Raw genomic sequence first — 144179 nt, forward strand, 5'->3', positions numbered from 1 at the left:
CCGGTCGTGCCTCTTGCGTTGACCTCTCGGCGGCTTCGGTTGCCAGGGCTTCCTCCAGAGCAATCTGGAACGTGAGGTCTTTTTTGGCGTAGAGGCGTCGTTGCAACATCTCGTCCCTCAGGCCACCGACGAGGCGGTCACGAAGCATGTTCTCCAATTCTGAGAAGTTGCATAGCCGGGCGGCTTGGCGGAGGGAGGTCACAAACCCAGTTATGGTTTCCCCCGGGGCTTGCCGCTTTGCGTAGAAGGCATTTCGGCAAGCCACCACTGAGGGCTGTGGCGAGAAGTGCTCCTTCAGCCGATCCATTATTGTTTTGTAGGAGACGGTAGCGACATCTCTAGGTGCAAGGAGAGCCCGGGCGATTTCAAACGTCTCCTCTCCACAGACGCTGAAGAATGTCGCCCTCTTCATGGCATCGTTGGTGACTTCTTTCGCTTGCAGGAGGAAGTTGAAACGGGCGGCGTACCCTTCCCAGTCTCCTGATGCTGGTTTGAATGGCGAGAAGCTGCTGTCGGTTGCCATTCTGGGTTCCTTGGGTCCTGGAGCTGAAGCCTGGATGCACGGTGCGATGCAGCGGTGCAGCAGGTGGCGGTGCTGCGGTGCAGTGCGTGGTGGCGGTCAGCTCAGCAGGATCCCATCCTCGTCGCCAGTGAAATATACTCGGAGTCGAGAGTGAATTTCATGCTCTTTATTCAGCTCATAGTCATCAAGGAGGAGAAGAGAAGACGAATGACTCTTTTCCCAAAACCATCTGCTTATATACATTATTTACACAATGGGCCTTGCGTGATTGGCTACTTCAGGGCTACACCTGTGGGCCAATTATATTGTGGATTGACTTCTGCCTGCAGCCTGATTGGCTGCTCCTACAGGCCAATCAGGTAGCAGATTCACTTCTGCCAGCCGCCTGATTGGCTGCTCCAGCAGGCCAATCAGGTTGCGGATTCACTTCCACCTGGAGTTGGATTGGGTAGCTCCCGCTGATTCTGAATCCTATTGTTCTAGGATTCAGCTCAGTACATAACAATATCCATCAGAAGGAACTACAAACAGCTATTAAAGATGAAAAAAAAAACTAAATGCAGATTGAATTGCATGGCAAAGCCTAGTTAAGGCCTCTCATGAGAAAGACCCATCATGCTTTTGACGCACAATTTCCTGCTTAATGAATCAGGAGTGTAATGGTCCCATCTGCACTGTAGAACCTCAGGTGTGGGCCCGATATTTCCAATCACTATTCCATGACGAGGAAGCCAAGACTAACATGGTAAGTGTTCAACTAGAGGCTCTACCGCAATGGCCACCAGTATCTAAAGAGGAGATTGAGAACCTGATCGCTCAGCTAAGGAATAACAAGGTCCCTGGCATTGACTATATCCCAGCAGAATTCTTGAAGACCAATGCCGGGTGGTGGGCTCCACTGCTGGCGAAACTCTTCTTGCTCATTGACTCTACAGGTCTTTTCCCCAAAGGATGGGCAGAGGCGATAATCATCCCAATATACAAAAACGGTCCCACATCGAACCCAGCAAGTTATAGACCAATCAGCCTTCTCTCTATCCCCAGCAAACTATACACAAAACATCTTTACTTCAAACTAAGCAGCTGGATGGAAGAGGAGGCTATTTTGGCCGAGGAGCAAGCGGGCTTCAGGCAGGGCAGAACTACTATAGACCACTGCTTCGTCCTGGCCCACCTCATTGATAAATGCACACAAAAAACAACAACCCGGGGTCTTATATGCAGCCTTTATAGATCTCAAGGCTGCTTTCGACTCTATTTCCCGAGTCAGACTCTGGGCCAAATTGAACACTTCCACTATAGATAAAAGACTACTTTTCTTGATCAATGGCCTATATAAAGAAACCACGTTGTATGTTAGATCTTCCACAAATGGCCATCTCACAGGGCCTATATCCACCTCTAGAGGAGTTAAGCAAGGATGTATTCTGGCCCCAGCCTTATTCAATCTATACATCAACGATATGGTCAAAATCTTAACAGCGCCGGAATTCCATGCCCCCAGGTTGGCCACCAAACCAATTTCAGTTCTTCTATATGCTGACGATGCAGTCCTCCTGTCCAGAACAAAAACAGGCCTCAAAAGGCTGCTAGGAGAATTCTCAGGATATTGCAAGAGAAAGCAGTTGGTGATAAACCATCAGAAAACCAAAGTTTTGGTCTTCGCAAGGAAACACCGATTACATAGATGGAGCACGGACAATCACCTAATTGAGCAAGTTAAAGCCTTTAAATATCTGGGCATAGTCTTTCAGGCATCAGGACTCTGAGATGTACACCAAAAAGGGGTCAAAGAAAAAGCAGCCTAAAGCGTAAAGATGTTATCCCACTTTGTTCACATGAAGGGCCACAATACATTCCAGCAGCCCTCAAAGTCTTTCAAGCCAAACCACTGGCCCAGATACTCTATGTGGCCCAAATTTGGATGGGCAATCACTGCAGAATTCTCGAAACTGTTCAATCAAAATTCTTAAGACAGATTTTTGCAGTTCCACCATGTGTTCCAAATGCTGCCTTACGCCTGGAAGCAAGCCTGCCCTCTGTAGAAACCCAATCCTGGCAAAGAACACTGAATTACTGGCTCCGCTTAAATTTAAATCCGCCCAGCCTACTGCCTCTAGTGCTACAGGACTCTCATAAAAGTGCGTGGTCCAAACTAGTGCACCAAAAACTCCTTTCCTGCGGACTCCATCCACAGCAGCTCCTTATGATGGGCAATACCAATGCAAAAAGGCTAAATGGACAGCGCCTAAAAGACCTGGAGCAACAGAACAGCCTGGCCATCATAAAGAAATCCTGCCCTTGGTTTGCCTTCTTTCCCCCCTCCCAGCTGGAGCCCCTGTCACGCTATCTGTATAAATAAACCATCTCAAAATTCAGACATGCTTTTACACTAGCCAGATTGGATATGCTGCCCTCCGCCGTACTCGAGGGCAGATTTCAAAAGATTCCAGCGGAAAAACGACTCTGCCCCTGTGAATCGGCAACGCAGAAACAGTGGCTCACATCCTTCTGTCATGTCCCCTCTACAAAGACTTGTGGCTTGATCTCATTACACCCCTACTTCTAACTATCCCAGGCCACCCAACTGAGGCCACGTTGTTCTTTCTTTTATCAGATCAAAATGACCTGAGAACAACAAAAGTTGCCAGATTCATCGAGGGTGCAATGAGACTAAGGGCTACGATAATCATAGTCATATATTCTTTTATTCATGTTGTTTTTAATTCTATTTTGTGTGTATTCTGTTGCTATGGCTATTGGCTATGCAAATAAAGTTTATTGATTGCTTCTGGGCATGTCCAGAAGCCGAAAATTGTGTCTGGGCATGTGCAGAAGCGATTTCCAGCACCACTCAGCAAGTCCCTGCACTGTGCTGCGCCGGTTTAGCACAGCGCGCGAGGGACTTACTGAGCGGGCGGCTCGGTGACCGAGCGGCTTGTTGGTCAGATAAATGGCCTCTGTGGGCCGCATCCAGCCCATAGGCCGGACGTTGCCGACCTATGGACTAGGAAGTAGTCACATCCCCAGCATGTAAACAAATCTGTTCCCAGTTTGGACCAAAATTCTACTCTTGCTTTCTAAATACCCATTGATACTTTATGTCATCCAGCGTGATATATTTGACTCATAGGGTAGCCTGTAACCTTTTTATCTATATCCACATTCACTTGAGGCCAGTGTAAAATTTATCTGACTTTTTTCTTGCATTTCTCTATGTCAGTATGCTCTGAACTTTATAAGTATCTGTGCCTACTGTGTTTTGGGTACTGCAAAGAGTGTCTCCTTTAACACAATTCCATTAATTACCATGAACTCTACTGTATAATGATTGTATGAACTTGACATTCTGTGTGCTAACATGTGTCAAGAGGTTGCCTGAAGGGTGTCATCTTTACCCTCTCTCAGTTCAGTCCATACACTGGTAAGTTTTTAAATAGTCATTTGACTTGACATATGCCATCTCACAGACAATCTCTCAACTGTCTGTCAGCACGCCTCCTCCTACATGGCCTTCAATTCCATGACCCCTGCCTGTATAGCTAGGTGTGGGCATCAACTATTTCTTTCTCTCTGATTTGTATTGGTTTTTGCACGTGTTTTCGAAATATAACTTCCCATTTTATACAATACAACAAGCCTTCGGCTATCACAGCCTAGGAATTCCGTCAGCCTCGACAAATGGTTTTCTAACTTTCTTTCTGATTGTGCATTTTATTTTAATAGTTATTGCTATGAAATCCAAATCCTAAACAAACTCTTTCTTAGTCCTTTTTTTAATAATTAATGTAATTCTCCTTACAAAACTTCTTGCAACCCTACAAGTGATGTCAATTGATTACAATTGTCTTTCAAATATATCATAAATTTGTTCCAATCTTTCAGGAATGTCTGGTCTTGCTGCTTCATAATTGTCCCAGTTAATTTTGCCAACTTGGCAACCCCTGAGCAGAATAATGACTCGAGACAACTTGCTATGGGATTAAAATTGGCCACAACTTTATTCAGATTCAGATGTAGGAAGACCTTGGCTCAGGCATTGGGCATTTATCCTTCCCAGTCCCCAGCCCCCAGCTGGGGATCTGGGAGACTTCAGGGTTATCCAGAATGTGTAGGGATTAGGCTGGCTCTGGAGAACATATGTTCAAGCAGAGAGCCCGCTCCCCATTCGCTGCCGCTGGAAGGGAGAGCAATGACAACCTCTCGGTGTATGGCCTGCCTCCCCTCAAGACCCCTTTAATGGGGAATCCTGTTATCACTGCCGCAAAGGGGGGGGGTCACCACTTCACGCCCCCCCCCCCCATTTAGGAAGATAGACTAAGCATTCTGCCCAAGGCCTGAAACCGCCAAAGTTGTGACGTTTTGCTACAGGAAAGGTGAAACCTGCCAATTAAGGAAAATTCCTTTCTGCCCCTTCAACAGCGGCCTTGACATAGCAGCGCCTGTGTACCTGTGGAGAAGAGGTTAACCTGCAAAAGAAGACTTAATTGAGGGAGTGGAGAGTGGGAGAAGCTCTGGAGCTGACTGACGCTTCCCAGGTAAGCTACACCTTCTGTTGTGTGGTCAGGGCAGTCCCTCCACTTACCTGGCCAGTCCCCTGGCAACGTCTCCCCAGGCAGGATTGGGCGATTGACTGAGGTAGGCGGAGACCCCAGGTATCCTGCCTGGGGAGGATGAAGGCAGTCCTGAACTACCAGGAGCCACAGTTGGATCCAGGGGGCTTTGCACGACCACTCAAAAGTCGCCCCCCCATTTGATGTGGGGAGCAGTTTTTTTTTTTTCAACATGACCAATTAACTTTATTAAGATTCGAATTAAAACATACATCAAATTTAAATCATACTAAATAAATATAACACAATACTATTAGTATATACAACTTTCCACTATAAATTCCAAATCACATATCACGTTTAGCGTATCAATCTCTTCAATTTGTGACTTCCCCTTGTCTGTACCTCGGTTAACTCAGTTTCTTTCTAGATACTGCTTCCCTTTACATGCTATGTCCACCTTTCTTTTTACTTCCTATCCATCTTGTTTCGGTGCCGATCATTAGAAATGGATCCAGGATTTTATTGCGGGGCATTGTGATTTCATGTAATTTCCAAATTTTTCCCAATTTTGCTCTAATTTTTGCTTATTACCTCCTCTTATTACATTTGTCAATCTTGCTAGATCCATAAATCCAAATAATTTTTCCTGCCATTCATTTATTTCTGGTACATTTTGTTTTTTCCAATATGATGCAATTAATAATCTTGCTGCTGCTGTGGCGTACCATATTATTCTTTGATCTTGTTTATTGACTCCTTTGTCCTCCATCCCCAATAGTAAATTTTCTGGATTTTTCTTAATGTTAAATTTTATTATTTTTTTAATTTCCTCTATGACTGAACTCCAAAAAGGTTTTATTTTATCACAATGCCACCACATATGTAAAAATGTTCCTATTTCCGTTTGGCACCTCCAACATAGATTACTTTTAGTTTTGTACATTCTCTTGATCTTAACTGGCGTCATGTACCATCTGTGAAACATTTTGATCATGTTTTCTTTGATATTTTCTGCTGCCGTGAACTTCCAGGCATTTTCCCACAACTCCTCCCATTGTTCAACTTGCATTGTCTTCCCTAAGTCCGTAGCCCATTTTATCATAGTTTTCCTGGTTAGTTCGTCCTTTACTTCCCACTCCAATAAAACATTGTACATTTTTGAAATAAGTTTGTTGTTATCTTTAAGTAAATTTCCTTCTAATAATGAGGGTTCTTCCAGAAAGCCTTTCTGCCTTTTATCTATGTTAAACTTGCTGTTTATTTGGTGGAATTGTATCCACCCTTTTAATAGGTGTTTCACTTCCTCATACTCTTTCATCTTTAAGTCCCCTTCTCTTACTTCTATCAGATCTTTGTATTTTACCCATTTTCCTTCTGAATTTCTTTTTTTGACTGTTAAAGTTTCAGCTGGTGACAGCCATCTGGGGGTCTTTGGCTCCAATAGGTCTTTATACTTTCCCCAAATTTTAATTAACGATCTCTTTATAACATGGTTGTTAAATTCCTTGTTCACTTTCACTTTATCCTCCCCCAGGTAGGCATGCCATCCAAACCTATTCAGATAGCCTTCAAGATCCAATAGTTTATGATCTTCTAATATAATCCATTCCTTTAACCACAGGAATCCCACCGCATCATGATATAAACTCAACTCAGGCAGCGCCAATCCCCCCCCTTTTTTAATGTCAATCATTATCTTGTATTTAATTCTTGCGGGTTTATTATTCCAAATGAACTTTAGGATATCCTTTTTCCATTGTTTAAATATCTCTCTTTTGGTTCCCAAGATTGGTATCATTTGAAACATAAATAATAATTTCGGCAGAACATTCATTTTAACACAAGCTATTCTTCCCAGGATTGATAGTTGTAATCTACTCCAATTTTCCATTTCTTTCTTTATTTCATTCCAAATTTTGACATAGTTATCTTTCACTAAATTATTGTTATTATTCGTTATCCAAATTCCTAAATATTTTGCTTTATTAATTACTTTTAGACCCACCTCCTCTTGTAACTCCGCAATTTCTTGTTTCGTCAAATTCTTTCCAATTAAATTGGTTTTGTTCATATTTAATTTAAATCCTGATATTTCCCCATAATCTCCTATCACTTTAATAGCTTGTTTTATACTCTCTTGGGGTTCTTCCAATGTAATTATTATATCATCGGCGAATGTTTTTAGTTTATGACTATCTTTCCCAATTTTAATACCTCTAATTTGATCCTCATTTCTTATTCTTTCCAATAGAAATTCTAAGCTCAATATGAACAATAAGGGGGATAATGGGCACCCCTGTCTGGTGCCTCTTTGGATTTCTATTTCGCCTGTCAATTCATTGTTTATTACCAATTTTGCTTTTTGTCTGCCATAAATTCCTTCTATCACATTATATAATTTGTCGCCAGATTCCATTTCTTTTATTATCTTCTTCAGGAACTGCCATGACACCCTGTCAAATGTTTTTTCCGCATCTACTAGCATGAATATTACTTTTTTGTCTATTTTTACACTTAAATATTCCAAGGTATTGATCACATTTCTCATATTGCTGTGCATATATCTATTGGGGAGAAAGCCAGCTTGGTCTTTGTTTATCAGATCTTTCAATACCATTTTCATTCTGCTTGTGATGATTCCTGCGAACAATTTATAGTCGGTATTTAGGAGTGATATTGGTCTGAAGTTTTTGATTTGTGTTGTGTCTGAGTTCGGCTTAGGTATGACTGAGATATAAGCATCCCCCCATGTTTTTGGTGCCTTACCTTTTTCTAACACTCCTTTCATTACTAACCCTAGTGGTTCTTTTAACAACCTTTCAAATTTTTTGTAGAACAGTGCTGTCAATCCATCAGTTCCGGGGGATTTGCCAATTTTGGCGTCTCTTATTGCAATATGTATTTCATGGAGGGAGACTTCTTTATTTAAGAGACTAGCTTCTTCTGCCTTAATTCTTGGGATCTTGCTTTCCTTTATATATCTTTCCGTCTGTTCTGGGTCTACCTCTTCTGCTTCATATAATTTCGAGTAGTATTTTACAAAGGCTTCAGAGATCTTTTTGGGTTCTGTTATTATTTCCCCCTCTTCTATAATTTTATCCACTATTATTTGTTTCTGTTTTTGTTTAATTTGCCATGCGAGAAACCTTCCCTCCTTATTTGAGAATTCAAAGCTTTTCTGTTTTAAGTATCTTATTTTCTTCTCTATCTCATTTTCTAAAAGCATTGATACTTGACTTTGTAAATACCTTAAATTCTGTTTTATTATGATGTGGGGAGCAGTTATTACTTTCTTACATTCCCACCACATATGGTAAAAAGTACCTTCTTTTTCCTTACATTTCCAGCATTTGTTATTTGTTTTGTACATTTTAGCTAATTTCACTGGTGTTATATACCATCTGTACATCATTTTCATTATATTTTCCTTTAAAGCACTGCAGGCTTATACAATGCCCATATAATGCAGACTCAAATTCACTTTTTGTTTGTTAATGTCCAGTGCAATGGCCATCACACCTTGGGTCCAGGATACCTTAACAGCTTGATTCCTGATATCCCTGTTTCATCAGTGAGGCTTTTGAGTGAGTCACTGGTAGTGGTTCCACATGGCTCAGACACATGGCTCATACTTCCCAGGAGGCATGTATACAGTAATCTGGGGCCAATGCTTTACAACTACTTCCTACTTGAGATCACAGAGGTTTCAACTGTTTTAATCTTTGTTATATATATTTTTTAACCTTAATGTACACTGTCTTATGAATGTACAAATGTATAGGCTGCTGGAGAGAAGCTTACAGCTGCTTTGCTGCTCCCCAGATCTTTTTGCTGCCACACTAAGATAAGACAAGACAAGTGCTAAAGCTCTCTCCTCACTCACTAGGAGCTGTAGTGAAGGTTTGTTCTTGGTTGCAGCTCATGGTTGGTTAGGAGAGGGGCTAACCACTAGTCCTGGTTTGGATTATGTGCTAAGTCAAAACCTGGTTTAGCTTCTGATGGCTGTACAAAGGAGCATGGAGTGGCAAAGCAATTGTAATCCTCTCTCCAGAATGTTGCACATTTATGCAGTCCCACTGGGCTAAAATTTGGCTTAGCTTGTTATGGAAACCAGGTCAGTGGTTTTTCTATGTGCAGTCTATATTAGGTTTCAGGAGAAACCTAAAACAAGCATAATTTCCTATTCTACACAATAGACTAAAGTAGTATTGTCTGCATTGCTCTCCAAAAGCTATCTCCAAAAGCTATTACTAATGTTATAAAAATATAAATATCTTACTCTTTTCCTTAATCAAAAATAGATTTCCAGATGCAATTTCTTCATCACTTTAAGATGTTCTGTATTCTTAAACCACTCATGGAATTATTTATTTTTTTAAAAAACTCTTTGTATACGCCTGCAGAATGATGATTTTACTATGGGGTGAAAAATTATTACTATTATTCTAGTTATGTTCTTGGGGTTTTGGTCCCAAGAGCCCCAAACAAATTAGCAATTTTGTTCATGGATGCTTGAACTCAGGAGTCCCCTGCACAAAACAATAATAGTCTTTTTTTAAATACTTTGTCACAGGAGTCTAACACAAATAATAATAATGAAAAATATCCTTCCAGTAGCACCTTAGAGACCAACTTTGTCGTTGGTATGAGCTTTCATGTGCATGCACACTTCTTCAGATACACTGAAACAGAAGTTACAAGACCCTTAGGGCCAAATAAATTCTTGGTGTAAAATACTGTGCCTCACCAGGCATCCTTCAGCAAACATGAATTAATTCAAATGGTACCAACATGGGGAAGCATAAATTTCCCTGGAGCAAAGATTCTCAAGAGATTTTGCAACGGCATCTTTGTTTGCATATCTGAGAACAATGAAATTCCTGAAATGGGGAATGTAACATGCTGATATGATATTGGTGTGCGTGTTTTGGATTTCTGTTGTCCATAAAACATTGCCGCTTCTTTTCATTTACACATTGTGTACATTTCAGTGGCAGAAATGAATGAATGAGACAACCTTTGCATACCAGGATTGGGTGGAAATATTCTGATGCGATATCACTCTTCTCCTGGTCATCTTCCCTTTCACAGATATTGAGGAGCAATTGGGGCAGAACTGGGCTGGCTAGGTTGAATCTATCTCCTCCTCAGCTCCCTTTATGTCCAACACTTCCTGGATTGATCCAGCAGGCTCTAGTAGGGAAATGGACAACATTTGTTTTGCACAGCATCATGGGACTGGTATGTTCTCCCAAGAGAGACCCTGAAATAGCAGAGGATGACATCACCTCCTTCACCTCCTCCTGGCAACCCATGTACCTTCAAATAAATATCACCATCAAGCACTTTGGCAGTCTAATCATCTGAGAGAAACAGCGGTGAGTATAATCCTTATTGATCATCTTAAAGAGGATGCTCAATATTTCAATTTTGAAAAGATTGCGAAATGACTCATCCAGTACTTGGTTTAATGCTGAGATTAGCATAATATCAGAAAGTGGACTTTTTGTTTTTTTCTTTAATAAAAAAAATCATTTCTTTTATCTATAGGAGAAGGCAACACTAATCTTGGAAAACACAGAGAAATATTTCAACTGGAATATGGACAACTCACATTTGCTTCCCAAAAAAATGTGATAGTGGATTGAGTTAAGTGCTCCCATGATTCTCTCTTGTTCACAGCAACCATGATGGTAGGCAGATACTCTGGGATTCTCTGGCTTTTTTGACAATAGGAAGTTTTTAATGATTCAGTGTGCAGTCTTCATCTTCTCAGCTCATTAGATTTGCATATGACACAAATTAATTGGGAGATGCTTTCACCTGGGTTATCTTTTCCATTTTTTTAAAAAAATGAAATGATTTATAATATATGGTATTACAGTCACTAGAATAGAAATTACTTATCCAAATGGAATTAAAGGAAGTCCACCCCTTCTCTTCTTATCTTTTTTTAATAGGGTAGAACTTAATATGATTCTGCCTGCACATTGAGAAGTATAGCCATATTTTGGTGTTTCCATGGGCCATGTTTCTAGAAATAAATAAAATAATGTTTTGGGGTGTTTTTTTCAAACATTGTAGGTTGTTGAAATCTTTGCTGTTTCAGTATTCTGGCAATCAGTCTTCATTCCTGGAACTTAAATCATTCAGGCTGATTCTTCATTGTTAGGTAATATGCGAATTGCTACGCTGTTGTTCAATTTAAAAAAAAAATGGAGAGCACCTTTCAAAACACATACACTTGCATGATAGCTTTTTGTTATTTATTTCTGATGGAAAACCTCCAAATATTTGAGATCTGGCACTTTTTTATTCCAATATACTATAGTATATTTATTCCAATATACTATATACTATAGAAAGCTTCTATTTCCATGTTTTACATTACTAAAGTATATAGCAAGAAATAGAAAAGCCTCACTGAGAATACACATAATGCAATCTTTCCAAATTTCAACACTTTTGGTTTCTTTGTTTTATATGAAATTTCAGAGCAACTTTCTAGAATGGTGCTTCCTTTACCCCACCTAGTTAAATCAGTGTGATCTCTCTCTCTCTCTCCCTCTCTCTCCCCCTCTCTCTCCCTCTCTCCCCCTCTCTCCCCCTCTCCCTCTCTCTCTCTCTCTCCCTCTCTCCCTCTCTCTCTCTCTTCCAAATGTTACATGTTTCATAAAATGATTTATGTACATGTGATAGCACACTGGGAGATTGCTGTAAAAACTGCACCATTTGCCTCATGTGACATATGGCTTAGAAAGTATGTTTAGGCACCCAGTCTCTGTTGCCTTTCCCTCAGTCTTTGAGGGTGGAGAAATCATATTAGCTGAAAACATGTGAATGCACATACTATCCCCATTAGGCTTAATGTCGTATCAGGATGAAAAAACACATTGCGTGTTGAGGTCACAAGACATCCCCCCTCCCCAATAACTCACACAACACACAGCAATTTAAGTTTAAGGTTTTTGACCACAACTTTATTTAAATCCAACCAAAAGTGAGTGGTTGCTTAGGCATTGGTTAATCCATCTGTCCCCCGCCCTAGGGACAGATTCACACAGACTTCCGCTAGCCATCTAGGTAAGTCAGTAGGTAAACACCCCAAGCGAGATTATGTAGCTGGGAGTCAGGCACTCTCCCCTCCCCGAAATGCTCCCTGAGGCTCTTGCTCTTGTAAGGCCCTAGCCCCTTGCGGGGTACAGACGAGAGCCCGTTGAGCCACAGGATTCCTTTAACGGAATACCTCTATAAGCAGCAGCAATTTTTTGAGGGGTAGGCCCAGCCTTTCCATACCCCTCCACCAACCAATTTTTAAACCAATGCCTAACCGCCAACCTTACAATTTGTGACGATTTGCTACACAGTAGGTAAAAACCAAATGGCCACAGCCAATCAGCCAAATGGACAAAATTCCTACCGGGCCCCTACCCCAAAGCAGATGACCCCATGACAGGCATAGCAATGTGAATAGCAAAAGACCCTTAAAAAAGAGGTGGGTGGGCGGGAGATCCATTGCACTTGGCAAAAGTGAAACCGTAAGCTGCACACAGGGGTTTTATTGGCTAAGGCTATCAATCAAAACTTGCAACATACTTTTTACCCCAGCAACAAAAATGCCCCAATCACCAGACCTTCTAGATTAATCTGCCCAACAACCACAGGGGATGTCTTGTTAACCCTTCCGCAACTCGTGCTCTCCATGATTGGAGAACCCATTTTAGCAATTGATATTGTGCTTACATGGTTCTTTCATCACAATAAAAGCTAATATTACAGTTGTCTTATTTCATTTCACCAAATATTACCCTTCCTCCCCCTCCCCCTCTGCTTCCCCTTTCCCCTTGACTTCTCAACCTAATCTGAACTTTTCCTTTTGTTGTTCTATGGTGGTTATATTCTACATACCTTACTCTAACATATATCATTATTTCATATTATTTGTAACATACATTGTGTTTTCTGCTGTCATCTATTCCTTCCAATCCTTTCACTCCGCACTTAATACTTCACCATATATAAAACTGAACCTTAATTATTGGAGATAAGGTTGGAGTTCACTACTTTAGTTTTTATATAATCTGTAAATACTTTCCAATTGTTTTCTATTTCTTCCTTCTTAATACCTTTAATTTCCTCATGTTTTTTTGGCCAAATTGTAATAATTAAATAATTTATCTTGCCATTCTTCTTTTGTCGGGACGTGAATAGCCTTCCAATTTTTTGCTATTAATGTTCTTGCGGCAGTTACCGCGTAGCTTAGACAGCATCTATCTCTAGGATTGACCTCTTCCAGCATCATTCCTAAAAGAAGTAGTTTGGGACATTTCTTAATTGGATATCTCAACATTTTCTTTATTTCATTATAAATTGTTTCCCAGAACCTTTTAATTTGTTTACAGTGCCACCACATATGTATGTGGGTTCCTACTTCCTGATTGCATCTCCAACAGATGTTACTTAGTCCTGGGTAGATCTTAGCCATTTTCCTTGGTGTTAGATACCACCTATTTTGCATCTTCATTAAGTTTTCCTTTATATCATAACATGGTGTGAATTTTAGGTCTCTCTTCCATAGCCTTTCCCATTCTTTCATTGTTATGGGTTTCCCCAAGTCTTGAGACCATTTAATCATATAGTCTTTTGTTAACTCCTCCTCCGTTTTCCACTTCAATATAATTTGATATAATTTTTTTTATAAATTTGTCTTTGTTTATCAATAAGATCTCTTCTAATTTGGATGTTTCTTTATCAAAGCCAATTTGTTTATCAATTTGTAATCTTTGGTTCACTTGAAAATATTGTAGCCAGGTGGTAAAATGTCCTTTTACTTCTGCGTAATCCTTTAGCTGCCAATTTCCCTCTTTATTTTCTATTAATTGTCTATATGTGGGCCAATTTTGTTTCCATGTTTTTCCTCCTTACCGCCACTATCTCGAGGGGAGAGAGCCACCAGGGTATTTTTGGCTCAAAGTATCTTTTGTATTTTTGCCATATGAGATATAATGATTTCCTAATAACGTTAAGCTGGAAACTACTCCTTTTTCCAATTTTCTCCCTCAGCAAATATTGATGCCACCCAGAGGCCAATCCTAGTCCTTCTAGATCTAATAGATGACTGTTGAGTCAGTCAACAAAACCTTGTCTTCTGTTTTCTTCCTTGTCTTCCTTTTCTTTCTTTTTTTCTTTCCTTTTTATTTTTCTTCTCTTCTCCTACTTTTTTTTCTTTTTAATCTGTTCTATAACCTATTTTCTTTCTTTATTCTTTCCTCTCTAAACTTTTATTTTCCCATCTCGAAGATTAGATATGTTTCTATGGATTTTGAACTAAGAAGGAAAAAACTGAATACATTATAAAATATAAGCTTTTTAGATACGTGGGATGTGGGTATGGTATGTATGTGCATGTATTGTATGTGGGTAAGGTATGTTCGTGTGTGTATAAATCTTTGTCCATTCTATGAGTGATATATGGTTTAATAGGTTTGTATGTAAATGTACCATTTTTGTATTTTATTTTTTTGTACAATAAAGATTTATTTAAAAAAAAGATCAGTGTCTTTTGATGCTATCCAGTCTTTGAGCCACCATAATACCGCCGCATCATGGTATGCTTCGAGGTCACGCATTCCATATCCTCCTCTGTGTATACTGTCTATCATAATATTGTATTTGACTCTTGGTCTTTTTCCATTCCAAATGAATTTGGTTAAGTCTCTCTTCCACTCTTTAAATATGTTTTTTTTACCCAGTATTGGCAAATTTTGGAATAGGTGGATCATCCTTGGGACTACACACATCTTCACTAATGATATCCTTCCCAATAAGGATAGTTTCAATTTGTCCCAAACTACAAGGTTTGCCTTATTTTTTTTCCAAATTGCCTTGTAATTCTCTTGAATTAAGTCAACCCCCTTAATGGTGGTTTGAATGCCCAAATACTTTATTTTTTTCACTATTTTCAATCCCGTTTTTTCCTGCAATATTGTTTTTCTGCTTCATCCAGGTTCTTTACCAGCATATGCGATTTCTCATAATTAATTTTCAGACCAGCTAAGTTTCCATATTCTTTTATCTTTTCCAGTGCTTTGGGATTGCCCTCGATAGGGTCTTCCGTGGTGATAATATTATCTGCAAAAGCTTTTGTTTTGAATTTTTTCTTACCAATAATTATTCCTTTAATTTTTTCTTCTTCTCTGATATTTTTAAATAGGATTTCCAAGATAATTATAAAAAGGATTGGGGACAAGGGGCACCCTTGTCTGGTGCCTATCGTGATGTTTATTTTGTTTGATAATTTCCCATTTATTAAAAATTTTGCTCAAATTTGTTCAAAAATTTGTAAGCTCCACTAACTCAAAACTATTTAACTTCTATTTCCAGAATGACAGAAATGAGAGAAATGGCTAACCAATCTACGCCAACAGAGTTCCTTCTCATGGGTTTTGCTGAAACCCGTGATTTGCAGATTTTGCATTCTGCAATGTTTCTCTTTATTTACTTAACAGCTTTAGTGGGAAATTCTCTCATCATCACAGCTGTGGCCCTAGATCACCACCTTCACAGCCCAATGTACTTCTTTTTAATCAACCTGTCATTGTTTGATGTCTGTTCCATCTCCACTACTGTACCCAAATCCATCGCCATTTCATTGACAAACAACAACATGATTTCTTTTGCTGGATGTGTGACACAGGTCTTCTTAGTGATCACATTTGTTGGTGGTGAGCTTGCCTTGCTCACTGTTATGGCTTATGACCGTTTTGTAGCCATCTGTCGTCCACTACAATATACCTTAATCATGAATTGGGATGCTTGTATCCAATTGGCAGCTACTTGCTGGATAGGCACCCTGATCCATGCGGTACTGGAAACCAGTTTTACTTTCATACTAAATTTCTGTGGGACCAATATCATTGGGCAATATTTTTGTGACATTCCTCAATTGCAAAAGATTTCTTGCAGTGATACAAAAGTGAATCAAATTCTAATTCTTGTACTTGGTTTTTTTCTGGACTCTTTCTTTTTTACCTTCATCTTTACTTCCTATGGCTACATATTTTCTGCTGTGCTGAGGATCCCATCTGTCCAAGGCAGATATAAAGCTTTCTCTACCTGCACTCCTCACCTGACTGTCTTTTCTTTATTCATCATCACAGCTGTGTTTTCATACATGAGACCAAAAACACTTTCTTCCCCCACTGTGGACTTGGTTTCTGCTGTATTATATACAGTTTTACCACCGGTTCTTAATCCCATTATTTATAGTCTCAGGAACAAGGACATCCAACTGGCAGTGTGGAAAATACCCAGAAAACTGAAACATCTCTTTGCATGATTCATCATTTCCAGATTTTTGGAAAATTCATGGAGAAACTAAATGTTCATATTAGGTACATAATGATTAGGTACATAACATAGAAACACTAAATGTATACCTGAGGTTAAACATACGAAATTAGCTGTATTTCTTTTTTGCACCTTTGAAATAGAAGATTTCATAATAATAACTATTCATCATATTACAAGGCTCCTTGCCATTTTCACAGATTTAGTGGCTGAGCATATGTTGATCTTGTTGTTTCTTCAGTTACGGGCTTAGATTGCTGCTGCTACAGTGTTGCAGAAAATATCTTAATTGTATCTTAGATAACATGTAGACATTTTTGAAAGATGTTTTTGTGCTGCTACTTATGAATCTGACTCTCTTAAAATTGAAGGCATTTCTACTTTCTTGTTAAATGTAGTGGATGTATAATGGAGGGTGCTGTATTTTAACAATGCAGATAATGAATAGTTGTTAGGTGTAACCTGTTCCCCTTACAAAGCTACAATACTCAGATTTCCTGAGGAGAAGGTTGAATGTTAAAGCACATTGGGAATGCAGAGGTGGGAGTGGAAGGAACAGAAGAATCTCTGATTCTCCATCTGCTATATATGTGTATGTGTGTGGAATGAATCCTTGAACACGGTTTAGGATGAATAAAAATAAAAATCCCTCAGCATGGTGGTAGAATGAATTTAAAAAAGATGTGACAAAAAAGAATTTGCATAAAAAATTCTTATAAAAAAGCAACACCCCCACATACCAGACAATGGAATACAATTTTGCATCCCTTATCAGTTCTTTCACATTCAGCTGCTTTCTTTGCAACAAAGTACAAGCAAAATAAATACAAAAGGACCAAATAAATACGCCGCATTTCATTGTATCTCACTGGGCATCCGCTACCTAAAATAAATTAAATTCAAATGGCTACATTTTGTTTGTAATTTTATATCCAAATTCGACTTTTCACTTGAAACATTGTGTAAATTTTGGTTGTAGAAATGAATAAGTGAAAGGACCTTGACTTATTAAGAGTCCAGAAAAAATAGTATCAGTTGTATTTTCACCACCCACAAGCTCATAGCTGGCCTCATCCCCCACTCCCCCATGAGGATTAAATATAAAATTTATTATGAGAAATCATGCTTTTCTGTCATAGCAATTGGGACAGAACTGGGCAGGCTATGTTGAGGCTCACTTTGTGAGCATTAAACGCCCGTTCACAGATAGAGAACTCAGTCCTTTACAGCAGAATGCAGCAGAAGCAACTGTGGTTGCAATAGTAACGTCCAAGGCTTTATTTATAAAGCAAATAACATCAAAGGCTTTATTTATAAAGCAAATAACAAACAACAAGACGACTCTCACATCCATCTTCCTCAGCAGAGAAGCAGAGAAGAGGGAGGGAGGAGACATTTAAATAATTGCGTGGCAATGCCCCCCCCCCGGTGGAAATAAAGGACACATGAGACATCAATTAAGGTTAATGGGCAGAAAAGGCCACAACTTTCTTGGTTACGGATGTTGAGCGGCGTTGGCCTGGGCATTGGGCCCTAATTGGCTATATCCAACCCCACATCGTGTGTTGGTAGTCGGGAAGGGTTAACCAACAGCCAAGGAGCCCAGGGATGCACATCGACATGGAACTCCCTCTGGGGTCACTGATAGGGGTGTGCCTTAGGCCCTAGCCTCCCTAGGCTTCAAGCAGGGCCACGCCCCCGGAATCCTTTAACAGAATACCCCTCCATTTTCAGGGCAGGTAATGGCTCTACCTCCCCTCCTCCTGACTTCAACATTAATATTCCAATGCCTAACCGCCACTCGAGCCTAAAGGGCTCGCCACCAATACCCTCACACCTGCAACCAATCCCTAATACCCTTTATTATATCTAACAGCCAAATATCATTTCCTGCTGGGTCGTGCCATGCCCACAACCCCACCTCCTCTTCAGGGAGGAAGTGGCTTTCTCATACTCATACTTTAATTAAGTAATTAAAGGCAACCCGCAACATTATGCAATGTGAGAATGAGACTTTACAATACTAACACACTTATCATCCTTTTCTTCCTGGACTTTCCTAATGATGGCACATCACTGAATCAATCTAGAGCATGATTGCCACGTTTTGTAGCATTGCTCTAGTAATAGGATAACTATCCCTCAGTATCAAACAGTGCTGCTAACATTCCACAGTGTAAATATACAAAAGTATGACATATTTTAGGCAGTAGTGAAGAAGCTATGGATGCCCCCCCCCGACGGAAAATTAATTAAACGGAGTGTCTGGATTCTAATGGTAACTGTGTCCTGGATATGCAATCCAGTTTTAGTTTCATGCTAATTTTTTGCGGGATCAAAGTCATAGGACAATATTTTTGTGACCTTCCCCAGTTACAAAATATTTTTTGCAGTGATACATAAGTTAATCAAGTTCAACATTCTAACCACCACAATATATATAATATTTTATTATTATAAAGACAATTGCACTCCTTGTTGTGTAAATCAGGGCCTGCAAATCATTATGGTGAAATTCTCCAAGGAGTGACTCTCTGAAACACCACAGACAGCAGGGAGGCTCAATTGATTCCTCCTTGTCATAAAATCTGTATCTTCTACTAAAGACCGCACTCCAGAATTTTGGCTCTTCTTCTTCCAGACAAAAATAGAGGTGAGTGGAATCCCATTTGTTCATCCTCGGTGCAGACTAGAGCTTGAAATATGCTCATATTTCAGTTCTGCCAAGACCTCAAAATGTTTAATACAGCAGTAACATTAATGCAGACATGAATATTCTATGATGAAAATAGATAATAATGTGGTGTTTCAAAATTCTGGAGATTGGGTTTAAACCCTGAGCTCTCATCAAAGCAACATGATCTTTCATTGGTTGCTCTTATAAGCTACAGTTAGGAGTTGATTCTACTTTCTCATTCTTGATTCAACATGAAACCAAGATGGGTCTTTGCTGAGATGCTCCACATGCTTTCTGCCAACTCTAAAATTCTATGACTACTGGGGAGAATCAATGGTGTCAGCTGAATGTCTGGCATCACCCATTACATCATATTGAGATAGGGGGCAAACCCAACATACAATTGCCTGCATATTACCCTCAACCAACAGACTTTCATTAACTCCTTTCTAATTTTAGGTGCCACAACTGCTCTGCTGCCGTTGCTAAAACACAATAAGAGAGCTACTCTTCTAGAACTTTTTTTAAAGAAATATTTCAAAGAATTAAGATGACCAACCAGTCTACTGTGACAGAATTTATTCTGATGGGGTTTTCCAGTGACCCAGAAGAACAATTTTTGTACTTTGTGATATTTCTCTCCATTTATTTCATAGCCTTAGTGGGGAATTTCCTCATCACCGTTGCTGTTGCCCTGAACCACAAACTGCACACTCCTATGTACTTCTTTCTGGTCAACCTATCATTATCAGACATCTGCTACATCTCAACCACAATCCCCAAATCCATAGCTGCTTCTTTGTCAGATGACAAAAGGATTTCTTTTGCTGGCTGTGTCGCACAGGTTTTCTTAGTTTTCACTTTTGGAGGTTCTGAGCTTGCCTTGCTCACAATCATGGCTTATGATCGCTATGTTGCAATCTGCCATCCTCTGCAGTATGAGCTAATCATGACCTGGGATGCCTGCATCCAAATGGCAGCTGCTTCCTGGATAAGCAACCTAATTCATTCGTCATTACATACCATTATCACTTTCAGGCTTCATTTCTGTGGGTCCAATATTATTGGGCAGTATTTCTGTGATATCCCTCAGCTGCTAAAGATTTCTTGTACTGACACAAAGGTTAATCAAATTTTGATTTTTGCCATAGGGATTACAGTAGCTTCATTTTGTGGAGGGTTCATCTTTGTTTCCTATGGCTACATCTTCTCTGCTGTGCTGAGAATCCCTTCTGTTCAAGGCAGATATAAAGCTTTCTCTACCTGCATCCCCCACCTGACTGTCTTTTCTTTATTTATTAGCACAGATTTGTTTTCATATATGAGTCCTAAAGCATTTTCTTCTACAACAATGGATTTGCTCTCTGCTGTATTGTATACTGTTTTCCCACCATTACTGAATCCCGTTATTTATAGCTTTAGGAACAGAGATATCCAAGAGGCTGTGTTGAAAATACCAAAAAGAATTAGAAGTCTCCTAGCATGACTGCTTACATTGTGTCTCATCACAATTACTGTGCATTGCATAACAATGCAAATGCCAGTGAAAATTGCAAAAAAAATGCATTATATTGCATAACAGTGCATTGCAAAAAGATAGGTATTCAACAAATTTGCATATTAGGAAAGTTTCACACAAAACAACTGATGGTTTTTCATTAGGACTTTAAAAAGATAAAAAGTATGCCAATATGTAAATGTGAGAAACTCGATCTAATGCTCAGAAAGTGAAAGAAAATGAAATTGACACAACCTTGCTGCTTCCAACCTGCTAAATTGGGTTTCTTTTTGAGTGGAGGTGTTAGGTTGGAGGAAGGGTAGAATAAGTCTTTGCACAAGTAATGAGGTCTCTGAACCACATTAGCATCTGATTCTCTGTTCTCAGTTTCTCGCATAACTGTGGCCCCTCCCCCCTCACTGTTTTACAGGCGTGTTATTCTAGCACCATACTGACTAGCTCATGCATGTAGGGGTGCATGTTGCATTTTTTTGGTATTCCTTTTTTAAAAGAGATATTTCAGTTCAGTTCAATGAGACTCAGAATACTCAATGTGTTGATTATTAGTAGTATTAATTGTTGTTTTTGGTCTGTATAACAACCAAACACACACACACACACACACACACACACACACACACACGTTCTCTTTTGTTGTTTAATGTTGGCTTGAGTTTTAGGTGCAAATTGTGATGGGTTCACCTAAAATTCTTGGTGCAGGATTCCTGTTTAGGTTCATTTGTGGAGTGTTCACCTTTGCTTCCTGTGACTACATCTTATCTGCTGTCCTGGGAAACAATTCTTTTCAAGGCAGATATAAAGCTTTATCTACCTGCACCCCCCACCTGACTGTCTTTTCTTTCTTTATGAGCAGAGCTATGTTTTCATACATGCGACCTAAAGCACATTCTTCTACAACAATGGATTTGCTCTCTGCTGTATTGCATAATGTTTTGCCACCATTACTGAATCCCATTATCTATAGCTTCAGAAACAAGGACACCCAAGAGGCAGTGTTGTAAATATTGAAAAAGGTTTAAGGTCTCCAGTCTTGTTTGCTTGCCCACTTTTGTGTGATGTCCCTTAATCCTGACCTATGTCCTATTTCAAAGCTTACATTTTGTTAAAATGTGCATAAAATGTATATAATAAATGCTTCCCACCCCCCAAATGTTTAGGGGTCCTCTCACTTTCCTACTCATATTGAAATACTGCTCCTCGATGAGGCCAAACTTAGATTCACAAAATGTATAGGGGTATGCATACCACTGCATACCCCCAGAAAAAAAAGAGCACTGCATATATTAGTTAAACTAGGATGCAGAAATCAATTACATTGGGGAATTGGGATTTAGCAGAATACTGTATGTATATTACACAAAATCCCATGCAACATATGTATTAGAAATTTGCACTGGGAATCTGACTTCACAAATGTGTGTGTGTGTGTGTGTGTGTGTGTGCGTGCGCGCGCGCGCAAACCAACATGGAAATATGGAGAACTGAATTTACAATTGCAAAAATGTGAAACTGAGAGAAAATGAAATTGACAGTTTCACCCATTCCAACTCCCAAACTACTCAGTTGGGTTTCTTTTGGGTGGGTAGTGTTAGAGGGCAATACTGGTAAAGTAAATATTTCCACAAGTGCACTTCTTTCTGAACAACAATTAGATTCAGTCCGCTTTCCTCAATTTCTCACATAAAATGTGCCCCTTCCTCCATCATTGTTTTGCAAACATGCTATTTTACCATCACATTAAATGAATTATGTATATAACTGTGAGTGGTGCAATCTTAGTTCTTTAAAAATAAAATAAAATGCTGTGTCCATCCTAAAAAGACTTCTATTTAAAGTTTCTTTATGTATTTTTTTGTATCTATGCAAGTTGTATTTATTTATATGTACATACACAAAAATGGATATGTTGCCTTCTTTATGATGGTCTCATAAATTGAAAGAAATAAAATTTATCTGAACACTGTTTTCTGCAATTAAAACCTGTTGGCTCTAAAGTAAACTACTGAATTAATATAATAATAATAATAATAATAATAATAATAATAATAATAATAATAATAATAATTTATTTATACCTCACCCATCTGGCTGAGTCTCCCCAGCCACTCTGGGCGGCTTCCAACTGAATATTAAAACAATACAGCATTAAATATTAAAAGCTTCCCTAAACAGGGCTGCCTTCAGATGTCTTTTAAAATTAGGATAACTGCTTTTTTCCTTGACATCTGATGGAAGGGCATTCCACAGAGTGGGTGCTGCTACCGAGAAGGCCCTCTGTCTGGTTCCCTGCAACCTCACTTCTCGCAATGAGGGAACTGCCAGAAGGCCCTTGGCACTGGATCTGAGTCTGGGCTGAACGGTTTTCGTTTATTGCTAGATAATTGGGATGAAATTGAAGCCTGAAGATTGGTTCATTTTGAGTTCCTAGCAGAACTGACTGTTACTGGATTAACCTTGGAGACAGGAATGGGGGTGTTTGAAGGTGTAGTATATAAGTTGTACAGTGGTACCTTGGTTTAAAAACTTAATCCGCTCCGGAAGTCCGTTCTTGAACCAAAGTGTTCTTAAACCAAGGCGTGCTTTCCAATAGTTGCGGAGGACTCAATTTACAAATGGAACACACTCAAAAGGAAGCAGAACATGTTCTGCTTCCAAGGCAAAGTTCACAAACCCAAACACCTACTTCCGGGTTTGCAGCGTTCTTAATCCAAGTTGTTCATAAACTAAACTGTTCTTAAACCAAGGTACCACTGTATTTATTTATATGTACATACACAGTTGGGCACCTGGGCAACAAAGTGCTTTAATCCAGTGTTTCTCAACCTTTTTTGGGCCACGGCACACTTGTTCCGTGAAAAAAATCACGAGGCACACCACCATTAAAAAAGTTAAAGTTAAAAAATTTAACTCTGTGCCGCCCTATATTATAATTATGACTGTAAGAAACACTTGCCAAATATTGCTTTCCGGCGGGTTAGTGCTGTGTATTGGCGGCCGCCAGGCTCGTTTGCACTGAGCTTTGGGAAAGAGGAGGAGAAATATTGCTTTCCGGCGGGCCAGCGCTGAGTATTGGCGGCTGCCAGGCACGTGACAATGCAAATCGTCCTTCTCGTCGCCGCGGAACAGCGGTTGAGAAACGCTGCTTTAATCTACTTGAATTGTATCCATTTGAGTGTGGTTCAGGTTTGGTCATGGTACTGAAACAGTCTTGGTCACCCTAGTTGATGGTATTTATCGGGAGAAAATGGGGGAATGTAATTTGGGTTGTTTCCTCATTCAGCACTGTCACTGGGCTTAGGGGGACTCAATGGCTAATAATAGCTTTGTTCAGCTCTGGTAAAGCACATACATTGCATGGAAAATGTCCCAAGTTCAGTCTCTGTAATGTACAAGTAAGTTGAACAAATACTTCTGTCTAAATCCGTGGAGATCCACTGCGGGCAAGTATGGACAACATTGAGCTGCTGTATGTTTTGTGATATGTATTGTAAATGATGTAAAGAGCTTTAAATGTTAGCCAATGTCAGTGATTTCCTAAGATGTCAGAACACACAAATTTATCAATAGTCACTTACAGTCATACCTCGGGTTACAGACGCTTCAGGTTCCACGGCCGTCTTTGTAAGTCGAGGTTTTTGGATGTCGAAGCGCTGCTTCGGTGCATGCACAAAGCATGATTTCATGCTTCTGCGCATGCGCCGACCACGTGCGCTGGGCGCGCGCGAAGAATAGACTTCCAGAGGTTGTCGACTTCAGAAGTTGAAACCTTCGGAAGTCGAAGCGTTTGGTTGTCGAGGTATGACTGTAAATGTTTTTGAATATTTTTGGAGAAACACACACACACACACACACACGTAAACCCTAATGCACATGATGGAAGAGCACACTTCATATGAAGGGGGACCTAAGCTTCTTCAGCTGAACACTTATGGAAGCTCAAAATAGAAGTTCGTGATCAGAAAGTAGAAGTAGAAGTTCATTATCAGAAAGAATTTGCCTGTGATGCAAACAAATAGGGTGGGAGTGCAATTGAAATAGTTGTGATGTTATACCGAATTTAGGTATGCACTATAATCTCTGGATAATAGAAGTCATTTTTTGAGCCTTTTTTCATCTTTCTTTTATCTCCTGCTGTTTTCTTTGCTATAGTTCAGAATCCATAGAAAAACAAAAGGGCTAAATAAATTATTGGTGTAAAATATTGTGCCTCACCGGGCATCCTTCAGCAGACATGAATTAATTCAAATTGCACCAACATGGGAAAAGCACAAACTTCTCTAGAGCAAGGATTCTCAAGAGATTTTGCAACGAGATCTTTGTTTGCATATCTGAAGACAATTAAATCCCTGAATTGGGGAATGTAACATGCTGATATTATATCACTGTGCATGTTTTGGATTTCTGTTGTCCATGAAACATTGCCGCTTCTTTTCCTTTACACATTGTGTACATTTCACTGGTAGAAATGGATGAATGAGACAATCTTAGCATACAAGAAATGGGTGGAAATACTCTGATGCAATTTCTCCTGGTCGCCTTGCTTTTCACATATATTGAGGAGCAACTGGGGCAGAACTGGGCTGGCTAGGTTGAATCTATCTGCTCCTCAGCTCCCTTTGTGTCCTTCACTTTCTGGATTGACCCAGCAGGCTCTGGTAGGGAAATGGACAGCATTTGTTTTGCACAGCATCATGGGACTGGTATGTTCTCCCAAGAGAAACCCTGAGATAGCAGAGGAAAGGAGGATGACATCACCTCCTCCACCTCCTCCTGGCAACCCATGTACCTTCAAATAAATATCACCGTCAAGCACATTGGAACTCTAATCTTCTGAGAGAAACAGTGGTGAGTATAATCATTCTTGATTATCTTAAAGAAAGAGAAGGGATTCAAGGATGCTCAAGATTTCAATTCTGAAAAGATTGCGAAATGACTCATCCAGAAGTTGGTCTAATGCTGAAATTAGCATAATATCATAAAGTGGGCTTCTTGTTTTTTAAAAAATATATCTTTTTTTAGGTATAGGAGAAGGCAATAGAAACCTAGGGAAAACTGCACAAAGAAATATTTCACGCTGAAATATGGACAGCTCATATTTCCTTCCTAAGAAATGTGATAGTGGAATGAGGTCAAGTGTTCCCATGACTCTCTCTTGTTCTTAGCAACAATGATGGTAGGCAGATACTCTGGAATTCTTCATTAACTTGCATTTCCGACAATGGGAAGCATTTATAGATTCAGTGTGCAGTCTTTATCTTGTCAGCTCATTAGATTCGCTGGTTAACCAAATTACCTATTGCATTTTACACAAATTAATTGGGAGCTGTATTCATCAGGGTTATCTTTTCCTTTTTTAAAAAAAAATGAGAAAAATTATAAAATTTAGTAATACAATCCCTAGAATAGAACTTACTTATCTAAATTAAATTAAAGTAAGTCCATCCCTTCTCTTGTCATTTTTTTAAAAAATAGGGTAGAACTTAATATGATTCCTGTACATTAAGAAGCATAGCCATTTTTTTCGTGTTTCCATGGGCCATGTTTCTAGAAATAAAGTGGTACCTCTGGTTACAAACGGGATGCGCTCTGGAGGCCCATCCATATCCCAAAGATTTCGCAACCAGAAGACTGCTTCTGCACACACACACACGTCGCCGCAGAGCGCTTCTGCACATGCGTGAGTGGCAAACCTACTCCCAGGTTTGCTGCATTCACAACCCGAAGATTATGTTTCCTGAAGGTAACATTACCCGAGGGTCCACTGTAAATAAAGTAATGTTTTGGATTTTTTTTTTTCAATTCTCCTTGTAGGTTGTTGAAATCTATGCTGTTCCAGTATTCTGGCCATCAGTCTTCATTCCTGGAACTTAATTCATTCAGGCTGATTCTTCATTGCTCTAAGGTAATATGTGAATTGCTATGCTGTTGTTCAATTGAAAAAAATGGAGCGCACCTTTCAAAACACATACACTAGCATGATAGCTTTTTGTTATCTCTTTCTGATGGGAAACCTTCAAATATTTGAGATCTGTCAAATTTGTATGCCCATATACCGGTACTTGAAGAAAGGTTCCATTTCCATGTTTTACATTACTAAAGTATTTAGTAGGAAATAGAAAAGCCTCACTGAGATTACACATAATAAAATCTTTTCCAAATTTTAACAATGATTTCATTTTTTTTTTACAGGTAGGTAGCCATGTTGGTCTGACGCAGTCAAAATAAAAATAAAAAAATCCTTCCAGTAGCACCTTAGAGACCAACTAAGTTTGTCATAGGTATGAGCTTTCGTGTGCATGCACACTTCTTCAGATACACTGAAACAGAAGTCCCCAGACCCTTATGTATAGTCAGAGGGTGGGGTGGGGGGTGATGGGAATGGGTGATGGGCTGATAGGAGTGGTAAACCTGTTGATGACTGTTAACGACTGTTAACGACTGCAATTCGTCTTGCAGGAAAAAGCAAGGGCTGAGGTGCTAAAGAAAGCTTGATCATGTCTTTAGAAAGCTTGATCATGTCTTTAGCACCTCAGCCCTTGCTTTTTCCCGCAAGACCAATTGCAGTCATTAACAGTCGTTAACAGTCATCAACAGGTTTACCACTCCTATCAGCCCATCACCCATTCCCATCACACCCCCCACCCTCTGACTATACATAAGGGTCTGGGGGCTTCTGTTTCAGTGTATCTGAAGAAGTGTGCATGCACACGAAAGTTCATACCCCACCTAGTTAATTCAGTGTGATATCTCTCTCTCTCTCTCTCGCTCTCTCTCTCTTCCAAATGTTACATGTTTCATAAAATGATTTATGTATGATTTATGAGCTTGGAGTGCAGAGACTGAGGAAGGAGCAGAAGGGCTGCTGCCTCTTGGATTTGGGTGACTGTCCAGGCTTGTGTGGGTGTTTGTTTCTGGCTGTGACCTTGTTTGTTTCTGGCTGTGACCTTTCACCTAGAAGTGTGAGTCAGGAGGGACAGGTGATTAGCTGTGGGCGGAGCTAGTCAGAGCTTGGAGTGCAGCGGCGCGCGCCTAGCGGCGCGCGCATTTTGTCCCATCTTTTTGACCTAGGGCAGCAAGTCTCACACGTTTGTTAGGGGGAACCTAGGCCTCTTCCTCTTTCCCCCTTGACTTCAAGGTTTTCAAGGTTTTCAAGATGGAGGTGGAGGGAACAACCGTTGTCACCTGCAATTCCTGTGCAATGTTTGTTTTCTTGCCAAAGGATGTGGGTAGCTACACGTGCAACAATTGCAAGTTGGTTGCCCTACTAGAAAACAAGGTTGCCCTTCTGGAAGAGAAGGTGCAGCAGCTTCAGGGGCGTGTATCTACGCTCCAGAGAATTAAAGAGCTGGAGCTTTTCTTGGATGCAGCAGAGCACACTGTCTGCACCAAGGAGGAGACAGGGGATCTCCCTGAGGAGGAGGTCAGTTCCCCAACACAGCAGCCAGATGTATGGAGGAACGTGACTCATAGAAGTAGGAGGCCCAGGGATCGCTCTGAGTGCTTAGAATTACACAACCGTTTTGAAGTGCTCATGGAAGACGAGGAACAGACTCCACCTGAGGATCTCTCCCTCATCACAGTTGATGAGGAATATGAAGACAAGCAGCAAAGTCAGCCCTCCGGGAATATGCAGGTAACCTTGGAAGGGACAGCACATGGAAGAATCCCAACCAAGCCTATGAAGAGGCGTGTAGTGGTGATAGGGGATTCCCTACTGAGGGGTACAGAAGCAGTGATCTGTGGGCCTGACAAGATGTCTCGAGAGGTGTGCTGTCTACCTGGGGCCAAGATCAAAGATGTAACAGAACGGCTGCAAGGAATCATAAAACCCACCGACAAATACCCCTTCCTTTTGGTGCATGTGGGAACCAATGACACTGCAAGCCATAGCTTACAGAAGATCAAAAATGATTATGAGGCTCTGGGCAGGAAGTTGAAGCAATTAGATGCACAAATTGTCATCTCTTCTGTCCTTCCAGTTGAACGACATGGCCCAGGGAGAGAGGGAAAAATAGGGGAAGTGAACAACTGGCTTCGCAAATGGTGCAAACAGGAACGGTTTGGATTCCTAGATCACGGTCTGCAGTTTCTTGAAGATGGACTTCTGGCAAGTGATGGACTGCACCTCACAAAAGTTGGGAGGAATGTTTTTGCCACAAAACTCAAAAACCTCATCAGGAGGGCTTTAAACTGACTTATGGGGGGGAGGGAGACAGTGGTCCTGAAGGTAGGAGTCTATCAAATGCTGAAGATGATCATCCAAATGTCAAGGACCAAATGGAGCAAGCAGCATGCAGACCTAGTGGTGGGACGAAAATATCCTTAAATAAGAGACATGGGGGAATGATCAACGGTCTTCAATGTCTGTATACTAATGCACAGAGCATGGGAAATAAACAAGATGAACTTGAGCTCTTGGTACAGCAAACTAAATATGACATAATAGGCATCACTGAAACCTGGTGGGATGAGTCTCATGACTGGAATGTAGTAATAGAGGGATACAATCTATTTAAGAGAAATAGACCAAACAGGAAAGGAGGAGGAGTAGCTTTATATGTTAGGGATATGTATACCTGTGAAGAGATCCAGGATTTAAAACTTCAAAGCCAAATTGAGAGTATCTGGGTCAAAATTAAGGGAGAGAAAAACAACAGTGATCTCATTGTGGGAGTTTACTATAGATCCCCAAGCCAAACTGAGGACACAGATGATGCCTTCCTGGAACAGATGGCCAAGCATTCCAAAGGAAGTGAGATAGTAGTAATGGGGGATTTCAACTATCCTGATATTTGTTGGATGTCAAACTCAGCCAAGAGCATAAGGTCGAACAGATTCCTCACTGGCCTTGCAGACAACTTCATTGTCCAGAAAGTGGGAGAAGCAACAAGAGGATCAGCCATTTTAGATCTGGTCCTAACCAATAGTGATGACTTGGTTAGTGGGGTAGAAGTGGCAGGATCATTAGGTGGGAGTGACCATGCTCTTCTGGAGTTTATTATCCAGCGGAAAGGAGCAACCAAGCATTCTAAGGTCCAAATTCTAGACTTTAAGAAAGCCGACTTCAGAAAACTTAGGGAAACGCTGGGTGAAATCCCATGGACAGTAATACTAAAAGGGAAGGGAGTTCATGATGGTTGGGAGTTTGTTAAAAGGGAGATATTAAAAGCACAACTTCAGGCAATACCAATGAGACGGAAACATGGAAGGTGCCTAAAGAAGCCAGGCTGGCTATCTAAAGAACTTTTGACTGAGTTAAGATTTAAAAGGGATATGTACAAAAAATGGAAAAGGGGGGAAATCTCCAGAGAGGAATTCAAACATATAGCCAGCACGTGTAGAGACAAAGTCAGAAAAGCTAAAGCACAGAATGAACTCAGGCTCGCCAGAGAGGTTAAAAGCAACAAAAAGGGCTTTTATGGGTATGTCCGTAGCAAAAGGAAAAACAAGGAAACAGTGGGGTCACTCAGAGGAGAAGATGGTGAAATGCAAACAGGGGACAGAGAAAGGGCAGAACTCCTCAATGCCTTCTTTGCCTCAGTCTTCTCCAAGAAAGAAAACAACGCCCGACCTGAAGAATATGGAGCAGATGATTCAGCAGGGGAAACACAGCCCAGAATAAGTAAGGAGGTAGTACAAGAATACTTGGCTAGTTTAGATGTATTCAAGTCTCCAGGGCCAGATGAACTACATCCAAGAGTATTAAAAGAACTGGCAGAGGTGATTTCAGAACCACTGGCAATAATCTTTGAAAATTCCTGGAGAACAGGCGAAGTTCCAGCAGACTGGAGGAGGGCAAATGTTGTCCCTATTTTCAAAAAGGGGAAAAGAGAGGACCCAAACAATTATCGCCCAGTCAGCCTGACATCAATACCAGGAAAGATTCTAGAGCAGATCATTAAGCAAACAGTCTGTGAGCACCTAGAAAGAAACTCTGTGATCACTAAAAGTCAGCATGGGTTCCTGAAAAATAAGTCATGTCAGACTAATCTGATCTCATTTTTTGACAGAATTACAAGCCTGGTAGATGAAGGGAACGCTGTGGATGTAGCCTATCTTGATTTCAGCAAGGCCTTTGACAAGGTGCCCCATGATATTCTTGTAAAGAAGCTGGTAAAATGTGGGCTAGACAATGCTACCATTCAGTGGATTTGTAACTGGCTTACTGACCGAACCCAAAGGGTGCTCATCAATGGCTCCTCCTCATCCTGGAGAGTAGTGACTAGTGGGGTGCCACAGGGTTCTGTCTTGGGCCCAGTCTTGTTCAACATCTTTATCAATGACTTGGATGATGGGCTTGAGGGCATCCTGAGCAAGTTTGCAGATGACACCAAATTGGGAGGGGTGGCTAACACCCCAGAGGACAGGATCACACTTCAGAATGACCTTAACAGATTAGACAACTGGGCCAAAGCAAACAAGATGAATTTTAACAAGGAGAAATGTAAAGTACTACACTTGGGCAAAAAAAATGAAAGGCACAAATACAGGATGGGAGACACCTGGCTTGAGAGCAGTACATGTGAAAAGGATCTAGGAGTCTTGGTAGACCACAAACTTGACATGAGTCAGCAGTGTGATGCAGCAGCTAAAAAAGCCAATGCAATTCTGGGCTGCATCAATAGGAGTATAGCATCTAGATCAAGGGAAGTAATAGTACCACTGTATTCTGCTCTGGTCAGACCTCACCTGGAGTACTGTGTCCAGTTCTGGGCACCACAGTTCAAGAAGGATACTGATAAGCTGGAACGTGTCCAGAAGAGGGCAACCAAAATGGTCAAAGGCCTGGAAACGATGCCTTATGAGGAACGGCTTAGAGAGCTGGGTATGTTTAGCCTGGAGAAGAGAAGGTTAAGGGGTGATATGATAACCATGTTCAAATATATAAAAGGATGTCATATAGAGGAGGGAGAAAGGTTGTTTTCTGCTGCTCCAGAGAAGCGGACACGGAGCAACGGATTCAAACTACAAGAAAGAAAATTCCACCTAAACATTAGGAAGAACTTCCTGACAGTAAGAGCTGTTCGGCAGTGGAATTTGCTGCCAAGGAGTGTGGTGGAGTCTCCTTCTTTGGAGGTCTTTAAGCAGAGGCTTGACAGCCATCTGTCAGGAATGCTTTGATGGTGTTTCCTGCTTGGCAGGGGGTTGGACTGGATGGCCCTTGTGGTCTCTTCCAACTCTATGATTCTATGATTCTATGATTCTATGATTCTATGTACATGTGATAGCACACTGGGAGATTGTAAAAACTGCACTGTTTGCCTCATGTGACATATGGCTTAGAAAGTATGTTTAGGCACCCAGTCTTTGTTGCCTTTCCCTCAGTTTTTGAGGGTGGATAAATCATATTAGCTCAAAATATGTGAGTGCACATACTCTCCCCATTAGGTTTCATGTCATATCAAGATGAAAGAACACATTAGCAACTGATACTGTGCATACATGGTTCTTTATGTGGATAGATGTGTAGTTGTGAACTAGAACCAATATCTAAGATGATATTTTTTTAAAAAAAAACATAGAATGTTTTTTACATAGAATTGTAAGCTCCTCTAACTGACAACTCTTTAACTTCTATCTGCAGAATGACAGAAATGAGAGAAATGGCTAACCAATCTACGCCAACAGAGTTCCTTCTCATGGGTTTTGCTGAAACCCGTGATATGCAGATTTTGCATTCTGTAATATTTCTCTTCATTTACTTAACAGCCTTAGTAGGAAATTCTCTCATCATCACAGCTGTGGCCCTAGACCACCACCTTCACAGCCCAATGTACTTCTTTTTGAGCAACCTGTCATTGTTTGATGTCTGCTCCATCTCCACTACTGTACCCAAATCCATTGTCATTTCATTGACAAACAACAACATGATTTCTTTTGCCGGATGTGTCACACAGGTCTTCTTAGTCGTCACATTTGTTGGTGGTGAGCTTGCCTTGCTCACTGTTATGGCTTATGACCGTTATGTAGCAATCTGTCGTCCATTACAATATACCTTAGTCATGAATCGGCATGCTTGTATCCAATTGGCAGCTACTTGCTGGATAGGCAGCCTGATCCATGCAGTACTGGAAACAAGTTTCACTTTCATACTAAATTTCTGTGGAACAAATATGATTGGGCAATATTTTTGTGACATTCCTCAATTGCAAAAGATTTCTTGCAGTGATACAAAAGTGAATCAAATTCTGATTCTTGTCTTTGGGTTTATTCCAGACGCTTTCTTTTTTACCTTCATCTTTACTTCCTATGGCTACATATTTTCTGCTGTGCTGAGGATCCCATCTGTCCAAGGCAGATATAAAGCTTTTTCTACCTGCACTCCTCACCTGACTGTCTTTTCTTTATTCATCACCACAGGTGTGTTTTCATACATGAGGCCAAAAGCACTTTCTTCCCCCACTGTGGACTTGGTTGCAGCTGTATTATATACAGTTTTACCACCGGTTCTTAATCCCATTATTTATAGTCTCAGGAACAAGGACATCCAACTGGCAGTGTGGAAAATACCCAGAAAACTGAAACATCTCTTTGCATGATTCATCATTTCCAGATTTTTGGAAAATTAATGGAGAAACTAAATGTTCATATTAGGTATATTCCCTTTTGCTTAATATAGGACCCGTCTCATTTTTATTTATTTATCATACTCCTAGGCTCTTTGTCATATTAATGGATTAAGTGATAATGAATACATGAATGTTGTAATTTATTTCGTTGTGGTTCAGAATCCCTTTTCTGAAAGGTTTCTGGAGAAATGTTTTGGATGTATTTTGGATGAAATGGAAACATCTTGTTATTCCATGCATCTGTGGTTAAAAACATTTCTGAAAATCTTAAGGATGCTCTAATGTGGCTTCTCCTTCTGGACATTTGTGATTTATATTACCAAACAATCATATGGATGTCACATTCCCACTAAATATGAGTTTATTTAACAACATTAATGATTATTTCATATGTTTCGTAGAAATATGAATCTTTTATCCCCTGGCATTTGTACTATGGGATTCCACAGGGAACTAGTCTTTCCTCAGTGCTATTTAACTCAAGCTGTTCAGTGCGGTTGTTAGGAATTTTGAAGAAAGCTGCCACCCATTCACTGATTATACACAGCTCTACTTCTCTATAACATCTGACTCAGAAGTATTGGATCGGTGTCTGGATGCTGTACTAAACTAGATGAGTTCCAATAAACTATTCCAATAAACTGTTCTTCAATCCGTTTGCTTAATGATCTGCTATAGAATCTTTCCTGGTATTGATGTCAAGCTGACTGGGCGGTAATTGTTTGGGTCTTCTCTTTTCCCCTTTTTGAAAATAGGGACAACATTTGCCCCCCTCCAGTCTGCTGGGACTTCACCTGTTCTCCAGGAATCCTCAAAGATTACTGCCACTGGTTCTGAAATCACCTCTGCCAGTTCTTTTAATACTCTTGGATGTAGTTCATATGGCCCTGGAGACTTGAATACATCTAAGCTAGCCAAGTATTCTTGTACTACCTCCTTACTTGTTCTGGGCTGTGTTGTTGCTTCTCCCACTTTCTGGACAATGCAATTGTCTGCAAGGCTAGTGAGGAATCTTTTCGACCTTATGCTCTTGGCTGAGTTTGACATCCAACAAATATCAGGATAGTTGAAATCCCCTATTACTACTATCTCACTTCCTTTTGAATGCTTAGTCATCTGTTCCAGGAAGGCATCATCTGTGTCCTCAGTTTTGCTTGGGGATCTATAGTAAACTCCCACAATGAGATCACTGTTATTTTTCTCTCCCTTAATTTTGACCCAGATACTCTCATTTTGGCTTTGATGTTTTAAACCCTGGATCTCTTCACAGGTATACACATCCCTGACATATAACGCCACTCCCCCTCCTTTCCTGTTTGGTCTATTTATCTGAAATAGATTGTATCCCTCTATTACTACATTCCAATCATGAGACTCATCCCACCAGGTTTCAGTGATGCCTGTTACTGGTATGTCGTATTTAGTTTGCTGTACCAAGAGCTCAAGTTCATCTTGTTTATTTCCCATGCTCCGTGCATTAGTATGCAGACATTGAAGACCATTGATCATCCCCCCATGTCTCTTATTTGAGGATGTTTTCCTCCCACCACTAGGTCTGTGTGCTGTTTGCTCCATTTGGTCCTTGACATTTGGATGATCATCTACAGCACTTGATAGACTCCTAGCTTCAGGACCACTGTCTGCCTCCCCCACATAAGTCAGTTTAAAGCCCTCCTGATGAGGTTTTTGAGATTAATGGCAAAAACATTCCTCCCAACCCTTGTGAGGTGCAGCCCATCACTTGCCAGAAGTCCGTCTTCAAGAAACTGCAGACCGTGATCAGGGAATCCAAACCATTCCTGCTTGCACCATTTGTGAAGCCAGTTGTTCACTTCCCCTATTCCCCCCTCTCTCCCTGGACGACATCATTCAACTGGGAGGACAGATGAGATGACAATTTGTGCATTCAATTGCTTCAAAAATTAATTTTTTGCATTTAATTGATTCCCTACTGGGTGGGGACAGCGGCAGTGTTGTGTGGATGTGCCAGGTATGCTGTCATCTAGGTACAAAGGTTCATGATGTGATTGAGAAGTTGCCAGTGACCACTGCCCCTTCTTTCTTAATCATGTGGGTACAAATTATAATTCCAGACACAGCCTTAAATATATAGCAAGGGATTATGAGACTCTGGGTAGGAAATTGAAGGGCTGGGGGTACAGGTGGTTTTTTCACCACTCCTTCTTGATGAAGGTCATGGCCCAGAAAGAGAGAGGAAAATACTGGAAGTAAACAACTGGCTGTGCAGGTGGTGTTATCAGGAAAAGGTTGGATTCTCCTTCCTTAAGGAAAGGCATCTGGCAAGAGGTGGGTTGCACTTCACAGCAGTTGGCAAGAATGTGTTTGCTAAGAGTTGTATGGACCTGAATACGAGATCTTTAAAATAAATCTGAACAGTAGGGGGACAGCATTACAGATGACAGGGGAACAACTGGTACCAGGGATAATAGTTTCAATGATGAACAGGGAACTGAGGCAGTGCTACAGAAACCTGCTAAAAGGCAGTAGACTGCAAAAAGAAAGCAGCTGGGGAAATGACTCATGGTTTCACTTGTCTCTACGCTAATACACAGAGTATGGAAAACAAGCAAGACAAATTTGAGTTATAAATAAGTTAAAAGGCCCCCTGACCATTAGGTCCAGTCGCAGACAACTCTGTGTCACTGTAAAGTGTTACAGGCCAAGGGAGCCAGCGTACAGCTTTCAGGTCATGTGGCCAGCATGACTAAGCTGCTTCTGGTGAACCAGAGTAGTGCACGGAAATGCTATTTACCTTCCCGCCAGAGCGGTACCTATTTATCTACTTGCACTGTGTGCTTTCAAACTGCTAGATTGGCAGGAGCTGGGACCAAACAATGGGAGCTCATCCCATCACGGGGATTCGAACCACCAACCTTCTGATGGGCAAGCCCTAGGCTCTGTGGTTTAAGCATTACTGAAATCTGGTAGGATGAGACTCATGACTGGAATGTACGAATTGAGGGATATAACCTATTCAAAAAGAAATATACCAAACAGAGAGGGAGGAAGAATAACATTATATGTAAAGGATGTGTACACTCGTGAAGAGATCCATGATTTGGAGCAGGGAAGGCAGCTTGAGATTATATCAGAACAAATTGTAGGAGAGAGAAACAGCAGTGACCTTATTGTGGGTGTCTTCTATAGACCTCCAAGAGAGACAGAGGACTTGGATGGTGATTTCTACAGCAAATTATCAAACATTCAAAAAGCAGAGATACTGGGGGCCTGGGGAGGAAGTGATCATGTCTCCTTGGGTTTCACAAGAGGACTTCAAAAAGACTGATTGAACTGAGAACAGCCATCCACCTTCATAAAACACATCAAGGTGGATATATACACATCCCCAGAACTTCATGTTTGGCAGGAGGACCCTTCAAAGTATGATGTCCTAGGTTTGCGTGTCACCCACGAATGGAGTGGTGTCACTGAATGGGTACATCCCTTGCCTGTATACTACTCCATGGTGTCTTTCTGGTAAGTAAGGAGTGGAGCATACAACCCCACCATGCAGAGGAACCTTGGTCTGAGTGGAAAGGACCCCCTCCTCTTAGGCAGTATTTTTTTTTTTTTATGCACAGCTACTTAGATAGAGTAGAGAGAGCCTCCCATGGCAACCCTCTTACTTAGATTGTACTGTTCCAATCACACCAATTGCTACTGTTCTGCTCTTTTGTTCAAATTAGGTGGTCAGCCTCAAACGTTAGTTGAAAGTTCCCTACCCTTCTGGCTGGCTACCACTAATTTGTACAAAACGTGATTTGACACAGCTTCCTGGTTGAATTATGTCTTACCTGTATGCTCTACTCTCCACTTACCAGAAAGTCACTGTAAAGTCATTGTAAGGCATTTCCCCCATTTTCTCACTAGCTAGATATTTCCTGCAAATTAGAGTAACCTAAATATATCTTACAAAGCAAAGTGTAAGGGTCAAAGCTTCCAAACAAGTAAGAAATAAGTTGGTTTTTAAAAAAGGAAATATGGGCTCTTTTGCCACTTTTGATGAATCAGAAAAAAGTTTGAAAGTTAATGAACTGTAAATCTCCAAGGTACAATTCCACATTGCAACTTATGGATCACATTAGTGATTCACAACTTCATGAACACTATGGGGAGCAGAGATTAATCACTCTCCTTTTCACAGTACAGTACCTGCTTCTGTACATAAATTGTAATATCAAAGCGCTGGAGTTTCTCGGCGCGAGAAATCTCCCTGTCCAGCTGACATGGTGATCAACCGGAAGTCCAGGCATACAACCACCTTCATATTCTAAGAGGAATAACTTCAAGTTGAGGTGAGTATTTTCATGAATTATATTCAGTACAAAATATGGATCTAATCAAAATGCTGAGAGTAGCGCCCTTTAAAAGAATGGGACTTAAGTTATTCACCATAACTAATGGGTGTCCCATCAATTACAAGCATGACTAAGTCTGGATACAAAAACATGAGCTCAAGATTCTACTTCTAACAATGGTGTGACTTGCCAGACAGGATAGTATCCAACACTATTATGATAATGCATTTTTAAGTTTTTGCCACTTTGCTTTTTTCAATAAAAAGTAATAATGTACAAATTGTTTGCATCTGCCTTTTTTAAAAAATGGCAGGAGCTCTTAATTGTATCTGTACCATTAATCAAAGTAACATTACAAAGAGAATGTATGATATACAAGATGTATGTTACTTGTAAGAGTAAATGGGTACTGGATGGTCACAAACTAGAGCAGACCAAATACTTCCAGTACCTAGGGCTTCTATTCCATCATTCTGAGTCCTGGAAACACCATTGGCAGACTGCCTATCAAAAGGTGGAGGTAAGCAAACTGGCTATACTTTGATTCTTCTATACAAGGGGAGACCATTATGTTCCCCCCCAAAAAAATCGCAAAATCTGTCTCTCAACTCCTCTATGCCTCAAACGTCTGGTTCAATGGCTCATTCCCCATGTTTGATGGGTTCCAGGCAAAGTTCCTCCGATCCCTTTTACAGGTTCCAAATTGTGTTCCAAATGCAATTTTATTTTTAGAAACAGGTGAATGCCCTCTCTCAACAAAAGCATGGTTGGCTGCCCTGAGATACTTTGGCCTAGGGAAGGGGTTACTGTACTTAAACAATGAGGAGTTTACGAGCTCATGAATGAAAACTATGGTCAGAAAAGCCACTTCAATTGGACTGCCACCTTCTCTCTTGTACCATCTGGGATATGATACCACCCTTGAATCTCTGAGGCAAAGGCTCTGGGACATATCACATAGTGATCTCCGATCTCAATCTCATGTTTTCTGTGGCCCGAAAGCTGTAGGAATTCATTACGGTACTATTTTCAGATACTTGCATATCTTAGAAATCTGTCTGTACCAACTTATTGGTGTCTTTTTACCAAAGCCAAATTAAATGTATTTCTATCAGAAGTGCTAATGAAAGACTGAGAGGGATCACTTATCAGAATAGGCTCTGTCTACGCTCTCAGGACGTTGGTTGTATGAGGCATATCCTACTGCATTGCGGACAATATGAGCAAGCTAGGGATCTATTGATTAAACCCCTACTGGCAAATTGGCTGGGTGAATCCGAAGCCTGCTATACTAAATATCTTCTGGACGACAAGTCTAATGATATCACAGTGGCTGTGGCAAAGTTTCTTTCGGTAGTCATACTTATTACTTACTAAAGATAATCATACTCAAGACTAAAGAAATATCGTCTCGGTCTTCCTCTCCAGGGGGGGTTGTCTGTATGAATCTGTATTTTATTCTGAATCTATGTTACGGATATTTGGACTGTAATAAAGATTTATTATGTTCCTTGTAAAAGAATAAACATCCAAGAAATTTGCTGAATCATGCATCCGCGTTAGGCATAAATAGAGATTTCCACTGTGACATTTACGGTAAAACAGTAAAACGATGGCAGTTGCAGTTCAGAAATTTCTAGAGGGGCACAGGTCTCCACCCCCCTTTTTAAGATTTTTTATTTATTTAGAATTTTCATAATACAACAGAAAAAAGAAATAAAGAAATAAAAGTAAATATACTACCAAAACAACATTTGATGATAAATATACAAATAATAATACAACAAAATACAAAGAAAAAAACTACCAAACAAATCAAGATAAATAGTTCCCTCTCACCCTTCACCCTACACCCCCCCCCCGTGTGACTTCCAGCCTATTCTCTATTTCAACATTGGTTTCCCAAAAGAATTTTTGTATACATTTTTGGATATTTTATATCGTGATTATTTATATTACTTGAACTGTTCACCTGTCTGTTAAGAGGCTGGTGTTTTCCACAAATTTCTTCTTATAATCATTGAATTTCCCCCAATCTTTATCGACTTTCTGTTTAGATATCCTTTTGATTTCTCCTATTTTCCTTGCCATATTTTGATATCTTATTAATTTGATTTGCCAATCCTCTATCGTTGGAATTTGTGTACACTTTTCCATCTCTTTGCTATGAGAAGTCTAGCAGATGTGGTTGCATACATGATTAAACACTTATAAGTGGGATAAGGTTTCCACCCATGATGTAGAGCACAATCCTTTGCAGGTTGACTCCTTCATAAGCCTGTGTCTTCAATTCTGCTTACTACCAGATAAATCTACAACCCTATAAATGCTTACTTGGGAGGGACTTGTTTATATGTAAACATTTTGATATTTGAACTGTTAGTAAATTTTGAATGAACTCACTATGGATGAAATAAGAAGGAAAATTAATTTATTCATAAGATAAAATTGGTTAGAATGGTATTTAGTGGTATAGTGCTGGATTCATTAAAAATGATGCAAAGTGTCTCAAACCAAAGATGTTGACTGCCTATTAAATAGAAGTATCCTTGTTGCTTTCTAAGTGAAGTTGGATTTACTTGATTTTGCTGCAAAGTACTGAGGGACGCATGTGGTGCTGTGGTCTAAACCACAGAGCCTAGGGCTTGCCGATCAGAAGGTCGGTGGTTTGAATCCCCACGATGCGGTGAGCTCCCGTTGTTCAGTCCCAGCTCCTGCCAACCTAGCAGTTCGAAAGTATGCCAAAAAGTGCAAGTAGATAAACAGGTACTGCTCCGGCAGGAAGGTAAACGGTGTTTTCGTGCACTGCTTTGGTTTCACCAGAAGCGGCTTAGTCATGCTGGCCACATGACCTGGAAAAACTGCCTGCGGACAAACACCGGCTCCCTGTAAAGCGAGATGAGCGCCGCAACCTCAGAGTCATCTGCGACTGGACCTAATGGTCAGGGGTACCTTTACATTTACCTATCTAATAATGTCACGAAGGGTCACGAAGAGTTGGACACGACTAAACGACTAAACAACAACAACATATCTAATAATGTAACATGAAAGGACATGATTTTGGAAAGGATGGAATAAGGTATGATGTACCAAAGGCTCGGCTGAGGAAGCTCTGACTCTCTGTGGTTGTGAGAGAAGTGCCTTAACTCCGTTCTCAGCATCCCTCAATACAGTTCAATTAGGACTGTACAGAAGGGGAATTCGTCTCTTCTTTAGCTACTACAGTGGTACCTCTGGTTAAGAACTTAATTCATTCCGGAGGTCCGTTCTTAACCTGAAACTGTTCTTAACCAGAAACACCACTTTAGCTAATGGGGCCTCCTGCTGCTGCCGCGCCGCAGGAGCACGATTTCTGTTCTCATCCTGAAGCAAAGTTCTTAACCTGAGGTACTATTTCTGGGTTAGCGGAGTTTGTAACCTGAAGCGTTTGTAACCTGAAGCATTTGTAACCCGAGGTACCACTGTATTGAAAGCTGTACACTGCCAGAGAAGGAATGTGCCTTCCCTCTGCAAAAAATACCATGTTTCCAATTTCTTGGTGTAGCAGGGGCTTCCCTATTTGCACAGCCAGCATAGTATGTGGACCACAGCCTTAGGGAGCAATCCTACACACAAGAAGGTGGCATGATGAAAGTCTCACGTAAATTAGGCTTGCATAAAATATACCAGATCCATACTCCATTCAGGTGTAGGGCTAGGGCTGTCAGAGATGTCCTGTCTGGCAGAGTGAAAACAAGCTTTCAAAACAGTACTGTATTTAAAATAGTGTTTGAAATAGATGTTTTTCCTGATTTAACTCACACTGGGTTGGCAAGCCATGTAAAGAAGTGAACAGGTTTATGATCCATACTGAGCCGCCTTCTCAGATTTATTCTCTAGGAGCTGAGGGTGAGGCATTTTGGCTGTATCATGTGCATTTTGGCTGTATCATGAATCGCATGGCTCAGCCACCGAACCAGACTCATCCCAGTGGATCTTGCTATAGGATTACTCCCTTTGAGAAAAGGGAAAATTCTGTCTCTCCTTGTCCAGCAGGCTTAATTGCTTTTCATTTTCGTGAATACATATACAATGGTTCCTTGGTTTAAGAACAGCCCTGTTTACGAACTATTTGGTTTAAGAACTCCGCAAAACCAGAGGTAGTGTCCCGGTTTGCGAACTTTACCTTGGTCTAAGAACGGAAGTCGAACAGTGGAAGGGCACTGGCAGCGGGAAGCCTCATTAGGGAAAGCGCGCCTCGGTTTAAGAATGGCTTTGGTTTAAGAACGGACTTCCGGAACGGATAAAGTTCATAAACCGAGGTACCACTGTAGTTGGAATAAAACTATTCCAGATGAAATTACTATTTAGTTACTTAATTATTTGTAGGGGCATTTATATTTTACTGCAGGGAGGGAAGCCTGTGAACCTCTACATGACGCTGTACACCAAATCCCATAATCTCTGACCATTGCCCATGAATGCTGGGGTTGCTGAGAACTGACATTATAAAGCAGATAGAGGGTATGAGGTTCCCTGCAGCTGTTATGATATATTATTGAATGATAGCATTCATGAATGGCTTCTCTTCAAGTAGCTATTTCCCCCCTGATGATAACTTGCTTTTGGAGTTTTCAATGTCAGCTATTTCCCCTAAAATTCTTAAATTGTAATAGATATTTCTAAGAGCAAGACATATCACTTAATGGAATTCAACATACATAATCATGAAAAAATGCTTCCCCTTTGCAGAATCACCACCTTAAACAAGCTTACTGTTCACTCCACAGAATATTGGAAAGAAATTAAATGACCAACCAAACTACTGCAACAGAGTTCCTTCTGATGGCATTTTCGGATGATCGTGATGCACAGATTTTGCATTCCGTGATGTTTCTCTTCATTTACTTAACAACCTTAGTGGGGAATATTCTCATCATGACTACTGTGGCCCTAGACCACCACCTACACAGGCCCATGTATTTCTTTTTGACTAACTTGTCATTTTTAGATGTTTGCTACATCTCCACTACTGTGCCCAAATCCATAGCCATTTCACTGACAAACAACAAACTGATTTCTTTTGCTGGATGTGTCACACAGGTCTTCTTAGTGATCACATTTGTTGGTGCTGAGATTACCTTGCTCACTGTCATGACTTATGACCGTTATGTAGCAATCTGCTACCCACTCCAGTATAGGCTAATCATGAACTGGGAGGCCTGTATTCAAATGGCAGCTGCTTCCTGGATAAGCAGCATGGTTCATGCATTTCTGGAAACAACTGTCACCTTCAAATTAAGCTTCTGCCGCTCCAATATTATTGGGCAGTTTTTCTGTGACATGCCTCAGTTACAAAAGATTTCTTGCAGCGATACTAAAGTTTGTGAAGTTTTGTCCTTTGTCCTTGGGCTCAGTGTGTCCTCCTTTTGTATTGTGTTCATCTTTGCTTCTTATGGCTTCATCTTCTCAGTTGTACTGAGGACTCCATCTGCCCAAAGCAGATGTAAAGCTTTATCTACCTGCACTCCACACCTGGCTGTTTTTTCTTTATTTCTCATCACAGCTGTGTTTTCCTACCTGAGACCTAAATCACTTTCCTCTCCCACTGTGGACCTGGTTTCTGCTATATTGTATACGGTGTTGCCACCGGTTCTGAATCCCATCATTTACATCCTCAGGAACAAGGACATACAGAAAGCAGTGTGGCTAATACCTTCAAAATTAAAAAGCTTCATTGCATAATTTAATACACCAACATTCTTGAAACAAAATAATAATAAAAATCCCTTCTAGTAGCACCTTAGAGACCAACTAAGTTTGTCATTGGTATGAGCTTTCATGTGCATGCACACGAAAGCTCATACCAATGACAAACTTAGTTGGTCTCTAAGGTACTACTGGAAGGATACAGCTACCTACCTGTAACCAGCATTCTTGTAAACATTATGTCTAGAAGGACTGACTAAGTGACTGAGTTTGATATTTTGGGGGGAAACCTTATACTGAGCAAGCCCAGTGTAAGCTATTCTGGTGTAAACCATATTAGATGCTCCATTCAGAATCTGTGCTACTGTTGCATTAATGGCTTAAGACAGGGGTTCCCAACAAAATTTTCTCGAGGACCCCTCATCGAGCCGCTATTGTGACAAGGACCCCCATTAATTCCTAATCCTAAAATTAAAAAGTGAGAGCCAAATTTATAGTCTTTTTATACGTTTTTTACAGTTACAACAGAGTACTCCATCAGTATACAGTTAGTTTTAATTTTCAGTTCTTAATGAGATGAGTTAAATCTGTCCTTTGAGTTCATTATTTCTGAAATATTAGGTTCCAAACTTGAAACTTTCACTCTGAAATCTGACTGCAAATCTCTACCTGCCTACTAGTCAGCAGAAAATAACTTTTGGCTCCATTAGCACCTTTTTATTAAACAATTTTGGCTGAGTGAAACATATCCAGCGCCGTGGTGTGAAGATCCCTCCGGCGAGCTCCCCCCCCAAAAAAAATTCCCAAGAATTGACAACCTTTTTTAGGCAGGGGACCCCCAAAGTTGTTGACCATTTTTAGGAAAGGTTCCCCAGAAAAGAAGCTGACAAGAAGCAGCGGGTGGAAATTAGCAAATGCTAAGGAAAGAAGGGGTGAAAGAGGGAGGGAGGGAGGGAGGGAGGGAGGGAGGGAGGGAGGAAGGAAGGAAGGAAGGAAGGAGTCAGAGAAAGAAAGAGAGGGAGGGAGGGAGAGCCGTGCACAGCGCCCAAGCGGCTCTTGCTTTTCTTGCTGGTACAGCGAGCTGGGAGAAGGGACGGACTGACAGGAGCTCCCGTCCACCACCACCCCTCCCAGCTCGCAGCAAAGCAAGCGGAGCAGGCTTGGTAACTGGCAGCGGGGGGGGGGGGGGGATGGGGCATCCCAAAAGTGCTCCTCCTGCCTTCCGTGCCTGCGTTCCAACGGAAGGCAGGCAGGGAAGGCAGGCGGCTCAGCCCGGGAGAGGCTGTTGCTTTTGCAAGCAGAGCTACAGCCTCTTCGGGGCTAGAGCGCCTGCGCTCCGTGGGCTCCTCTAAAGCAATTACTTCGCTTGCTTTAAGGAGAGCCAACAGAAGGCAGGCAGGCGGCTCAGCCCGGGAGAGGCTGTTGCTTTTGCAAGCAAGGTGACAGCCTCTTCGGGGCTAGAGCGCCTGCATTCCATGGGCTTCTCCCACCCAGTCACCCCTCTGTGCAAAGGGGGCTGATTTGTAAGGCGCCCGCACTGCTCCCTCACTGACAGAGGGGGTAAGACCACCACCCCAAAAAACAGTGGCCCCCTCTCTCTCTGGGGGTGGGGGAGGGCGGTGGTATGGGGTGGGGGAGGGGAAGGCGCAGCTGCCGAGGTGAAGAGGTGACCTCGCACCCGCTTCAAAGCCTCCCACCGGGTCCTGAATTGAGGGAGCAGGGGCACCCAGCAGCGAGTCCGCCGCCCTCCGCCGACTCGGGAGTCTCATTGGGTCTCCTCGGAGGAGGCGGAGCCACGCCAAAAACTCCACAGAACAGTGTCTGGAGCTGCTGGCCACAGGCAGGGAGAGGGCGGGAAGGAGGCAAGCGAGCTCTGGGGCTTTCGGCGTGGCGCCTCCTCCTCTGAGGAGACCCAAGGAGACTCCCGAGTCGGCGGAGCGGATTGCTAGGGGCGCCACGCCGCGGCAGCAGTGCGTGGTGTTCCCGCTGCGCGCGCGCCGCTCAGTACGCGCATCTTGGGGAGGTGATCTTGCGGACCCCTCTGGCATAGCTCGCGGACCCCTGGGGGTCCGCGGACCACTTGTTGGGAACCACTGGCTTAAGACAAGCAGAGCAAAAAATGTTTTTGCCTCACATGATCTTTTTTTGCTACTTATCATATGTCAAATTTCCAGGTAACATGATCCAGCTGGCCATGGTTAGGATCCATCCTAAGTCCTACATCTCCGGTCCAGCTATGGTCCGAAACACCCCCTTTTTAGGATTTATGTTGGTTTATGATTCACCATGCTCAGCTCAGATGACCTGATCCCAGCTCAGCCAGAATGGTAGGGATACGCCAATATTCTTCTGGCACAGCAGGAGATGGGGAGCCATGCTGGCATGGTTTAGCTGCATAAGGAACCTCTTGTCTCAACTGCAGGTTCTAACCCTAGTCATCCCAGTGGATCTTGCTGTAAGATTGCTAATTAAACTGGCTACAATCTGGAATTTCTGGTGGGGAGATCAGTCACACAGTACTTAGGTAGCCTGTAGAATTCACTGGACGTGGTGATGGCCACCAATTTAGAAAGCCTTAAAATGGAAATTATAAGAATTAATCCTGGAGAATGAGATTATCAATGACTGTCATGCTCAGTACTCATCAATGGTTATCATTATGCTACATTCATGTTTAAAGACACTATTCTGCTGAATAGAATTTGTTGCTTGGAGAAGCAACAGTAGTAGGAGAAGCAACAGTTGGCATTTCTATAATTATAGGCCAAGTAGCAGAAGTCTCTTTGGGATGTATTTATGGGCTTTTCCTCCTTGTTATTTTAGCAGACTTCAGGTATACAGTGCAATGAGTATATGAACTGGCCCTTAAGTTCTTGCACTTTCCTAACACAGCAAGAACAAACAGGAGCCATATAGGATCATTGGATCCCACAACTAAATACTGGTGATTCTGCAAATTAGTGCATTTTTAAGATGTAGACCATTCAGCTTGGTAGTAGCAAGAGTGATATTTTTTAGAGAACTGAATTCATCCATAAGGAACTGCTTAACAAGAACATATGCTGCTGAGAAAGGAAAAATGCTTCTGACATCCCAGGTGTTCACAGAACTGAACTAAAGTACGCTGAGAAGATTTCCTGTACAGTGCTGATTTTTCCTTCCTCATTCACTGTTTAAAATATGTACTTCTCCAGTTTCTCATTCACTGTTTAAAATATGTACTCCAGTTTCTTGTTTTTTGTACCTTAAATAAAAAAGGTGCAACTTTATTCTAATGATTCTTTATTCTTATGAATTGTTTGTGTTAAATGTTTCAAATGTATTCATTGGCAATAGAGCCATCAGGTTTCATCAATAAAGAGGTTGAATTATGGCAAATTTATTATTAATAGTATGTTTACCTTGATTCTTGTGTCTTATGTTGCTTTAACAGTCAGGAATATTATTTTTGTATTGAAATCAAGGAAACCCAATGAAATATTATATTTTATTAAATGCAATAAAATATGTAAATATAAACACAAGCAAACAAGTCAGTTGACAGAGAGCTCCAGGCAATCGTGCTTCTCTGAAAACCCTACCATCCAGAATGCACAATACTATACAATATAAGCTATGATGCACACTATTTTAGAAAGCTTCAAAAGTGATCTTGACACATTGATAAATAGAGGCCAATTCATGGGATCACAATCAGGAGAGATATAGAGGGGCAATATCCTTTTTCATTGTTGGGGAGCCTAAATAGGATAGGGCTATGTATTGATGACTTGCTTTTGAATTCACCAGATGTATTTAGTAGGACTGTGCAACTGTTAAATTCTAATACAAGACCACTGACAAAATAGTGGAGAATGCCAGAGTATATTATAATACTAAGAATAGTTGGTTGATAGTAGATAGCAGAATACTGCTGGAAGAATACTGAAGCTAATTGAACAAAACAAAAACAAAACAAAACCCAACAACAGTTCATTTATTGTAAAGAAAAGACGACAACTTATGCCACTCTTGATGAATTAGAGAAAGGATTCTAAGTTAAGACATTGTAAATCTCCAAGGTACAACTCCATGATGCAAGTTATGCATCACCTTGGTGATTCACAACTTTATGACTATTATTAGGAGCAGAGATGAAACACTCTCCTCTTCACAGTACACACTTCTGCAAATCAAATTTAGTCTCAGGTACAGATGCATTGCCATCTTCAAAGAGGATCAACTTCAGATTGAGGTGAGCATTTTAATAAATTATGTCCAGAATGAAATAAAGGTCTGATCAAAATTTAATGATGCTAAGAGAAGAGCCATTTAAAAAGAAATGCTTTTTGTTAGCCATGACTAATGGCTGTCACATTGATTGCAATTGATCTGCACTAAGCATGTCTAAGTCTGGTTCAATATTTCACTTCTAACAATGGTATAACGTGTCTGAAACTTTAGTATTAATCTGATAATATTTCATCACGATAATGCATTTCAAAATGTTATCAAAATGTAAAATTTGTTTGCACACTCCTATTGAGGAATGACAACAGCACTGAATGGTATTTGTAACTTTCAGGAAAGGAAAATCATAAATATATATACAAGCTTTACATTTAACATACACAAGTCTGATTTAGGATTTATTTTTTGCAGAAGAAGCATTAAAGAAATTTCCGTATAAGCATGTATTGACATTAGGCATAAATTGAGATTTCCATTGTAACGTTAAAAAGATATATGCTATGAGTGAGAACCTCTGGCCCTCTCATCACCCCAGCCAGGATGGCTGATGATCAGGGGTGATGGCACACTTGCAGTTCAAAAAATGATGGAGGGTCATAGTTTACTTACTCCTGATACAGAGCACAATCCGTTGCTGGTTAACTCCTCACAAGCCTCTCTGTCTTTAATTCTGCTTACTGCCAGGTAAATCTGCATAAGATTACACCTTGGGCTACAAACGTATGCATGTTTACTTGGGAATAACTCCCACTGAAGTCAAAAGGATTGGGTTATATCTAAGCACATTGATGTTTACATTGTCAGTAAATTTAGAATGAGCTCTATTTGGATGAAATGAGAAGGAAAGAGAATAACTGAATGTACTGAGAATAGAAACAGGGATTGATATTTATTTATGTGGTGTTTGGGCAGTATAGAGTTGCATCCTTTAAAAAAGGAATCAAAAGACTGCAAATAATTACCTTCCATAAATACAGGGAAAGACTGAACAGAGGTAGACAATGTTGCGTCTTCCGGACATTTTGGACTACAACTACCATTAGCCCGAGTCAACATGGCCTGTGGTCAGGAATGATGGGAGTTGCATAACAAAAAATGTCTGGGGTGGAATGATGATGGCTTCCCTGACATAGGATGTGGGAGCTAAACTGTCAAAGCCCAGCTATGCCAGGAACATTCTGATGTGGCCAGAAATCTTTTTAATCTGAACCCCTTTCATTTTAATGGATGCTGCTTACTGGTAAATGGATGTTCTCTTAAATGAAATGCAAACCTTTTCTTCTTCTTGGCCAGCAGTATCAATTGTCCTAGTTGCTGCCCATTGGCGGCCAGGAAGAGAATAGTCCAGCTATCACTCAGCATGCTCAGTACATGATCAAGTCCCTTAAGGCAACTCACTGAGCATAAAGCGCTGCCTTGAAGGATTTGATATTGAACCAGGTTTCCTGAGGGGTCTGATTATTTCAAAGTGAAACAGCAATACAATATTGGACGACTCCCAAATTCTTATCCTTTGCTAAAGATGGAAAGACCCTGACCACCCTCAGAATCAACCCTATGTTTATTTATGAATCCTCCCAGCTTTCAACTATCAATGTCTTTTACAACAAGCCTGGTATAATAAATTGTATTTACTTGCCTCATGTAAGTCAGCTATGAATAAGCCATGGAAAATGAGTTTTACAAAAGTTTGTGGCTTGCACCCTAAACAATCATACCTCTTTCCCTAACAAAAGAAGCCTAGAATATAACATTTACAGTTAAAATGTAGCTACAGTTAGCAGTTAAGATGTTTACTGCAATCAATACGGTAGACAACTAAAATTCCCAAGCTTTCTGAAATTACTCCATTTTATTTCTGAAGCTTTTAATTCCTCTTGGTTTCATGTTTTCAACGTTATTTATGATACATATTATGTTTCCTAGTCTATTTTTACATCACTCTGACTTTTTTAAAAATTGTACAGCAGGTTATGCATTATAAAGTAAAATAAAATAAATAAATCTGGTATATCCATAAGCACCAGATTATTTATTTATTAATTTGTCCATTATGGGACAAAATAAGAATTCCCCATAAACAATGAAAACATGTTTCACTTCGAGAGGAAGAGAATTCCAGTTGTTTGTTCATGGCAGTAAGCCTCTTAATTTTTAACTTCAAAGTTGTTGCAGTTAAAACACCTTCCCACAAAAAAGGGCTCATCCACACTTACCTTTGCTCCACCTTTGTAGGCACAAGCCTGGGCTTTCCAGCTCCAACACTTTCCCCACGAAAACCCACTCTTGGAAGCTGAATCAGAGCAAATGAAAATCCATGGAAAACCCAAATTACTGTTTGTTCAGATACAGTATGAGAGAGCAAGTTTTCCTGGGGAAAGCAGTGGGGCAAAAGGGGGGGGGGCTTGGACACAGACTCGGACACATAGAACTGTGCCAAGAAAGTGTGTGGCGAAAGGAAAGTGTGGATGAACCAAAATATAGCTTTAAACGACAATAACTTTGAAGTTTTCAATATGTGTGCCTTGATTTCTTTATGAAAAGAACTGGGCCCATTCAACAGCAATGGGATGAGATTGCTATTTAGTGATGGAGCGCAAAATGGTATTTTCAGCAAAGCATGAGAAAGATTCTTGTCTAAATCCCTGGAGCATTGGTGCTAATCATTGCAGGACCATGTTCTGAACTGTTATAAGGTTTTTATTTTTTAACCCAATGCTTTCATGGGTTAAAATGTTTTCATTTGTATCAATTTTAATTCAATTGTAACATTCAAAGCTACTGAGTCTTCCCCTTCCTTCTTCTCAGCCACAACATGCGAGTACTGATAAACTATTACAGACTTGTTAACACTTAGTGGCTTCATTGTTAGCATAGTAGCTGATATTTTACTGCAGAGTGCAAAATTTGTGGCCTTCCACATACCAGTAATCTCATATAATGGGGATGAGCACAGGAGTGGATGAGAGCTGCTGTCAACAATATCCAGAGTGTCTAATTTATCTCCACATAGGGGTAAACAATGTAGTAAATAGCAGTGGCACTCGACCGCTCTGTCATGTAAATCCAAATATTACAACAAATGTATTACAACAAATGTTCAAAAAGGACCCAATATATGTGATCTCATGAAGTGTGAAGTCCATAAGTAGATGCAAGCAGAACAAGGTTTTCCGGAATAAAAACAACCTGTTTCGCCTTTTGGCTTCTACAGCCGCTTGAGGCCTAAGTGATGTAAAAAGATGCGGATGAAAATCTCTTCTTATACATTCATATAACAAAATGATCTATTCAATATTGTATTATAAATACATACCAACATAAGATTATAACCAGGAATACCACAAGTATTTCTTTTTTTAAAAAATATTTTTTTATTAAACATTTTATAACAAACAAACAAAAAATACATAAAATACCAAAAATACAAAGAACATCATTACAACAAAAAAAAACATCAATACAAACAAAAACATAAACATATCATCTTTAATCAACTTTTTAAATCATTGTCTTTTTGGCTTCCCCAACTCCCCACTATCTGATTTTTATTTTGAATATCACTGTAGCAGTTTCTATTTCATCTCTTTTACTTCCTTCATACTATAATCTCCTTAGTTCCTCTTAATCTCGTCTTTATATTTGCATATCAATTTTTCAACCTTATAAACTCCTCTTATCTCCCTATTGCCTTAACTTCTGTATTTCCCTAGATGTTCAGATTTTCAACTTTCAAAAGTAATTCCCTATATATATTTTAAACTTTCTCCAGTCTCCCTCCACTCTTTCCCCTGCTTGATCTCGGAGTCTTCCTGTCAGCTCTGCCAGTTCCATAAAGTCCAGCATTTTCATTTGCCATTCCTGTAAAGAGGGCAATTCCTCTTTTTTCCAATATTTTGCAATTAAAATCCTCGCAGCTGTGGTGGCATACATAAACAGATTGACATCTTTTTTGGGGATTTCTTCCCCTACTATTCCAAGTAAAAAGGCCTCTGGTTTTTTCAAAAACGTATTTTTATATATCTTTTTCATTTCATTATAAATCATTTCCCAGAAGCCTTTTATCTTGGGGCATGTCCACCACATATGATAGAATGAACCAACTTCTTCTTTACATTTCCAGCATTTATTATCACCTTTGTGATACATTTTCGCTAATTTTACCGGAGTCAAATACCATCTATACATCATTTTCATTAAATTCTCTTTCAGCGCCGTGCATGCCGTAAATTTCATACCCTTCTTCCACAATTTTTCCCAATCCGACATCATTACATTATGACCCAAATCCTTGGCCCAATCAATCATAACCGATTTTGTTTGCTCATCTTTCAGATGCCATTCTAACAATAAATTATACATTCTGGACAAATTCTTGCTGTCTGTCTCTATTAACTCTGTTTCTAGTTTCGATTTTTCTGATTGAAATCCTATTTTTTAATCTATCTTGAATGCTTATTTCTAAGGTTGTAAACCCCTTCACAATCTGGTGAGGTACATCCTTTCTTCAACGTAATGAAATCTACAAAATGTACATAAATGCAATGATATCGTACAACTTATGCTCCCTCTTAAAGTTTGTTGGATTTTTTTTCTTTTTTCTTTTCTTTTTCTTTTTTCTTTTTGGTAGCTCAAATAATAATTTACATTCCATAATATTATGTCACCTATTTTACTCAAAATTCTTAAATTATGCTTGATATTTCTAAGGGCAATAAAAATGACTTACTTGAACTTCAATATGCATGCTATAATTCTATAATCATGAAAAAATGCTTCCCCTTTGCAGAATCACCACCTTAAACAAGCTTACTGTTCACTCCACAGAATATTGGAAAGAAATTAAATGACCAACCAAACTACTGCAACAGAGTTCCTTCTGATGGCATTTTCGGATGATCGTGATGCGCAGGTTTTGCATTCCGTGGTGTTTGTCTTCATTTACTTAACAGCCTTGGTGGGGAATTTTCTCATCTTGACTACTGTGGCCCTAGACCACCACCTACACAGCCCCATGTATTTCTTTTTGACAAGCTTGTCATTTTTAGATGTTTGCTATATCTCTACTACTGTACCCAAATCCATAGCCATTTCACTGACAAACAACAAATTGATTTCTTTTGCTGGGTGTGTCACACAGGTCTTCCTAGTGATCACATTTGCTGGAACTGAGATTGCCTTGCTCACTATCATGGCTTATGACCGTTATGTAGCAATCAGCTACCCACTTCAATATAGCCAAATCATGAACTGGGAGGCCTGCATTCAAATGGCAGCTGCTTCCTGGATAAGCAACGCGGTTCATGCAATATTGGAAACCACAGTCACGTTTAGATTAAGCTTCTGCCGCTCCAATATTATTGGGCAGGTTTTCTGTGATTTGCCTCAGTTACAAAAGATTTCCTGCAGCGATACTAAAGTTAGTGAAGTTTTGCCCTTTGTCTTTGGGCTCAGTGTGTCCTCCTTTTGTATTGTGTTCATCTTTGTTTCTTATGGCTTCATCTTCTCAGTTGTACTGAGGATTCCATCAGCTCAAGGCAGGTATAAAGCTTTCTCTACCTGCACTCCCCACCTGACAGTCTTTTCTTTATTTATGATCACAGCTGTGTTTTCCTACCTGAGACCTAAATCACTTTCCTCCCCTGCTGTGGACTTGGTTTCTGCTGTATTGTATACCGTGTTGCCACCGGTTCTGAATCCCATCATTTACAGCTTCAGAAACAAGGACATACAGAACGCAGTGTGGCTAATACCTAAAAGAATTAAAAGTCTCATTGCGTAACTGAACACAGGAAGGCTTTTTTTGTAAACATTACATCTGGAAAGGCCAAATGAAAAACTGACTTTGTACTTTAAAGGAAACATCCTAAGCATAAGAATCTGAAATAAAACAACCCAACATACCCTAAGTCAGCATAAAGTACATAATAATAATAATAATAATAATAATAATAATAATAGGCCAAGTACATTTTCCAACATACTTGGAATTTGTTTCGGCTACATTGCAATGTAAACATACACACACTGTTCCACTCACAATACAAAAAAGCAAAGAAACCCACCCATAATTGACCTCCCCTTCAGCTACACATCTACAAATTTAACAATTTAATGACACAAGGGAAAAAACTGTTCCTGTGCCTGGCCAGTTTTGTATATAAAGACCTGTAGCGACGTCCAGATGGGAGTAAATCTAGCAGATGATGGCAGGGGTGTAAAGGATCTGCTGCAATTCTCTCTGCTCTCTTCTTAACTCTGGTAGCATAGATTGTCTCTATTGTAGGCAAGCTAGCACAAATTACCCTTTCTACAATTCTTACAACTCGGAGCCTTTTCTTGTCTGTCTTGGAGGCTGTACCATACCAAGCAGTAATAGAATTACAGAGAACATCAGATCCAAATGCTGTTCAGGGCACAGCTAATGCTGGTTTAGATGACTTAAGCCTGGCAGAGGGAAAATAGGCCATTAAAATGGTTTTTGAGTCAAAGCATCCTTTTAGCTTATGTTGGGCTACCAGGTCACATGACTGAGCTGACCGTACTTACGGTACATTCCAACCAAAGTCCTTCATCTCTAGTCTCCAACCCCCATCCCTAGAATAATATATAATAAAGTTTATTGTGAGGACCAAGCCTTTACACAATTATCTACAGATATCTACACAACAATATTAAAACAATATTAAAATTCATTGCATACCCCAGCAATGACCTCATCCCACAAAACAAAAAGAAGAGTGAATTATGACAACATTAAAGGGGTCTTTTCCTTGTCAGCCAAAAAACTTTCCCTAGTTTTCATGGCCTTCATCACATAGACCACCAGCACTTGGGAAATCTGTGGATTGACATCTACTAATAAGAATTTTATGCAATCTTCAGGGTTATTTATCGAATTGGGTATGGTTTGCAGAATCCCACCTCTAAAGCTCAAGTAAAGAGGACAGTGAAGAATGTAATGTATAAGGTCCTCTTTAGTTCTCATGGGGCAAGGGCACAGATGGTGCTCTACTGGAATTCTGGCAGCCAATAATAATAATAATAATAATAATAATAATAATATATTTATACACCGCCCATCTGACTAGCTTTCCCCAGCCACTCTTTTTGGGTACTTACACCAGCTTAAAGTACACAGGGCTTGGCTCAGGCCATTAGGTTTAGCCGGGATTAGCCAGGATGGAGGACACAGCCAGCATATCTGTGGATCAGCAGAGGATAGGGAATTATGATTCAATAACATACATGCACAAGGAGCCTCCTGGCTCATCTGGAGATCTGTGGGATCCTAACCTGACTCACGCAGGTGGATGTTGCTATAAGATTGCTCCCTAAAAGGATACATACCAGAACTCCTTCTGGACCACACAGTATATAATTAACCTATGGAATGAATGTGCACTAAATATGGTGAAGGAAACAACTTACATTTCTTTTAAAAGTCTTAAAGGCAGTATGCCACTGAATTGGAGGAGGCAGTAGGTATTTCTATAATCCTAGTTCAAGTAGCAGAAATTCATTTTGGATACATTTGTGGGCTTTCCCCCTCTGTTCCCCCGCCCCCCAAGTCTGCAGGGATACTATGATATGCATCCTTGGTATATGTTGACCTTTCTTCAACTCAAACAACATGACAGAAGGAAACAGGAGCCGTTTATAAGCATTGGTCCCATATTTGAATATAGGTGATTTTCCAAATTATCGCAAATGATATTAATCGTTCAATGAAGCATAATGCAGCTGACATTGCAGGTGTTCATAGAAATCCCCTGAATAACATTGAGAATATTTCCTGCACTGTGTTGACTTCACCCTTCTTATTCATACCACTGTGTCAAATTTGTACTTTTCTGGTTCCTTGATTTTTTTTACCCTTGTTTTTTTCCTTTCTCTTATGACAAGGCACAGCATTTTTTCTTATGAATTGTTTGTATTAAATATTGCAAATATTAAATATTCATTGACAATGTAACCACCAGGTTTCATCAATAAATAGGCTGAATGATAACATATTTATTATTTGTAGTTTATTTATCAAGTCCCTTCTATTTTGTTTATTTTTTTGTTTGAATAGCCAGGGTCTTTTCCCCCTTGTTTTGATTTGCTTTAGAAACCTGGGTTTGTCACTCAGTGAACACTTGACAGGGAGCTTGAGGCAATCTCAGCTCTCTGAAAAGTCTACCATCTATTACACAGAAGTATGATCCAACATAAGGTATCATGGTGACCACTATCTTAGATGGCTTCAAAATAGAGTTAAACACATTAATGGGTGATCCTAATCTATCAAGTAATCCTAATCATGATGGCTATATCAAACTTTTAACTTTAGATAAGTAGCAAACTGTTGCGCGGCACATCCCAACCTTTGGGCAATGTGAGATTCCAAGGGTTCCTGGTGCTCAATGCAGGGTTTGTGTTTCCTTTTGGAAAGAGGCAAAGTAGATACTGTAGTGTCTTTACGATATATGGCTTGTTCACACACATATACAGCCTGAGCCTGCAATGGAGGGGTTCCCAGCATTAACACCCAAAAGGTTCTTGTTTCTCCCTAGTCACAACCTGAGATTTAAAAAGAAATTAAGCATTGCTCTCAAACATTGCTCTGACTCTTTCTCCAGCTTGCTGCTTTACTCTAGGTCACATCACTTCATTCTCAACTCTGAACTCTGCTTTGTCTAACTAACCATGAATTGGGGCCCTACCCAAATTATCTTAATTTGCCATCACCCAGGCAATCACTCCAACAAAGAAAGCTAACCTGACTTACTGGAATTGTTTTTTGTAAATATTGTCTGCGGGAGGCAGTGGAAGACAGGAGTGCCTGGCGTGCTATGGTCCATGGGGTCACGAAGAGTCGGACACGACTAAACGACTAAACAACAAATATTGTCCTGTGCCTAGGAAGCATGAGTTCAAGTGGTCTTCCACTTGTCATATGCTTTCTAAGCATGGATCTGTGCAGTTTTCTGTTTGCCTTGCCACTTTCCATGTGAAAACCTGCTCCTTGACACTAAATCAGATAAAATGTCAATCCATGGAAAACCCAAATGATGTTTGCTCTGATTCAGCAGTAAAGCTTGGGTTTTCCCAGGGAAAAGCAGCAGGACAAGTGAAAGTCTGGGGGGAGTAGAGACATACATTAATAATTCTCATATACAGTGGTACCTCGGATTAAGAACTTAATTCGTTCTGGAGGTCCGTTCTTAAGCTGAAACTGTTCTTAACCTGAGGTACCACTTTAGCTAATGGGAACTCCCGCTGCCGCCACGCCGCCACCACACAATTTCTGTTCTCATCCTGAAGCAAAGTTCTTAACCTGAGGTACTATTTCTGGGTTAGTGGAGTCTGTAACCTGAAGCATCTGTAACCTGAAGCGTCTGTAACCCGAGGTACCACTGTAATTGAAAGGGTAGCAGCGGGAAGCGGTGGGAGAGTTTGCTAGCAGTGGCATCACTCAGACCCCATCCTTTGCAGAGTTTGTGTCAGGAATGAGCCAGCTTCTAGTGAAACTCCACAGCCTGCTGCAGAACAGAGAGAGTTAGATCTGCAGCAGGCTGAACAGTAGCCAGTTTCCAGTGCAACTCCCACAGGCATTGGAATGCCAGTTGCCAAGAAAATGACAGAGAGTGAGCCAGAACACAGCCAGAGCTCTCTGGAAGATCAATTAGGCGCAAACAGGCAAGGGGATAGTTTGTCGGAACAGGAAGAGCTAAGACAATTAGTCCAAAAAGCTGGTGAATGGGAGGGTTGTTAGACAGGAAGCAAAACAAGAGATGTGAGAGTTGTAAGTTCAATATTGTCTGTAGATCCCAGAAGGACACTTTAGAAGGGTCAGCTTGAGTAATTATGCCGGAGGCTTTGTTAGAGCCATCCGGAGCTATCTGTTGTTTTTTGCAATAAATCCTCCTTTTTAATTAGCTATGCTGACTGTGTTATCAAGCTGGGAACCTGGACTCCTGATGGTCTGTTATTTCCCCTATAATTAGCAGTCACTAATCACTATCATTTATTCTCATCTCCTGTGGCTTTCCAGAAGAAAAATTGATAAGTAAGGCTATAAAAACTCCTATATCATTGAGATCTAGGAGTTGTGCTCTGGGCTCTCTCTGGGTTTTTTTGTTTGAGAACAAAGTGTCTGTCTTTTTTATGTTATAGTTGAGACATGACAATTCAAGTACTAGTATTCTGTTACCAATGTGGGGGAGAAATTATCTTCAGGAAGCTTGTTGACAGAATAAACTATCACAAACTGTATCCTGTTCCATGTAACAAGCTGCTGCTATAGAAGGACACAGGAGTTTGTGTCTAGAGACAAGCCTTGCTGTCAAAATGGTGAGAACAGTGATGTTGCTGCTTCTGCTATCTCACATGATATCCAATGTTGATACCATGCAGTGCCATATGAACGATCCTATCCATATTCCACATGAGTGGTATCTACAAGGTAGCCTTCTCATTGGTGGAATTGCTTCTCAGATAATATACATTTCTTCAGATGTTTCCTTCAGCAAACACCCTTCCCAGGATGAGTTTGATGTTCAATTGTGAGTAATGCAAGAAACAGACTTCTAAAACAATGCATGTATGGGGTGCGTTGTGGCAAATGAGTTTAGAGGGACAGGGAATGCACACAACCTCCTTTCATGACCACCATGTATATTGTGAAAAGGTCCAATGTGGGCCCTTGTAGCATGTTTGTCTGATATATTTGAAAGCCTCTTTGGGATCAAGATCCCTCACTTTTACTTTTCAGGAAAACACACTTGCAAGCCCCCTTCAGATCATCATGCTAAATACATAAATGTCAGTACTGAAGTGGTTGCACACCCAGACTCCTTTGGAGAAGGGATACCTCATTCACACACCAGCATAATGTTGTGCTTATGTGTCTAGCCTGAACGCCCAAAGAGGGCTCCTATCTTTCTCAATCACTGACTTTTTAATTCTTTTGTTGCCCTCACTTCTTCACAGTATATCCACATTTCCTCCTTCCATAATGAAAAATTCTGCCTATCTTGGAATCAGAGGGTCATGTTTTCTTTACATACACCACATTTGCATATAGTCAGGTATAATATTTATAAGGTACAATAACTCTAAAAAGAATCTCAGAAATTAAAGCCTAAATAAATAAATAAGCAAAAAGCCTCATGTTTGAAAATGTTGCCTGCAAGGATATGCGGACATGAGGAAAATCAGACATGAAGATAGCAAAGATGATGGAGTAACTTATATAGAAAGTAGTGAACTTGGATTTCAAAAGGAAAGAAACTAAGCGCTTGTCCACACCAGTACAAAATTGTGGATATTTCTTCCCATTAAATGCCCATGTCTGTGTGTTTATCATAGCTGCCAAGTTTTCCCTTTTCTCGCGAGGAAGCCTATTCAGCATAAGGGAATTTCCCTTAAAAAAAAGGGAGAACTTGGCAGCTATGGTGTTTATCTCGAACTTTTTGCAGTTTGCAAGAATTTTAAAGGCCCACAGTAAAAGAGGGAAAGGTCTGGGACAGCACTCAGAAGTGGAGGTCATCAAGTGGATTCCCTTAGGTAGACAGGCTGGTGCAAATCCAGATTTTTCTCCACTTTGGACAAGCCTGAAAAAGATGTTTGAAAACACTGATGAGTGTCGGATCAGGAGACTAGCTTAAGTAGGAAAAGATGGAAAGATTTTGTTTGTTTTTCCTTCTCCCTTAAATGGCCCTCACTAGGAATGACAGTATGGTATCATTTACTTCAGAAAAGCTTTGCAGAGTAGTATATATTAATGCATTTCCTTTTAAACAGAGCACAAACTAATAGAGGGCACAGTATTCATTGTAGTCGTTAAAAGCAGCAAGTCAATAGAAAGCCAAATAATCACCATATATATCTGGCTGAGTAGAGGAGAGCTCTCTCAGGGCATTTCCATGGTGGGTAGATTGGAAATAGCTCACTGATTATGCACATTGTTTACATATAAAAGGTCTCTGGTACAATCCTCAGAAATATTTGCTCACAGAAATCATTGTCTAACACCTTGGAGGATCACCTCTAGTTAGAGAAGGCAAACTAAAGCTCTGATTCCATATATTAGTTGCATTCATTGCAACTAATGCAGCTTTTAAGTTGTACTTCACCAATTCTCTCAGTGTTGCACTGCTCTATCATCCATCTTGTCTTCATTTATCTTTCTTCCTCTGATCACCATTTTAGTTTTTCTCTGAAGTTTACTCCCCTCCCATTTAATTCTAACAAATTTATGACATTTGTGTGAATAGACTTGTTTTAATTAAATGTAGAGTGGGCCATCACAGTGCTAAAATGATTTATATGAATTGTAGAATCCTCTTGTGAAAGAGAATGTATCTCCATTTGCAGAGTGGTGGCAAAGTTATACCAGCACATCCTGGCCTTGGCGTTTGCTGTGAATGAGATCAATGAGAATCCAAAGATCTTGCATAATATCACGCTTGGTTTCCACATCTATGACAGCTACTACAGTCTGATGATGACCTATTGTACCACTCTAGATCTGCTTTGCAATTTGCGTAGATTTTTCCCCAACTACAGGTGTGACTTGCCAAAAAACCTGATGGCTGTCATTGGTGGTCTTGGCTCAGACACCTCCTTTCACATATCAGACATACTGGGCCCCTACAAGATTCCACAGGTAGGATTTGTGCATGGAGATTGTGGGACTTTAAAAGACCATACAGAAAGAGAGGCATGGTTCACAGAAAAACAAAATATTGTGTGATGATTAAAGAACATATCCTGATGAGGAATGTCTTCAGACAGACTAGGGAAACAGGTGGCATGGAATATAATCTGGCAACTTGGAAGGCTTCCTTCTTATCCCCCGCCCCCCATAAATTGTACCCCACAGTCTCCTTTTATGCTATTGGAATAGCTGCTGTTATTTCAAGTTGCTTTATTTTACAATGATAGTGCTTTTTTCCCCATGGAAATTCTTTTATATTCATAGCAGTCCCATGCAGATCTCTACTAATGCATCGCTAGTAATTGGGGAGAAAATTTGTTGATTTGTATTTAACAGCAAACCTCCCTTATCTGCACTTTCTGAAACCATATGCAAACTGAAACACAGCCATCTTTTGAAATTTGCACGTCTGAAAGTTTTGCAATGCAGTTCTTCAGCAAAGTAATGTGTTTAAATATGCCTAAACTAAAGCAAAGTGCACATACAAATGCATATAGTACTGAAAGTTGCTTACAAAATGATTTAGATAAAGGGAATTTGCTTTTGAAAAATTGGATATATTAGGCATCCTTGCATACAAAAATGTGTATTAGATATTAGAAGTGGAAAAATTAGAAACTGAAACTGACAGATTTTCCATCACAAAGGCACCACTGAAATAACATTTTTTAAAAAATAGCTGACATACGGCTCCTTCGCCCCAGGGAAAAGTGATACAACTTCCTTTTACCGCATGGTTCCAAATGAATCTCATCAGTACCTGGGGATTGTCCGATTACTTCAGCATTTTGGATGGATGTGGGTTGGGCTCTTTGCTGTGGATGATGATAGTGGAGAACAGTTCTTGCAGATGTTGGAACCAATGCTTTCTCAGAATGGCATCTGTTCAGCCTTTGCAGAAAGAATTCCAAAGCAAGCATCTTGGCATACAGGAAACCAAATGAACACTATGGCCTTCAATATTAATCAACATTTGACAAATAGCACAGCTAATACATTGATTGTCTATGGAGAAACTATGATCATTTCATGGTTAATTCTTATAACAGATCTTGTATATAAAGAAAATATGATGTCTTGGAAAAAGCTGTGGATCATGACAGCCCAGATCGATGTTGCATTAACAAGCATTCAAGCCAAATCAAATTTGCAAGTGTTCCAAGGTGCTATTTTGTTCACAGCGCACTCACATGAGCTTCTAAGCTTTAAGGAATATCTTCAAAATATAAAACTTTGCAGGACACAAGAAAACAGCTTTTTCAAGGACTTCTGTGAGCAAATATTTGGCTGCTCATTTCCAAATTCCCAGGATCTGATGGAGGATGGTAGTGAATGTACTGGGGAGGAGAGGCTAGAAAGTCTTCCTGGATCTCTGTTTGAAATAGCTGTGACTGGCCACAGCTACAGCATCTATAATGCTGTTTATGCTGTGGTGCATTCTTTCCATGCAATGTATTCATCTAGATCCAATAACAGAATAAAAGGAAATAAGAGAAGTCTTCAAGATTTTGGGGCTTGGGAGGTAGCATTTCTACAATGAATTTACTGGTGGTTGCATTCAGTGATAATCCTATGCAGAGTAGACCCATTAAAATTTATAGACATGGCTAGTTTTAAGGTAAAGGTAAAGGGACCCCTGACAGTTAAGTCCAGTCACAGACGACTCTGGGGTTGTGGCGTTCATCTCGCTTTACAGGCCGAGGGAGCTGGCATTTGTCCACAGACAGTTTTTCCAGGTCATGTGGCCAGCATGACTAAGCTGCTTCTCAGAACGGAACACTGAAACCAGAGCAGTGCACAGAAATGCCATTTACCTTCCCACCAGAGTGGTACCTATTAATCTACTTGCACTGCATGCTTTCGAACTGTGAGCTTGGCAGGAGCTGGGACCAAACAACAGGAGCTCATCCTGTCATGGGGATTTGAACCGCCGACCTTCTGATTGGCAAGCCGAAGAGGCTCAGTGGTTTAGACCACAGTGCTACCCGTGTCCCTATGACTATGCTTATGACTAGTTTAGGTACATTCATTTCAATGGATCTACTCTGTGTAAAGCTTAGTTGGGGACAGTCTTTTGTTGTCATGAAAAGCTCAATACAAAGTGAGATAATATCAAACATCCAAGATCCTGTTGATCTGTGAACAACTGGTGAAATGGTGGTGTGCACATTATTTATTGATAAACTGTTATAGTTTCCAATTTTCTCTTCCTGTAATTCCATTATAAAGTATATACTCCAATACTATGCTTATATAGTATAAACATAGGAAAGTACCTGTAGTGGTCAGTGGAGATGGAGAGGTGTTGCTCACCTGGCTTCCATACAGCAAGTTCCACTGTTACTTACTAAGATGAGGAGGCTCAAAGCATGGTGAGCTTAATGTTTTGTGTGCACCCAACACTCCTGTCACCATGCTTGCATCATGTTGAGCTCCTCACACCTTGCTTCTCCCCTTTTCCACCTGGGTAAGCAGCAGCAGCACTTGCAAACCATGCCACCCAACCTCCACCACCCCACTGACCTTTACTAGAAACTTGGCACCACTTGGGGAGAAAGAGCAATATATAAGTTCAAGTAATAAGTGCATACATTTCCCATCTTCCACTATTGCAGAACAGCTGTTACTGTTGTTTAGGCTGCACTTACATAAAACTTCAAACAACTGTAATGAATGAAAACATTGTAAAACCCAGCATCGAGGTTCCAAAAATATTCCAAATGGCCTTTTCCATTGTTGTTCTGTAGCTGAAGATTGCTCATTCGGGAAGCTTCACCTGCCATCCACTTTATTTTTCTTCTTGTACTACAATACCTTTTAATTTGCTCATATATTTTGATAGGTGCCAAGTTCCAGATTGAAAAATCTGGGATCAGCAGCGCCATGGCACCAGAAGTCGCTTCTACGCACTTCCGGACATGCGTAGAAGCGACTTCCGGTGCCGCGGACATTTTGGAAGTGGGCACAGTGGCACCAGATGTTGCTTCTATGCATGTCCGGAAGTGCATAGAAGCAACTTCTGGTGCCGGTGCGGCACCAGAAGAACATGGCTGCCAGCAGGAGCTCCGTAATCTGGGGGAATATGGAGTATTTTGCCATTCGGGACACCTGCGGGAAATGGGGTACTTGGCAGCTATGTATATTTTAGAGCCACTTTGTAGAACAAGGATGGGAAACCTGTGCCCCTCTGAGTGCTGTTGAACTCTAACACCCAACTGAAGCATGGCAGTAAAAGTTGAGTGTTGTCCACCACTGTTTTAGACTAGTTGAGATACATGTGTCTTTTTATTTTGGTCTTGTGTTGCTGCTGCTTTTAATAAAGTTTAGGGTAATAGTTGGGAATAGGATTCGAATTTCTTGTTGTTTAGAATATTCTTGCTTTCAGCCTCTTAGAGGCTCTGTATAAAGTTTCTTTAATATAAACACACCAAACATATAGGTTATTACCCCTTTGTTTCATTTTTGCCCATTTCAACTAGCTTCACCCATTTCTTCAAAGCATTGCGTTTAATAATTCTGCAGAAGAAATTGTGTCCTTTAATGATAAAAGGGAAATGGAAGCTGACCTTGACATAGTGAACCTAGTGATTTCCCCAAATAACTCATTCCTTAGAGTGAAAATTGGAAAGTTTGAACACAAAGCTCCAATGGAATATAAGTTTGTCATCAATGAAGATATAATTGTGTGGCATGGAAGCTTTAACCAGGTATGAGTTTGGGGGTGCTTTTGAGAGCTACTTTCCATTCTCCATATGGGTGTGCCAATGTTCAAGACTATCCTTTGTTCAATAACAAGATCCATGTAATGGATGATAACTTGTCTTGCATTCATAAACTAAAGAGAGGTGTAAATAGAGAAAGCTGAATATATCAATCTCTGCATGGAAATAGTTGTTCCCTCCAGTCAGAAAATGGTGCATCTGGAAGCATTTCTGCTGTGACCAGCCCAAATACAGAGATGAGACAGATGAGGGAGATGCACACACAGTGGCATCTGGGAGTATGGTCATGGGTCTATACAGGGCCGGAGTGTCCATGTAGGCAAACTAGGCCGTCGCCTAGGGCACCGAAATGGAGGGGGCGCTGGCTGGCTCTGGCTGGCTTCAGGAGCTGCTCGCTGCCGTGGCACCTGCCATTTTCCCTTGCCGGAGGTCCTTATATGATGTGTTGCGCAAAAGACACATCATATGGGGACTTCCAGCAGGGAAAAATGATGGGCGCCACGGCAGCGAACAGCAAGCAGCTCCTGAAGCCAGCCAGAGCCAACTGCACTACCAGGCTGGCTCTGGGCTGCTGAGGCTGCCGCTGCCACATTTCCCGGGGACAGATTTGCAAGTATGGGGACATTCTGGGGATGGAATTTGTCCGGGGGACAGATTTGCAAATCCGGGGACTGTCCCTGGGAATGAGGGACATCTGGTAACCCTAGTTTAGCAGTAGATGCAGATAAATATGTTGATTTGTTTGGAAGGTGCTGGAGAAGTTAATGAGAGAAAAGGGAACAGATGGACACCATTTGGCACCTTTGAAGGTGAAGAATGTTTCCAGAAGACACCTACTCTGGGTTGTGGGCCCATATGCTGGATATGTAACATTCTTAAGATGCACGTGCCCAGAGTCATGGGGCCCCTGGAACAAGAAGGCCTCTCTCGTCACCAGAAGAGAGTGACCAAACTCCAGTTCTATACCATACCCTTTGCCATTGTCAAGATATTTGACCAAAGGTTGAGGTTTTAGGTTATGCACTTCTCATAATAGTACAGTGGTACCTTGGTTTAAGTACACAATTGGTTCTGGAAGTCTGTACTTAACCTGAAGCGAACTTTCCCATTGAAAGTAATGGAAAGTGAATTAATCCGTTCTAGACGGTCTGTGGAGTACTTAAACTGAAAGTACACAAACCGAAGCGTACTTAAACCGAGGTATGGCTGTAATAAAATGTAGCCCCATTTTAACCCGTTTCATTTGTCTCAATTCTTTATCCCTGAGTCTAGTCACAATAACTGCCTTGTCTTTGGCAGGACCGTGGATATGTATAATAAAACCTATTTAAGGGCCAAATCTTGTCTTTCTAGCATCTATAGTCATGCCTGTCCTATACAATAATGCACTAAGACAAGTAATTTATTGTCCTTGGGAACATAACTATTGGGCTCAGTAGTGTACTATGTAATAATGTTCAATATATTTTGATTTTTCTGAGTCAACAGCTTATTCATTTTGTTGTAAAAAACAAGAAGTTGATTGTTTTCTTTTCATTGATTCCATCATATTCCTTGCTTTGTTTGCTAATAGGTGCTGCCTATTTCTTTGTGTTGTGACTCCTGCCACCCTGGTTATCAGAAGAAGAAAAGAGAAGGGGTTAAGTTTTGTTGCTATGATTGTGTTCCATGCCCAGATGGAGAGATTTCAAACCAAAAGGGTTAGTGGTACCAACATTTTCTGCACATACCACCAATTTATCTAACAGACCATTGAATGGTTGTAAGTACTTGGTGAGAGTGTTCAGTTTGTCCCATCTTTCCATGGTGTTACAATACGTTTACTCCACCTCAAAACTGGTTCAGCAATCTGAGTACTTACCTTGCTTCAAATGCAGTCTTTGTCAATGAAAGCATTTCACACATTTATATGTAGGTCATCAAATGATAAGAGAATTCATGTGGTACATTGATGTGTGAATCAGACTTTATCTGACAATACTACTGGGAAATCTAGAATTCCATTATTAACTGTAATTGACCGACACAGACAATTAGTCATGAATCATGTATTGCCTTCACAGACTATACTGTCAATGTGTGTAGAAAGAGAAATCAATCCAACATAATGAAAACAAGGCAAATTGTCATGAGTATCTCCAGCTTAGAATCCATAAATGGCAAACATTGCACCTGCTTCTATCTGCATTCTAGAAATACCTTAGAAACCCTGCTTAGAATGTCATGCAACAATCAATACATGCAGAATTATGTGTGTTTTGTCACCCTATGTATTGATTGATTGATTGCAGAATATTTTTAGCCTGCTCTAAATCCATCTCAGAATGGATTACAGCAATTAAAATAACAGTAATAAAATAACCCAAATTAATTAAATAAGAGTGTGTAAAGAAAATTTTAAAAATATAGCAAAAAAACCTAGCAGCAGGCTGGCTTATTTATTTATTTATTTATTTTAGAGTTGCTGTTCCTGCTCAAGGCAACATTCAATAAATGAAACAGACAAAAACATACTTGAGGATTTGCTAAAACACAAAGTAAAGGGTTAAATGTGCATTAATCAGTATAAAGAACTAGCATAAAAATCATATTATTCAATTACTTCTAACAATGATAATAATAATCACTACATACTGTTATTCATAAGCTTTCTGGAATATAGGTTGGTAGCGCATAAGACTCTTAGGTAGAATGTACACACAATTAAAAATGCTGTGAAAATGTTTTTTTTTTAAAATCGTTTTGAAAAATAAATTTAGCATTGCTCACTGTCACCACTTAGTGTCCCATGTGTATATTGTACTTTACAACATATTTAAAACGTTTTATCTGCAACTGTATAGATGAGTCCCCAATCTTCAAAATGTGGGTTTGCGCCCCACATTGGGCAAAATATTCTTGCATTACAGGGGGTTGAATTAGATGACCCTTGGGGTACCTTTCAACTCTAAATTTCTATGATTCTATGTTTAATATTAAAATTTCTTCTCACACAACCAATTCTGCACATGGAATGAAAAGCTAGAACTCTCTGTGAGCAGCAAATCCACTTCATAAGTAATTGTGGTATTTTCCTCCAAGGTCTTACATGAGTTTGCACTAAAATATTTTTCTACCCCCCAGACATGGAAAATTGTTTCAGATGCCCAGAAAATCAGTACCCAAGCAAAGGCCAAGATCGATGCATTCCCAGAGCTGTGAGCTTTCTGTCATATGAAGAACCATTAGGGATTAGTTTAGCTTCACTCTCAGCTATGCTTTCTCTGATCACAGTTTTGGTGCTAGGAATTTTTATTAAGCACAAAGAGACCCCCATAGTCAAAGCCAACAACCGGGATGTCACCTATACCCTTCTGATCTCTCTCCTGCTTTGCTTTCTCGGTTCTTTCTTATTTCTCGGAAAACCGAAGATGGTGACCTGTCTTCTACAACAATCAGCTTTTGGCATCATCTTCACAGTGGCTATTTCTTCTGTGTTGGCCAAAACCATCATTGTGGTTTTGGCTTTCAAGGCCACCAAGCCAGGATCCAGCATGAGGAAATGGGTGGGGAAAACAATGACAGGCTCAATTGTTCTTTTCTGCTCCCTTGTTCAAGGAGTCATTTGTGCAGTGTGGCTAGGAATCTCTCCCCCCTTTCCAGATGTTGACATGCAGTCACTAACAGGAAAGTGTTAGCATAAATCCTCTGCATGGCACAGATGCTGCATGTGGATGAATGTTTACTTTATATGATTGCTGTAACTTTCCCACACAGGAGCTCAAGCTGTAACCTGATCTCCTGTCATGTGATGTTCTTTGTTCTCTTACCACTTTCACTTTCTTCTGAACTGGAGAGTGATGGCTGAACACACACTCTCTGAATAAACGTAGATTAGCACCTACGATTGTTTGCTGTCTTCTTTACCGAAGCCAGTGGCAATAGTAAGAATATTGGTGATTTACACCCCAATATTCTAACAGTGGTAGCAGAGCAGGGGTTTCGATCCGCGGACCTCTGAAAAGCGTGAAAACAGGCACGTAAACAGGCCTCAATCTGCAGCAGCTGATCCTGAGGAATTTCGCCTGCTTGGGAGTCACCGGTTCCTGCGTTCCAGGGGAGGAAAAGCACGGATAGTCTGCGTTCCTTATCAACGGGAGCAGTGAGTAACCGGGACTGACCGGGACTGATTTATAGCGGCAATAAAACCTCTAAAGTTGCAGCTTAATTGCAGATGCCTGCCGAAAGCCTAATTTGCAGCTTCTTTGTACTTTGAAGTCAGAAGCTAGCAGCACGCTTACAGTAGCAAGATGGCTAAAGCCGGGGATTCAGATCAAACACCCAAGAGTTTGTGTCCTTTGTTAAATGACTCAAATTACGCAACGTGGAGTGTTAAAATGGAATGTGTTCTTATCCGGCAAGGACTTATTGAGTTGATTCAGAATGCACCGCCCGTTTTGCCAGGCCAAAGGTGGTTGAATCGCAACGCACAGGCAAGGGCAACAATAGTTCTGCATTTGGACCCATCACAGCTGGTTCATATTCGGAACTTAGACTATGCTTATGATGTTTGGGCTCATCTTCGGGACGAGCACCTGAGGTTGCGCGCCGGATCAACAATGTTATACTTTCAGAGATTAATTAATTTGCGTCTGAAGGAGGGAGGAGACCTGAGAGCCCATTTGCATCAGATGCGTCAACTACGCCAGGAGCTAGTTGACAGAAACGTCAATTTGGATGACGACATTTATTGCTTTACAGTGCTAAATAGCCTTCCCAAGTCCTATAATGCTATTGCAGCCCAGCTGGGGGCTCAAGACCCTCAGCAAATGACTGCAGCAGGAATTTATGCTTCATTACTTAATGAGGAGGACAGGACCCGCGCACAGGCGGAGGCCAACGGGGAGCGCTACTCACCCTCACCTGGTGCATCTGCAGAGACTGCACAAGCCCTTAAAACTGTGGTCAGATGCCAGTTATGCAATATTCCTGGGCACACAGCCAAGACATGCAGACGACCCCAGAAGGACTCAGGAAGTCAACAACAGGCTTCTGGGCCTAAGGGGCGAGGCAGCAGCGGTAGCGGCAGCAGCAGCAGCAGTGGCAGCAGCAAGGGCCCTACAGCACGCAAGATGCTTGTAATGCTCACTCAGCTTGATGACCAAGACGACGACGGGTCTTATCTGATCATAGATTCTGGATCTTCGCACCATCTGGTGAACGACAAGAGACTGTTCCAGACTTTCGAGAAGCTGGACTCCATCGTGTCACAGGCAGATGGCAATTCTTTGAAATCCATTGGAAAAGGAACTATTTTTCTGAAATCTCTAAATTTGAGTATCAGTAATGTGTATCTTGTTCCAGAGCTGAAGCAAAACCTTTTCAGTGTTTCTCAAATTGATGAGAAGGGGTTTGAGCTGTGTTTTCACAGGGGCACCTGTGTGATTTCTAAAGATGGAGAAGTTCTTTTGACGGGACACAGAGACAAAGATAACCTTTTCAGATTATCTTATGATAAAAGTGATGCATGTTTTAATGTTGTTGATGATTGTTTGACAGGTCCAGAGGAGCCTAAGGTGGCAAAGAAGCAACCAAGCAAGAAAGGTCTAACACGTTGTTTCCAGATCGTTTCTGCTCATGTTTTTGGTCCTATGCCGAAGTCCCTTGGCAAGGCCAAATATTATCTTCTGATAACTGACCACTTCTCTAAGTATACGTGGTTTTATCCTCTGCAAAAGCCTCAGCAGGCTATTGTGAAATTTTCTGAATTTCATGCTAAGGTTGAACTGAAACATGGTTGTAAAATTGAATGTTTATTGACCAATGACATTCCTCTTTTTACTTCACAGGAGTTTCAAGCCTTTTTTGATGACAAAGGCATTCACCACAAGTTTGCCAAGACCCAGGCAGCTTGGGACAAAAACTTATGTGTTAAGGTTAACACTGAGTTAGAAGCAGGCATGCAAGCGCAACTGCTGAGTTCAGGATTGTCTGAACAACTGTGGGCTGAAAGCATCTCATTTTTCCTTTACCAGTGGCTCAGACAGGTTCCTAAAGGACAGAAGCGTTCTCCTTATGAGATTCTGTTCCAACAAAAGCCTGATGTGAGCAACACTAAGGTTTTTGGAACCAAAATGTGGGTGGCTTCGCTTGAGGGCAAGCCAGTCCAAGGCATTCTATTGGGTTTTGAGGAAGGTCAATATAGAGTTATGTTGCATTCTTCCAATGAGGTGATTCTTACTCAAGAGGTAGAACACACTCCTACGCCACAAGAAACAAATGTTCTTGATGAATTTCCCATAGGTGCCAATGATTTTGATGCTTCCTACACTGACACAAGTGGTAGTGAAGATGAATCCTTTGCTGAAGGCTCTACCCCGAGTAGCTCTGACACAGGGGAGACAGTCATACACAAAGGAACTCATGCTGTTTTTAACAGACCTTCATCGGATGATGAAAAAGTGCTAGAAGCACTTGACCCACTGTTTACCATTGGTATGAGTTCTCCCAAAAGTCCTGAGGGGGAGAATCTCAGTAAACAGGATTTGCACCTCTCACGCAGGTCTGAGAGGATTAGAAGAGGACCCAAGAGGTATTCTCAGGAGTTTGCCAACACAGCAATTGCAAATTTAGCTGTGCTTAGAACTCCAAAACAGGCAGCAGTCACACAGGCTAAGCCACAACAACAGGTTGTCAAACGCAACACTGTTTCTGTCAACAGAGCAAATGCTCTGGTCCCCTGGAAGCCAAAGCTGGTCAATCCAGTCTCAGAGAGTTCCACAGCAGGAAAGTCCTACTTTGTTTATGACAACTGTCTGTTCACTTCTCTTAATGATGCTCTCACATTTGCATCTTTTTCCATTTCAGGATTCAGGGGAGATGTTAGCATAAATCCTCTGCATGGCACAGATGCTGCATGTGGATGAATGTTTACTTTATATGATTGCTGTAACTTTCCCACACAGGAGCTCAAGCTGTAACCTGATCTCCTGTCATGTGATGTTCTTTGTTCTCTTACCACTTTCACTTTCTTCTGAACTGGAGAGTGATGGCTGAACACACACTCTCTGAATAAACGTAGATTAGCACCTACGATTGTTTGCTGTCTTCTTTACCGAAGCCAGTGGCAATAGTAAGAATATTGGTGATTTACACCCCAATATTCTAACAGGATCCAGCATGAGGAAATGGGTGGGGAAAACAATGACAGGCTCAATTGTTCTTTTCTGCTCCCTTGTTCAAGGAGTCATTTGTGCAGTGTGGCTAGGAATCTCTCCCCCCTTTCCAGATGTTGACATGCAGTCACTAACAGGAAAGATCATCATAAAATGTAATGAAGGATATGTCAACATGTTTTACATTGTCCTGGGCTATATGGGACTTCTGTCTGTTATAAGCTTCACTGTGGCCTTCCTAGCCAGGAAGTTGCCAGATAGTTTTAATGAAGCCAAGTTCATCACTTTTAGTATGCTAGTGTTCTGCAGTGTTTGGGTGTCATTTGTACCAGCATACCTGAGCACCAAAGGCAAATATATGGTAGCTGTGGAGATCTTCTCTATTTTAGCTTCCAGTGCTGGGTTACTAGGCTGCATCTTTTCTCCCAAATGCTATATTATTTTGCTGAAGCCTGAGCTGAATCACAGGGAGCAGCTAAGAAAGCGAAATAATGGAATAAACCAAGAACCTTAGGGGGTAAAAAAATGTACCTGCTATGGTATGTATTGAGTTGGGACAGTGGTCCTACACTAAGGTTTGAAATGGGGAAAGTGGGTTTACTGCAGTGCTACCATATACAGTGGTACCTCTGCTTAAGAACTTAATTTGTTCTGGAGGTCTGTTCTTAACCTGAAACTGTTCTTAACCTGAAGCACCACTTTAGCTAATGGGGCCTCTTGCTGCCGCCGCACCACCAGAGCACGATTTCTGTTCTCATCCTGAAACAAAGTTCTTAACCTGAGGTACTATTTCTGGGTTAGCGGAGTTTGTAACCTGAAGCATTTGTAACCTGAAGCATTTGTAACCCGAGGTACCACTGTATTTCAATCCAGTCCATTTTATTTTTACGAAAGTGTTCCACACAGCTAATACAAATAATACATGATAAAACCAGGGGGATGAAGATAGAAACTTGTCATTATTTTATCAGTAACTGTTCTTAATTAATATATATTCTTGGTTCCTGTTTTATTTGTAACATAGGCAACCATTCAGCTCTGTAGTCCTATTGTTTCTCAATCTGCTGTTTATATAATGAAATTTTTCTTTGAATCTTGCTTTTTGTATGATATATATTGACACTGACTCATAAATGATTGCAGTGAGGATGCATTTTTTGTTGTTTTGCTGGAGTGGTGATTCTTGGAATGCATTATGTCACAATCCAATATGCATCTACTCTGAAGTCAGTCCCATTCAGTTCAATGGTTATTAGTCCATAAGAGTGCAGTCTTAAGGTAAGAAATGAGCCTGTCACAAAGTATGTTTACATTGTTTACCAAGATGTTATAAAGATGCATTACTTTTTCCAGAAACAAATCAGCAAAATATTCTAAAATTATTTAATTACTTGAAGTGTGACTTCCTTCCAGGTTGCACAAATTTCTGAAATTTTATGTTGTCCCCTAAAATGTCTGGAATTGTCAATGAAGGTTAACATTCACCAGACTGCAGATGTCCATCACATTTGTCAACACATTTAACCGACAGCAAAACTTTCCCCTTAAACTGATTGGAAGTGGTTGGTCATATAATTTTTCTACAGACATGCTCTAATGTCTCTACAGAGATAATGTGTGCACTCTAGCTGGAGAATTGAACACATTTTTATTATATTATTGTTTATACCACCCTTTATCAAAAGATCCCACAGCCACATATAGCATTAAGAACACATTTTATGGAGTATCAATAACAAAAACATAATAAAAAGCATAATGACAGGCAGCATAATACTAAAATAATCATAATAACACATGGCTGAATAAAGTTAATGATTTCAAATTTCTATCTAAGCACTGAACCAAGCAGCTGTTAATTGTGGAAGGGAATGGTTTTCATTAGGCCTGCAACACACAGGGAAGAGAGAGTTAACTTCAGTAGCGTAGGAAGATAGGGGCGGTGGGGGGGGGCGCCGCCCCAGGCATCATGATCCCAGGGGTGCCATTGTGGCTGCCCACCCCTACCCACGCTGGGTGCCCCGCCCCAAAATGCATGCCCCGCCCCCAGAACGCATGTCCTGCCCCCAAAACGCACACTAGTTTGGCCCTAAGAGTCATGTTCTGTTCTTCAAAATATGTGTCAGTGGTGATGCTCCAACTTTTGCCCCATGGCTAATGTTTTTAGTGGGAGAAATGGAGTTTGAGAACTGCATGAAAAAAATCAAATAAGTGCACATTTTGAACAACAGCTGTATTTGATTCCAGATGTTGGTTTGAAAAGTGTGGCCTGGGTTTCTCAGTAAAAAAAATTTTTAAAAAAAATCTCCATCTGTAATTATGATGAAGTGAAGAGTGTTGACATGCATTATGATTATTATTATTTAGAGAAATTTGATTGGATTAATTATGTTAGTTTTACTTTGGTCCCATTGATACCAATGTGGAAAATCAGGGTGCCACTTAAATCCATGTATAGAGAAGAAAATTAAATAATATATTATTGGAAGTGGCCCTTAGTCTTAACAAATTAGACAAAGCAGCCTTGATCTCCTTGTTTCTCATGCTGTAAATCAGCGGGTTTAGCAAAGGTGGGACCATGGAATATATCACTGTAAAAATTAAATCTAAATGTGTTGCTGTATTAGTCATGGGACTCAAATAGGAAAACAAGCCTGTGACCATAAATGTGGAGAATACCATGAGATGTGGAAGGCAGGTAGAGAAGGCCTTTTGTCTTCCCTGTGCAGATGGCATCCTTAACACCGCACTAAAAATATGTACATATGTCACAATAACAAATATAAAGCAGCCTAACCCAATGAGAGAAAACAAGAGCAGAACTCCAGTTTCAATTTGATTTCCCTTAGAACAGGAAAGCTTTACTAACTGTGGTATTTCACAGAAAAACTGATTGACAACATTGGAGCAGAAAGGAGTTGCAAAAGTGCTGACAGTGTGCAAACCTGCATAAAGAAACCCAGTGATCCAAACAGTAAGAATCATTTCAGTGCAGGCTCTCCTGTTCATGGCCGTCTGGTATTGCAGTGGATTACAGATAGCAACATACCGATCATAGGCCATGACTATGAGGAGGAAAAAATCAGTAGATAAGAAGAAGGTGAAAAATAGGGCTTGAGCAACACATCCGGAATAAGAAATGTGTCTAGTATTCATGAGGGAATTGGCCATGGATTGGGGGATAATGACCGAAACCTGGCCCAGGTCCTGCATGGCCAAGTTCATCAGGAAGATATACATAGGGGTGTGCAGGTGATGGTCAAAGGCTACTGCAGAGATGATGAGAAGATTCCCTGTTACAGTTGCCAAATACAATACCAGGAATATAATGGAATGTAGAATTTGTAATTTCCGAACTTTTGAGAATTCCAGAAGCAGAAACTCTGAAACAGTAGTTTGGTTAGCTATGGCTTGATCCTTGCTAACATCCATGCTATCTGTAAAAAGAATCAGAAGTGCTATCTCTTAATTTCAACAGAATATTGTAATAATGTAATGCTGTCTAAGAAGTGCTATAAGAGACAAATAAAACAGAGCTAGAAATAGGTGTGCCTAATCACTGAGGCTAAGTGAACCTCCAGTGACAATGGAGCACACCCAAGCTATAGACCTCCTCCTTCCATAATTTCCCCAATCTCCTAGATTTGAGAACTCAGAGCGCATATCACATCTGTCTTTTCAATATTCAGCTTCAATTTATTGGCCCACATCCAGCCCATCACCATCTCCAAGCACCAGTATAGCACCTGAACCAAATCTCCTGTTTTAGATGGAACAAAGTGATAAACCCAAGTGTCATCCACATACGAATGGCACCAAATTTCCTAATTATGGCTCCCAGCAGTGTCATTTGTGTCCAATAAGGTCACAATGAGATTTTCTTCACTTACATTTGATCTACCTTGCAACTACCTACCTATACATCTGCTCAAATGTAAACCAAGGAGCCACAAGAATTCTGCCCATTGTTATTTCTCAGTTGCATAGATCAACTATGGCTTTGGAAGGAGAAAATATCGTTCCCATAAGCCTTCAGAAATTCACCAGAAACCACTACTCTTATTTTGGGGGTTTGCACATTTTAATTGCCTCCCCCGCTTTCCAAGGGAAAGAGCTACTGAAAAGACCAGATCATGTTTCAGATCATTGCCCTCCTGCATGGCTGTCAGGACCAAATGCAGAATATGTCCTGATGCATGTGATGTAGTAATGACATATTGGAACAGCCCCACAGCTGCCATAGTAGCCATGAAGTCCTGAACCAGCACAAAAAGCTAGTCTTTTGATGGGTATTGAATTACCCCAGTGCAATCATCCTGGAGGTCTCCAACTCCAAATCTGAGACCACTTCCATTAGCTCAGGTAGAGAAATTGCTGGTTGACTGCCACTGGTTCTCTCCACCTAGCCAGACGGGCAGGATATAATTATCATTGCCAACAACAACATCATCATCATCTCCATAACATGCCTAAAACAAGAGCTGAACACAGTCAAAGTCAACTTGTCTCCCCCAAAAGACCCAAAGAGGCAAAACCTTTAAGACCCCTTAGATTTATGCTGTTACCCCAACACAGCCTAAATTTGCCCACCAAAGGATGATTTGTACCCCCCCCCCAGTTGAAAATCAGCAGTTCCCATCTCCCACAGCAAGTCATTTCTGAGGGGGTGGGGAAATAGCTGGGAAAAACAAAACTACACTGGCAAAAATACTTTATATTCATAGTCAAAGAATGGAGACAGATAAACAATCGAAGGAAAGTGAGAAAACAAGGCTTAAAAGTTCTGAACATGATGAAACTGTTTCTTGCAACTGACTGACATACAGTGATAAGCTACGTATGCTCATTTTGTATGTAAGGGGTAATCCACATTTAACTTTCCTCTAGTCTTTCCAGGCACAGTCTGCACTTTAAAGCACTGAGCACTCTTTTTTTTTTTTTTTGCTCAAGAGTATTCCCCTTGGAAGCTTGCCCTTTAAAGCTGAGTAGGAGCAAACAGCAATCCATGGAAAAGCAAAATTGCCATTTGTTGCACTTCAGCTTTAAAGAGGAGATTTTCATGGGCAAAGCCCAGGGGCAAAGGAGAGAGTGCTCGGACATGGAGCTTTAAAGTATTGGCTTGTGCCTGGAAAGAGTGGGGCAAAAGGTAAGTGTGGATAAGTTCTAAGTTCCAGCTAATTGTGCATGAGACTACAACAGAACCAAAATGGGAAAGGTCTGTTCCATGGAAACCAGATACGTTGAAAATTAATGATTTTTCAGGCTTTAATATGATAAGCATCCTAGCATCAAAGCACTAGAGAAGCAATTAATGTACACAGTCATACTGTATTTACAAAAATTGCACTAACTGTGTAAAACATTTTGATTTTCCATTACATTCCTTATAAATTTTGCCTGAGGAGAATTCTTGCATTTATTTTGAATTCTATGCTTGCAAAATCCACAAACAAGCAAGTGGTCTATGGAATGCTACTAAGAAATTTTAGAAATCTTAAGGAAACTAATTTCATCTTCCCCACTGTTCCCCAAGTTTCTCAGAATTTTCTCTCTCTCTAGAGGAATCCCCAAATTCACTGAGAATATAAATCTAGTTTGGAATTTCAAAGGCAGCTTTTGTTTTACTCACTGTGGTCCTGCATTGTACAATACATTGGGTTTTTTTAGTCAAAGATGTCATATTTTTTGTGAAGAATAAAATACCAAAAATATTCCAATGTCCAGAAAGAAGGGTGTGTGTGGACAGATTCCATGCAATATTTTTTTTCTAAATAGAAACTTTAGAGAATATACATGTGAGATCACTTAAGTAACTCCTATGGTGTTAAGTAATATTTTAACTATATATAAAAAAAATTCCTCTTACCTTCAAAAGCACTTTCTCCTATATTGACTTCAGCTAACTGTATTTGGATAGTCATTCATGAACATATATGAGAATCAATTAGGGTGTGTTGCCAGTAATCACCTCTTCAAGATGGGGAGGAGATTGTACTAATATCTGTTTTGTGTTCCTAGAGATTTGATCCCTGGAGTTCACCAGAGACTAGCAATATGCAGGAAATGCATTCAACTTGTTACTTGGTTCAACATTTTTCTGAAAAAATGGAGGCCAAAATAAACATACCTATTAGCTAATTTTAGTTTGCTAATATTTCTGCCTGGGTTTGTATGCATTTGCAGGCATTCCTAAGCAGACCTCTAATTTCCCCATCCTACCATGCTGCCCCATTGACTGCTGCTGAGCAATCTTTCAACAAAGGGTGGGATCAGAAATGCCTGCTCACCCAGTCCCAGCAGCATATGTTCGTAAAGAGGTGACCCAGCACAGTGCAGGTTGTGGCAGGAACTGTCAAAATTATTATTATTTATTTATTACAGTCATTGACCAGCACAGCATATCAAAAACATAAAATCAATCAAGAATACAGTTTAAAATATATTCTAAAAATTTAAACTAGACAAGATTTGCCATCATTATTCCATTAGGTACAGTATGGTTAGGGAACGCAGGGGTGCTGTGGTTAAACCACTGAGCCTAGGGCTTGCTGATCAGATGGTCGGCGGTTCGAATCCCTGTGACGGGGTGAGCTCCCGTTGCTTGGTCCCAGCTCCTGCCAACCTAGCAGTTCGAAAGCACGTCAAAATGCAAGTAGATAAATAGGAACCGCTACAGCGGGAAGGTAAACAGCGTTTCCATGTGCTGCTCTGGTTTGCCAGAAGTGGCTTTGTCATGCTGGCCACATGACCTGGAAGCTGTACGCTGGCTCCCTTGGCCAATAATGCGAGATGAGCGCGCAACCCCAGAGTCGGTCACGACTGGACCTAATGGTCAGGGGTCCCTTTACCTTTTATGGTTGGTTAATTATTGCACTACATAAATTAAGGCATCGGCAAATCGGGTTCATTTCTGGCTCAGATCAAAAATTGATTTGAGTGCCACCAATTTCTGCCGACCGAATCTTAATAGCGTTGGAACAAAATTTTGCTACCACAGCTGTGACAATTGGATTGGAATCTGAGAGAAGCCATTTTATATAGAATTCTTCAGAGCGTCCTGGAAAATCGACCAGTATCATAAAAATAAGTTCATTTCATAAGTCCTCATAAAGCTGTCAAAATATATTGGGCCTCCCCACAGCGCCCCCCCCCCAAAAAAAAACCATCTGCCCCATGACTTCAATATGGGAGACATCAGAATGACCTGCTCCGTGTCAGCCTGGGAACCATTGCCCTGTGCTGCCTCGGATCTGGTCCAGAATAAATTCAGGGTGTGGCTATTGTTTAATTAAGGGTTTAAAACCCTAGTCAACTATATATCCAAGAGAAGGGTGAACGGAACAGAACTTGTGTCTCCTTCCCTCCTCTTACCCAAGACACGTTGTAGGGGAAACGCAGAAGACCATTGTAATTTCGAGGAGTTAGATGACATGTTACTTTCCCTTTAAATCCCCGGTTTAAAGTTTGCCGATTCATGCTGGTATAACTTGTTTTCCACACACGTGTGTCAACAGTTTCCTGGTTCTCCTGTGTTCTAACTGCTGATTGGCTAGTGGGGAGGATATCCAGTTGCAGTGAACTGGGTTGGAGACTCTCAGCTGCTCCACATTCCTGTTGAGTCACACCCGGTGTCCCGGGCTGATCATGAGTGATGCCTGCTAACCAGGTGCAGTCAATCAATTCAATCAAAGTTGGCTATAAAAGCTGTAGGTTGAAGGGGCTCAGAGAGCTTCTTCACAAGTTGAGGTACCAGCTGTGAGACTGTTGGCCGGGGTCTCTTGCTACTCTACCTGGAGCTCTGGGCAGCTGAAGGGGAGATTGTGTGTGACTTCTGTCTGGTATGCTATAATTTGTATTCTGTATGCCCGCTGCTATCTGTTAACCTTACGCAAATAAAGCATTACTTATTCTTCATCCACTGGCATGCTTATTGGCTCCAGATCCAAAATAATCCTGCCCTTGGCAAAACACATCTATTGGATTGTGAGCCTGCAAACAGGAACTGTCTTATCTTTTAATATATGCACAGTGCTATAGAATCTTTAAGCACTCCATAGTGTGATGATGATGATTCTAAGGTTAAGGAACTATTTGATCTTGTTTAGTCACCCTCCATATGTTTCAGACATCCACAATTTGTGTCCCACTAACATGGAAAAGTTGGACCAGGTGTGTCTTGTGTTAACACTCTTTTCATTACAGATCTCAAAAGAGGGCCTTTCAGAGGGCATGACAGGCCCCATCCTGTAGTGCAAAAAAACAACCAAAAAAACAGACACAGGAGCCTTGCCAGCAAAGCCAAGAGAGAGAGAGAGAGAGTGAGAGACAGAGACAGAGACAGAGACAGAGACAGAGACAGAGACAGAGACAGAGAGAAGCATAGAATAGAATGAAATGAATCTCTCACTCTCCCCCAGGGTATTTTATTCACTTTTACAGAGATTTCCCACCACAATTCAAATCAGCCAATCACATAGGACACTTTGTAGCAATAAACAACTCATTTATCTACTTCTCTACAGGTAGGAAAACCAGATTTCCCAGTCCTGGCATCCTCTATCTACATTTCAAAGCATCTTCTAAACAGGAAAACAGGAAGAGAGGGAAATGGCAGGGGTATGCAGATATGTAATCCCTGGGATCTGCAGAGAACAAAAGGTGAGAGATAAAACTCTTAACACTCCTGTGTTAAGGCTGGAATTCTACATCAAAGGCACTGCCAGGAGTCTGGCAGTGGGGTTGACAAAAAAGGAAACCAAATAGTTTCTGCATCACTTTACATGACCCTTCACTCTCACAGAATGGAGAAACATCTCCTCTACAGACAAAGGTATCCCAAGATCATTGAGTCTGACCCAGCCAACTCTCTAAGCTACAACTCCCACCAAGTGCACCTTGGTCAAGCTTCACCGATCAGCGACACAACTGATCAGACTGAATCATAGGAATACATTGTCCAGGATATAATACTACACCACCCAGCTTCCTCCTATTATGTGATGCCACATGGACATGCTAGGCCCCCACAATGTTGGGTGGAACCTGGCACACCTGCCCTGCCCTCATTAGGAGTTGAAACTATAGGCAATCCCATCATAAAATGCCTTACAACCCTAAGCCTTCCGGGTCCAGTGTTTGCTTCTTCATGAGCATGTGTGTTGCTCCATGCCACAGCTGAGATATTTATTCTTATCCTCCCCTTGCTCTCTGAAGTTCATCAGGTAGGGACAACCTGCATGAGATGACGTCTCATCAGTTTGTACACCTGAGTTAAAGAACACACAAGATTTCTATCAACATGCATGTGGGGTCCCACCCATTGGACATATTAGTGCACATGCTGGCTTTCCCCCCTTGTATTCATGTGTTAACATAAGCAAGGATAAAGCTGCAGGTGTGAAGATGTCCTCCCTACAACTTTCACACTGTTAAAATGCCAGAAGGAGGGGCTATGCAGCAAATGTGATGCCAGTGCTGGGGCTACTAAGCGCAACTCCACGCCCCAACTGTGTGTTGAAAGAGACCATTTGCACTGTTTCTGTATGGAGCGCTAGACCAGGCACCCCCAAACTGCAGCCCTCCAGATGTTTTGGACTACAATTCCCATCTTCCCCGACCACTGGTCCTGTTAGCTAGGGATCATGGGAGTTGTAGGCCAAAATATCTGGAGGGCTGCAGTTTGGGGATGCCTGCTCTAGACTGTCAATGCCTTCGCAAGGAAGACTCGCATGACTATCTCATTGCCTGCCTTTTCATAAGCAGCTTTTTAAGGTTTACATTATTTTTATGAATACCATTATGAATAATATCCACAATCATTGCATTTAATTAAATATATATGATTAAATGCACAATTAAAGGGAAGTAGAGGCCACCCAAGAGTCATTCTCTGAGTCATTGCTCTCTGAAGTTCATCAGGTAGGGACAACCTGCATGAGATGAGGTCTCTTCATTTTGGACACCTGAGTTAAAGAACACACAAGCATTCAATCAAAATAGGTGTGGGGTGCCACCCAATGCACATATTAGTGCACGTAGTGACTGGTTTCTCCCCCTTTGTATCCATGTGTTAACATAAGCAAGGATAAAGCTGCAGATGTGAAGATGTCCTCCCCACAATTTCCACACTGTACATATGAATGCCAGAGGGAGGGGCTATGTAACAAACATGATGCCAATGCTGGGGCTACTAAGTACCACTCTCCTTCCAAACTATGTGTCGATAGAGACCATTTGTACTTTTTCTGCATGTGGTTCTAGACCAGGCATCCCAAACTGTGGCCCTCCAGATGTTTTTTTAAGCTTTTTAAGGTTTACATTATTTTTTATGAATACCATTATGAATAATATCCACAATCATATATATGATTAAATATATTAAATAGATATTTATATTATATTAAATATATATGATTAAATGCACAATTAAAGGGACGTAGAGGCCACCCAAGAGCCATTCTGCATCCAAGTTGCCATATATGCAAGCTGTGGCAACCCCCCCCCCCAAGAAAATTAAAAACATTGTAACATCCCTATAATGCCATACACAATGTTTAGTTAAAAACTAGTAAATTACTGAAAATTCATACCACCTACAAAAATGGGTACATAGGTAAGTTCACTTGAGTGAAACTATATTTTATCTATTGACTTACATTTCCACAGCAAAAGTTATAATTAATACAATTATTAAGGAATACAAACTTTTAAAGAAAACAATGTTAGGAATTTTAATGTTATAGGCAAGACTATCATCTACATCAGGCATGTCAAACCTGTGGCCCTCCAGATGTTTTGGACTACAATTCCCATCTTCCCCAACCACTGGTCCTGCTAGCTAAGGATCATGGGAGTTGTAGGCCAAAACATCTGGAGGGCCGCAGGTTTGACATGCCTGATCTACATAAAATTAGCGTTAGGTCCTCCTGGTTTCATTGTAAATGATTAAAATTGCAGTCCCATACACAATAAACAGAAACTCTCACTGTATTCAATGAGATGTATTTTGGAGTAGATATGCTTATATTACTGAGCAGTGAGCTAGCTAAATTGGTCCAGTTTGGAAGTATATTCACTCTAAAGCAGGGTTGACTAATACATGGTCCTCTAATGGCTTTCAGCCCCAGCTAGCATAGGAAGTGGATAGGGAGGATCAAAGTTTTAGTACAACATCAGCAGGAGAACACAGATTCCCCACACCCTATATAGATGAAGTACACATGTACTATATGGCTACAGTCTTTACCTGGGAGTAATTCCCATTGAGTTCAGTGCTGCATACATCTGAGTAAACAAACACGGGACTGGAAAGGGACAAACACAATGGAAACTGTATTCTAAAATGCACTAGAATATGGTTTTTGCCAAAGGATTGGGGGGGAAATGTTGCCAATAAGTTTCCAGAATGCCATTTTGAGCTCCTTGTTTCTTATGCTATAGATTACTGGGTTCATTACTGGTGGCACCATGCAGTAGAACATAGAAACCAAGAGGTCAAATGCTGATGGGGACCTGGAAGTTGGTCTTAAGTAGACAATTGAGCCACTTACCACAAACAGGGAGATAACAATAAAATGAGGCAAGCAAGTTGAGAAGAATTTTTGTTTTCCTTGGCTGGATGGGATTCTAAGAACAGCTCTGAAGATCTGAACATAAGAAAATGCAATTAGGATGAAGTAAATGTAAAGTAAAGAACCTCCAAAAGTTAAAACCCATATTTCAGTGAAATATGAATCAGAGCAGGAAATCCTAAGAAGCTGTGGAATCTCACAGAAGAACTGATAGATGACATTAGAACAGAACTCAACTCTGAATGTAGTCCCAGTGTACATTGTGGAATAAAAAAGTCCAACAATCCAAGCACTGGCTGCCATCCAAAGGCAGGCGTTCTTGTTCATTACAGTCTCATAATGCAGCGGATTGCAGATGGCAACATAACGATCATATGCCATGACACCCAGAATGATGAAGTGGGAAGCTGCAAAGAAAATGAGGAAGGAGACTTGACAGACACATTCAGAGTAAGAGATGGTTTGGGTCTTCATCAAGGAATTTGCAATTGACTTGGGGACTGTAACAGAAATGGAGCCAAAGTCTTGGAATGACAGGTTGGCCAGAAAGAAGTACATGGGTGTATGAAGCTGGTGGCTATAGATGATGACTGTGATGATGAGAAGGTTTTCTAAAAAGGCCACCAAATACATTATGACAAAAATGATGATGTGGAATATCTGCATCTCCTGACTTTCAGAGAATCCGAGCAGAAGGAATTCATTCACTCTTGACTGGTTAAACATTGTGCTTCTCTGGTGCTTGTTTGCTGCATGTGAACAGAAATATATCACATTGCTTCTTTTCTTATTCAGCTGTAGCCAACTGAGAGATGGAGTGATGCTCTCATGACATGTCTCTATCTGTTCTAGTGGTGGCAAGCTACAGCAGTGTGTTTATTCATGTCTCATTTCTAATCATACCCGGAAGGTTTAATTCTCATGAGTTTTGTACAGCTCAGAAACACTGAATTGGATGTATATTTTTAGAGCAGTGCGGGTGATTAACTTAGATGTTCCAAATGTGCTGCTAGAATTTATAATAGGGGATTGGTCCATAATCATTATCTGGGTCACCATTCAGCTTACAGACTTGAAAATAGCATTTAAGATTATGAGAACCCACTCGAACCTTTGCTCCTGGAAGTGGTATAATAGTGTGGTGGAATTCTTTAATAAATACACCAGGGAAAGTTTAAGGCAGCTGAGTTCCAGCTGAAGAAAAGGGACATTTAATCAAAAGGGACATTTAAGATGCTTCCTGACATTGGGATGTGGGGGAGCATCAGGGCCTCTTCCTCCAATGCATGACTGCTGCTAATGAGGGATCCCTGTGGGTTCAATCCCATACATTTCTCTGGAATTTACAGTGCAGCAGCAGCAGGTGAAGTTGTGAACCCTGCAGGTTCTGGCATGCCTTTGTAAAGAGATGGCTCACCATGGTGCAGTTTGTGACAGGAAATGTCAAAATGTATTTGGGGTTCTCTCCAGACCCCAACCCCAAAAACCATCTGCCCAATGGCTTCAATATGGGAGCCATCAAGATGACCTACTCTGTGTCAGCCTGGGAACCACTGCCCTGTGCTGCCTTGGAGCCAGTCCAGAATAAGCTCAGGGTGGGGCCAATGTTTAATTAGGGGTTTAAAACCCTAGTTAAATATATATCCAGGATATCTCACCCAAGATGATTTTGCTAACCCCAATCAGGATTAACCCCTCTACTAGTCACAATTTTGGTGACAATGTTGATTTTCACACAGTACATATGGATGCCAGAAGGAGGGGCTATGCAGCAAATGTGATGCCAGTCCTGGAGTGCAACTCCACTCCCCAACAAGGTGTTGAAAGGATGAGGATGTCTAGGGGATTGGGAACCTTCTTCAGCCAAGGACCACATTACATCCTGGACCTGGACCAGGTACCACTGCTGGACAGGGCCAGAGATAAAACTAGATGCAGCGATAAATGTGGATTTTACATTTGCATAGTAGGCTAGATTCTATACACTCACACTACCCTCTGTATCCTCCATCCTGACAAGTGTGAGTCATTAACAGAGCTCAAGGACACATTTCAGTCTGGCAAAACAATTCAGGAAGGTGTGAAGCAGGCATGGGGAGATTGTGTGACTGGTGAAGATTTGTAGCCAGTGGAGTGTCCCAAGAGCCACAAAGAGGGGTCTAAGGGGCTTCATTGGACTCCCACAACTGAGGATCTAAAGCAGGGCAGCCCAGACTTTCAAACAAAGTGGGACACAAGAGTTGATACCGAAACCACCGACCACACACTAAAGAAAATTGTCATATCATTAATTAAAGTGTTCACATTAGAGTTAATACTACAGTGGTGCCTCGCTTAACGAATGCCCTGCTTAACGAAATTTCCGCTTAACGAAATGATTTTTTGCGCGGAGCTTGCCTCGCTAGATGAATGCGTTTTACGAAAAATTCGTCTAGCGAATCGCGGTTTCCCATAGGAATGCATTGAAATTCAATTAATGCATTCCTATGGGCAAAAAAAATCAAAAAAATTCTATGCATTCCTATGGGATTCGCTAGACGAATTTTTCGCTAAAAGAAAAGACCCGTGGAACGAATTAATTTTGTCTAGCGAGGCACCACTGTATTTCATATATGCCACACACAATTTAATGGTTCAATGTATTTATTCATTTATTAAATAATTAATCTGAAAACTCAGGGTGACTCCTTTACCATAAGATAGATGTAAAACACAAAAATGTGGGAGAATCCAGGATTGGTGTGTATGTGAGAGAGATTTCAACCCCTGAAACCCTGTCCTGGGAAAATCTGAGCCCATGGAACAGGACTCAAAGCAACCCCAAAATAATTGCCACCACATTTCATCCCTCCCATGCAGTTGCAGTCTGATTATCCCTCTCTCTGTCCATCCTGGTGGGGGTGGAGGAAAGAGGTAGAAAGCCACACATCCAAGGTCCACTTTCCTAATTGATACATTCATTTGAAATAAATTACATTTTATCTATTGGCTTACATTTTGACAGCAATAATTTGTGATTAATACAAATTTTAACAAATATGCACCTTTAAGGAGAACAATGTAACAACTTTTAACATGTTAGCATTTATCTGTCAGCCCTGTCATCTACATTAACTAATTCATGAAAATCTTAAATAAAAATTACTATTTAAAAATAAAAATAAAATGGGAAAGATTTGGTTGGACAGTGTTCTCGAAGCTACTAACATGAGTTTCACCAGACTGCGGGAGGTAGCGGAAGACAGGAGTACCTGGCGTGCTCTGGTCCATGGTGTCACGAAGAGTTGGACACGACTAAACAACTAAACAACAACATACAAAACTGCCCAAACCTCTCGTTGTATTCAATGAGATTTATTTCTGAGTAGATATGGTAATATTACTGAGCAGTGAGCTAGCTAAATTGGTCCAGTTCGGGAGTATATTCAGTGTAAAGCAGGGTTGGCTTATATATGGTCCTCCAATTCCTGTCAGCACCAGCTAGCATGGGCAGTGGGTAGGGAGGATCAATGCTTTAATACAACATCAGCAGGAGATCACAGATCAGCCTCCCGGTTATAAAGCCCTATATAGATGAAGTACACACGAAAAGTACAGTGTAGCCTTCAGAGTAAACAAACACAGTAATGGAAATGTTCATGCATCTAGAAACTGTTTTCTAAATGGCACTGGAGAATGGTATTTGTCTAAGGTTTGGTGGGGGAAATGTTGGTAATCAGTTTCCAGAATGCTACTTTCAGCTCCTTGTTTCTCATACTATATATGAGTGGGTTCATTACTGGTGGCACAATGCAGTAGAACATAGAAACCAAGAGGTCAAATGCTGATGGGGAGCTGGAAGTTGGTCTTAAGTAGACAAATGAGCCACTTACCACAAACAGGGAGATAACAATAAAATGAGGCAAGCAAGTTGAGAAGAATTTTTGTTTTCCTTGGCTGGATGGGATTCTAAGAACAGCTCTGAAGATTTGAACATAAGAAAATGCAATTAGGATGAAGTAAATGTAAAGTAAAGAACCTCCAAATGTCATAACCCATACAGTAATTTCAGTGAAATATGAATCAGAGCAGGAAATCCTAAGAAGCTGTGGAATCTCACAGAAGAACTGATAGATGACATTAGAACAGAACTCAACTCTGAATGTAGTCCCAGTGTACATTGTTGAATAGAAAAGTCCAACAATCCAAGCACTGGCTGCCATCAAAAGGCAGGCGTTCTTGTTCATTACAGTCTCATAATGCAGCGGATTGCAGATGGCAACATAACGATCATATGCCATGACACCCAGAATGATGAAATGGGATACTGTAAAGAAAAAGAGGAAGGAGACTTGACAGACACATTCAGAGTAAGAGATGGTTTGGGTCTTCATCAAGGAATTTGCAATGGACTTGGGAACTGTAACAGATATGGAGCCAAAGTCTTGGAATGACAGGTTGGCCAGAAAGAAGTACATGGGTGTATGAAGCTGGTGGCTATAGATGATGACTGTGATGATGAGAAGGTTTTCTAAAAAGGCCACCAAATACATTATGACAAAAATGATGATGTGGAATATCTGCATCTCCTGACTTTCAGAGAATCCGAGCAGAAGGAATTCATTCACTCTTGACTGGTTAAACATTGTGCTTCTCTGATGTTTGTTTGGTACCTGTGAACAGAAATATATCACATTACTTCTTTCTTATTCAGCTGTAGCCAACTGAGAGATGGAGTGATGCTCTCATGTCATCTCTCTATCTGTTTTAACAGTGGAAAGCTACAGCAATGAGTTCATTCATGTCTCATTTCTTTTTTCTTTTTTAAGATTAAAATAGTCCTTTATTTAAATTCATAAAATAAAATACATATACACAAATCAAAAACACAATGAACAAAACTCAATAAACATAAAAAATATAAACAAATCATAGAATGCACTTGCAAACTGCAAAAATAAAGACAACATAACATTGACTTCCAGTCGTTTATATATCACTTCCCTCAATAATTACACAAAGCTTGCTATATCTCATACCAATTTAAAAAATAAAAAATAAAAATACTAGATAATTTACTCTTTAATATATATAATCCCGTGTGTTATCTCAATCTAAGCATATCACCACATTTGTTTTTATACCTTCTTCTTTCAAATAATCTTCAACATATTTCCACTCAGCTTTAATTCTTTGTTATGGAATATTTTCAATTTCTGCCATCATTTTTGCCAAATTCATAAACTCTACTAACTTGATCTGCCATTCTTGAATTGTTGGTGTTTTCTCCCCTTTCCAGTTTTGAGCTATAAGTAACTTGGCTGCTGTGCAAGCATACAAAAAATATATATTTCCTATCCTCAGGAATATATTCGTGTCTCATTTCTAATTACACCCTGAAGGTTTAATTCTCATGAGTTTTGTACAGCTCAGCAACGCTGAATTGGATGTATATTTTGAGAGCTGTGTAGGTGATGGACTTGGATGATCCAAAAGTGCTGCTAGAATTTAAATAAGGGGGTTGGACCATAATCGTTATTTGGGTCACCATTCACCTTACAGACTTGAAAATGAAATCATAAAGATTATGAGAACCCCCTTGAACCTTTGCTCCTGGGAGTGGTATAATAGTGTGGTGGAATTCTTTAATAAATACACCAGGGAAAGTTTAAGGCAGCTGAGTTCCAGCTGAAGAAAAGCTCTGGCTTTAATCAAAAGGGACATTTAAGATGCTTCCTGACATTGGGATGTGGGGAGCATCAGGGCCTCTTCCTCCAATGCATGACTGCTGCTAATGAGGGATCCCTGTGGGTTCAATCCCATACATTTCTCTGGAATTTACAGTGCAGCAGCAGCAGGTGAAGTTGTGACCCCTGCAGGTTCTGGCATGCCTTTGTAAAGAGATGGTTCACCACAGTGCAGGTTGTGACAGGAAATGTCAAAATGTATTTGGGGTTCTCTCCAGACCCCAACCCCAAAAACCGTCTGCCCAATGGCTTCAATATGGGAGCCATCAAGATGACCTACTCTGTGTCAGCCTGGGAACCACTGCCCTGTGCTGCCTTGGAGCCAGTCCAGAATAAGCTCAGGGTGGGGCCAATGTTTAATTAGGGGTTTAAAACCCTAGTTAAATATATATCCAGGAGATGGGTGAAGGAAAGTGAACTTGAATCTCCTTCCCTCCTCTCACCCAAGATGATGTTGCTAATCCCAATCAGGATTAACCCCTCTACTAGTCACAATTTTGGTGACGATGTTGATTTTCACACATTACATATGGATGCCAGAAGGAGGGGCTATGCAGCAAATGTGATGCCAGTCCTGGAGTGCAACTCCACTCCCCAACAAGGTGTTGAAAGGATGAGGATGTCTAAGCATAGCTGCCAAGTTTTCCCTTTTCTCGCGAGGAAGCCTATTCAGCATAAGGGAAAATCCCTTTAAAAAAGGGATAACTTGGCAGCTATGTGTCTAGGGGATTGGGCCTTCTCCAGCCAAGGACCACATTACATCCTGGACCCGGACCAAGTACCACTGCTGGACAGGGCCAGAGATAAAACTAGATGCAGCGATAAATGTGGATTTTACATTTGCATAGTAGGCTATATTCTATACACTCACACTACCCTCTGTATCCTCCATCCTGAAAAGTGTGAGTCATTAGCAGAGCTCAAGGACACATTTCAGCCTGGTAAAACACTTCAGGAAGGTGTGAAAGCAGGCATGGGGAGATTGTGTGACTGGTGAAGATTTGTAGCCAGTGGAGTGTCCCAAGAGCCACAAAGAGGGGTCTAAGGGGCTTCATTGGACTCTCACAACTGAGGATCTAAAGCAGGCTAGTCCAGCCTTTCAAACGAAGTGGGACACAAGAGTCGATACCGAAACCACAGACTACACACTGAATTAAATTTTCATATCATTAATGAAAGTGTTCGCAATAGAGTTGATACTGTTTAATATATGCCACACACAATTTAATGGTTTAATGTATTTATTGATTCATTTATTAAATAAATTTAATCTACAAACTCAGGGTGACTCCCTTACCATAAGATAGATGCAAAACACAAAAATGTGGGAGAATCCAGGATTGGTGTGTATGTGAGAGAGAATTCAACCCCTGAAACCCTGTCCTGGGAAAATCTGAGCCCATGGAACAGGACTCAAAGCAACCCTAAAACAATTGCCACCACATTCTATCCCTCCCATGCAGTTGCAGTCTGGCTATCCCTCTCCCTGTTCATCCTGGTGGATGTGGATGAAAGAGGTAGAAAGTCACAGATCCAAGGTACACTTTCCTAACTGATACATTTGTTTGTGCACACTTCGGATGTGAGGGACATTAGAGATGGTTATCTAACACACACACACACACACACACACACACACACACACCCCAATCCAAAAACAGAAGCCCAAGTTTGCTCTTCCCCACCAGGCAGGCTTTTCTGCACAGCCAAGATCTACCTACCAAAGTCACCCCAAACCTCAGCCATTCCTCCCCACCCCACTAATCCCCCCCTTTTCTAGTCCCCAGCATGGTCACTGACCTATGTGAACCAGAGACAATGAGGAGCACCCTCAATTCGCCACTAGCAGCAGTAGCACCACAGAGTCTCTGGCACTCCAGGAACTTTGGGGCAGCTCTTGCCTAGCTCTTCATTACATCCTCCTTCCTGGCCCTGGTGGGCAGGGGGAGCACCAGATTTAAAGCAGTGCCACTGGTTCCCCCACACTGTGCATTGCGCAAAGGGGGCACCACCTCAAGGCCTGCCTTCAGGAAGGAGGTGGGAGGAGACTAGGATGATGTTAGAGCCCTCACTCCTCCTTCCCAATAGCTCCGCCATTCCAGAAGCTACATTCTGTTCCCTGTCCTGCCTCTTGCTGCCAAGAATGCAGGGCACCCTGATGTAATTGGTCCCAGTATAATTTTTTCCTTTCATAATTTGGATTTTTAATGAAGGCTGCAGTGTTCTGTCTCTTGAAATACTTTGACTGTGGCAAACTTATTATTTGTTGGGATGTGAGATCATAACGAAAGGGGAGTTGTAGCCACCCAAGAGTCATTCTGCATCGTGCTTGCCATATATGCAAGTCGTGACATAAAAGCAAAGCAAACACATTTAAACTTACCTATAATAGAATACACAACAATGAGTTAAAAAGAACAGAAATAGTGAAAATTCACACTACCACAAGAACGGGCACATAGGAAAGCTCATTTGAAATAAATTACATTTTATCTATTGGCTTACATTTTGACAGCAAGAATTTGTAATTCATACAAATTTTAACAAATATGCACCTCTAAGGAGAACAATGTAACAAATTTTAACATGTTAGCATTTATCAGTCAGCACTGTCATCTACATTAACTGCTTTATGAAAACCTTAAATAAAAATTATTATTTAAAAAAAAAATAGAATGGGAAAGATTTGGTTGGACAGTGTTCTCGAAGCTACTAACATGAGTTTGACCAGACCGCGGGAGGTAGCGGAAGACAGGAGCGCCTGGCCTGCTCTGGTCTATGGCGTCACGAAGAGTTGGACACGACTAAACGACTAAACAACAACATACAAAACTGCCCAAACCTCTCGTTGTATTCAATGAGATTTATTTCTGAGTAGATATGCTAAAATTACTGAGCAGTGAGCTAGCTAAATTGGTCCAGTTCGGGAGTATATTCAGTGTAAAGCAGGGTTGGCTTATATATGGTCCTCCAATTTCTATCAGCACCAGCTAGCATGGGCAGTGGGTAGGGAGGATCAATGCTTTAATACAACATCAGCTGGAGGTCACAAATTAGCCTCCTGGGTATAAAGCCCTATATAGATGAAGTACTGTACATACAAAGTATATGGCTACAATCTTTAACTGGGATTAATTCTAATTGAGTTCAATGTTGCCTACTTCAGAGTAAACAAACACAGTAATGGAAATGTTCATGCGTCTAGAAACTGTTTTCTAAAATGCACTGCACTGGAGAATGGTATTTGTCTAAGGTTTGGTGGGAAAATATTGGTAATCAATTTCCTGAATGCCACTTTCAGCTCCTTGTTTCTCATACTATATATGATTGGGTTCATTACTGGTGGCACCATGCAGTAGAACATAGAAACCAAGAGGTTAAATGCTGATGGGGAACTGGAACTTGGTCCGAAATAGACAAGGGTGCCACTTACCGCAAACAGGGAAATAACAATAAAATGAGGCAAGCAAGTTGAAAAGAATTTTTGCTTCCCTTGGCTGGATGGGATTCTAAGAACAGCTCTGAAGATCTGAACATAAGAAAAAACAATGAGAAAAAAGTAACTGAAGCCAAAACAAGACCCCAGAATCAGAACCCAAAATTCGCTGAGATATGAGGCAAAGCAAGAGATTTTCAGTAGTTGTGGAATCTCACAGAAGAACTGATTGATTACATTAGAACAGAACTCAACTCTGAATGTAGTTCCGGTGTACGTTGTTGAATAGCAAAGTCCCCCAATCCAAGCACTTGCTGCTATCTGAATGCAGGCTTTTTTGTTCATAACAGTCTCATAATGCAGTGGATTGCAGATGGCAACATAACGATCATATGCCATGACACCAAGGAGGAGGTAATGAGACATCAAAAAGAAAACATGGAAGAAAACTTGACAGACACATCCAGAGTAGGAGATGGTTTCCGTCTTCATCAAGGAGTTTGCAATGGACTTGGGAACTATAACAGATATGGATCCAAAGTCTTGGAATGACAGGTTAGCCAGAAAGAAGTACATGGGTGTATGAAGCTGGTGGCTATACATGATGACTGTGATGATGAGAAGGTTTTCTATGAAGGCCACCAAATACATCATGACAAAAATGATAATGTGGAATATCTGCAGCTGCTGAGTTTCAGAGAATCCATGAAGAAGGAATCCATTCACTCTTGACTGGTTAGACATTGTGCTTCTCTGGTGTTTGTTTGGTACCTGTGAACAGAAATATTACATCACATTGCAAATAAAACAAAATCTTCAACATGTCACCCCCATCCCCATCCCCTTCTTCCTACATATTTATCACTTACATCCTCAATCAAACTTTACTTCTTTCTTATTCAGTTGTAGCTATCTTAGAGTTGGAGTGATGTTCTCTGGACATCTCTCTCTCTGTTCTAACAGTGGTAAGCTCCAGCAATGAGTTTATTCATGTCTCATTTCTAATCACACCCTGTAGGTTTAATTCTCATGAGTTTTATAGAGCTCAGCAGCACTGAATCAGATGTATATTTTTAGAGTTGTGCAGGTGATGAACTTAGTTTGACTGTGATCCAAAAGTGCTTCTAGAGCTTTTGTAACTGGTTCACTTTTCACCTTACTAACTTCAAAATGAAATCTATCCTTTAAGATTATGGTAACCCATCTTCAACTTTTGGTCCTGGGAGAACTAAAATAGTGTGGTGGAATTCTTCAATGAGCACACCAAGTTTAAGGCAGCTGAGTGCCACTGAGTTCCATCTGAAAAAAGCTCTGGTTTTAATCAAAAGAGCCATCTTAGTTGCTTCCTTACATTTGGGTGGGCAGAGCATCAGGGTCTCTCGCTCCAGGGCTTGACTCCTGTGAACCAGGGGTTCCAATGGGTTCAATTCCCATACCCCCCCCCCCTGGAATTTACAAAGCAGCACCAGCAGTTGCAGTTGTCATCCCTGCAAGTTCCGGATTGCCTTTGTAAAGAGGTGGCCCACAACAGAGCCGGTTGTGCTAGGAACTGTCAAAATGTATTTGGGGTCTCCACAGTCCCCCCCAACACCATCTGAACCAAAGCTTCAATATTGGAGCCATCAGGATGACCTATTCTGTGTCAGCCTGGGATCCATCACCCTGTGCTTCCTCAGATTTGGTCCAGAATAAGATCCGGGTGGGGCCAATGTTTAATTAGGAGTTTAAAACCATGGTTAAATATATACCCAGGAGAATTGTGAAGGAAAGCAAACTTGTATCTCCTTCCCTCCTTTCGCCCAAGAAGTTGTGGTGCCCCCTGCCAAGGTTTGACCTTTCCACTCATCACAATTTTGGTGAAGAGGTTGATCACAGAGGAGGAGGAGGCCACAGGCTGGAAGGATGTTGGGCTTACCTTTTCCTGAAAGATGCAGCCAGCAATCATAGGTAGGTATTTCCAGTGAGCTTTCCTAAGCTCCGTTTCTCTCCTTCTTGCCTGAAGAAACATCCTCAGACAGTCAATATCAAAGAGTGAGATGAGTTTTGTATCATCACATTGAGTGCCAGGACTGTGGAACTAAATTGAAGGCAGGAATGTCCTGCCTATTAGGCAGATTAAGGCAACTACCTATAGTGCCACTTTTGGTGCTTCGCCTGTGCCTGCTGGAGAAATGGCAGTAGCTTCCAGAAAGATCTCATGAAATGTTGCAGAACTCTTGAGATCTTACCAGAAGCCATTGCCACACAACCCCATCAGGGAAGGGACCAACCCCTTCCCATTTCTCCTTAGGCAGCAAAATGGGACATGCCACCCCTGATGGAAGCATCTCCTTCCACTATGGAATTTTCCTTTCCTGTTCCTTCCACAATCCTTTTTGTATCATGTCTATTGGATTGTGAGCCTGCAAACAGGAACTGTCTTATCTTTTAATATTTGCACAATGTTTTAGAATCTTTAGGCACTCCATAAGGTGGTGGTGGTGGTGATTCTAAGGTTAGGGAACTATTTTTTTCTTGTTTAGTCACGGTCCATATGTTTCAGACATCCACAATTTGTGTCCCACTAACATGGAAAAGGTGGACTAGGTGTGTCTTGTGTTAGCACTCTTTTCATTACAGATCTCAAAAGAGGGCCTTTCAGAGGGGATGACAGGCCCCATCCGGCTTCCTACCACGATGTGATGTCACATGGACATGCTAGGCCCCCACAATGTTGGGTGGAACCTGGCACGCCTGCCCTGCCCACATTAGGAGTTGAAACTATAAGCAATCCCATCATAAAATGCCTTACAACCCTAAGCCTTCCGGGTCCAGTGTTTGCTTCTTCATGAGCATGTGTGTTGCTCCAATCCACACCTGAGATATTTATTTTTATCCTCCCCTTGCTCTCTGAAGTTCATCAGGTAGGGACAACCTGCATGAGATGAGGTCTCTTCATTTTGGACACCTGAGATAAAGAACACACAAGCATTCAATCAAAATAGGTGTGGGGTGCCACCCAATGCACATATTAGTGCACGTAGTGACTGGCTTCTCCCCCTTTGTATCCATGGGTTAACATAAGGATAAAGCTGCAGATATGGAGATGTCCTCCCTACAATTTCCACACTGTACATATGAATGCCAGAGGGAGGGGCTATGTAACAAACATGATGCCAATGCTGGGGCTACTAAGTACCACTCTCCTTCCCAACTATGTGTCGATAGAGACCATTTGTACTTTTTCTGCATGTGGTTCTAGACCAGGCATCCAAAACTGTGGCCCTCCAGATGTTTTGGCCTACAACTCCCATGATCCCTAGCTTAGAGCAGTGGTCCTCAACCTTGGGCCTCCAGATGTTTTTGGCCTACAACTCCCATGATCCCTAGCTAGCAGGACCAGTGGTCAGGGATGATGGGAATTGTAGTCTCAAAACATCTGGAGGCCCAAGGTTGAGGACCACTGGCTTAGAGGACCAGTGGTCAGGGATGATGGGAATTGTAGTCCAAAACATCTGCAGGGCTGAAGTTTGGGGATGCCTGTTCTAGACTGTAAATGCCTTCTCAAGGAAGACTTGCATGGCTACCTCACTGCCTGCCTTGGGATATGCAGCTAAAATGAAGCTTTTTAAAGTTTACACTATTTTTTTATGAATTGCTCACATCCATTTTCTCACTGATTTACTTTTTCTGTTTCCCCTCCTGTTTTGAAGGCAGTGATGTCTGATGCAAAAGTGGATGTACATAGTTTAATAAGGAATGAAGTGATGAAATATTGGATTAATAACAAGCTAAACAAGCACAAGATGCAGACACTCTGCTACGTCAAAACAATGGTGCATTTTTAAAGGTAAAGGTAAAGGGACCACTGAAAGTTAAGTCTAGTCGCAGACGACTTGGGGGTTGCGGCGCTCATCTCGCTTTACAGGCCGAGGGAGCTGGCATTTGTCCGCAGACAGTTTTCCCGGGTCATGTGGCCTGGCGCAACAGGACACCGAAACCAGAGCAGTGCACAGAAACGCTGTTTACCTTCCAGTCGGAGCAATACCTATTTATCTACTTACACTTTTTTGGGCGTTCTTTCGAACTGCTAGGTTGGCAGAAGCTGGGACCGAGCAACGGGAGCTCACCCCGTTGTGGGGATCCGAACCACCAACCTTCTGATCGGCAAGCCCAAGAGGCTCAGTGGTTTAGACCACAATGCCACCCGTGCTTTTTTAGGGGGCAATAAATGGAAACCCTGCACTCTACTTGAGGATGTCCAGGAGACTGGAAACCTTATTCAGCCAAGGACCACCATTACATCCTAGGCAACTTATCTGGACTAGGTACCACTGCTGGACAGGGCCAGAGATAAAACTGGATACAGCAATAAATGTGGATTTTACATTTGTATAGTAGGTTACATTCTATACACTCACACTATCCTCTGTATCCTCCATGCTGACAAGTATGAGGCATTAATTAAGAACACATTACAGTCAGGCAAAACACTTCAGGAAGGTGTGAAGCAGGCTTGGGGAGGGTGTGTGGCTGGTGAAGATTTGTGGCCTGTGGAGTGTCCCAAGAGCCACGTAGAGGGATCTGAGGGGCTGTATTTGGCCCCCACAACTGAGTATTTAATGCAGTCCAGCTTCTCAGACCAAGTAGGCTGCAGAAGTACTTTGATACAGAACCCGCAGACCACACACCGAGTTAAATTTCCCTATCATTAATTAAAGTGTTCACAATTCAGTTCTTACTATTTACTATACTCAATTAGTATATTTAATTAAAAATACTTTTGGGCTTAGTGAGTGTGTGTTCATTCATTTCCAGAAACAACAGAAGTTCATGAAGATTCCAGAAGCAGCTGGAAGGTGTCTCAGTGCTGGATGTTTTTGAGTGAAGTCAAGGACACGTCTGTGGGAACTGCTCTTTAACCATTTACAGTTCTAACAGTGACTGTGAACTCAGGGGCGTAGGAAGGGGGTGGGCGGTGGGCTGCCCCGGGTTCCACTCTGGGAGGGGTGACAAGATGTCCCCTGCCTCCCCCCCCAGCTGTAGAGCGGCTGAGGGCGTGCACAGTGCATATGGGAGCTGCTCGCACGGCGTCTGTACAGGCTGCTGCTCTTGCGCGCCGTCCACACGGGCTGCCTCTTGCATGGCGACTGTACGGGCTGCCGCACATGCACAGTCTGTATGGATGCCGCGTGAGAGTGGCAGCTCGTACGGATTGCACATGTGTGGCATCCCGTACGGTCGGCACACATGCTCAGTCTGTACGGGCTGCCACACGAGCCACTGTGTGAACTGTGTTTAATTTGTGTTTACCTCCTGAGCTGACAATATGTGGGAGATGGGGAGAGGAGGCTTTTGCAGCTTGCAAGAGAGCAAGACCTGGGAAATATAAGAACAACTTCACCGGTGCACTTTACATACGTGTAACCGTTACGATTTTAAAGCCTGAGAGTAAAACTGTTTTCCTGTCTGAACCTAATTGATTCTGTGATTCATTACTCCATTGTCTGGGTCAGAGCTCCTGAAGCTGCACTCGCCATTCTGTGACTGCTGGAACATGCTCGCAACGTGGGTGTGCCAGAACTAGTATGTTTATGGTTCGGAGACCATAAATCCTAGCATATATATGACTAAATACACAATTAATAGATTTAATATATTTCTTTATTTATTCAACAAATTTAATATGCAAACTCAGGGTGACTCCCTGATAGATAGATGATAGATAGATAGATAGATAGATAGATAGATAGATAGATAGATAGATGCAAAGCACAGAAATGTGGGAGAACCCGGGATCAGTGTGTGTGAGAGAGAATCCAATCCCTGAAACCCTCCCCTGGGAAGATCTGAGCGCATGGAACAGGGCTCAAAGCCAGTGGCGTAGCGAGGGGGGCGTTGGGGGCGGGTCGCCCTGGGTGCCACTCTGGAGGGGGGGGTGACACTCGGTGCTCCTCCACTGGGGAACTTTTTTTAATTTTCTGTTGCATGAGATTTTTCAACTGTTCTTAAATGTTCTTTCAATGCTGATTTCATTGAAAGTCGGTTTTGTTCTGTGAGCTCTAGTTGTTTTTTGTTTTGCTTTTTGCAATTCATGTTTTTCACTTTTCGCCAGAGCCGCGTGGGGGGGGGGGGTTACAAAAAAATTCTGCACCGGGTACCACCTGGCCTTGCTACGCATCTGCCCAAAGCAACCACAAAACAATTGCCACCACAATCCCTCCCTCTCATGCAGTTGCAGTTCTGACTATCTCTCTCCCTGTCCATTCTGTTGGGGGTGAAAGGAAAAAGCAGAAAGTCACAAATCCAAGGCCTCCTTACCTTATTGATACATGTGTGTGTGCTTTGGGTGTGGGAGACATTAGAGATGGGTATCTAAAAAAAATCCCCCTTGCCAAACTATAATAATAATAATAATAATAATAATAATAATAATAATAATAATAATTTATTTATTTATACCCCGCCCATCTGGCTGGGTTTCCCCAGCCACTCTGGGCGGCTTACAACAGAAAAATGAAATAAAATAATCTATTAAACATTAAAAGCCTCCCTAAACAAGGCTGCCTTCAGATGTCTTCTAAAAATCTGGTAGCTGTTTTTCTCTTTGACATCTGATGGGAGGCTGTTCCACAGGGCAGGCGCCACCACCAAGAAGTCCCTCTGCCTGGTTCCCTGCAACTTGGCTTCTCACAATGAGGGAACCTACCAGGCAGTTATTTTCTGCACAGCCAAGATCTACATAGCCTGATTGCCCCAAACTGTCATTCCTCACCAGCCCACTGAGAGTAATTCCCATTGAATCCAGTATTGCATACTTCTGAGTAAGCAAACATATGAATGGAAATGTTTGTGCAAGGTATATAGACAACAGAAACTTTTTTCTAATATGCACTGGATAACGGTTTTTGCCTAAGGATTGGGGGGGAAATGTTGCCAACAAGTTTCCAGAATGCCATTTTGAGCTCCTTGTTTCTTATGCTATAGATGACCGGGTTCATTACTGGTGGCACCATGCAGTAGAACATAGAAACCAAGAGGTCAAATGCTGATGGGGAGCTGGAAGTTGGTCTTAAGTAGACAATTGAGCCACTTACCACAAACAGAGATATAACAATAAAATGAGGCAAGCAAGTTGAGAAGAATTTTTGTTTTCCTTGGCTGGATGGGATTCTAAGAACAGCTCTGAAGATCTGAACATAAGAAAATACAATTAGAATGAAGTAAATGTAAAGTAAAGAACCTCCAAAAGTTAAAACCCATATTTCAGTGAAATATGAATCAGAGCAGGAAATCCTAAGAAGCTGTGGAATCTCACAGAAGAACTGATTGATGACATTAGAACAGAACTCAACTCTGAATGTAGTCCCAGTGTACATTGTTGAATAGAAAAATCCACCAATCCAAGCACTGGCTGCCATCTGAATGCAGGTGTTCTTGTTCATTACAGTCTCATAATGCAGCGGATTGCAGATGGCAACATAACGATCATATGCCATGACACCAAGAATTATGAAATGGGATACTGTAAAGAAAAAGAGGAAGGAGACTTGACAGACACATCCAGAGTAAGAGATGGTTTGGGTCTTCATCAAGGAATTTGCAATGGACTTGGGAACTGTAACAGAAATGGAGCCAAAGTCTTGGAATGACAGGTTGGCCAGAAAGAAGTACATGGGTGTATGAAGCTGGTGGCTATAGATGATGACTGTGATGATGAGAAGGTTTTCTAAAAAGGCCACCAAATACATTATGACAAAAATGATGATGTGGAATATCTGCATCTCCTGATTTTCAGAGAATCCAAGCAGAAGGAATTCATTCACTCTTGACTGGTTAAACATTGTGCTTCTCTGATGTTTATTTGGTACCTGTGAACAGAAATATTACATCCCATTGCAAATAAAACAAAATCTTCAACATGTCACCCCCATCCCCTTCCCCCTACATATTTATCACTTACATCCTCAATCAAACTTTACTTCTTTCTTATTCAGCTGTAGCTATGTTAGAGTTGGAGTGACCTCTCGACATCTCTCTATCTGTTCTAACAGTGGTAAGCTACAGCATTGAGTTTATTCATGTCTTATTTCTAATCACACCCTGTAGGTTTAATTCTCATGAGTTTTGTAGAGCTCAGCAGCACTGAATCAGATGTATATTTTTAGAGTTGTGCAGGTGATGAACTTAGATTGTCCCTGATCCAAACATAACAGTTAACTGGGTCAGCATTCACCTTATGGGCTTGAAAATGAAATGAAAATGGGCTTGAAAATGAAGATTATGGCAACCCCTCTTGAACCTCTGGTCCTGGGTACAATATTATAGTGTGTTGGAATTATTTTATGAACACTGGAAGGAAAGCTTAATGCAGTTTTATTTTGACCTAAACAACAGTCATTGCGGAGTTCACCAGGGTCAATTGCATAGATGTATAAATTCCACAGGCTTATATAGAGCCATTTCCTTAGCTTTATACATATGTATGTAGAAATTAAGTGACATTCAGAGAGGAAAAGCAGGCATTATCGGGGCTGGATACCTGGTTCAGCAAGAACAGGATGAAACTTGTTAGAAGGCTAGCTCAAGGCTGAGTTAATCCTGACAAATATTCTTGACACATTCTTAGTACAGTCTGAGTAAGCTGATTCTAACAAGATTTTTAATGCAATCTGGGTAATGGGAATCAATGGATTTCTCTTACAACGGTCTTAAAAATACTTGTGCTTTAGTAGACATACAACAGACTCAACATGGTGTGACTCCTGGAGACAGATAACATTAGGCTGGTGCTTGTGGACAGCATCAGTTACCCTCTTGCATTTGCTTGGGTCTCCCAACCCTCATATGTTCCATCAAAGTATCGTCACATTACCTTTAGGATTCACCTACAGGATGAATTCTGTAACCTGGGCCATAGATTTGTCTGCCCTATCTTAGTTCCTTTGTTTTTGTATTCAATTTTTATTCAATTTTCTTTTTTATCATTACATACATCTCATATCCGTCACATTTATAGCGTATTACATTCCCTTTCGGAGAATTTCAATTCAAAGTATAAGGACACTACAGCCTGGAACACAATATTTAAATATGCCCAACAACTTTCCATCCCAAGGAAGGACATCGGTCCAACACTCGGATCTCTTCCTAAGTGATAGCAATGAAGAGGAAGAGCCTGGCAACCATGATAACCCCACGTTAACAACTCCCAAAGAACTTCAGGTTGCTGATAGACTCTTGATACAAAATACCCAGGCTGGTCCTTTGCTTAATACTCCCAAAACCCATGAAGACAACCGTTCCTCCCCATTCCATCTTTGGCAAGATAGGACAGATGGAGTTCCTCAGCAGGAAGCTGGCTCTCTGTTGGCGAATGATCCCCATTTTACAGCACACGCTTCTTTAATATTCCCAAAGGCCCCAAAAAAGTTAGCAGCCCCTCGGTCATCCCATGAGCAAGAAAGGGATTGACAGCTAGTGGGCTATTGTGGGGCCGCCCTCCTTACATGGGGTGCTGTGGGATGGGCCATACCTATTGGGGATGTTTGTCCAGCTGATTCCATACTCCATCATTATACCCCTCCGACCCAAGAGACCTGGCCCAGGGATGACTGGTTAGTGAGGGGATACCAGTCCTTTATAGATGAGGCCAACATGGGGTTTGGGATCACCACCGTGGAACGGCGAGGGAGGTATGGCGGTGGGGGTAGATTTTACAGGCGAAGGGTTTTGAGATGTGGTGATGCTCGAATCCCTTCCAATCTTCGCCCCATCCCGAGGGACGAGGGTAGGGCGAGCAGGGATTACCCACCTCCGTCACTGGTGCTGTGCAATGCCAGGTCTATAGGCAATAAAACCGCCACTATGAGAGACTTTTTCATCTCACTGGAGGTCGACTTGGCTTGCGTGACTGAGACCTGGGTGCGTGAAGGCGAAGTAGTTGCCCTGGATGAGATAACACCCCCGGGCTTCTCCGTCCTCCACCAGTCGCGGACTGTGGGTCGGAGGGGGAGGGGTAGTGCTGTTAATCCGGGAGGATTGCTCTTTCAGGGCTCTGCCATCACCATCAATCACCGGCATTGAATGTGTTGGCCTAGTGTGGGGCACCAAGGGGGGCTTGGCTGTCTGGCTGGTGTACCGACCACCTAGCGCACCAGCAGCCACCCTGTCGGACCTGCTGGAGGTGGTGGCGGGCTGGGCCTTGGAGTTCCCTAACCTACTGGTTTTGGGGGACTTCAACGTCCATGCAGATGCCACCCCCTCCTCACGGGTTCCGGATCTGGTGTCTTCCATGGTGACACTAGGGCTCTCCCAGTTTGTTTTGGGTCCCACACATCAAGCAGGCCACACACTGGATTTGATCTTTGGTGCGGGTATAGACGTGATCATGTCCCCAACTGTGGAAGTGCCATGGTCTGATCACTACGCTCTGAAAGCCAGGATTGACTTCCCGCCCCTCCCCTGCTTGGGTGGCGAGCCTATTTGGGCTCGCCCGCAAAGGCTGATGGATCCTGATGGATTCCGTCAGGCCTTGCGGGACCCTGCTCCCCCTGGCGGCTCATTAGAAGAGCTGGTCGAGAACTGGAATAACCGGCTCTTGGCAGCCATCGATGAGATCGCACCTAAGCGCCCTCTGCGACCCCGCCGAAACCGGGACCCTTGGTTTACCGAGGAGCTTCGGAAAATGAAGCGGGACCTTAGACGACTAGAGCAAGTATGGCGGCGTGCTCACGACGGAGCCTCAAGAACATCTTACAGGAAACTTATGAAAGCCTATGAGATGGCGGTGAAAGTTGCAAAAAAGTCCTACTTCTCAGCTTCCATCGCATCCGCTAGCTCTCGCCCAGCACAACTTTTTAGAATAATTAGGTCTCTAACAACCCTAGAGGAACAGCCAAATTTAAATACGAATTTGACCCATAGTTGTGAGGCATTTGCGAGCTTTTTTGCGGAGAAAGTCTTGACACTCCGCCGTGACCTCCCTGCCAATTTGGATACAATAACGGAACTGGAGGCCCCTCGACTGTCTTCGAGTTCAGTATTGGACCAATTCGATCAGATACTCCCTGCCGATGTAGACAGATTCCTCCGAGCTGGAAGGCCCACCACTTGCTCCCTGGACCCGTGCCCGTCTTGACTGATTAGAGCGTGTCCAGATGAGGTACGGGCCCCCCTGGGTGAGATCATCAACTTGTCCCTGGGCACAGGGACTTTCCCAGAGGAGTTGAAGGAGGCAGTGGTGCGTCCACTCTTAAAGAAAACATCTCTAGATCCTTTAGATCTATACAATTATCGCCCAGTTTCGAATCTTCCGTACCTGGGTAAGATAATTGAGAGAGTGGTTGCCGAACAGCTTGATAGGTTTCTGGATGAAACATCGGCTCTAGATCCATTTCAGTCCGGCTTTCGCCCTGGTCATGGGACCGAGACAGCTCTGGTTGCCTTAACAGATGATCTCCGTAGACAGCTGGATCGAGGTGGGTCGGGACTGCTGATTCTTTTAGATCTGTCAGCAGCCTTCGATATGGTTGATCATGAACTTTTAGACCACCGCCTTGCCGACGTGGGGATTCAGGGCACAGTCCAACAATGGCTGCGTTCCTTCATCTCAAGTCGGGGACAGAGGGTGGCGCTAGGGAGGGAGTTGTCGCCGCGGCACCCCTTGGTGTGTGGAGTCCCGCAAGGCGCAATCCTTTCCCCAATGCTTTTTAATATCTTTATGCGCCCCCTTGCCCAGATTGTCCGGAGTTTTGGGCTGGGTTGTCATCAATATGCTGATGACACCCAGATCTATCTGTTGATGGACGGCTGCCCTGCCTCGGCCCCGGACACACTCACCAGGTGCTTGTAAGCTGTGGCTGGATGGCTACGTGGGAGCCGACTGAAGCTAAATCCTTCGAAGACAGAGGTCCTCTGGCTAGGTCGGGGCGACATGGGGTTGGGGGGCCAACTCCCATCTTTTGCAGGGGCTCAATTGGTACCAGTGCCTTCTGTCAAGAGTTTGGGTGTAACCTTTGACGCCTCCCTTTCCATGGAGGCGCAGGTTGCATCCACAGCAAAGGTGGCATTTTTCCATCTCCGCCGCATCAAGCAGTTGGTCCCTTACCTCTCTCGCCCTGATCTGGCCACAGTGATCCATGCGACGATCACCTCCAGGCTTGACTATTGTAACTCGCTCTACGCAGGGTTGCCCTTAAAGCTGACCCAGAAACTCCAGCGGGTGCAGAATGCCGCGGCGAGGCTCCTTACAGGGTCCTGGCCGCGGGATCACATTCATCCAGTGCTTTACCAGCTGCACTGGCTCCCGGTGGAGTACAGGATCAGGTTTAAGGTGCTGGTTTTGACCTTTAAAGCCCTATGCGACTTGGAACCCTCGTACCTACGGGACCGCCTCTCCTGGTATGCCCCACGGAGGACCTTAAGGTCCACAAATAATAATATTCTGGAGATCCCGAGTCATAAGATGGCTAGATTGGCCTCTACTAGAGCCAGGGCCTTTTCAGCACTGGCCCCAACCTGGTGGAACGCTCTTTCCCAGGAGACCAGGGCCCTGCGGGATCTGTCATCTTTCCGCAGGGCCTGCAAGACAGAGCTGTTCCGCCTGGCCTTTGGGTTAGACTCAGCCTGACCCCTGTGTTTTCCTCCCTCATGGCTTGGATTTATGGCCTACTTGAAATGAGGCTGCACTTTAAATTTTAATACTGTATTTTAATCTGTATTTTAATTAATTGTTTTTATGTTTTATTGTAATTCTGTTGGTGTCAGCCGCCCTGAGCCCGGTTTTTGACTGGGGAGGGCGGGGTATAAATATATTATTATTATTATTATTATTATTATTATTATTATTATTATTATTATTTCCCCTCCCCTCCTGAGCTTCCCCCAACTTCCACTTCTGATTTGTTTTTCCCTTATTAGCCACTGCTGTTTCTTAAAAGTTACACCAAATTCTTTCTTTATCTTCTACATATTTTTTGTTAGAAAAGGTGAGAGTGTTATCCATACTCCTAGATACTTTACTTTTTGTATGCTTCTATCCCTACCATCTCTATTATTTCTTTCCTTTCCAATTCTTTAAGGTTTTTTAATAGCAATTTATTTTGCTTTTATTTAATTTAAATTCTGCCACTTGACCAAACTTTTGCATTATATTCATTACTTTTGGGAGAGAATTTTTTGGATCTTCCACAGGTATTACCAAATCATCCGCGTATGCTTTCAATTTATGCTCATTTTTCTTTACTTTTATTCCTACTAGGTCTCTATCTCCTCTTATCCTTCTCGTCAGAACTTCCAGTACCAGAACGAACAACATCGGTGACAATGGACATCCTTGTCTTGTTCCTTTTTGGATATTGCATTTATCTGTTATCACCTGATTTACAATTATTTTTTGCATTTTGTTCTGAATAAACAGCTTGCATTCGCCTATTAACATTTACTCCAAACCCTACCTCCTCCATCACCTTCCTCATGGAGCTCCAAGAAACATTATCAAGTGCTTTTTCTACTTCTATAAACATTAATGCTGCTTTCCCCCCTCATTTCTCACTTCCAGGAATTCTATAATATTCAGTACATTTCTAATGTTATCTTTAATTTGTCTGCCTGGAATAAATTCAGATTGATCATGATGAATAAAATCTTTTAGATTTTTTTTCAATCTGTTTGCCAAAACAAATGCAAACAATTTGTAATCATTGTTTAATAATGAAATCGGCCTGTAATTTTTTACCAATGTCACATCTGAATCCTGTTTTAGTATCAAAGTTATATAGGCCTCTTTCCATGTTTCCGGGACTTTCCCCGTTTTCAAGGCCTCATTCATAGTATCTTTCAAAGGGTTCACAAGCTGCTCACTCAGTTTTTTGTAATATTTGGCTGTTATTCCATCTGGCCCTGGAGACTTCTCTACCTTTGTTTGATTTATTGCTTCAATTGCTTCTTGGGATGAAATTTCTAATTTTAATATCCTCATTTGCTACTCTGTTATTTTTGGTAGCTTACTATTTTTAACATAATCTTCTATCATCGTCAAATTTTCTGGTCTTTTCTTTTATAAAGATCAGTAAAATATTTTACAAAGGCTTTCCTTACTGCTTTTGCTTTCTCAGTTGTTCTGCCGTTAAGCTTTATCAGATTCATATAGTTGTTTTGTTCACTTTTTCTCAATTGCCATGCCAAAAGTTTCCCTGGCATTAAAAATAAATAAATCTGTTTTGTTTTCTTAATTTTCCATGCTATTTCCTCATTAATTACCATAAATATTGTGATTGTAATAATTTTATCGCCTGTTTTGCTGTTTCTTTATTTGATGCTCTTATTAATTCATTTTCCTTTTCTACTATTTTATTTAAGATCTCTTTCTTTTTCTTCTCTCTTCTCTTCTTTTTAATTGAATTTTGTTGGATGAATAGGCCTCACATCCTTGCTGGAGACAAATTTTGTTCAAAATATTATCTTGTCTATTTTGTCTTTTTCAGAAAAACTTTGTCATCCAATATTTCTTCATTCAGTCTTCACCGAAAGGTGGACTGAGTATTTTCTTGTATTTCCATAATTATAGAATTATGATCTGACAATGTTCTTGGATCTGTTTTGATTTTTTAAATTTTTGACTCCAATTCCTTAGAAACCCTAAACCCCCACCACTTCCTGCTGCTTGGCTATTCAGATTTACATCAGCCACATAGCATTTAAAAAAAAAAATCTGAGAGGAAGAATGCAGTACCTAACTTTTCGTGCAACTAGGCTATGATGGCAGCATATGTTTGTGTAAGAATGCCAACACCAAGACAGGGAAATAAGTTTCTGACCATTGGCAGAGGGTAGCTACATCCCACCAGTGCCAGACTTTAGGATTTAAAATTTCAGTGGCACCATGTGCAATGCCAAAATTCAGCATCCCCAATCCCTCAACTTCTGTTCTTCATCATGGCTGTGGTGCCTTCTTGGCTTCGCACCCAGTGCGGACAAACCAGTTTCACTCCCCAAATTCCACCTCTGACCCCACTGCCTTAAGGAGTGATGGCTAGGGCTGGTGTACTGAACATTCCTGATCAATGAAATCAGAGGAATGACTATGCTAATGCTGCATGTACTCCAGTCTCTAAGTGGTTAGAGACTCAAGGGGTGCCAAAACTTTCCCATGTTTGGTTTCCTCAGAATGAAGTCCCTGGAAATTGTGGTGTGTGTTTTTAAGGAAATATGGTTTTATTTTTATAAATATATACAATCTGAGCATAAGATGAGAGGACTCACAGCATTAACACTCTGGCATACTGATGTAAAAAGTGGAGTTTGGCTTTTGCTGCCCAACTCTCCAAGGGACTCTGAATCCCCTAAGTCCCCTAAGTCCATGATCAGTCAGAGAAAAATGAATAGAGGCTGGATCCAGTGGAAAGCAAGGCAGATATTTATTTTTCTGTTGCAACAGAATTCCCTCCCCTCCCTGAACAAAAGTGTGCAACATTTAAAGACTTTTGACATTGCCCAACCCCCTTAGCCCAATATCATCATATATACATCATAGGAGGTGGTCTACAGCAGAAATCCTGTCTGCCAGGATACCTGATGATTTGTCGCTGATTGCATTACCTGGGCAGCCTTGCCATTCTTTTGTGATGGTTAATATTTTAGTTCCTGTATCCAGGTCACTGGTTCACCCTATTCATACACAAATATGCCCTTAAGACAGGATGTGTAAGCAAAAAGACAATTAGAGGGCTTTCCCTGTTTGCCTCCCTTACTACAGAGGAATATTTGAGGTCACTGGGAGAGTCAAAATGATTTCAGGATTGCTCTCCCATACTATGTCAGACACATGGTTTATATATTTAGATATGTACGCATTTAGGAATATTTATTATATATTTGAGACCTTAGAATTCTTATAACAATACCTTGTTTCCTCATTATGTCTCTATGGGTCTGCAAAATCATAGCTTTGGTTTCAGCACAGTTAGCATTTCCAGTCTCTGTCTTTCTAGTTTTCAGTTCGCTGCCTATTCTCCTTCTTAGAAGATGACCTGGTCACCATTCAGGTGAGAGGCGAAGACTCACCCCCTACTTCTGGAAGCACCATTAGCTAGTTCTTCCTATGGAAACATGTGCAGCTCTTCAGTCATGCAAACAGGGTGTTTAACAGTCTTAGCCAGGTCTCTTATCTTAACAAAGAGACTGATGTTATACCTCTGTTAGATTTCAACATTACATACTGTATATCAAAATTACAGCCTTGTTTTGTTTGAGAACCACAAGCATCATCCAAACAAAGCCTCCAATCCTATAGCACAAGATGCTCATATTATACCTGTATAACACAGAAGAACAGGGAAAAAAAATTCCTTCCAGTAGCACCTTAGAGACCAACTAAGTTTGTCGTTGGTATGAGCTTTCGTGTGCATGCACACTTTTTCATACCAATGACAAACTTAGTTGGTCTCTAAGGTGCTACTGGAAGGAATTTTTAAATTTAATTTAATTTTTTATTTTGTTTCGACTATGTCAGACCAACATGGCTACCTACCTGTAAAAAGAAGAACAGAGTTATATCTGTTTGCATTTTAACAGAAAGAAACCTCACATCATATCAACATCAAGGGAATTAGAAGCGGGGGCGGGGAATGGGGATCTGTGCAGATCAGACCTACATCAAGATGTTAGAATGTTCCATTCTTATTCAGATGAATGGTGTATCACACCAATTTCAGGTGAATCCCAACACATGTGCCATTAACTACTCAAACCAGGTTGATGGAATGTAAAATAAAATGTTTGAAGATGATATTTTTATTTGAACAATGAGTGACTGGTTTTTATATTCAGTTGTAAGTTATCTCATATTTCTTTCAATATCTAGGAAAGAACCGGTATTATTGTTTCAGTGTGAGATACCCTGTTTCCCCGAAAATAAGACATACCCATAAAATAAGCCATAGCAGGATTTCTAAGCATTTGTGCAATATAAGCCACACCCCGAAAATAAGACATAGTGGTAGGCACAGTTCCGGAGGGCGCCAAGGAAGAGGCGAGGCTGGACGCATAATAAAAAATAAGACATCTCCTGAAAATAAGCCATAATGTGTCTTCTTGAGGAAAAATAAATATAAGACAGTGTCTTATTTTCGGGAAAACATGGTACACACACACACACACACACACACACACACACACACATTTATGAAAATGCACTAGATTGCTTAACAAATTTAAAATGGGTTGATAGGTCGATTAAAAATGGCTCTGTTTCTTTAAAACCCTAAGCATAGTTAAATAAATCTACAATAGGATTAATGCTTTGAAATAGTTCTAAAACTGATGACATTTTTCTTCTGTAACAAACAAGAGAAGATACAGTGGTACCCTTACTTACGAATTTAATGCGTTCTGAACACACATTTGTAAGTCGAAAAAAAATTGTAAGTAGAAGCAACCCTACCTAAGAATTCATAAGTAGAAAAAATCCTATCTAAACAGCATCCAAGATGGCGGACGGAGCTCCATTCGTAAGTAGAAACATTCGTAAGTAGAGGTACCACTGGACAAAGCACACATTGGCCTTGCTGGCTGAGACTGATGGGAGTTGAATTCCAACAACATGGGAACCACATTAATTTCCCCTACTCTGATTGCGTACCAAAACATGCATACACTTTAACATCATTACATACAAAACCCTGCATAAAGAAAAACACCACAAATTGTATTCTTAGAAAGCTAATTCAGTCCTAAAATCTTGTACATAGCAACCTTAATCTCCTTATTCCTCATGCTATAGATCACTGGATTCATCATGGGTGGAATCACAGAATATATGACGGCAAAGACCATATTTGTATGTGAGGAGGCATGCTGTATGGGTCTTAGGTAAACAAGTGCTCCACCAAAAAGGAACATGGAGAAAACAATGAGGTGGGGAATGCAAGTTGAGAAAGCTTTTAGCCTTCGCTGTGATGAGGGCATTCTCAGAACTGTACTGAAGATCTGGACATAGGTCACAATTATAAAAATAAAGCAGCCAAATGCTATAGCAACACTTAAGAAAAGAAGTGCATTTTCAAGAATGTATAGCTTTGAGCAGGAGATCTTTACTAGCTGAGGGACCTCACAGAAAAACTGATCAACAATATTGGAGCAGAATGTCATGGCAAAAGTGCTGCCAGTGTGCAACACAGCATAGAGAAGACCACTGAGCCATGCACTGCCCGCCATCTGAACGCAGGCCCCTTGATTCATAATTGCCTCATACCGTAGTGGATTGCAGATGGCAACATACCGATCATGTGCCATGACAGTGAGGAGGGTGTAATCTGATGCTGCAAAAAGCAGAAAGAAATAAACCTGAGTGACACATCCAGCATAAGAAATCACCCTAGTATTTGAAAGGGAATTTGACATCGATTTGGGTATTGTGACTGAGACTGAGCCAAGATCACTCACAGCTAAGTTCATCAGGAAGAAATACATAGGAGTGTGAAGGTGATGATCAAAAGCTACTGCGGAAATGATGAGGAGATTTCCTGCGACAGTGGCCAAGTAAAAAAGCAAGAACACAAAGAATTGTGTTATCTGCAGTTCTCGAACATTAGAAAACTCCAAGAGCAGAAACGTGTTCACAGTTGTTTGGTTAGACATATTTTCAGCTCTGATTTAAATTGCAAAATGCTCTACGGAAGGGGAAAAAAGGAAGAAAGCTGTTAACATTATTGCATTATCTAAAGAAGAGTTAACCTCAAGTGCTATTAATTTAAATTGAATTTAGTGATGTCTGTGAGGTAAGATTCAAAAAAGACAGAGAGCAGAATGTGTTCCAGGAGGTTTCTTATTACTATGAAGTTCTCCTCTCACATAACAATAGCTAAGGAAACCATAAGTTGCTCATGTTAACTAGAATGTGTGAGATAAAGAACATACAACTGTGTCTCCTATACATCTTGACATATATTGTACTTTCATTAAGCTTACATTAAATATGAAATACTTGAGAGAAAAAGTTTTCATAAAGATGTAATCATTGTAACATAACACTTTATTTATTTATATGTAATATTTATACAATAATGATATATATGAGATCACAGAACAGAGGAGGTGTGGCTGGTATAACGAAGTTGTGCCCTACTGCCACTTGCCAGCAAAAAAGTGACTCTGCCAGTGAGCCCCCCCCCCCAAAAAAAACAGACTTCCCCACTGTCCTGCCTGCCTAGTAAGCAACAGCTCTTGGGAAACTGTTCCACCTTTCCAAGTTAGTCATTCCTGGAACAGATACAAAAACCAGAATGGTAGTAGTTGTAATAAGCAAAAACTTTCTAACAGTCCTTAAGGAGTTGTTATTTACAAACACCTATCCAGGATGTCTTTCTGGGTGACTGCAAAGAAGAAGAGAAGCCAGGATGATGTGATGTTTGGTGTCAAAACCTCCTGGAATTTTATCTGAACAAACTCTAATATTTACTCCAAGGATGAGGCACCAGTGGCTCTCCTGATATTGTTGTTTACCAACTCCCAGTAGCCCCAGGCAGCATAGGCAATGGTCAGGGATGATGAGACTTCAATTTCTGGAGAGACACAGGTTTCTTCTTAAACCCAGGTATGGAGTTCTACAAACTCCAAAAACATTCACTGCATGCTTCCCTCCTTTTCCTCATTAAATTTGCAAACAAACAAAACAAAAAACCAACCCACAAACCAACAAAAAAAAACACCACCTTGATTTAATATAGTCTCAGTCTTTGCTCTTTTTTTTACCCCATCCTCTCGGGCTGAGCATTTTTTAGTCAGTATTTGTGGTTTTAAGAAAGAACCTGCCTTGTGGTTTCAGTAATGTTTAATGTAATGTAATGTGATGTGTGATGTGTGTGGGGGGGGGGAGAGAGATTCAGATATGACCTAGAGCCAATAATTTTGTTTTGAATCTTATTGAAAACAAGATTCTTATTTAAGAAATGGTATGTGGATTTATATATAGCAACATCATACTTCAAGTTAGCTTTAGGCTGAGAAGATGATCTGCTTTACTCTTCAAGTCCTAACCTCAACACAACACACCATAGACAAATGGAGAAAGAATAGATTCATGAATGACAGAGCAGGAGGCAAAACATGAAAACTTCTAATGGAATAGCTTAAAAGAATGACTTACTTTTTCATTCAGAGAGTTATTTCCCCTTAGCATGAAATTCTTCTCTTTACACTCAAGAATATTGTGTTGGCAAATGCTGTAACTGTGAGCCAGCCACAAGGTTTGCAAGGAGCATCTAAAAATACTGGCAAATGAAGGAGATTTATGTTGCTTTGGGGCTTGGGGTGTCTTGCTCTCAAGAGTCCAGCATAACTAAGTAGAAGAGGCAAATGTGTTCTTGAGGTCTAAAAGTTTGCTTTGTGTTTCCAAAAGAACTTAATTAGTAACAAATGAGCTGAGTTATGATGCAGGAGAAAGTATGATTACTCATGTGAGCTAAACCCATCTCTTTCATTAACTTCTTTTTTCCTTTCTGTTTGATTCACATACTCCAAATGGCCACTAATCACATTTTGTTAAAGCAGAGCAAAGGAGTCTTGATTGATTGATTGATTTAAAAATGCTTTGTGTGTCTGCATCTGAATTTGCTCCCTTCTAAAATTAATTTATTGGTGTGTGTTTTTCTTTTTGTAAATCTACCAAAGAAGGAAATAAATAAAAATGGGATTAAGAGGTGTTCCCCCCCCCCCGAATGATGTGTGCTGTGTCCCATTGTTATAGTGGTGGTGGCGCTTGCCCTTCTTCTGCTGGGTGGGAGATGAAAATGGGGAAAATGGGGTTGAGGAGGGTCGGTTGAGGGGGAGTGAGAAATGTCCCTATTTTTATCAGAGGCATGTTGGAGGGTACATGAATCCAGCTTGTCCAATGTCAATCTACCTCCAAATAGGCCCAGTTTTGCTCAGGACTTGGGCCTTGGCTGAATCCAGTGCACAACCCTAAAATAAATCTTGTTCCAGTAAGAGGCAGCAGGGTAAAAAGAGGGAGTTGGCCTCAGTATGTGGCTACCCAATTTGGGCTGTCTCATTGACACCAAAGGCTTATGCTGACCAGGCTGCAGCTCATTAATTACTGCTTCCTGAGTCTTCCTTCTGTAAAGGTAAAGGGACCCCTGACCATTAGGTCCCAGTCGTGACCGGCTCTGGGGTTGCGGCGTTCATCTCGCGTTATTGGCGTACAGCTTCCAGGTCATGTGGCCAGCATGACAAAGCCACTTCTGGCGAACCAGAGCAGCACACGGAAACACCGTTTACCTTCCCGCTTGGAGCGGTACCTATTTATCTTCTTGCACTTTGAGTGCTTTCAAACTGCAAGGTTGGCAGGAGCTGGGGCCAAGCAACGGGAGCTCACTCCATCACAGGGATTTGAACCACCGACCTTCTGATCAGCGAGCCCTAGGCTCTGTGGTTTAACCCACAGCGCCACCTGCATATCCTTCTGTATATGCAGGCAAATGAAGAGTGTACTCATTAGGGTTTTCACCCAATCCTGGCTGTACATGAGGATATATTGTCATGGGGGCTGACAGGAAAGTGCTGGGCCCCTGCAGGTCAGGAAAAGACTAGACGCTTGAAATGCAATGGGCTTTTACTCAAAGAAAGTAACACAGTAAAGTTCCCCTGGCTTGACTTCTTCAGCTTGAGATGTTGCTGGACGCTGAGCTCCGACCCCACCTTTCCCCTCTAGCCTCTCACTCTGGAGCCTTCCCCAACAGACAGAGACGTGGGGATGAGCCCCTCCTCTGGGCTTGTCTGGTCCGCTGCTCGGCAACAAGTAGGACTCCCTAGATCTGGGTTTGAGAGGAGGAGACCCAGCAGCACTGAGCTTGTCCTGCTGCAGGATGGCCTGTGTATCCTCTGATTCCTCCCTGTTTGTGTCTGGGTTCGCACTGAGATGCTCAGCCTCCAGCCCTGTCCTGGAAGGGCCTTCTTCTGACCCGCCTTGATCACTCTAACCTCCTGCTTCCATCACCTCCTAGCTTGTTCCCCAGCCTTTTCCCCAGTTGTCCCACCACCAGGACCTGAGGTCAAAGTGTTCCTCTACCCTGCTGTCCCGGGGGGGGGGGGGGTGGCTCCTGCCCAGGAGGTCTCCGCCACTCCTCCTCATCTAGCCAATCCCTCACATATACATAGTTTTAAAGACATGGGTGTGTCTTTCGTGTGCTACATTTTACGTATACAGTTAGATTTAGTGCACTAGCTGGGAACAGATCACTACCGTGTTTCCCCTTTTTAAAGACGTAGTCAGAAAGTAAGCCATGGCAGCATTTTTTAGCATTAGTGAAATCTAAGACACACCCCCCCCCCGAAAATAAGACATACCTCCATGCGAGACCGCCGAGCACCCCAGCCAGCCAGAGGGGCCTGGAACCGGCTGCTGTTGCTGCAGCGAACGCATGGAGCACCCTGCAGCGCCTGGCCTCTTCTTTTCTTTTCTTTTTTTTGGGCTGCCCGAGGCCTGCCGCCCCGCCACCGGAACCGGCGGCTGCAGAGCGGAGCGCTCCGAAGCGCTGAGCGCTCGGAGCGCCCTGCAGCGCCTGGCCTCTTCTTTTTTTGGGGGGGGAGGAGCTGCCTGAGGCCTGCCGCCCTGCTGCCGTAACCGGCGGCTGCAGAGCGGAGCGCTCCGAAGCGCCGAGCGCTCGGAGCGCCCTGCAGCGCCTGGCCTCTTCTCTTTTTGTTTGGCTGCCCGAGGCTGGCGGCTGCAGAGTGGAGCGCTCCGAAGCGCCGAGCGCTCGGAGCGCCCTGCAGCACCTGGCCTCTTCTCTTTTTGTTTGGCTGCCCGTAGCTGGCGGCTGCAGAGCGGAGCGCTCCGAAGCGCTGAGCGCTCGGAGCGCCATGCAGCGCCTGGCCTCTTCTTTTGCGGGGAGAGCTGCCTGAGGCCTGCCCCCCGCTGCCGGAACCGGCGATCTGCAGTGCCGAGCGCCCGGAGCACCGAGCAGCACTGGGCGGAGCGCCGAGCCGAAAGCCTGCCGCCTCGGTGCCACGCAGAGCGCCCAGCAGCACCCCGAGCCAGTGGCCTGGCCCCTCCGAGGAGGCCTTAAGGTACAAGACATCCCCTGAAAATAAGACACCGTGTGTTTTTTTGAGTAAAAAATGTTATAAGACGGTGTCTTAAAAAAGGGGAAACATGGTACCCTCAAGAGCATGATATTCATTACTTTGAATGATGCCACACTTGACATGCTCTAATCTTAAGCCTTTTTTTTTTGGTTTAGATAACTGGTTTAGATTCAAATCAGTGGTTGAGAAGAACTTAGTGCTCATGTTTATTAATGTAGTCTCATGTACCTAAAAAGACCCATTATCAGAAATATAGATGAGACTGTTAACATTTATTTACATACCTTGATTGGTTATTTGTGTTGTACTCCTGGGACCAAGTCACAAGGAACAATATTGCTGATTTTTTTCTGGACTGCTCAGTACAAGCTTCCTGGGACACAGTTGCTAATTTGGGTTGGGCTCCTGAGACCAAGTCCCAGGAACATAAATACTGTAGTAATAATTCTGTTCCCCATGGTAAAGGCGTCATTTTGCAAGGGTATACAAACATTTTCAAATGGGAGGGTAGACAAACAATTTCACTGCCTCAGAAAGAAATGGAGAGTGTGATTTCTTAACAAAGCTTGATGAGTGGCTCAAAGAATACAGAACACCCTAAAGCAGTGATGCAACTGCATCTGGAAATATATTATCTATTAAGAAAAAGAGTAAGGTATTTGCATTTTTACAACTTTAGTTATTGCCTCGGTATTTTCCTGAGATCTGAATGCAGACAATAGTACTATTGTGCTGGTTTATTGTTCTCTCCTAAAATCTATATATACTGTGCTCAGCATACGCAATTGCTTGCTTTGCATGACATGCTAAGACAAAACTTAACACTTAACAACGGGTGACTCCCCCCCCAAAAAAATCCACTTTCACTTGGAAATAGCAAGTGGGCTTTTTATATTTAAATTGTGTGTAATTAAAAATGAAACAACAGGATGAAAAGATGGCGACGGTCTGAATGTGACATTTGGAATGAAGAAGATTGACTTTATACACACAAAGGCATTGTTTATTATAAAGTAGTCTGCTTGCAGGCATGCAATGTTAAGAGTGGAATTTATGATGGTATGCGAAGGAGGGGAAGCCCTGGACTTTTATGTTCGTTTTGATTCAATACTATACTCAACATGGGAGAACCCCCACCCCCCCAGAAAAAAACCACCTTCACTTGCAAATAGCAAGTGAACTGTTAAGATTGAGACTGTATGGAATTAAAAACGAGATGTTGAAAGATCTCGCAAGTAATGGCGCTGCAAGAACTAAATTGATGCGGAGAGCCCGCGATGCGGAGCACTACTCCATAGGGAGAAGCCAGTTCTGGTTGTGTATTGAGTTTTGATTTATATTAGTTGGCTGGCCCTCCTGGAAAGGGGTATGTGCAAAGCTAGCGGGGGAGAAGAGCAGCACAAAGAATTTTGGGAAACAACAGGAAGAGAAGATGGCGAAGGTCAGAATGTGGCATTTGGAATTAAGAAGATTGATCTTATCCAATCCACACAGAGACATTGTTTATTATAAGTCTGCTTGCAGGCATACATCAGAGGCTGTGGAAATATTGGAAAGAATTATAAAAGCATTTTGATAGAGGTGAACAGAGAAGCTCCGACGTCCGAGGCACGGGAAGCCCATATATATATATATATATATATATATATATATATATATATATATATATATATAATTGGGCATAATTGGAATGGTTTTTTAAATTGGGGATTGCATAATTAATTTGGATGTGATTGGATGTGATTTGTATTGGAAAATTTAATAAATAGAATTAAAAAAAGAGAAAAAGACAAAACTTAGATTTGTGAGGTTTCACAAATGTGCAGCCTTCTGGAAAGACACCTACAGTAGCTGTGCTCCTCCCTGGCCCTTATTTATACCAAGCTTTCCCTTAGCATGTCATCCAAACCAGGACTAGTGATTAAGCTCTGTCTTCAGGAACCACCAGCAGTAACCAAGAGCAAATCTTGATTACAGCTCCTAATTTGTGAGGAGAGAGCTTGATCACCTTGGCTTAGCTTAACACAGTGTAGCCGCAAAAATATCTGAGGAGGAGTAGAACAGTTGTGAGCTTCTCTCCGGGAGCCCATTCATTTGTATATTCTTAAAAACATATTCTGTGTGCAGTGTGCATTAAGCTTAAAAATGGACTTTTTTTAAAAAAAAACAACCCAGTTAAATCCTGTCTGGTCTTAGCTGAGAAGGAGTTCCTGAAAATTGGGCCCAGAATAATGATACAAGTCATTTGGGTGAACCATGAGACTCTGTCAAATACCTTGGTGATAAGACAGGCATATAAGGAATCAGAGACCTAAGCTCTCCTGGACTCAAGTTGTTATTGACAAAGTCACTTAATACAAGAACCTTGAACTTGATTTGTTATCATATGGGTAGCGAGTTAGAGCTAGTTATTTCAATTCTAATATTGAATTACAGTATAAAATGTGTTTTGTGAGTATGGAGATTATGGGGAGAGACATCTTACCTCTGCATATTGTTTCTGCTGCATTTTAACATATGTATAAAGTATAGCAAGGAAAAAGGAAGAACATTTATGTTTTTACAGTTTTGTAAACCACTGTGATTTTTAGGATAGAGTTCAGTAAATATTTGTTATCAGAACAGGATTTAATCAACGTTTATCTCTCTTTTATTCCAGAGGAAGAAAGCATTTTAGTTATGAATGCAAAAATAGATAACAAATCTGCTGTGTCTGAGTTTCTACTCCTGGAGTTCTCAACAATACGATACATACAGATTCTATACTTCCTTCTGTTCCTAGTATTGTACCTGGCAATTATATTCGGGAATCTTCTCATTGTCTCTGCAGTAGCCTTTGATCGCCGCCTTCACACTCCTATGTACTTCTTTCTGATGAACTTGGCCATCCAGGACCAAGGAGCTATTTCAGTCATTATCCCCAAATCCATAGCCAATTCTCTCATGAATACCAGACACATATCTTATGCTGGATGTGTTGGTCAAATCCTCTTTTTTGTTTTCTTTATCTCATCTGAGTTTGCTCTTCTTACAGTCATGGCATATGACCGATACGTTGCCATTTGCAATCCATTACAATATGAAATGGTGATGAACAGGGCAGCCTGTCTAAAATTGGTTGCTGGTGTGTGGGTTGCTGGTCTGCTCTATGCAGTTCTGCACACTTGTGGAACTTTTGCAACTCCATTCTGTTCAAACATTGTCAATCAGTTTTTCTGTGAGATCCCACAGTTACTTACACTTGCCTGCTCTAATCTCTACCTAGCAGAAATTGGAACTTTAGTAGTGAGTATAACATTTGTGTTTGGATGTTTTGTCTACATTGTTGTCACTTATGTGCACATCTTTACTGCAGTTCTGAAAATCCCTTCTGTTCAGGGAAGGAAAAAGGCTTTCTCCACTTGTATACCCCACCTTGTTGTCTTCTCTGTATTTTGTTTCACAGGATGTTTTGCTTACCTTAGGCCTCCCTCTAAAACTCCATCTGACCTGGACTTTGCACTAACTGTGATGTATAGTCTTGTTCCACCCATGTTCAATCCAATAATCTATAGCATGAGAAATAAGGAGATCAAAAATGCTTTATCAAAGCTGTTGGGTTTGAGGCAATCTTCTCTGGATATATCTTCCAGGCTTGTTCTGAAAAGGTGAACTCTCTATGTGTAAGTATAATTAAAGGGAGTTCCTGAAACACATCCTCATTGCCAGTTATAGCTTCCAGATAACTTTAGGTATGCAGACTCAACATCTGCCCTGTTTCACATGGTCATCTTGCATTTTTGCAGCTCAGTTGTAACATTCATACTTTTGCTTTTCAGATCACATGCCTTGTTGATGTACCCATTTATGTACTTACTTTTTTTAAGTTTATGCCCCATTGATCTGTTGCATGATTCTCAAAGTGTCCTACAGCAGGCTGCACAAAAGTGATGACACCTAGATGAAAATATTGGAGTGGGGGGAAGGAATTCACAGATTTACTGGAATGTGAATTAACATCTCAACAAGAGAAGTACATGCAATTTGGAGGTAGTCATGGAAACAAACACTGTCTTCTGATAAGGAAGTGTCACAGTGCTTGCAAAAATACAACCTCTTTGCAAAAGTATGTTCTCATCTAAGGCAGGATTAGAAGAAAACACAGGACAATGTTGTGATGGACAGACCTTGAGTCAGCAACTAGTCAGAGTTGTTTAGAACAAAAGCCAATCTGGAGTAACTGGTGAGTAAAAAATGCAGAATTTGACCATTAAACAGATAGAGATATTGCATTTCAGCTGGATAGGGAATGTATGTCATTTAGATAGGAACCTAGGGAGACATGGGCCTGCTCTGATTGGAATTAGGAATTAGTTAGGCAGAGGATACAAATTTGATTCCCTGAGGGGGGAATAAAAATCCTAGAAGGGGCTGTGAGATTGTTGCTAGGGCAAATGCCAATTATAATTGAAAACTGTCTAACCTGAGACAAGGTTTCAATAAGAATGCTGACTGGGGTTTTAAAGTTCTCTGTAAATAGTGTCTGTCTGAAACTAGATATTGTGCCTCACATAAATAAGCATGTCTAAAATGAAGTGTTGTGCCTTAAAAGAGTTATCATTAAACTGAAACCCACATTGAGTTTAAATACAGTACATTAAAATTTCATTTTTCTTCCTTCTCGCTACTTTGAACCTCTGGGTTGGCGATAAGTGGACACAAGGTGTCCTTCACATAAGTAGAACACCTGGCTGCAGTTTAAATAAACACACACTACCACAAATATTTAAAACTGTTACTAGGGACAGTTGAATTGTTTAAACATCTAGAAAATGAATCATGTTGTCCAGCTTTGATCTTTGGTGAGGGACTCTGACACAGAGATCACTGGCACAATCTTTCAAAATCTTAAAAATAAAAAGCCTCGTCTTTTTAGAAAACAAAATAGAAGACAAACACTGTCTTCTGATAAGGAAGTGTCACAGTGCTTGCAAAAATACAACCTCTTTGCAAAAGTATGTTCTCATCTAAGGCAGGATTAGAAGAAAACACAGGACAATGTTGTGATGGACAGACCTTGAGTCAGCAACTAGTCAGAGTTGTTTAGAACAAAAGCCAATCTGGAGTAACTGGTGAGTAAAAAATGCAGAATTTGACCATTAAACAGATAGAGATATTGCATTTCAGCTGGATAGGGAATGTATGTCATTTAGATAGGAACCTAGGGAGACATGGGCCTGCTCTGATTGGAATTAGGAATTAGTTAGGCAGAGGATACAAATTTGATTCCCTGAGGGGGGAATAAAAATCCTAGAAGGGGCTGTGAGATTGTTGCTAGGGCAAATGCCAATTATAATTGAAAACTGTCTAACCTGAGACAAGGTTTCAATAAGAATGCTGACTGGGGTTTTAAAGTTCTCTGTAAATAGTGTCTGTCTGAAACTAGATATTGTGCCTCACATAAATAAGCATGTCTAAAATGAAGTGTTGTGCCTTAAAAGAGTTATCATTAAACTGAAACCCACATTGAGTTTAAATACAGTACATTAAAATTTCATTTTTCTTCCTTCTCGCTACTTTGAACCTCTGGGTTGGCGATAAGTGGACACAAGGTGTCCTTCACATAAGTAGAACACCTGGCTGCAGTTTAAATAAACACACACTACCACAAATATTTAAAACTGTTACTAGGGACAGTTGAATTGTTTAAACATCTAGAAAATGAATCATGTTGTCCAGCTTTGATCTTTGGTGAGGGACTCTGACACAGAGATCACTGGCACAATCTTTCAAAATCTTAAAAATAAAAAGCCTCGTCTTTTTAGAAAACAAAATAGAAGACAGGAAGTTCACATTGGGGAAGTAATTCCACACAGAGAATTCGGGGGGGGGGTCAATTTCCTAGATCAAGTTGCTAGGCAGGTGGAGTTAGCAGACTCCAAGCAGACTCTATCCCTCCTCTCTGCTGCATGGCTCCCAGCTACAAAAGAGCCCAAGTGAACTGAATCTTCCCAAAATATGATTTTACAGCACACATCTTTGCTACCGTAACTCAAAGATTGCATTTTCCTTTCTGTAAGGAAACCAAGCTCTTTTCCTTTTAAGTCATTTAGAACATTTTACTTCTTTGTTTGTTTTGTTTTGTTTTGTTTACCAATGAATGGAGACTTGCCTGCTGCAACTTTTGAAACTATGTGAGTAGAGATCTTCACCTACTTGCTAAGCTAAGTGTCTATCATTTATTATCATTTATTATAGCTGAAGTATTTTCAGGGGGAATGTTTGTTTAAAAATGGATGGCAGCAGATGTAAATCCAATCAAGTTTTAATGTGCTTGGATAAATCACAATTGTATCAACTCTACTATGAGAGGTTGAAGAATTTCCCTTCCAAACCTCTTTCTGCAACAAAATTAAACAAAAATAGTCACACTTGAGAATAGCACTTGAGAACTTAGTCCCACATACAGAGGCTTTAGTCTAGTGGGCTGGCAGAAATCAAAGTGAAAATTGCAAAGCATTTGCTGAAAAAAGGTTCTTATTTGGCATTACTAAAGGTTCTTATTTGGCATTACTAAATTACAGGGTCACATCACTAGAAAAGGGAAGATCCACTGATGAGCTTCTGTTTCATGAAAAAACTCAGGACCAGACTACAATGTGCAAAACACCTTAACTCTGACTTAACATAAGGTGTTCAGTCTCAGTTACATAAGAGATTGAGACAAAAATAATATCATTGATCTCTTGACAACCAAAGGTGACTTCAGATAGGCAAGTATTCCAATGCAACAGACAGCAACTCCTCTGGAGATCAAAAAGGGGAAGAAAGAATGGCAGAAGTGGGAGGAACACAGCAGAGTGGGGGGAATGGAGCAGGGAACACCAAGCCATTCATACTTCACACAACTATCTGTACCATGAAACTAAATAAAAACATTATTAAAAATAGAAAGAAAGAAATGAGTGTGAGAAAGTCCAGTTGAAACCAGAAGGTTCCATTAGCCCAGGCATCCCCAAACTTCGGCCCTCCAGATGTTTTGGCCTACAACTCCCATGATCCCTAGCTAACAGGACCAGTGGTCAGGGATGCTGGGAATTGTAGTCCAAAACATCTGGAGGGCTGAAGTTTGGGGATGCCTGCAATTAGCCAATCACCCATCCCCACTATCCTTCTGAGAAATACCCCTCCCCACCCTCTGACTATACATAAGGGTCTGGTGACTTCTGTTTCAGAGTATCTGAAGAAGTGTGCATGCACATGAAAGATTATACCCAGAACAACTTAGTTGGTCTCTAAGCTGCTACTGGACAATATTTTAATTTTTTGGGAGGATTTTTTTAAAGACTTTTTTAGGATGATTTTTTAAAAGGACTTGATTCTTTTAAATGATTTTTTTGGGGGAAGAGTTGTTTAAATAATCTTTTCAAGATTTTTATTTATTTATTTCAACTACGGCAGACCAACACGGTTACCTACCTGATTCTAGAAGGTTCCAAAGAGACTTATATGGCATTATTATTATTTTAAATGTTATATAGTGTGCTATTTAGAAACAGGAAGTTATTTATTTATTTCTTTATAAAAACCCTAATTATTTGTGTTAGAATGCTGTGGCCAAGTCTTTAGAAACACTGCTTTTATTTGTGTAGGACTCCTGAGTCCAAGCTTCCAGGGACACAACTGATCATTTGTATTGGGCTCTTGAGACCAAACTCTGAGGAGTGTGTGTGTGTGTGTGTTATAATTTTCCACCCCATGGTAAAAGCTTCATTCTGCATGAGTGTGCAGATATGTTCACTGTTCCAGAAGAAAAGGATGGGGTGATTTTTTTTTAAAAAAAACAATACAGACGAAAATAAAGTGATGAAGAAATTGCATCTGGAAATCTACTTTCTATTAAGGAAAAAAAGTAAGGTTTTGTTTTAGCATATCATCCAAGCTAAGACTAGTGGTTAGCCTCTCTGCTCACCAACATGAACTTCAACCAAGAACAAACCTTCATTGCAGCTCCAAGTGAGTGAGGAGGGACAGGGCAGTCTCGAGCAGGTCGGACGCCCTGGCGCCGAGGGGCGGGGATCGCTCCAGTGCCCCGCCCTCGCAGGGCGCAGCATGGCTTCCGTGCGGCTTCACCGCACAACGCCCTGCCTACTGGCCCGGCGCCCTGGCACCCTGTGCCACCAGGACTCTACCTAGAGCCGGCCCTGAGGAGGGAGCTGAAGAACCTTGTCTTGTCTTAGCATAATGTAGCAGCAAAAAGATCTGCTGAGGAGCAAAGCAGCTGTGAGCGTATACATTTTACATGCATAAGAATGTGGTGTGTACACAGTATGCATTATTATTATTATTATTATTATTATTATTATTATTATTATTATTTGATTTTTACCCTGCCCATCCGGCTGAGTCTCCCCAGCCACTCTGGGCAGCTTCCAACAAAAATTAAAATACAATTAAAATGTCACAGATTAAAAACTTCCCTAAACAGGGCTGCCTTCAGATGTTTCCTAAATGTCAGGTAGTTGTTTATCTCTTTGACCTCTGATGGTAGGGTGTGCCACAGGGTGGGCGCCACTACCGAGAAGGCCCTCTGCCCGGTTACCTGTACCTTTGCTTCTCGCAGTGAGGGAACCACCAGAAGGCCCTCGGTGCTGGACCTCAGTGTCCGGGCAGAACGATGGGGGTGGAGATGATATGCTAAAACATTAACATTGGCTTGGATGAGATGCTAAAACATTAACATATAACAAAGACAGGAACAGTTGAAACCTGTGTGATCTTAACTAGGAAGGAGTTAAAAACCATTACAGGTGAGTATGAGCCAAGTGCGAGAGTCATATGGAACTATTATCAGTGACTCCTGCCAAAGGTTGACCGAGTGAACGGGGATATTAGGAATCAAGCTTTTAACATGTCCATGACCCAAATTGTTATGGACATTGGAATTTAATAGAAGAAACTTGATTCTGAATTTGCATCATAAAGGCAGCAAGTTACCCCCCCCCCCATTTAAGAGTTCCTTCAGTTTTGATACTGAATTACGATATCAAAATATGTTTTGTCAATATGGGGATTCTCTCAAGGTGCATCTGCCCCCTGCATATTTCCACATACTAAGCAAGTACTGTACAGCAATGATGGCAGTGGGACTCCCGTGTTCCTCCTCTAGCAGTGGCAGCATTCGACTTCAAGAGCTTGTGAACAGCACAACCTACTAGTTCTGAAACAGTGGTAGTTTATTTTAAAATAGTGATACAGTATATAGTCTATACGGAGTTGAAAGCTAAGTTCTCATTTGCATAAAGATTTATTGTTTCTCCTTTATTTTTGTTCACTTATTTCTTTTACCTTCAACATCCAACAAAACCTACACTTCTCTCTGTTCCTGGTATTGTACAATAATTAATGACTATGGTCTCAAAAGATGGCAAAGAGAGGGCTTCCGGTCCAGCGCCAGCGCCGATCGGCGGGGTTTTTGTCTCGCTCTGAGGGGGGAGGGCAGCGAGAGCAATGCTGCACCCCATAGAACCTCGGGTCGAGCGTCCCGGGGGCAAAATCGTTCAGTGGAGCCCCAATCCGGACTTCCCAACTCTCCAGTTGCCCTAGTAAGAGCGCCGGAGCGAGAAGGGTCGAAGTCGCGGGGGCCATTTTGAGCACCATCGTTGCTCTAGCGGAGAGGAGCTCCGAGCCGGAGGCGGAGAGTGCTGGATTCTTCCAAAAGAAAGAATTGAAAATTAAGACTGTAAGTAAGCTTCTAAAAATTGGATTTGAAATTAATTTGGACTTGGGAGAGAGGGAAACAAAACGGAAGCCACCCCCTCCCATCGGTAATCCAAGAAACAGTAAATAAATACCCGAAGCCGGGAATTGAAGATTTTGGTTTAAAAGGTATCCTCAAAGACGCAAAAAAGTTCTCCCCTGGATGCAGGGTAAAAGGGGAGAAGGACAGTGGTTATTGATCCCCTGCAGAAAGACGAAAAAGAATTAGGATAACCTTTTGTTTCCCCGGGATCTGGCAGCCCAGACAGCCCAGCGAGCTGACTAGGATTTATAAATGAACTTTCTTATTTAGACTTTTTAGAATTTTTGTGTACATGCTTTTGATATATTGGCTTGGATCTTTATGTACTATGAGCTGGAAAATGCAGCCAGTTTGTTAAAATGAGGCTGGGAAAATAAGCAGTGACCATTTTCCACCCCACATGATAAGTAGTGACCTTGACAAGACTGAACTATGTCAACAAAAAGGTATTCGCCTGAGTTCCAGCGAAGTGTTTTGACAACCCTGTGGGAAGTAAGAATAGGACTATGCCGAGATGAGACTCAACAGCAAGAGTTAAAGCAGCAATTCCAGATGGTGATTGCTAAATATGACTTTTCAGATGATGAAGGTACTGAAATTGAAGGGGAAGACAGTGACAATGACAGCGACAGCGATTTGGAAGACTTTGACAATGAAGGAGACTGTGATTTGGAGTGTAAAGATAATAATGATGACTGTGAAAATACAACACAAAATGAAGCTCACCATGAAGGAAAAGATGATTTTTTCCCACAAAAGGATAAGCAGAATACTCCTCTTTCGAGGAGGGAGTGACAGGAACAAGTGGAATTTCAGATTACCGACAAGGAGAAAGACAAGAACAACCCAAGAAGGGGAGAAACTCAGGGGGGCCTTATGGATGCCTGGAGGGCAAACCATTGGAAAAAGGGGGTGAGATGAAGGGAGAATGGGTGGGTGATCAATAGGATGGATTATCAGGATTAAAACTGGACTGCTGACCACGGAACTTGCTGGATTGGAGGGAGGTAGCCGGAGATTGGGGAAGAAAGGTTATATTGGGAATTGCTAGAGTGTAAATGAGATTTGATTATGGAAAAAGTTTAAGCTAAGGAAGTTTATTGAGGGGGGAAATTAGGCAAGGGAAGAAAAATTGGATTTGGAATTATAAGGATTAAGAGATTTGGTGAAAATGATAATAGTTAAGTTTAAAAGTTTTATGAGGAATAAAAGTAATTATTTTATAGATAAGGAAACTGTTAAAGAGGATAATAAAGGGATGAAAACCGGGGAAGGGGGGAGGTAGGGGAAGCCCACAAAACATGGTTTATTAATGTTGATTTGAAAAAGATTATTTTTGTTTTTATTTTTCTTTTCTTTATATTTTCTTTTTTGTCGTTTTTTTCTATTTTTTCTTCTGCATTCTTTTTCTTCTTCTTTTTTAGTATAGATTTTTCCTTTTTGGTACGAGAATGGAAGGTTGGGTGGTTGTCTTCCTGCTTTCTGCCCTGACCCCCTAGAGCTTTCTGGTGGCAGGAGGGGGCTTTGGGGTGGGGGAGGGGGAGGGGGACTTAAACCCAACCATAAAATGGACCACCTTCAACTGTTCGCCTGTATGGGATTCTCCTGTGGCAGGGGAGGGCCCAAGGAAGGGGGGTGGAAAGAAGGTGGAAAATCTGTTTATGTAAGTACCGTGTTTGTAACCTGTAAAATTAATAAAAATTATGAATAAATAAAAAAACAAAAGATGGCAAAGAGAGATTTCCAAATTTGTCTGGGAGGGCAAAAGGCCAAGGATTAAACATAAAATACTTACAGATATAAAAGAAAGAGGAGGCTTTGCTCTCCCAGACCTAAAATTGCATTACGAGGCCACATGTTTGGTATGGATTAGGAACTGGATAAAACTGGAAAAGGAGGAAGCTTTAGATTTAGAAGGTCATGATAATAGATATGGGTGGCCATACCTTTGGTATGGGAAAGGGAAGGTGCATAAAGGATTTTATAATCATATAATTAGGAGATCATTGATGAAAATTTGGGAAAGCTACAGGGACTTAATAGAGCAAAAAAACACCCTGGTGGTTATCACCAATTCAAGCTTCACTGCTCAACCACTTGGCAAAAAGGGGAAAATGGTCTATATATAAAGAGATACTGAGAGATCAAGAAGGCAAATGGAAATTGAAAGAATATGATGAAATATAACGCTATGTTCAGAGTTGGTTACATTGCAGACAATTAAATGAGATGTATAAGGAAGACAACAAAAAAGGGCTTAGCTATACAAGCTCCAGATTCCAAAAAGAGGTTATAGAAGAAGATGGGAAGCTGTTGAAGAAGGCTTATAGTATTTTGTTAGAGTGGGAAACAAAAGATGAAGAGGTCAAATCAGTTATGATTAAATGGGCACAAGATTTCGGACACAATATACAATTTGAAGATTGGGGAAAGTTATGGAGAGTAAATTTGAAATTTACAGATTGTTCCTTGCTGAAAGAATATTATATGAAAATGATGTACAGATGGTATATTGCACCAGTTAAAATGGTAAAAATGTACAAAACTGGGTCAAACATATGTTGGAAATGTAAAGAAAAAGAAGGAACTTTTTATCATATGTGGTGGGAATGTAGAGAAGTCAAAAAATATTGGGAAATGATTTATAATGAATTGAAAAAAAGGTTATAAAGACTTTTGTTTAAAAAACCAGAAGCATTTTTATTAGGAATTTTAGGGCAAGATATATCGAAGAAAATGAAGAACTTATTTATGTATGCTACCACTGCGGCAAGAGTACTGCTAGCACAAGGGTGGAAGAAGGCAGAAATATCAACGAAAGAACAGTGGCAAGAGAAATTTAAGAACTATGCAGAACTTGCAAAATTAACATACAAATTATGTGAAAAGGACAATTGGGAATTCAAGGAACAATGGAAACTACAGTGGTACCTCGGTTTATGAACACAATTGGTTCTGGATGTCTGTTCATAAACTGAAGCGTTCATAAACTGAAGCGAACTTTCCCATTGAAAGTAATGGAAAGTGAATTAATCCGTTCCAGATGGGTCCGTGGCGTTAGTAAACCGAAAATTTGTTAACCGAGGTGTTCATAAACCAAGGTTCCACTGTATTTACAAACTATTTGAAGAAACAACAGAGAAACTTCATTGGCAGGATTTGAATAAACATGTACAATTTCTTATTAGAACAATTAGGGAAATGAGATGTATAATTTTAAAACATGTAGAAACAATATGTAAAAATAAATCAGAGAAGGGAGCTGAGGGAAGTCTGGGAAGGGGGGAGGGGAAGGGAAAAATGTAGCTGTTGTAGCATTTATAAATTGCATTGGTTTAATATTGATAAATAAAATGTAAAAATAAAAATAAAAGTCTTCCTAAATGAAAACTGAAAAGAAAAGAAAAGAAGAAGTTTCACACTGGAGAAGTAATTCCATACAGATAATTGAGGGTCAGCTTCCAAGATCCGATACAGGCCATCCCATTTATGATAGTATAGGAATACAGAACCTTTGCTAGGAGTAAAAACATTTCATGCTCTGGGACTTATTGAAAGATGGCACACAATAAGTCAAACAAAAGACTTGTAACGAACAGGCAAGGTGAACAATGTATTTAAATGGAAAATATCATTAGACATAAAGAGCATGACCATTAAAAATGGCCAGTTTCTACAAGTGCATGGACTGAAGTGAGATAGGGGGAAAATAATGCTCTTCAGATGGTTATACGGGCCATCTCTACAGGCGAGTCAGCGCAATAGCTTCAGACTAGTGCAGTGGTGTGCAGTCATTGAACTAAGGGGACTAGGCTAGTGCTCTAAATGTTCCCCTGGTGCCTCCTTCCCAAAGCCCAGGAAGCTTCTGCCCAGCTTAGGGAAGGAGGTGCGATGCTCACATGCCTGACATCAGGAAATCAGAACACCACACACATGACATAACCCCCCCCCATGCCCTTTGCAAGTTAGTGCCTCTGGCCAGGGCAGTCTCGAGCAGGTCAGGCGCCTTGGCACTGAGGGGCGGAGATAGCTCCGGCGCCCCCACCCTCGCAGGGTGCAGCATGGCTTTCGCACGGCTTTGCCGCGCATCGCCCCGCCTACCGGTCCGGCGTCCTGGCACCCCACACCACCAGGACTCTACCTTGAGCCGGCCCTGCCTCTGGCCCTAATGGTTCCCCTATGAGAGATTTCACCACATAACACTAGACTAGAAGGCTCGAATAAGGAAAATAAAAATTATAAAGCATCTGCTGAAAAAGCCTTTGACTCAAAACAGATCTTTATTTGGCATTACAAAATGACTAGAGAAATAAACATCTCTGCTGAGCTCTTGTTAAATAGAAAACTCAGGACCAGACTACAGTGTGCAGAATACCTGAACTGTGACTTAACACAAGGCGTTCAGTCTCAGATCCAAAAGAGATGGAGACAAAAATGTATTATGCCACAGGGTTATAAGCACAAATCCCATTACAACCAAAGGTGACTGTCAAAATGCATGATGGTATCATCTGACACATAGGTCTCTTAACAAAAAAGCAACTTCCAGATCATATCAAATACAGGACTCAGATTGTAAAGTATTCAAATGCAACAGAAAACATCTACTTCAGAAATCATAAAAGGGAGGAAAGAATAGCAGAAGCAGGAGGAACACAGTGGGGGTGGGATAGTGAGCTAGTCATATCTCACACCAGTATTTTAAATATTATATAGTAAATTGTTTTGAAATGGGATGGTTTATTTACATACCTTGATTATTTGTGTTAGACCCATAGGGCAAAGTCTTTAAAAAACCACCATGGTTGTTTTGTGTGTGACTCCTGAGTACAAGCATCCAGGAACACAATTACTAATTTGTTTGGGGCTCTTGAGAGCAAACTCCCAGGAATATAAATGGAATAATAATAATAATTTCCACCTAATGGTAAAAGCATCATTCTGCAAGTGTATACAAACATTTTCACTGTCTCAGAAGAAAAGGAGGGAGAGAAAGAAAATGTTCCATGAGTTGCTAGAAGAATACAGAACATCTTAAAGTGATAAAGAAAATGCATCTGGAAATCTATTTTCTATAAAGGAAAAGAGTAAGGTGTTTATATTTTTTTTATAGCATTAGTGATACCTGGATAGCTTTTGGAGAGCAAAATGCAGACAATACTACTATACTATAGTCTATTGTGTAGAATGGGAAATTGTCCTTGTTCTAGGTTTCTCCAGAAACCTAATATCGACTGCACATAGAAAAACCAGTGACCTGGTTTCCATGACAAGCTAAGCCAAATTTGAGCTCAGTGAGACTGCATAAATGTGCAACCTCATGGAGAGAGGATTACAATTGCTTTGCTACTCCATGCTCCTTTGTACAGCCCTCACAAGCTACACCAGGTTTTGACATAGCATATAATCCAAACCAGGACTAGTGGTTAGCCTCTCTCCTAACCCACCTTGAGCTGCAACCAAGAACAAACCTTCATTGCAGCTCCTAGTGAGTGAAGAGAGGGCTTTAGCACGTCACTTGTCTTATCATTGTGGCAGCAAAAAGTTCTGGGAAGCAGCTAAGCAGCTGTAAACTTCTCTACAAGAGCTTACATATTTGTACATTCAATTTGTACATACATTTGTGCACAGTGTACATTAAGGTTAGAAACATACAACAAAGATTAAAACAGTTGAAACCTCTGTGATCTCAGCTAGGAAGGAGTTGCAAAGCATTGGACCCAGAATACTGAATGCATGGCACTCCTAGGAAGTATGAGCTATGTGTCTGAGCCATGTGGAGCCACTACCAGTGACTCAGTCAAAGACCTCACTGATCAAACAGGGATATAAGGAATCAAGCTGTTAAGGTATCCTGGACCCAAGTTGTGATGGCCATTGCACTGGACATTAACAAACATAAAGTGAATTTGAGTCTGCATTATATGGGCATATAATATGGGCACCTAATCCTCCTATATTTAAGGATTACTGTAATTCAGTATCAAAATCGAAGTAATAACTATCCAAATGTGTGTTGTAAATATGGAGATGATAGCAAGAGGCATCTGCCCTCTGCACATTTTTTCTGCAGACGTCCACATAGACAGAAAATATGCCAAGGATGGAGGCTGAACTGCAGCAGTGGCAACATTCATCTCCAAGTGATTGTGGTTAGCAGCATCTACTAGTTTTGAAACAGCAGTAGTTTATTTTTATTTTTTAATTCATGATTTTCAGTTATATACATTTCAATTCAAAACTTGACTCTTTCTGCAGTTCCTTGAATTTATTTTTATCATTTCCTGCATATTCTAAATTACCTTAACTTATTCTTTTATTCATCTACCTTAATTGTATACTCTTATGAAACTGCAGTTTATTATAGTAATCCTGCCAATGTCTTTATCTGTTTACAATTTGTTTGTAAATATTCAATAAACCATTTCCATTCTTTTATAAAAAATTCATCTTGATTTCTTATTTTTCCAGTAAATTTCACCATTTCTGCATAGTCCACAAGTTTTTGTATCCATTTTTTCACTGAGACTTCTTCTTGCCATTTTTGGGAAAATAATATTCTTGCCACTGTAGTAGCATACATGAACAAATTTCTATACTGTTCGGGAAGAGTTGTACTCCTATAATTTCCAGGGGGGGGGGGGAGAATACTTAGCAGTAACTTATTTTAAGATAAGGGTGCATTATCTATATGGAGTTTAAAGCTAAATTCTCCTTTAGATGAAGATTTATTATTACACCGTTTTTTTCACGTCTTTCTTTTAAATCTACATCCCACAAAAACCACACCCAAATCAGTATTGGATAACAAATATTTGTTATCAGAAGAGGACTTAAACCTATGCTTGTCTTCCTGTTTTCTTCTAGAAGCAGCAATCATTTTAATGATGAATGCAAAGATAGGCAATGAATCCTCTGTCTCTGAATTTCTACTCCTGGAGTTTTCAGCTGTACGGGAACTGCAGATTCTACACTTCTTTCTGTTCCTGTTATTGTACCTGGCAACTGTATTTGGGAATCTTCTCATCATCTCTGCTGTAGCTTTTGACCACCACCTTCACACTCCCATGTACTTCTTTCTGGTGAACCTGGCCATACAGGACATAGGGGCTGTTTCAGTCACCATCCCCAAATCCATCGCCAATTCTCTCATGAATATCAGACACATATCTTATGCTGGATGTGTTGCTCAAGTGCTTTCATTATTTTTCTTTGCATCATCTGATGTCGCCCTTCTTACAGTCATGGCGTACGATCGCTATGTTGCCATTTGCAATCCCTTACAATATGAAATGGTGATGAACAGGGCAGCCTGCAAACAAATGGTTGCTGGTGTGTGGGTTGCTGGCCTTCTCAATGCAGTCATGCACACTAGTGCAACTTTTGCAACCCCTTTCTGCTCAAACATTGTCAATCAGTTTTTCTGTGAGATCCCACAGTTAATTACACTTGCCTGCTCTAATTTATACCTTACAGAAATTGGAGTCTTGTTGGTGAGCATTACATTTGTGTTTGGATGTTTTGTCTTCATTGTTGTCACTTATGTGCACATTTTTACTGCAGTTCTGAAACTCCCTTCTGTACAGGGAAGGAAAAAGGCTTTCTCCACTTGCATACCCCACCTTGTTGTCTTCTCTGTGTTTTGTTTCACAGCATCTTTTGCTTACTTTAGGGTTCCCTCTAAATCTCCATCTGACCTGGACTTTGCATTAACTGTGATATATAGTCTTGTACCACCCATGTTCAATCCAATAATCTATAGCATGAGAAATAAAGAGATTAAAAGTGCTTTATCAAAGCTGTTCGGTTTGAGGCATTCTTCTCTCAATATATCTTCCAAGCTTGTTCAGAAAAGGTATAATTAAAGAGATTTCCTGGAACAGAGCATCATTTCAAGTGAAATCTTCCTGATAGATTCAGATATGCAAACTCAACATCTGCATTGTTTTAAATGGTCACCTTGCATTCCTTCAGCTCAGCTGTATCTTTCACACTTTTGCTTGTCAGATCCCATGGCATGTTGATAATACATTTACATATGTATGTTGACATTTATACCCCGTTGTTCACTTGCATTATTCTTAAAGTGGCCTACAGTAGGCTGAACACATCTCAGCAACCCTTAATCTTCTAAATTATGGATGGTAACAGGTCATGTTTCCTTTCAGCTCTGACACCCCACAGCATGTAAACAGCAATTTTAACCTAGTATTCAGGTTTTCAAGGTAGTGATAGCACTTAGATGAAAATATTTTGGGGGGAGTAGGAATTCACACAATTACTAGAATGTCACATGCACACATATCTGAATTAACATCTAAGCAAAAAGTACATGTATCTTGGAGGCAGTCAGTAACACATACACTGCCCTGTGATAGGGAAGTTTCAGAATGCATGGGGGGATGCAACTTCTTTGCAACAACAACAACAACAACAACAACAACAACAACAACAACAATTTATTATTTATACCCCGCCCCTCTGGCTGGGTTTCCCCAGCCACTCTGGATGGCTTCCAACAGAAAAATAAAATAATCTATTAAACATTAAAAGCCTCCCTAAACAGGGCTGCCTTCAGATGTCTTCTAAAAATCTGGTAGTTGTTTTTCTCTTTGACATCTGATGGGAGGGTGTTCCACAGGGTGGGCGCCACCACCGAGAAGGCCACCACCGAGAAAATATGTTGCCATCTAAAGGAAGCTCAGGAGAAAATACAAAAAAGAGAAACCTCCTCACTGGACAATGCAGATTTTTACATCACTACTGAAATAAGAACAGAACAGGTACCAGAGGTATTCACCATTCCCTTAGAAGCAGCATAGATAAAGGTGATTGCAATGGTCAGATCTTGAGTCAGCAGCAGTCAGAGTTTATTAAAATACCAACCAATCTGGAAGAACTGGTGAGTCAAAAAATACAGAACTTTGCTGTCAAACAGAGTGGGATTGTATGTCAGCTAGATAGAGGGACTGTTTGTCATTTAGACAGCAACCTGGAGAGAGAAGGACCTTTTCTGATTGGGATTAGGAACTAGCTAAACATGGATGACCAATTTTATTCCTTGAAGGGGAATTAAAAAGTTTAGGAGAAGTTGTAAGATAGTTGCTAGGGCAGTGAAACAAATGCCCATTATAAATGGAAATAATCTATCCTGCAAAGTAGTTTGAAGAAAAATGCTGACTGGGGTTTTAAAGTTCAGTGTAAAGAGTGTCTGCCTGAAACTACATATTGTGTTTTACATGAATAAGCATGAATAAAATGAAGTGCCGTGCCTTTGAAGAGTAACCGTTAAGTTGTAACCCACAATGAGTGTAAGTAAACAGATGTATCCAGTGCTGTTACTAAGGAGAATTGTATCTTTTAAACACTGAGAAAATTGGTCATGCTATCCAGTCGTGTGTCAAGACCCTTTAAACCAACCCCCCGTTGGAATAAAGAACTTCAAACGGACACAGAATTTAAGTTTAAGGTTATTGGGCAAATTTTGGACAAAACTTTATTGATTACAAATGTGAGCGGTATTGGCTTAAGCATTGTCTAAAGACTATATCTTTATAGGATTTCCCCCCAGGTGAAATCTATGGTATTTCCTTAGAGTTTACACCTGGTGGAAATTTACTGGTGGTTCATGCATTGCCCAGAGCTTTTAGCACAGTGGAGATAAGCAGTGAGACTGACTGTGAGGTGGTATGTGTCAGATGATAGTTTAAAAATGGCCAGTCTCTACAAGTGCATGGACTGAACTGAGATAGGGCAAAATAATGCTCTTCATATGGTTATATGGGCCATCTCTACAGGCGAGACAGCACACAGAATGTCAAGTCCATACACCCACCCGACCCCAATAGCTTCAGAATAGTGTAATGCTGTACAGTTATTGGACTAAGGGTTGGTCCCCTAAATGTTCCTCTGGTGCCTCCTTTCCAAAGCTTAGGAAGCTTCTGCCCAGCTTAGGGAAGTAGGTATGAGGCTAGTAGGAGACTAGCAGGCTCGATGAAGGCAAAATAAAAATTATAAAGCATCTGCTGAAAAAAGCCTTTGACTCAAAACAGATCTTTATTTGGCATTACAAAATGACTAGAAAAACGAACATCTCTGCTGAGCTCTTGTTAAATAGAAAACTCAGGACCAGACTACAATGTGCAGAATACCTGAACTATGACTTAACACAAGGCTTTCAGTCTCAGATCCAAAAAAGATGGAGAAAAAAATGTGGGATGGAACAGGGTTATAAGCACAAATCCCACTACAACCAAAGGTGACCATCAAAATGCATGATGGTATCATGTGGACACATAGGTTCTCTTAACAAAAAAGTAACTTCCAGATCATATCAAATACAGGACTCAGATTGTCAAGTATTCAAATGCAACAGAAAGCATCTACTTCAGATATCATAAAAGGGGGGGGAATTGCAGAAGTAGGAGGAACACAGTGGGGGCAGGATAGTGAGCTAGTCATATCTCACACCAGTACTTTAAATATTATATAGCAAATTGTTTTGAAACAGGATGGTTTATTTACATACCTTGATTATTTGTGTTAGACCCATAGGGCAAAGTCTTTAAAAAACCACCATGGTTGTTTTGTGTGTGACTCCTGAGTACAAGCATCCAGGAACACAATTACTAATTTGTTTGGGGCTCTTGAGAGCAAACTCCCAGGAATATAAATGGAATAATAATAATAATTTCCACCTAATGGTAAAAGCATCATTCTGCAACTGTATACAAACATTTTCACTGTCTCAGAAGAAAAGGAGGGAGAGAAAGAAAATGTTCCATGAGTTGCTAGAAGAATACAGAACATCTTAAAGTGATAAAGAAAATGCATCTGGAAATCTATTTTCTATAAAGGAAAAGAGTAAGGTGTTTATATTTTTTTTATAGCATTAGTGATACCTGGATAGCTTTTGGAGAGCAAAATGCAGACAATACTACTATACTATAGTCTATTGTGTAGAATGGGAAATTGTCCTTGTTCTAGGTTTCTCCAGAAACCTAATATCGACTGCACATAGAAAAACCAGTGACCTGGTTTCCATGACAAGCTAAGCCAAATTTGAGCTCAGTGAGACTGCATAAATGTGCAACCTCATGGAGAGAGGATTACAATTGCTTTGCTACTCCATGCTCCTTTGTACAGCCCTCACAAGCTACACCAGGTTTTGACATAGCATATAATCCAAACCAGGACTAGTGGTTAGCCTCTCTCCTAAATCACCATGAGCTGCAACCAAGAACAAACCTTCACTGCAACTCCTAGTGAGTGAAGAGAGGGCTTTAGCACGTCACTTGTCTTGTCTTATCATAGTGTGGCAGTAAAAAGATCTGGGAAGCAGCAAAGCAGCTGTAAACGTCTCTACAAGAGCTTACATATTTTTACATTCAATTTGTACATATCTTTGTGCACTGTGTACATTAAGGTTAGAAACATACGACAAAGATTAAAACAGTTGAAACCTCTGTGATCTCAGCTAGGAAGGAGTTGCAAAGCATTGGACCCAGAATACTGAATGCATGCCTCCTAGGAAGTATGAGCTATGTGTCTGAGCCATGTGGAGCCACTACCAGTGACTCAGTCAAAGACCTCACTGATCAAACAGGGATATTATAGAATCATAGAATCATAGAATCATAGAATCATAGAGTTGGAAGAGACCACGAGGGCCATCCAGTCCAACCCCCTGCCAAGCAGGAAACACCATCAAAGCATTCTTGACATATGGCTGTCAAGCCTCTGCTTAAAGACCTCCAAAGAAGGAGACTCCACCACACTCCTTGGTAGCAAATTCCACTGCCCAACAGCTCTTACTGTCAGGAAGTTCTTCCTAATGTTTAGGTGGAATCTTCTTTCTTGAAGTTTTAATCCATTGCTCCGTGTCCGCTTCTCTGGAGCAACAGAAAACAATCCTTCTCCTTCCTCCATATGACATCCTTTCATATATTTGAACATGGCTATCATATCACCCCTTAACTTTCTCTTCTCCAGGCTAAACATACCCAGCTCCCTAAGCCGTTCCTCATAAGGCATCGTTTCCAGGCCTTTTACCATTTTGGTTGCCCTCTTCTGGACACGTTCCAGCTTGTCAGTATCCTTCTTGAACTGTGGTGCCCAGAACTGGACACAGTACTCCAGGTGAGGTCTGACCAGAGCAGAATACAGTGGTACTATTACTTCCCTAGATCTAGATGCTATACTCCTATTGATGCAGCCCAGAATTGCATTGGCTTTTTAGCTGCTGCATCACACTGCTGACTCATGTCAAGTCTGTGGTCTACCAAGACTCCTAGATCCTTTTCACATGTACTGGTCTCAAGCCAGGTGTCACCCATCCTGTATTTGTGCTTTTCATTTTTTTTTTTTTGCCCAAGTGTAGTACCTTACATTTCTCCTTGTTAAAATTCATCTTGTTTGCTTTGGCCCAGTTGTCTAATCTGTTAAGGTCATTTTGAAGTGTGATCCTGTCCTCTGGGGTGTTAGCCACCCCTTCCAATTTGGTGTCATCTGCAAACTTGCTCAGGATGCCCTCAAGCCCATCATCCAAGTCATTGATAAAGATGTTGAATAAGACTGGGCCCAAGACAGAACCCTGTGGCACCCCACTAGTCACTACTCTCCAGCATGAGGAGGAGCCATTGATGAGCACCCTTTGGGTTCGGTCAGTCAGCCAGTTACAAATCCACTGAATGGTAGCATTGTCTAGCCCACATTTTACCAGCTTCTTTACAAGAATATCATGGGGCACCTTGTCAAAGGCCTTGCTGAAATCAAGATAGGCTACATCCACAGCGTTCCCTTCATCTAACAGGCTTGTAATTTTGTCAAAAAATGAGATCAGATTAGTCTGACATGACTTATTTTTCAGAAACCCATGCTGACTTTTAGTGATCACAGAGTTTCTTTCTAGGTGCTCACAGACTGTTTGCTTGATGATCTGCTCTAGAATCTTTCCTGGTATTGATGTCAGGCTTACTTGGCGGTAATTGTTTGGGTCCTCTCTTTTCCCCTTTTTGAAAATAGGGACAAAATTTGCCCTCCTCCAGTCTGCTGGAACTTCGCCTGTTCTCCAGGAATTATCAAAGATTATTGCCAGTGGTACTGAAATCACCTCTGCCAGTTCTTTTAATACTCTTGGATGTAGTTCATCTGGCCCTGGAGACTTGAATACATCTAAACTAGCCAAGTATTCTTGTACTACCTCCTTACTTGTTCTGGGCTGTGTTTCCCCTGCTGAATCATCTGCTCCATATTCTTCAGGTCGGGCATTGTTTTCTTTTTTGGAGAAGACTGAGGCTTCAAGCTGTTAAGGTATCCTGAACCTAAAGTTTTCCTTTAGATGAAGATTTATTATTACACTATTTTGTTCACTTCTTTTTTTTAAATCTGCATCCCACAAAAATCACATCCAAAGCAGTATTGGATAACAAATATTTGTTATCAGAAGAGGAATTAAATCTATGCTTGTCTTCCTGTTTTCTTCTAGTGATGAATGCAAATATTGTCAATGAATCCTCTGTCTCTGAATTTCTACTCCTGGAGTTTTCAGCTGTACGGGAACTGCAGATTCTACACTTCTCTCTCTTCCTGGTATTGTACCTGGCAATTGTATTTGGGAATCTTCTCATCATCTCTGCTGTAGCCTTTGACCACCACCTTCACACTCCCATGTACTTCTTTCTGATGAACTTGGCCATACAGGACCTAGGGGCTGCTTCAGTCACCATCCCCAAATCCATGGCCAATTCTCTCATGAATATCAGACACATATCTTATGCTGGATGCATTGCTCAAGTGCTTTCATTCTTTTTCTTTGCATCATCTGATGTCGCCCTTCTTACAGTCATGGCGTACGATCGCTATGTTGCCATTTGCAATCCCTTACAATATGAAATGGTGATGAACAGGGCAGCCTGCAAACAAATGGTTGCTGGTGTGTGGGTTGCTGGAATTTTCAATGCAGTCATGCACACTAGTGCAACTTTTGCAACCCCTTTCTGCTCAAACAATGTCAATCAGTTTTTCTGTGAGATCCCACAGTTACTTACACTTGCTTGCTCAAACTTCTACCTAACGGAAATTGGAGCTATAGTGGTGAGTATAATACTTGTTTCTGGGTGTTTTGTCTTCATTGTTGTCACTTATGTACAAATCTTTACTGTGGTTTTGAACGTTCCATCTCTTCAGGGAAGGAAAAAGGCCTTCTCCACTTGCATACCTCACCTTGTTGTCTTCTCCCTATTTTGTTTCACAGGATGTTTTGCTTACCTTAGGCCTCCTTCAAAAACTCCATCTGATGGTGACTTTGCAATAACTTTGATGTATACCATTGTACCACCCATGTTCAATCCAATAATTTACAGCATGAGAAATAAAGAGATTAAAAGTGCTGTATCAAAGCTATTGGGTGTGAAGCACTCTTCTATGAATATCTTTTCCAGGCTTTTCCTGAAAAGGTTCCATTTCTCTCTGTAGGTATAAGCATAGCGATCTACGGAGGTATCACAACAAGTTACAGCTTCTAGATAAATTTTGATATGCAGACTCAAAATCTGCCGGGTGTCACAATGACATCTTGTGTTCCTTCACCTTAAATGTACTATTAATAATTTTGCATCTCTGACATAGCTGCCAAGTTATCCCTTATTTACAGGGATTTTCCCTTATGCTGAATAGGCTTCCTCGCGAGAAAAGGGAAAACTTGGCAGCTATGATCTCTGATCACACAGCTTGTAAATCATACATTTAGAGAGGGACTGTTTGTCATTTAGTGCATGCCTACCCTTTCTCTTGTCCCACTGCTTTCATCAGGCAATCAGCTTTTCTGTGGATTGTCATTTCTTTCTATTTTAAGCTAAAGAGTGGGTTTTCCTGGGAAATGGAGCAGTGAAAGCAGACCACTCACATCATTAGTTTCTAGCTATAGAAGAAGCAAAAGTGTGGATGAGCCCTTGTTTAGGAACCTGGGGTGAGAAAGACCTGTTCAGATTAGATTTATGCATTAGCTTTAGGTAAAGGTACAAAATAAAGGGACCCCTCACCATTAGGTCCAGTTGTGACCGACTCTGGGCTTGTGGCACTCATCACACGTTATTGGCCAAGGGAGCCGGCATACAGCTTCCAGGTCATGTGGCCAGCATGACAAAGCCACTTCTGACGAACCAGAGCAGCACATGGAAACGCCGTTTACCTTCTTGCTGTAGAGGTACCTATTAATCTACTTGCACTTTGATGTGCTTTCGAACTGCTAGGTTGGCAGGAGCTGAGACTGAGCAACGAGGGCTCACCCCGTTGTGGGGATTTGAACAACTGACCTTCTGATCAGCAAGCTCTAGGCCAGGCATCCCCAAACTGCGGCCCTCCATATGTTTTGGCCTACAACTCCCATGATCCTTAGCTATTAATCTATTTGCCTATTTAACCTATTAATCTATTTGCACTTTGATGTGCTTTCGAACTGCTAGGTTGGCAGGAGCTGAGACTGAGCAACAGGGGCTCACCCCGTCTCGGGGATTTGAACAACCGACCTTCTGATCAGCAAGCTCTAGGCTCTGAGGTTTAACCCACAGTGCCACCTGTTTTGGAGGGCAACCCAATCTGCTTAGCTGAAGCTAAGGGAGAAACTTTAGAAGGGGCTGTGAGATTCTTGCTAGGCAGTGACACAAATATCCAATTTAGTTGGAAATAGTCTGTCCTGAGACTAGTTTTAAACAAGAATGCTAACTGAGGCTTAAAAGTTCTCTCTAAAGAGTTTTTGCCTGAAACTATTGCAACCCACATAAGTAACCTTTCTAAAATGAAGTGTTGTGCCTTAAGAGAGTGACTCTTAAGTTTGAATCCTCAATGAATGTAAATATATAAAAGTCTATCTTTGTAGCAGAAGTGCCTCCTCATTACTTTGAGCCTTTGGTGGGAGATAGGTGGACCCAGGGCATCCTTCTTATAAGCAGAACACCTGGCTGTTTTTTTTTTTACTGACAAAGAGTTAAAACACATGTCCCCAGTGATTTTTTACTGGGGAGTGTTGTATCTTTTAGATACCCAGGAAATTTGTCCCAACCTTAGTGGTGAGTCTGACACAGTGGCCATGACATAATTTCACAACATCTTTTTTAAAAACCACATCCTTTGGGAAAATATAAGGGTAAGTAATTCCACAAAGTGGAATGGAGGTCAGCTTCCCAGAACTGATAGAGTTCATCCTATTTGTGAAAGTGTATGTGAATATAGAACCGTTGCTTAGAGCAAAAACTTGCTATACTGTGGAATTCATTTAAAGATGACGCACAATATGCCAAACAAAAGACCTTCACATTGAACAGAGGTACCCTTATGTATTTTGAGGAATGGGCAAAGTGAACGATGTATATAAAATCTAAATAATATAGCCAAAAAGACCAGTGGCACATGTTCCTTGCAATGTTTCTAGAAGTACTCAAATGTATGGAATCTTTATGAATCTTTATGAATAAATGAAAAGAACTTCATGCTCTGTAGACATGGTATGCTAACATAGTGTAAAGATTTGAACACAATAGTTAGTCTGATTATGAACTGCCCATAGTTGCCTCAGAGAAGGCATAGGAACTGCTTTGATTGTTAAATTGTTAATTTATTTATTAGATTGTCAGTCACTATATTTTGCCAAGGGCAACCCAAGTCAGCATTGATACACATTAAATCCCACAAAAGCATGGACACTCTGGAGGCAGGTACTATGTGCTACAAGGCCTCTCACCGACCCCAAAAGCAACCATGCACAAATAGAAAAAAGAGGTGCTGGCCCTTCTATTTGAATGTCAAAAAAGTCCACACATTTATATATGGGAGACCAATATTAACAGAAGCAGATCACAAATCCCTTGTCTACATTGCAAATGGTGGCTTCAAGGATACCCTTCCATCTTTTTTTCTTTCTTGTGGAACACTATGGTATTTCCTTAAAGTTATTGTTATTATTTTACTATTTGTTGGATTTAAATACCACCCGTCATCACAAGCGCTCATGGCAGTTCACAAAATAAACACCTGGGTGAAATTTAGAGCATTGACCAAAACACAGCAGAAGGTAGGGAATGGAGCAGGGAACACTTAGCCAGTCATAACTCACACAACTCTCTGTACCATGAAAATAAATAAAAACAATATTTTAAAAAGAAAGAAAGAAATGAGTCTGAGAAAGTCCAGTTGAAACCAGAAGGTTCCAGACAGACTTATGTAGCAATACAGTATTATTATTTTAAATATTATATAGTGTGCTGTTTAGAAACGGTAATTATATTATATTATACACTTAACCTCATTTGCTGTTGCCATGGTAACAAAGTGCACCTGGCACCCTTATCTCAGAACATCTAGACATGGGGTATTTACACCTTAAGACAGGAGCCCAAGCACTGTGCAATTTTCCCGATTGTTCATATTACAGTCATACCTTGGTTTAAGTACGCTTTGGTTTGAGTACGTTCAGTTTAAGTACTCCGCGGACCCATCTGGAACGGATTAATCCACTTTCCATTACTTTCAATGGGAAAGTTTGCTTCAGGTTAAGTACACTTCAGGTTTAGTACGGACTTCTGGAACCAATTACACTCATACTTCAGATTAAGTACGCTTCAGGTTGAGTAGTCCGCGGACCCGTCTGGAACGGATTAATCCACTTTCCATTACTTTCAACGGGAAAGTTCGCTTCAGGTTAAGTACGCTTCAGTATAAGTACTCCACGGACCGTCTGGAATGGATTAATCCACTTTCCATTACTTTCAATGGTAAAGTTTGCTTCAGGTTAAGTACGCTTCAGGTTAAGTACAGACTTCCGGAACCAATTGTGTACTTAAACCAAGGTACCACTGTATACCCACAAGACTATATATCACATTTTTAAAGGAAAACACTAAGATATATGTCAGGGTTGAGACAGACAAGGAGGAGTGGTGGCTAGCTCCCCCTGACAAGCCCCACAGAGGCAAGCCCCCACAGAGGAATCTGAGGAATTCACACTTGGGGAAGACTGGTGGAGGCACTCCTCGGAAGAAGAGCAATCTGACAGGGAGGAGGGAAGATCAGAACTGCAGCAACAAGTCGATCCAGAACCAGGCCCCAGTCAGGCAGGTTATCAGATAGCCCCTCCCCCCTCCCTTCTCTGCAAAGGAACGCAGAGCTGAAAAACGCCGGCTGAAATTAGAAACAGCTGCAGCTCATAAAAGCGGGGGAGGGAACCTGCTACTTAAGAGAGAGGTCGGCTGGCCACTCCTCAGTGTTTGCAACGTCGTACTGAAGTGCCTAGTTGCCTCGCTCATCTTGTCCTTGGTTCCTGTAATCTTGATCTGGCTTTCCTGACCCCGGCTTTTGGACTTCTGGCTTTAACTGACCTTGGCTACTCTTGACTCACACGTAACTGTCTGACTTCAACTGGCTCTGACCAGACTGTTGACCTTGGCTTATCCGACCCTGTCTGCTGCTCTTCAGTGTGCCTACTTGCTGGCACCCTAACAATATATACTGTATATGAAATCCTTACTTGGGGTAGTACTATCACAGAATGTGATTAATGACTACAGAAATTTTTAGAAAACTATCAGGTCACAAATAGAAAAAGAGGTGCTGAATATAAAACAATTGACACTTTTCTATATGTGAGACCAATATTAGCAGAACAGATCACAAACTCTTAGTCACCATTGCAAGCAAGGCCCTCAAGAATACTACAGATATCCAGACTTCCGGTCTGCCACGCTGGAAAGAAGACGCAGAGACCTCGAGCTCCGAGGTCTCTGGCATCGCGGAGGGGGGAAAATCCGCGGGACGCACGGATTCCCCAAAAGAACCCCGGGAAGAGCGTCCCGGGGGCTTAGCAGCCCAGCTGAGCTCCGAAACTTGGCGATTCCTTCGCTGCCCGGGAGGTTCAGTAGAACCGGCCGTGAGCCAGCGGAGTGGAGTCGCGGGAGCCATTTTGGGCACCACCGTCACCTCCGAGTAGCGAAGCCCCGAGTCTTCTACCAGCAAGCGGCAGATTCTTCTAAAGAAACAAAAGATTTGGACAAAGTAAGTGAAATCTCTAATTGGATTTATCAGAATTTAATCGGAATTTTAGGAAGAGTTTTAAAAAATGGAAGTCGATCTCTTCCTACTGTGGACTTTAGAGGTGCGAAAATATCCCAAAGCCGAAAGGGAGAAGGACAGTTTCAAAAACTCCAAAGAAAGAAAGCCTTTTTAACCCCTTCTTGACCTTGGAGCCGGCACCCTACGAGGAGCAGCAAGGCTATTAAGAAATAAATTTGACAGCTGTCAAAAAGGGAAAGGAGAAATTTTTGTTAAGGACGCTATTTGATATTGGAAGATGTTAAAGACTTTGAAAAAAGGTTAGCCAAGATGGAGGTAACCGTTCTCAAGGAAGGAAATTTCCAGTGTCTACTGTCTTCTAATCTCCATTCTGCTTGTGGTTAAGAAAGAATGTCAACAACCTACTCAGCAGCCTTCCGGCAGACTGTTTTAAACTACTTGGAAATTCTGGGAGAAATGAGAGATCTCTTAAAGGGACAGGAACAACTTAGTTCACCGTTGACGAATACAGTGGATTATGATCAGGAC

At 41.2% G+C, this 144179-nt stretch overlaps 15 protein-coding genes across 15 annotated transcripts; 9 read left to right on the top strand and 6 right to left on the bottom strand.

Moving 5' to 3' along the window:
- Positions 1 to 15463: 15463 nt before the first annotated feature.
- On the top strand, positions 15464 to 16417 carry LOC118078908 (olfactory receptor 14A16-like). Its single transcript, XM_035102913.2, has one exon. It carries the CDS (start codon positions 15464 to 15466, stop codon positions 16415 to 16417), a length of 954 nt encoding a protein of 317 aa, XP_034958804.2.
- A 3226-nt stretch (positions 16418 to 19643) lies between these two features.
- On the top strand, positions 19644 to 20591 carry LOC118077879 (olfactory receptor 14A16-like). The gene has a single exon (XM_035101606.3). The coding sequence runs from the start codon at positions 19656 to 19658 to the stop codon at positions 20589 to 20591; it is 936 nt and encodes a 311-aa protein (XP_034957497.3). The 5' UTR covers positions 19644 to 19655.
- An 11618-nt stretch (positions 20592 to 32209) lies between these two features.
- On the top strand, positions 32210 to 33163 carry LOC132592924 (olfactory receptor 14A16-like). The gene has a single exon (XM_060281160.1). The coding sequence runs from the start codon at positions 32210 to 32212 to the stop codon at positions 33161 to 33163; it is 954 nt and encodes a 317-aa protein (XP_060137143.1).
- A 9128-nt stretch (positions 33164 to 42291) lies between these two features.
- Positions 42292 to 43239, top strand: LOC118078904 (olfactory receptor 14C36-like). The gene has a single exon (XM_035102911.3). The coding sequence runs from the start codon at positions 42304 to 42306 to the stop codon at positions 43237 to 43239; it is 936 nt and encodes a 311-aa protein (XP_034958802.2). The 5' UTR covers positions 42292 to 42303.
- Positions 43240 to 52267: 9028 nt separating this feature from the next.
- Positions 52268 to 53215, top strand: LOC118078743 (olfactory receptor 14A16-like). Its single transcript, XM_035102739.3, has one exon. It carries the CDS (start codon positions 52280 to 52282, stop codon positions 53213 to 53215), a length of 936 nt encoding a protein of 311 aa, XP_034958630.2. The 5' UTR covers positions 52268 to 52279.
- Positions 53216 to 57828: 4613 nt separating this feature from the next.
- Positions 57829 to 71529, top strand: LOC118078903 (vomeronasal type-2 receptor 26-like). The gene is made up of 6 exons (XM_088654626.1): positions 57829 to 57983; positions 59797 to 60088; positions 63619 to 63846; positions 65435 to 65561; positions 66985 to 67425; positions 71051 to 71529. Exons 1-6 carry the CDS (start codon positions 57829 to 57831, stop codon positions 71527 to 71529), a joined length of 1722 nt encoding a protein of 573 aa, XP_088510752.1.
- A 1928-nt stretch (positions 71530 to 73457) lies between these two features.
- Positions 73458 to 74447, bottom strand: LOC118078902 (olfactory receptor 14C36-like). Its single transcript, XM_035102909.2, has one exon. It carries the CDS (start codon positions 74445 to 74447, stop codon positions 73458 to 73460), a length of 990 nt encoding a protein of 329 aa, XP_034958800.2.
- A 7904-nt stretch (positions 74448 to 82351) lies between these two features.
- On the bottom strand, positions 82352 to 83311 carry LOC148683885 (olfactory receptor 14A16-like). Its single transcript, XM_088654628.1, has one exon. The coding sequence runs from the start codon at positions 83309 to 83311 to the stop codon at positions 82352 to 82354; it is 960 nt and encodes a 319-aa protein (XP_088510754.1).
- Positions 83312 to 86271: 2960 nt separating this feature from the next.
- LOC148683886 (olfactory receptor 14L1-like) lies at positions 86272 to 87210 on the bottom strand. Its single transcript, XM_088654629.1, has one exon. It carries the CDS (start codon positions 87208 to 87210, stop codon positions 86272 to 86274), a length of 939 nt encoding a protein of 312 aa, XP_088510755.1.
- Positions 87211 to 91504: 4294 nt separating this feature from the next.
- LOC148683887 (olfactory receptor 14A16-like) lies at positions 91505 to 92491 on the bottom strand. Its single transcript, XM_088654630.1, has one exon. It carries the CDS (start codon positions 92489 to 92491, stop codon positions 91505 to 91507), a length of 987 nt encoding a protein of 328 aa, XP_088510756.1.
- Positions 92492 to 98610: 6119 nt separating this feature from the next.
- On the bottom strand, positions 98611 to 99570 carry LOC148683888 (olfactory receptor 14A16-like). Its single transcript, XM_088654631.1, has one exon. The coding sequence runs from the start codon at positions 99568 to 99570 to the stop codon at positions 98611 to 98613; it is 960 nt and encodes a 319-aa protein (XP_088510757.1).
- A 9877-nt stretch (positions 99571 to 109447) lies between these two features.
- Positions 109448 to 110365, bottom strand: LOC118078905 (olfactory receptor 14I1-like). Its single transcript, XM_035102912.3, has one exon. It carries the CDS (start codon positions 110363 to 110365, stop codon positions 109448 to 109450), a length of 918 nt encoding a protein of 305 aa, XP_034958803.3.
- A 7113-nt stretch (positions 110366 to 117478) lies between these two features.
- Positions 117479 to 118459, top strand: LOC118078898 (olfactory receptor 14A16-like). Its single transcript, XM_035102904.2, has one exon. It carries the CDS (start codon positions 117488 to 117490, stop codon positions 118457 to 118459), a length of 972 nt encoding a protein of 323 aa, XP_034958795.2. The 5' UTR covers positions 117479 to 117487.
- An 11579-nt stretch (positions 118460 to 130038) lies between these two features.
- On the top strand, positions 130039 to 132454 carry LOC148683889 (olfactory receptor 14A16-like). Its single transcript, XM_088654632.1, has one exon. It carries the CDS (start codon positions 131474 to 131476, stop codon positions 132452 to 132454), a length of 981 nt encoding a protein of 326 aa, XP_088510758.1. The 5' UTR covers positions 130039 to 131473.
- A 5623-nt stretch (positions 132455 to 138077) lies between these two features.
- On the top strand, positions 138078 to 139064 carry LOC118078439 (olfactory receptor 14A16-like). Its single transcript, XM_060281164.2, has one exon. It carries the CDS (start codon positions 138078 to 138080, stop codon positions 139062 to 139064), a length of 987 nt encoding a protein of 328 aa, XP_060137147.2.
- The last annotated feature ends 5115 nt before the right edge of the window (positions 139065 to 144179 follow it).

This window comes from Zootoca vivipara, chromosome 12, assembly GCF_965207765.1.
Source record: "Zootoca vivipara chromosome 12, rZooViv2.hap1.1, whole genome shotgun sequence".
Lineage (NCBI taxonomy): Eukaryota > Metazoa > Chordata > Lepidosauria > Squamata > Lacertidae > Zootoca > Zootoca vivipara.

Excerpts from the sequence above, each read along its gene's own strand:
- LOC148683887 (XM_088654630.1), bottom strand. The coding sequence starts at position 92,491 with ATGTCTAACCAGTCAAGAGTGAATGGATTCCTTCTTCATGGATTCTCT.
- LOC148683885 (XM_088654628.1), bottom strand. The coding sequence starts at position 83,311 with ATGTTTAACCAGTCAAGAGTGAATGAATTCCTTCTGCTCGGATTCTCT.
- LOC118078898 (XM_035102904.2), top strand. The coding sequence starts at position 117,488 with ATGAATGCAAAAATAGATAACAAATCTGCTGTGTCTGAGTTTCTACTC.
- LOC132592924 (XM_060281160.1), top strand. The coding sequence starts at position 32,210 with ATGACAGAAATGAGAGAAATGGCTAACCAATCTACGCCAACAGAGTTC.
- LOC118078743 (XM_035102739.3), top strand. The coding sequence starts at position 52,280 with ATGACCAACCAAACTACTGCAACAGAGTTCCTTCTGATGGCATTTTCG.
- LOC118078902 (XM_035102909.2), bottom strand. The coding sequence starts at position 74,447 with ATGGATGTTAGCAAGGATCAAGCCATAGCTAACCAAACTACTGTTTCA.
- LOC118078903 (XM_088654626.1), top strand. The coding sequence starts at position 57,829 with ATGCAGTGCCATATGAACGATCCTATCCATATTCCACATGAGTGGTAT. Across the intron at positions 63,847-65,434 it reads GGCATGGAAGCTTTAACCAG|GTGCTGCCTATTTCTTTGTG; the intron begins GTATGAGTTTGG and ends GTTTGCTAATAG. Across the intron at positions 67,426-71,050 it reads GGTGGGGAAAACAATGACAG|GCTCAATTGTTCTTTTCTGC; the intron begins GCTCAATTGTTC and ends AAACAATGACAG.
- LOC118078439 (XM_060281164.2), top strand. The coding sequence starts at position 138,078 with ATGAATGCAAATATTGTCAATGAATCCTCTGTCTCTGAATTTCTACTC.
- LOC118078908 (XM_035102913.2), top strand. The coding sequence starts at position 15,464 with ATGACAGAAATGAGAGAAATGGCTAACCAATCTACGCCAACAGAGTTC.
- LOC148683888 (XM_088654631.1), bottom strand. The coding sequence starts at position 99,570 with ATGTTTAACCAGTCAAGAGTGAATGAATTCCTTCTGCTTGGATTCTCT.
- LOC118078905 (XM_035102912.3), bottom strand. The coding sequence starts at position 110,365 with ATGTCTAACCAAACAACTGTGAACACGTTTCTGCTCTTGGAGTTTTCT.
- LOC148683886 (XM_088654629.1), bottom strand. The coding sequence starts at position 87,210 with ATGTTTAACCAGTCAAGAGTGAATGAATTCCTTCTGCTCGGATTCTCT.
- LOC148683889 (XM_088654632.1), top strand. The coding sequence starts at position 131,474 with ATGATGAATGCAAAGATAGGCAATGAATCCTCTGTCTCTGAATTTCTA.
- LOC118077879 (XM_035101606.3), top strand. The coding sequence starts at position 19,656 with ATGACCAACCAGTCTACTGTGACAGAATTTATTCTGATGGGGTTTTCC.
- LOC118078904 (XM_035102911.3), top strand. The coding sequence starts at position 42,304 with ATGACCAACCAAACTACTGCAACAGAGTTCCTTCTGATGGCATTTTCG.